Consider the following 144,179-nt stretch of genomic DNA (forward strand, 5'->3'; position numbering starts at 1 on the left):
ACATGAAGAAATGGAGCTCCATCTTTTCTGTGCATTCCTGAGAAATGAGGTTGTGCCATTCTCCTTTAACAACATCCCCTCTTACCGATGACCGGGTAAGAGGTCTCTGAAACCAATTCAATCCCTTCCCTCTATGTTCCAATATCCTCGAGCCCAAATCAGAGAAACGACACCTGCACACACAAGACACTTGATATCGTCCACAGGAGTTGACTAGCTTCGATCTGCACTATGGCGTCATCAGAGACTTGATAGCGGTTCAGAGCTCCCTCGCTGCCACGTTCCCGAAGCATTATAGAAGTCTGCAGGATCACAAAGACTTCTGCCTAAAAAAACACTAGCACTATTCCGCAGTTTTAAGGAAATATATATAAAATTGGCTAATTTAAAGAAAACCCCTGCTCCGACTCCCGATTTCATCTTGGAGCCATCCCTGTGTTCACTGGAATACCAACTTCACTGCAGATTTCCCCATCCTTTCAATCCTGCCTACTTGGAAAGACTTCCTTGGCCTACGACCCTCAAACTCCAGTTGTGGATAGAGAGATCCGTCCGTAGTTCAAGATATACGGTGTTAACTACCCAAAAATGAAACTATGTCACTCGAGAGATTGCCTCCAGAGGCCAAGATGAAAATAACGTACAAATCGATGGAAAATATGGGCAAAACGACATTCACCTTAGCATTGGAGCAAGTTCTGCATGCTCCGGCGATGTCAATACATGCAGTCATTTGCATCCCCTCAAGTTTAGTGATATTAGTGGCCTTTCCGAGGAGGCTCCTACCAAATCAGGCATCCATATGTTAGAATTGCAGAATCACTACTTAGTACATCAAGAGAACGACCTGTGGCTTGAGCCCTATTTTTAACGTAACATAGATTTGAAGGAGTAGAAAGATTTGCTGGCCTTCTTTTCAATGTGTAGCTTCCAATGGAGTTTGGGGTCAAGTATCAATCCAAGATACCTCATTTCCTATGAAAGCTTGAAATTCTAAAGTGTTGTCAGAGCTGACTCTGAGGCCGCAACTGGCAGCCCAGCGACTGAGTACCGTCAATGACCTTCCTAAAATCTCAGACATGACTAAGGGACACGGTCTGGACTGGGTATTCACATAGGAAAGTGATTGGAACCAAATGGTTGCCGTTATGGTTAGTTACCAGCATGCCGACTTTTGCTAATAATTTTTTACCTACAAAACTTCAAAGAAATATTAGATTTTATTACTATTATTTTTCATTATTTACTAATTCTTAAGAATTCTTTGGGCACCTCATCGTAGCACCTTGTACTTAGTAGTCCTTCTCTCGCGCGACCAAGATTAACCCATCTTAGCTTTCACTTTTTTGCGATTCCAGCTGATGTAGCAGGTCTTGATATTAGTCACTTGAGAAATTTCATCAGTAGCCTCCATTTTCACCGCACTTTTCCTCTGCATGGGTATCATAAAGAACGAATTTGACTCTTATCGGCCAAATAATTACATATTTAGGACTTCTGGTCGCACAACTATTTAACCTCATAAATTAAGCATACGGATTTATATTCATCAAAATTATTTAACCCCTCCTAAGTCGTTTGCCAAATAATTTGCACAATTGCACCGATCTCGCAACCTATGTGGGTAGTCAAAAGTGACTTTTTGGTGGGTTTTGCGGCAATATGCCAACCTACTGCAGTCTTCCTCGAAGAGTTCGGTACTTAAGTCTGCCCAACTTTCTTTCAATGACGTTTTTCTGTAAGTAATATGTATCGGAGTGTTTGAGAGAAACATTCTGCGCAAGATTTTTGGATTGGTGATGACGAGTATCGTAGGCGATGGAACTGAGACGCTGAATGAGCTTCACGATGACATAGACATGGCGCAGTGAATAAAGATCCAGCGGCTATGTTGGCTGGGTCATGTCGTCCGAAGGGATACAAACGCTCCGGCTCTGCAAGTATCCGATGCGATACCAGCTGGTAGCAGAGAAAGAGGGAACTCTCCTCGCGCCAATCAATAAGAAGAAGAATGTACCGTTCGCATTTTGGCGCTCATCACACACACGTTCGGTGGTTGTGCGTACTCTTTACACTTCGACTCAGTAGCCTCATACATACATATGCATGCTAAAAATTTCCTTATTACTGATCTACTAAGCCCGATTCTGCTGCTAATATTCCTCAATTACTGATCATAGCGTCACTTTCAATCCACTTAACGCAGTATTGCATTCAAAATAGTTACCCAACTTGAAATTGTTTGATTTTATGCGTATTTTTACTCGTTTTATGCTCGGAAAAAGTATTCGAGGCCTGAGCCCATTAGTAGAGTGGACCGATTGTGGAACAACTGTTTACTGTGAAGGGAAATTTATACATTTCTGCTATGGCGATTCGTAACCTTTTACTGCAGGAAATTTGTGACCGCTTCCTTGATGCAAAAGAAGAGCGGCTAGTTAGGCAATTAAGAATATCTGTAATTAATTAATGGACTATGGTTAAGTTCGTGCGGTTTTTTTTCGAAATTTGAAACTTTATTGACGTAAAATGGTTACAAATTTAATATTCAAAGTATTGTCCATCGCTTGCTACTCCTTTTTCCCATCTTTCTGGCAATTCACGGATTCCCTTTGTGAAAAATTCGGTCGGTTTTGCCGCAATCCACGAATCGATCCATTTTTTGACTTCATCGTAATTACGGAAGTGCTGGTGAGCCAGGCCATGTTGCATCGATCGGAAGAGATAGTAATCGGATGGCGCAAGGTCTGGACTATACGGCGGGTGGGGTAGGACATCCCATTTGAGCGTTTCTAAGTATGTTTTGACCACTTGTGCAACATGTGGCCGAGCATTGTCATGTTGCAAAATAACTTTGTCGTGTCTATCGGCGTATTGCGGCCGTTTTTCTCGCAGTGCTCGGCTCAAACGCATCAATTGTCGTCGGTAGACATCCCCCGTAATCGTTTCATTCGGTTTCAGTAGCTCATAATACACAACACCCAGCTGGTCCCACCAGATACACAGCATAACCTTCAGGCCATGAATATTCTGCGCCGACGTCGATGTTGAAGCATGGCCAGCGTATCCATACGTTGCCCGACGTTTTGGATTGTCGTAATGAACCCACTTTTCATCGCCAGTCACAATTCGATGCAAAAAACCCTTTCTTTTGTGCCGTTGAAGCAGTTGTTCGCATGCCATAAAACGGCGTTCAACGTCTCTTGGCTTCAATTCATACGGCACCCAATGGCCTACCTTTCGGATCATTCCCATGGCTTTTAAACGTTTGGAAATGGTTGATTGATCAACTCCCAAAGTTTTTGCAACCTCTTCTTGCGTTTGAGCCGGATCTTGATCGAGCAATTCCTCCAATTCGGTATCCATGAACTTTGGCGGCGCACCCTCGCGTTCTTCGTCTTCCAAGCCAAAATCACCACTTTTAAAGCGTGCAAACCACTTCTGGCACGTTCGCTCAGCTAGAGCATGCTCACCATAAACTTCCACCAAGATACGATGACTTTCGGCTGCTTTTTTCTTCATATTAAAAAATTCCCCGCAAAAACACATTATTTGGCACGAAATTCGACATTTTCAAGTGTGGTAAAAATATTGTTGTTTACGCTTCAAATAAAAAACTTATACTGACGTTTGTGCCTTACGACAGTAGCTCTCCAATGAATGTTTGGAAATGTGGATCGATGGAATAATAATCAAGTTACGCCATCTGTTGTAAAACCGCAAGGAACTTATTCATAGTCCTATTAGAAAATATTTGCCTTTGCTAAGCGTTTCTGCAATAACATTAGAAGAAAAAAAAAATCTCAAAACCATCTACAAAAGTTATAAATCTTCCGATAGAGTGATTAATTTTGCGCCACATTGTATAAGTAGAGATCTTTTTCATATTTTACATGCTTTAGGTGAAAGACTTTGAAAATGGCATTGCAAAATGGTAATGAAAGTAGTTGAAAAGTAATGGAATTACATGGCAGTTGGTCAGAACGAAAAAAATGGCAGTGCTGCCAAATCATATATGACGTTAGATTCAAAGAACTATTTTTTTGTTTTATTCACTACTCGCTAGGTGTTTGGTCGAGAGAAAGGGGTTTATACGAGTAGTTATTAATTTTAACGCCAGTGGGTAAACCTATAAAGTATTCTTAATTTTTAATATAAAACTTTACATCTATGCAAAGCCACATAAATTGTTTGGAAGAAGAAAATTGTGGTGCCAAAAACTATGCAATCCCCATTGTTGGTGTCCATAGGGCAAACGACGGTCAAACAAGTGGACAAATCGCCCATCTTTAATTTGAAACTATGAAGTGGAGCCAACTGAAAAAGCCGATTCCGACTTCTCATAAAATACAAAAAGGTTTTTTAACTTTTTAGTATAAAATACCCGTTTTAAATAAAATGTCACTGCTCTTGAACCAGAACTCCACCACTCATTAAATCATATTTCTTTTATGCAATAAAAGATTTTATTCACTTCGATTGGGCTTAAACAAATATTTCCATCCATAATCTCCATTTATATTTGAGAAGAGCACCTTGTTTTATGAGAAAGCAGGTTGATTTTATAGAATTTATGCCAATGGAAAGCCTGCCCAAATAATTCTGCTGCCTCCACCAAAGTTAAGAGTTTTGTCTGCGTTGTTTGGGATGTGGACCAAGTGGTCCATATAATCAAAAATATGATCTTATCATAAGGATGGATTCTTCGTAGTCAACCGTCTTACTCCCGTCGTTGTAGCGTCACATAACTTTTTGATGGGAATGGTAACTGGTATTCCCACAAATGTCCACGAAACAATAGTTTCAGTGGCCGCAGCAGAAATTATCGTTGGTGGACAACTAACAAAATCTAAAATTTTCTCATCAGTCTTCTCTCGCAAAACTGTTTTTTTTGCTTATTAGTGCCGCGCTGATCAGCCGTGCAGCGCGTGCCTCGTACCATTACTAAAAATTAAAATATTATTGTAGAATTTCACAAATTGATTTAATAATCTACAAATATTGTGTGCCCTTTTGCAAAAAACAAAAAAATCCAATTTTTCTTTTCTTTTTGAAGTGAAAACTTCTTTAGAATCGTTGGGAGTGATTTGAGACTCGATGAAACGAAAAAGCGACACTCTTGGCTACGAAGCGTTATATGTTGATATACGTATGTATATGTGTGTGGCTGCGTACTGCTGAGCCACGCTAGTATAGTGAGTATTGTAGTATGTATACTACACTGCCTATTACTTGCTTATGTAAGTTTGTATGTATGCTAGTACGTATATGTGCGCGCCTGCGTATTACGGAGCCACGGTGAGCAAGAAGGCATTATGTATACCTATCCTACACTACCTTATACTTGCTTAGACCAAGCGTCCTACGAATGTTTGCGTGTATGTTAGTACGTCTGTGTAATATACGCGTTACGACGCTCATAATAGCAACCGCGGGTGCTGTATTGCGTCCGTATTTTTATATTCGTAAATATTTTCATTTTTAAATATTTACCGCAATTGCAGGCGGTGTTGCAATATACCACAATCAAAATGACGGTGCTCGTATTGTAACTCCACAGATAGATCTGAATGCACAGCAACTAGAATCACTGTCTGTTCATCTCTCTAAAGTGGGAGAAATATGTGCATGCGAAACCAGATTGAGCAATGGAAAAACAGTTTTAATTGTGGCAATTTATATTTCACCGAATCAATCAATAAATAGCATCACGGAATTCATTCACGAAAATTTAATAAAGTATACACCAGAAGTATCGCGGATACTTAGAAAAGATTACGATAAAGTTCCAATGATTTTAAGTGGCGATTTTAACTCAAATTTTGCATTGGACACAGCGGTTCCTTTAATTGACTTTCTCAATGCAACATTAAATTTAAAAATGTGTAACAATCGCACTGAATCGACAACACGCTCAAAAACAACAATTGACGCGGTATTTCAAAGATATGTTGACAACATCGAAACCAAAGCATTTGTGTCATATTTTAGCTATCATAAGCCATTTGTTGAAATTGAAAACATTGAGGATGAATAATAATAAAATGAAGAAACTAAAATATGAACTTTATAGCAATATTATAATGAACCTATAATTATCCCGCTTCTAATGCTGCTTTCGTCTCATTCTCTCTCAGTTTGTTTTACGGAAGGTTTCACTTCTATCGCGTCTAACCGTTAGGCTGGTATTTTTTTTTTATCTGAAGCGCTGTTATTTTAACAAACTCAATAGGCAACGCTTTAAAGACTGAGGCTGGCAATATAGCCTTCTTTGGTATTTAGCCGAGCTCTTACTCTAATATTTTGTTGGTTGCAGTCTTCCAAAATTCAACTGCAATATTTGCAAAGCGAAAGCTGTAATTTTTAATAATTTTTTGTTTTTTACTTTATTCAATTTTTCTATTTTTTTTTTTTTTTTTTTTGAGTTTTATTACTTTCATTTATTCCTTTTGTTTGTTGGGTTCGGTATAGAATTGTTTATTTAAAACAGCGACTCAATAGTGCCAGTAGACATCAAAAGCTTAAGCTCAGTAATTTTGTTGCATTTCTCTCCAAGTCAAGAAGCAAAACCATCAAAGGCTGGGCTTTCCATTTCTACCACGATAAAGTTGTTTATAATGTCTAAGCGCGTGTAAGCTTGAAAAAATGTCCTATTACACAGAAAAGAAACAATATTCACTTATAAACATTCTTTATTAAATGAAGATTCGATTTAAAGCTATTTTAACTAAATAATACTCCAAATTTTATTAAAATTCTATTATTACAAATGTTCTTCTAAACGGTATTACACCGTGCAGAATAAATGTGACGAGCGAACTGTCAAACGAACGATTTTTTATGCAAATTTTCGCCTGCGGAGCCTTCTTGTTTTCAAATATACATGTTACAAAAAAAATTTTTTATAAATAGTGAAATAGTGCAAAATCAGAAAATTTTTAACCCAAATTTTCGCCAGCGGCACTCTTTCAAATGGGCGTGGTGGGTGGTGAAACGCCCCCTCCCCCTCTTCGATTGTTTTTTGGCGTCGTTATTTTCCGTCTTCTTATCGTCTCGTTTAAGAGTATTCTGCGTAGACCCCTTTTGGTTCTTCTTCGATTTAACCAATTGCCATTTTTCTGTGCTTGTTTGCTCATTCGTTGTAACCGGCGTATTCCTCAAGACTTCAAGCCGGCTAGTTCTATTTCTTTTATCTGAGCTGGCGGCGGCGTTACCAATTGCCCTCTTTGGCGTGCAATCCGTGGTGCGCTTGATCAGAGGTGATGTTTGGGTACCTTTGTCTTGAATAACAGGTTTCGCTTCATTCGTCCCTCTAGGGGTAAAGACAGATCTTCCTAGTTTTTTATGGAGATCCGTTATACTCGCTATCAGATCCCTCATTGGCTGATTGATGTTTCACTTCGGAAGCTCCATCATTTCCGCTAACTCCCTAACTTTATCGCCGATTGCTTGGTGAATTTCTTCAGCCGTCATCGCCTTTACGAAACCGAAGTGCTGCATACTCGGTGACGCCAATCTAGTCCTTCCCATGTCTGGTGGCGAGTGCGTCAGCCTTAAACTTCTTTTGAAAGGGTTTTTAAGGAGGTCCCCGCAGCCATTTTTGCCATCTGCAATAGCTGTTGTGATTTTTGCTGTTACTTCAGCCTCTTCTTGCAAAAAAGTATTTGAAAATTTTTTATTTTGCAAAAAACAAAAAGTGCGAAACAGGTTTTTTACTCAAAAATTCATTACTCAAAAACCACTCATTTCAGCTACAGGGCATTCAGCTCAATTAAAGTTTAAGATGTCCTTTTGATTTGGAAAAAGTTATAGAAAAAACAAAAATACACTTTTTGAAATATTGAATTTCGAAAAAATTTCAATTTTTTTTCTTTTTTGCTAAATAAAAAATTTTCAACTACTTTTTTGCAATTGTTTCTACATGAAGTCGCTGGTGTAAGTAATTACGATCATTTTGAACCCAGAATTATTAAAATCGGTTCATTTTTGACTAAGTTATGGGCATTTAAAAAAAATGTTTCTTATATTATTAAAAAAAATCGATTTTGAGCCGAAAAACAAAATTGCCGATAACTCTTGAAAAAAATTTTTTTCGGGCGAACAAAAAAATACGTGTCTAATTATTTTGACCAGAGAGCAACATATTTCAGTTACATCGAAATCGAAGAACATGACCCGAATAGACCGGTTGAATTGAAATGGAAAGCATCAGACACGTGTAGTGCAAAGAAAGGTTGAAGAAATTCAGTTTCGGAGGTTCAAAGCGCGTCTATGACATTGTAATAGAAGACGAATCTTGAATTTGAGCTCGAAACAAAGCAGCAATCAACAGTTTTAATGTTCCAAGACGAGCTTAATCAGACAAAAGTAGTTCACGAAAGAAGCACCTCAAAGCAAATGGTCGCCGGTTTTCTCGGAAAATCTGGTTATGTCCCAACTGTGCCACTACAGAAACTTAAACAGTCCATTCTAAGTGGTACACAATCATTTGTTTGCCCGAAGTTTTCGCAGAATGAAGAAAACCAACCGCTAACGAAGAAGAATCATTCTTCATCAAGACAATTCGACAACGCATCGGCTCACATAAGCGAGTTTTTGAGCACTCTAAAGATCTAATTGATGGGTTATTCGCTTTACATCGCTGATTTTGCACCTAATGATTTCTTTTCGTTCCCGAACATCACAAATAAAAAGCGAGGTTGACGTGTTTCGACGCCTGAAGAAGTTGTTGAAGACTTTAAACGGCTCCACTTGTGAGTGGCAAAAGTGCTTTGAAAAATAGTGCAAGCGAAAGCAGAAATGTAGTGATTTCGAAGCAGAATATTTGGAAAAATAATAAAGCAATTTTCATTATTATTTTACTATGTTTTCATTATTGGGCGCAAAATATAAAGGCAACCCTCGTATATGCTGGTACGCGTACTCTCGTATTTGCTCACAAGATTTGTGCCATATGCGACCCTCTCATTATCTGACAGAGGGAGTTGTGGCGCGCGCCAGATTCAAGTCACGCTAACTCAAACTTTCCAGCTCAGCTTTGCACAAATATAACAAAAAGATTCTGCTGCGATGCAATTTGATAATTGAGTCTCCTTCACCGTTCCTAGAAATGTTACGAAATATTAATACACCCTCTGCCTCTGCAATTTGGCGCACCCTTCACTCAGCTTACGACTTTTGGCGTCGGTTTGCTTTAAGAAGTCAGTACGTAATTCACCTTTTAACTCCTATTTCGTTCTGCATTTAATGAAAATACAAAAGCCGGCGCGGAAAAAAAGGGAGAAAGCGGTAAGGAGTTGAGAAAGTAATGGATTGAAATCGTACAGACAGACTTTGCATGATTGCTAATGTATTTTCTATATCGCAAGGGTGCGTGTGTGTGTGTGTGTGTGAGTGTGCGTATTGTCTTATATTGCAAACACTTTTATGAAAAATTATACATACATACCATACATATGAACGTCTTGAATGCTTTCATCACTTAAGGCGATGCTGCGGCGCGTGCGTGACACGCAGCCATGTTGCTGCCAGTCGAATGGACTTTGCCACTTGACAAATGACATAATTAAAAAGTCCAACAGCACGCAACGTCAACGGAGACAACGCACGATTCACCTACGTCGCTATGGCTTGTATGCGTATTCAAGAACTACCAACACAAACAGAGCTATAATCATCATCATTGGCGTCTTTGCTTATTCTCTATGCTGCCATGGCTGTGGAATTGAAATATTCTACAAAATATTCGCTAAATGTAATATATTCACACGTGTGTGTGTGTGTGTATTTCATATGGCAAAACAACGTTTTTTTGAGAAAGAAGGGGGTAGACATGTCACGCACGGCATTCTTGTCCGATATGTGGTTGCTGATATTTCTTAATTTTCTCCTAAAGGGTGTTCAGATTGGAGGTACTTTTTTCCAATAGGGTTTCTTTGACCGATCACGCGCGACTGCTGTAAAAATAAATACGTAATTTTTTCAGTATTCATCGACCATTAATCATTGAAAAACTTACGCCTCAACAACTTTTACAAATCGTACAATTGGATAACGAAAATCGACGCTCTGTAGACCCTCTTATGGTGTACATAGCCGTCCTACCGAAGGCACTATTCGGCAAACCCTCGGCAAAATTGAGAATAATTTTGCATTAATGGATGACACTCGACCGATTTGACTACGTACAGCCCGAAGTGAAGAGAATATTGCGGCTATAAATGAGAGTTTTGCCGAAGACCCGGAAGAATCGATTCGGTGCCGATCTCAACCCAAGTAGGCTCACCTTATGGCACTACTTAGCCGATTGTACACAAAAAACTTCGTTTGAAAGAGTTCGAAATATAGCAAGTCAAACCGGCTGATCTTTTAAAACGTCATAATTCCAATCGCCAAAGATCCACATTTTGGGGCCCGAATTTTAATCAACGATGAGGTCCATTTTTGGCTTAATAGCTAAGTCAATCAGCAAAATAGCTGCTTTCGGGCTGAAGAGCAACCCGAGCCATTCCAGAAGAGCCATTACATCTATTGAAAACAATCGGTTGATGCGGCCTACGGGCTGGAGGAATCATCGGCCCACGTTTCCTCAAAGACGAGGCTAGCGCCAATGTAACAGTAAATGGCGAACGCTATCGCGCCATAATAAACGACTTTTTGGTGCAGGAAATTGAAGCCTCTGATCTTCACAACATTGGGTTCCAACAAGACGGCGCTACTTGCCATACAGCCTGTGAAACAGTGGATTTACTGCGTCGTCGTTTCGCCATTTGGTGAGCAATTTATCTCTCGTCTCGTACCAGTGGATTGGCCACCAAGATCGTGTGATATCGCACCTTTGGATTTTTATTTGTGGGGGTTTGTAAAGTCTATATACTTTGTGGATAAACCGGCTTCAATTCAGGCAATTTTTTTTTTTGTGGGTAAAATGGGTGGAAAATGTCTAATGCATCATCAAGGCTACCGTTGCAGCAATGGTATGTTTGTAGACTAAAAAACTCTCTCTCGTTTGGAACCGTCGCCCACTCTGGAACCGCTTTCGCATTCCTTCAGAGAGGCATTCCACCTTCCTCATAACAAAAGTGCCTGCTCGATTGAGGCATTGGAAGCCAACATTACTAAAGTTATTCATGAGATAGCGGCCGAAGTCCTCCAGAAAGTCATTCAAAATTGCTGTTTACGGCTAACCGAATTAAGGGCAGTTGCGGCCAACATTTGAAAGGGGTTTTCTTTAAAAAATATAAATTAATGTCATTAATAATAAAGACGGCCCAATTCATTTGAATTTTCGTTGTTTTACTTCAATTTTAAATCCGATACCTCTAAATCCATCACCCTTTACAAGTATAAGGTTGGCCAAAAAGTCTTGCGGTCCGGCATAGTAGCAGCCGTAGCATCGGCCAAGAGCTGGGCATGAGTCATCAAACCGTTATAAACCATTTGAAGAAGCTTGGATTCAAAAAGAAGCTCGGTGTATGGATGCCACACGACTTGACGCAAGAAAACATTTTTGCCCGTATGGATGCATGCGAATCGCTTCTGAATCGCAACAAAATCGACCCGTTTTTGAAGTGGATGGTGACTGGCGATGAAAAGTGGGTCACTTACGACAACGTGAAGCGCAAACGGTCGTGGTCGAAAAGTGGTGAAGCTGCCCAGACGGTGGCCAAGCCTGGATTGACGGCCAGGAAGGTTCTTCTGTGTGTTTGGTGGGATTGGCAGGGAATCATCCACTATGAGCTGCTCCCCTATGGCCAAACGCTCAATTCGGACCTGCACTGCCAACAACTGGACCGCTTGAATGCAGCACTCATGCAGAAGAGGCCATCTTTGATCAACAGAGGCCGAATTGTCTTCCATCAGGACAACGCCAGGCCACACACATCTTTGGTGACGCGCCAGAAGCTCCGGGAGCTCGGATGGGAGGTTCTTTTGCATCCACCGTATAGTCCGGATCTCGCACCAAGTGATTACCACCTATTTCTGTCCATGGCGAACGAGCTTGGTAGTCGGAAGTTGTCCACAAGAGAGTCGTGTGAAAATTGGCTCTCCGAGTTTTTTGACAATAGGGAAGGGAGCTTCTATAAGAGGGGCATTATGAAGTTGGCATCTCATTGGGAACTCGTCATCGAACAAAACGGCGCATATTTGACTTAAATCGTATTATTATAACCAATTTTATGAACAATTGAAAATTCAATAAAAATACCGCAAAACTTTTTTGACAACCTTATATTACAGATACACCACCAATCATACACGCATTTCTTCCCAGGATTTGTCTTTGGAACTTTAGAAATATTAGTTGGTTTTTGTTGTTTCCTTTTTTGTTCTCTTTAGTTCTTTGAATAATTTATTTGCACGCAAATTTTCAATTAAATTCTCACATCGTAACGAATTAATTTAATAATCTGTGAACTCGTAAGCGAGACGGGCAGCATAAAATTTATCAATTCATTCAATTAAGTACTTGAAAAAGGCCCATTTAAGATTTGCACCTCCTCATTCCGTTAACACTCTATGGTAGTATTTTAAGTCAAAACTTTATAATAATAAAAAAATAGGCTCACACATAACTGGATTATCCACTTTTTCGAGCTTGACTCCCAATCCGTATTTAAAAAGCGAGATTAACCAAGCAAAACGCAAAATTACCCATACAAAATTGCTCTCCCCAAATCCGAGACCATAAAATAAACTTAAATTATAAAAATACATTTTTCCATGCAACCCTGTGTTTTCTGTATTATCGATAATTGTTATTACGAATGTGAGGAGAAAGGTCGAAGTAAAAAAAGATCCACCCCCATCGCTATCCCACAGCATGCCGCTTATGTAATGCAAAGCATTCAATACGCCTTTGGCCAATTTTCCCCGCAAAAGAGCCAGTAGATAGGTTTCGGGAAGCGCTTCTGGGCCACTATTGCGCGAACTGCTTGTCAATGGCCCACAAATCGCGCACTGCACAAGCGAGGGACAATGCGGCGAAAAACACCACACCGTACTGCAAGTAGCTGAGGAGGACAGCGATATAGTATCGGTCAATGCGTCGGACATTACTACGGAGACACCGTCTCCCGATCAAAATGCGACTGGAGTGGAAAGCAGGACTTTCCGCCCAATTGAGTTCACAGCAGAAACAAGGCCTTTCCGTCCGCGAAGGCAGGGAATTGGTGACGAGGCCCCTCCGACCACAGCTATAGTATGAACGACGGCGCGAGCGTGGATCGGAAACCAGGCCTTTTCGACCACGTACGTAAACGACGTTGGTACGTCAACAACCAACACGCATTGTTAGACTGGGGACTAGACCTCACCAGCTAAGACGACCGCCCGGTTTCCGAGCAGGATGTTTAACCCCGGGGCAGGCGCTACGACCAGTGACGACGATATTTCCAACAGCCGTTGTAAAAATCGGGGCTAGGGGGCTATCTCATAGTAATAAATTTAATTACAGATTGTGAACTTCCTTCAAACCAGCATAGCAATTCCAACGCCAGCAATATTGCTTTGCCAACTACGGCCTTGGAAGTTAAGTCCGTGTGGAATTTTTCTAAAATAATACAAAGACTGGACACAACAGAAAAATGTGTAGCATGGGCTTGTGTTGCGTTCCAATCTGTGTTCCACCCACAGGACTCAAATGAAAGTACAAATGCGAGGAAATAATTGTTTAGGTACACTTAGGTGCAGTAAAGGAGAATGTAAGCACAAATCAGGAGTGTCCAGAGCTACTGGAGCTTGGTTTGAGCATGCTAAGATATCGCTGCCACACATTTTTTATTTAATGTACGCGTATGCTCACCGATGGTCGCAGGAAAATGTTCTAATACCTACGCGAATCGTGTCACTAATCTACATAGAGAATTGCTGACCAAAGTTCTCGAACAGCAAAGCCGTTGAATTGTACCACTCAAAATACCAATCATCCTGTCAAAGACGAAGTGCCACGCGAGTGAAAATACTTTATGTATTTTACGTGGAACATAAAAACTTTTGTACCAATAATTTCGGCGATCACTGCAATGGAAGGGAAAACATTTGCTTGCACATTGCTGCGGGTGATGACAAATTGAAAAAGAATAACGACATCAAAAAATGCACAATGGTTTTAATGTCACTCTCATAATACTGCCAGACCAGTTCTTGGGTTCTTTGGTGGCATAGAACAACAAATAAAAGTACGCATTACCTGTGCGATCGGTACAATGAGACCCATTGATGTTATATCTCTTGCCAAAGTCACAGTCCGAAGCGTCAGAAAGGTCGTGTGCTCTCTTTCCGAGCCACAATTTTATGGGCATGTGAAGTTTTGTTGGCGGAGTATAAGAACTCGCAGCTTTTGGCGCTCATTTATTGGAGGGTGACAAAAATTTTTAGTGTTCACATGGCTGGTGAGGGGAAATAAGTAAGCGAATATTGTGCGTGCATAACTGAAAGTTTCGAGCATATCTAAGGGGTCGAGTTAGAGACGCAAATTAAAACGAGTGCATATCGAATTAATTTTGGAGTTATTGGCACACATACATACAAACATTCACTAGCTATGGGAGAAATGCACTTCCGCACTTGGTGTAAGCTATAAACAGCTCAGTAGCTGCCAGACTAAGGAACCAAAATGTCAAACTTCGTTCGTCCGACAATTAAAAGAATTAAAGAAAAGCCCCCGAACTAACTTTTATTTGTGTACAGAAAATATTATGTATGCATCTGGTTAAGCTGAATATTTTCTTATATTTAGGTGTGGAATTTTTGTTTTACACATTTTCCATAAGCTCTGTGCACATTTCACAATAATTTGATTTTAAATCGTTGCGTTTGTTTGGGATTTTTGTTGATTTCCACGTTTTGTTATTGACAATTTGCGAGCTTCACTTTCTTACCTCTGTTGTGGAAATGGATTAAAATAAGAGGGGTATTTTAATTAAAAGTTTAATTTAAAAAAAATGCATCAATATGGCATAATTAACTTAAGCAACTTGAGTTTGCTTTTTAGCTGTTTAGTGTTTTATGGTTTTGCTTCTTGCATGGAGATAAACGCAACAAAATTGCTGAGATTGAGCTTTTGATGTCTACCGGCATTTTTGAGTCGCGTTTTTAAACAAACAATTCTTTATCCGAAGTAAAAAAAAATCAATAAATAGTTAAAAGTAAGAAAAAACAAACAAAAAATTAAAAAAATTTAATAAAGTAAGAAAAACAAAATTAAAAAAACAAATAGAATAAAATAAGAAAATAAAAATTAAAATAATTAAAAATTAAAAAATTAAAATTTTTTTTAATACTAAATTTGACAAATTAACATCGTACTGGCGTGATTTGTGTAATGGTAGACGCTTCTTTCGAGGAGGAACTGGTGAGGTATTTCACTCACAATTTAAGCCGCCTTTTTACTGCACCGAATGGTTCAAATATATATTACCCACATCCAGAGTGAGCGCCGCTGAATATTCACTCAATTTTAATAGATCGAAGTGTAGGTTTCAAATGGCACGAAGTTCGTATGATAATAAAATGTTTAACTTTTTCCATTGCCTCCTTTGTTTTGTTTTCCCGCTTAAGATAAGTATAGACAAAGTTTTATAAAAATAAAAGAAATAAAAAAATACTTACTGTACACCTTGGCACTACTTGGCAGTCTTTAAAGCGTTGCCTATTAAGTTTGTTAAAATAACAGCGCTTTAGACAACAGAAAAGGAAATTTTTTTTTTGTTTTTGCAGAAGGGCACAGAATATTTTTAGATTATTAAATCAATTTGTAAAATTCTAATATTTTAATTTTTAGTAATGGAACGAGGCGCGGATCAGCGCGGCACTAATAAGCGAAAAAACTAGTTTTGCCAGAGGAAACTGATGAGAAAATTTTAGATTTTGTTAGTTGTCAACCAACGATAATTCCTGCTGCAGCCTCTAAAACTATTGTTTCGTGGACATTTGCTGGAATACCAGTTACCATTCCCATCAAAAAGTTATGTGACGCCAAGTTTTATTGTGGAACTACAACGACGGGAGTAAGACGGTTGACTACGAAGAATCCATCCTTATGATAAGATCATATTTTTGATTATATGGACCAGTTGGATTGGCCCACATCCCAAACAACGCAGACAAAACTCTTAACTTTAGTGGAGGCAGCAGAATTATTTGGGCAGGCTTTCCATTGGCATAAATTCTACAGAATCAACCTGCTTTCTCATAAAACAAAGTGCTCTTCTCAAATATAAGTGGAGATTATGGATGGAAATATTTGTTTAAGCCCAATCGAAGTGAATAAAATCTTTTATTTGCTATTCATGATGACTCATTTTCTCAACGTATATTTTAATAAAAACGAAATTTTCAAATGAAATTAAAACAAATTTCAGTCCTTCTCGGCACACCTTAGGCACACTAACAAGACGTGTAGCTAGTAAAAGTTCGTTGTATACACAACTTCGGTTGGCCATACTAAGTAGCCGATAAAACGCCACCTACCTTCCGATTGTATTGTTCTTCTTACCAATCATAAACCAAGTTTTTTCACTAGAATTTTTTCTTCACTGGTCCACTTAGTTACTCATTCGCTCATTTATGTATGTGTGTGTCATGATTCAATTATTAAAGGTTTGCTCAGTTCTCTTTTGACGAATTGGCTCCCTTAGCAAGAAGCTGTGTTGCTAACTCTAGAAATTATAAGTAAAAGTGGAGCAAAAGTAAAATTTGTAGAACAAACATAACCGTTGACATCATTGCTATTTGATTCCTTCATATTCGCTGACATTTGAATTTCTGAATTCGTGAATTTAAGTAAGTATTTTAGTAAATTCGAATTATTTATAATTTTACATTGATTAGGTTATTTCCGTGCTGAGTTGAGCCTTTTCCTGTCCCTGTTTGTAAGTGAAGCTGTTGTTAATTGTTTTCCTGCCAGAGTGCACGTAAGTTCAAACCAATGGTCAATAGACTGTGTAACTGTCCATAGATTGAACCCTTTCGTTTACAGGTTTCCAACTGCCGAACTACAGCGCAGAGGATTTTTGTATCTGGGCCGAATCGGAAACATTTGAAATTATCTCAAGATGCTTTACCATACCTATTACTATTGAAAGCATTTGCAGTTGGAATGAATTAAATAATAATTTTTCCAAATTCGTGGATGTTTCAACCCAAACCAAGTAAATATTAATATAATTTAATTTCACAGCATGCTTTTTTTAATAAATGAAGTTTGTACTATAGATCATATGAAGATTGTCGAGTATCATTTCTTGAAGTAGAAGTAGAGAAACTTAAAAACAAACTCGCTGAATATCAGAAGCTCGAAACTAGTGTGAACGGAAGGACAGGTGCGTAAACTAAGAGATGGCGACAAAAATGTTCACTGGACTTGGAACGATTTTTCTTGCGCTATTTCTCTACATGCAGCCGAACCAAGGGCATACGTGCACTTGTGCAAGAATGGAGAATCGACCATTCGAAGATGGCACCTGAAGGTAAAGGTAGACGATAGAGTCTTGAACTTTTCCTTGAATATAATGCGGAGAGCGAAAGAAGCATCTGTTGATGATGAGCTGTGCATAATTAGTCGGTACTTCGTTACCGGAACAACGCGGAGTTATATCCCAACATGTATGGGTAATGTTAATGCTCTCGCAATCACAACAAAAAAATTCGATTCAAAAATTAATTCAGAAAATCTAGTTATTGGATTAATTGCAACTATTTTGTTTTTTAATTCTCACTAGACAAATTCTGCTAAAAATTCCTATTTGTACTATATATTTACTTATACACTTACGTATGTATGTGTTTCATATACCACACTGTCCATGAACAATGAATTTTAAAATAACTTATTTACATTCAAATATTAATTTTAAATTATGTTTTAAGCCGTTTGCAGCTTATTTCCATTTAAGGGGGTATTCTAGTCTAGAAATTTGAAAAAATCGAAATTTTTTTTTCAAAATTTGATAGTTTAACTATTCAAAAATATCTCCCTAAAAGGAATTTTTCAAAATTCGAATTATTTTCGAAGCTACAACTATTTTAGTGACGTGGCAGCTAAACTGGTTTGAGGGGACGGCCGTAACAAAAGGCAGGTGCAGGCTTGGGCTAACTGAGTATGAATAGCTCTCCCTTCAACTTTTCAATAATTGCTTTTAGTTTCGGTTAGTTTCATGTTAACCTTGAAGCTGTTAAGACGTACGGGAAAGTGCAAAATTCTTTGTGAACTCTTTTAATTTAAATTTCAAATGAATATTTTATTAGTGATTTTAATATGGATAGAAAAAGTACTAAAAATAGTAAATATCGTCCAGACAGATCAAGAAAGAGGAGGTTTAGTGGAAATCAACATAATCTAGAAAAAGATTTATCTTTTACAAGCGCTTCAGCAGCAAAGTTGAAGAATTCAAGTGACGATGAAATTCTTATTGATTATAATTTTAGTTATTGTATATTAGAATTTTTTTCTGTGTTTTCGTCTCTTGCGCTAATGATAGTATGCGCTACTTGCAAAAAAGAAATGTCGTTTAGTCGGTCGGCTGCACGTGGACTAGGATTTAAAATTGGAGTACAATGTGGCTGCGAAAACATCCGTTATATTCAGTCATCCCCATTTGTAAATAAGGCATTTGAAATAAATCGCCGAATTGTAGCTGCTATGAGGCTCATCGGAATTGGGAGAGAAGGCATCAATATATTTTGTAGTATTATGGATATTGGACAGAGTTTGGCTATTGGTACATACTACAGTTGTCTAGATAATTTACATTTGGTTCAATGTATGGAGCTGGGATAGCAGATTAACAGAACGTAAGTTATATGTACTATTCTATCAGTTACGCTGCGAGAAACTTTAAGGTAAAACTTTAAACGCGTGTTTCCCGAAACTACTTCGTTCGATACGGTCGGCACGATATCTCAAGTTCTAATCAACCGATTTGCTTAAAATTTGTCATGAATATTCCTTAAATATATCTCTATCATATGAAGCTCGAAAAACTGGAAATTTCAATTTTTTAATATGTGTAAACAATTCGAGAAAGCTTAAAAATAAGAGAAAAATCGACCTCAATTTTTTGAGTAGCCGCCATTTTATGGAAAAATTTTTTTTCCGTTTTTTCTGGTTCATACGATAATGACATTCATATTAATTAAGAATTTGTATTTTTTTTTTTTTCAGATGACCTCAAGGGTAGAAATCGTGACGACGGGGACACTGCCTTTTTCCCCCCCCTTCCACTTCAAGGACGCATAACTCCATGAAAATTAATTTTTTTTTTTTTTCAAATTTATTTTGTGTGCTCCTAATATATGAATAAATAAATGATAAAAGAATGTATCGTAAAAATATCAATAGCTTTTTTTTTATTCATCGTCAAAAAATGCTCGAAATTCGGGCCTTTAGACTAGAATACCCCTTAAATAAAACAGTACGTTTTTGCTACCACTATCATCAAGAGGGATTTCATTTTTCCACCTTTCTCACCTGCAACCTTTTGTAAGGGAGCGTCAAAAATCTAATGTCACAAGTAAGCAAACCTTTAATAATTGAATCATGTGCATGTATATCCTGAAGCAACTAGTAACTCAATGCTGCTGCTCCGTCAGTCGCCCTATGCCGACTATTGACAACTGCCACCTAGCAGCCGCTTATAAGCCACTAAAATGCTTTTATTGCAGTCTATACATTTTATTTATAATTTTCTTCCAAAAATAAATTAGTCCTTACCACACGCCCATAAGCATAGCGAAGCTCGTAAAAAAAGCAACGGTCGGTGGCTCCTTTATGTATGCAATCTGCTTTTTCCATAAAACTTCACTTATTTACTTGTCTAGTCCTGCACCGCAGCCCTACATAAAGGACACATGAACTAATAAATTGTAGATTTCTGGTTGAACAGCAGAACATTTAATTAAAAAGCGTCTTTCAGGCTGAAAAGTTAAAAAAGATTTTAACGAAAGTCGGAATCGACTCCTTGAGTTGGCTCCACGTCATTAGTTTAAAGTTAGAGATGGGCATCTTATCCATTCATTTGGCCGTCGTTTGCGCGGATTTTTTTTTTTTAATTTTAATAATTTTTTAAAATATTTTGGAACTTTATTTTTTAGTTTTGCGAACAACTTTTATGTGCTTCGGCATTGTGTTAGACAAAGTTTTTATTAATCGTCCTACAATTTGGTTATAAAAAACTTCTTAAGATTCTATTCATATATAATAAAAATAAAGTCTTGGTTTTCCGTTTTGAAAATGTACCAAAATTTCCATTGTCGAAATGATTTTTTTTTTAATAAAAGGGATTTTTTCCATAATACGCACCCAGATGTTTTTAAGTAAAACTTGTAGAAATTTTGATTATTTCAGGTTTCACTACTTTTATTTAAAATACGGTTCTTATCAATTATGTATGAAAAATTACATCATTTAAATGTCCACCATGAGCAGGTCTACAGGTAAAATGTGCCAAACAGTCGATTCATAGGTTATGCTAGGTTACGAAATATGGCTGCCAAAGCAAAGCCCCACTTAGACAAAGAATCAAAGTTGTCTCTTGAGATGTCATAAAGTAGATTCATGAATGCCTAATTGTTGAGAACGTCGAGATATCGATGTTGCAGGTTGTTCAGCAATACCTTGTTACACAGCAGCAATATTCTCAAGCGATCATCTAGTTTTTAGACTGCCAGTCCTTTTTCTATCCTCAACCTTTGAAATGTCAACTCATTCGGACGACTATTTGCACGAAGAAAGTAACGAATCTTGCTGTTGTCTGTTCTTAAAGATCGGCCATTTTCAGTGAGTTTAATGCATTGTTCGATCGTGTAAAATTGCATATCTGTCTACTTTAGAAATGTCAAAAATGCCATAAAAGAAACGTACCGTCTACTGACATCTAGGAAAAAAACATCTTTTGACTCTCTTTTCTCTCTTTACTTTTTAATTTATAGATATAAATAAATTAATAAACTTGTTTGCGCTGAACTTAAACTTAAAAAAATTCACGTTTCAACGAAAATGTGCCGTCTCGGGTTAAAAATCTAAACAAGGATTGAAAATGAACTTGACTACATTTATTAAAAGGTTAATTATTTAATAAAATCGCTGTCTTTCACATTGCTTACATAAGAATTTCCCTTTCGTTTAATTTACTACTCAAATTCGTTGGCAACACTGTTTGCACACGCGCAAGCGAGTATAATTCCCTAAGCGTTTAGCAAAATTTTTATACGTGAGTGTAGGCCTCTGCGTTCATACAGGGAAACATTTGTTGCTTCAACTCATTATTTGTGTTGCTCGCGATCTGTAAGCGCCCTTTGTGTTCTCGTTCTGCTCAATGTTGTTATTGTTATGTGTTTACTAAAAACTAACCACTGCAAGTAACGGAGTTGCCGTGTGTGAGCACGACGTGAAACACCAGAAGAGAATTCGCAAAGTTGAAGCAACTAAATTTTGCTCTGTTTGAACGCAGCCTACTGAAACTCTCTTGGAAGAGAGTTAGCAGCATTGAAAATAGCGAGTTTTACCAGATTTATGAGACACATATAACCATACTCTCTAACGGCGAATCTTACTTGATAACTTTGTTGTTGCTTTCAGATGCGAATTTTTCGTTAAATGAGCAGAGCTCGGAGATATAGGCAGAAAAGTGACGAATCATAGGCGACTTTAGGCAAGCACTGCTTTAAAGCATTGAACCGAGACTTAAAAGAATAAATTTAACTAAAATGAAACTTAAAATATAAAAGAGAAGTTGAAAAAAAAGTCGCAAGCAAATAAAATTATTTCCGTTCTGTAACAATTTCATTTTTATCCACTATTGTCTTAATTCAGAGATGTTCTTATAATATGCTGCTACTGGCATCGATATCCCAACCTACTTCCAAGATTTTTTTCCCAATAATTTATCCAATCCTGCAAACAGGTCTACAATTGACCTTGGGGGAATGTTGTTGTTGTTGTTGTAGCAGCATAAACATTCCCCATACTTACATACGGTGAATGCTGCTGGAGTGACAGTGCTTGGCCGGATATAAATCCGGGTCGTTTCGGTAACGTAGAACCGACTGTCGTGTTTTCACCTTGGGGGGAATCTTACTTCCCGCTATAAATGTAATTATAATTTCGTTTTATGGATGACGTTTGGGAACGTCATTTGACATTTCAGCACCGCAATCTCAAAACTGTAGTGATGTATTTAAAAAGCGCCACTGTGATATATCGCATGAAGTAAGGTGTCATCATTACTTTGTATGAGAACAAATCTGCTGCATACAAAAATGCGTCGAGCCCAGAAATATTGACAAAAGAATGCGTCATTAGATTCGAAAAAAAAATAAAATTAGTAAGAAAAATGTAAATGTAAGTCAGCGAGCGCTAGGTTAGTGCGCAAACGTGCAAAGAGAGATTCTTCAGGCCACGAGTAGACCGGGGACGCTTGGAAACTTCTAAGGCTAACAAAGCCGCAGCTCTCGAATTTGGTAGGTATCCGTACCGGAAATTGTCCGTTAGGTGTCCAGGCGGTGAGTCTTGGGATTGCCTCAAGTCATTTCTGCCGAAGCAGTCTGAAGGACGACGTGGAATCATCTCAGCACCTTCTTCTCAGCTGCTCTGCTCTCGTCGCGCAAAGATTTAGACATGTGAAAATTTCACTACGCCTGTGGAGATTGCGGGTTTCAGTATCACACATCTGGTGAAATTCATTAGTACCTTGAAGCAGTTAATACGAACGTACATCGCCACTTTTGGTTGTCATCCTCTAATCCAAAACCGCTTTTTTTCGTCTATCTGGTTCTTTGCGTTTTCCTTAAAAAAAGGCAACTCCGGTTTAGTTTCTTTCATTTTCTGAAAAACGCGCTAGTGCTTAGTTATATCTATTTTTTATATGGCTGCTCTGTTCAGTCTTTCTTTTTTTTAGCTAAAAACTGCATATCTATTCTTGACTGAAAAAATTCGCTTTTAGTTAAAGTTTTATGTCGATTAAAAGATGTTTTATCTTACGGCTATAATCGCAGAGCCACTTCACTGATGTATTTCGTATTTATACACGCCTGCAAGTATGCAGCACATCTCTCTAAATCAAAGGTGTATACTGCGTACAGGGCAAATTCACAGAAGGTGACTTCACTAGAGCTATAACACATTTATACGCAAAACATGGATACGGTATTTCCCGGTGCACCAAATAAAATTCACAACATTCGAAGTTTGTAGGCGGTAAGTACTTTTATGGAAATCCTTATTTATAAGCATTACCGACGGATCTAATTGAATGAAACGGAACGACTACTTTTTTAAGTTAAATAAATTTCTATTTCAAATTGAGATTTCTTGTATTTATTTTGGTTCATTCAATGTTTTCCACACACTTACATATTATTTTTGCTAAAAAAGAAACCATTTTTTTATTGTCAATCTTTGGCTGCTGGTCGATGCTATCACTCTAATATGCCGGTCAACTTCGTTTAATTCTGTGATTTAATTGACATTTTCGACGATATCAACTTCTTCTTGAACATCGAAAATGTCTGAACGGACGCGACGAAATCAAAATTGCACATAATTAGCTGTTACAAGATCGGCACCATTCGCAATTCCAACGGCCCGACTTGCATTTTCGCGTTTATCAAAGAAAAACTCTAAAATGTACCGAATTTTCTCTTTGTTGACTTCCACTGTTAACTCCCTGTAACTCACAACCGAATAGAACAAAAACAAATAACAGCCAAATAACTTTTAATAGATTCTTTTTCCCCAAACTAATATTAACAATATTTCAATTTTGATTAGAATTGAGTGCTAAATTGAATGGGCGTCAAACCAGAATTTTTTAAAAACTCTTAATAAAAAGTTGGAAATTTTTATGAATTTTTTGAAATTTTGTATATAGTTTGGATATTTAAGCTACATAATTTTTGTTTTAATATTAAGTATATTTTAATAAAAATTAAATAAAAAATAAATAAAAAGTCAAAACCTTGCAATATGCGATTACTTTTATTTATTTATTTTTATTTAATATATGGAAAATAACAATAAATTATTATTTTACAATAAAAAAAAGGAGCACTAGCTGCCAGGGCTTACGGCTCACTTTTATTTATGTATTTATTATAAAACTTCACAACAAAAATGTGGTTTCAAACATGGAACAGAGTTTGTGTATACTTGTGTGTGATTTTTTTGTTTTTGCTATCAATTGGTTTGTACATTCGCTTACTGCCTAAGTAACAGCTGGTAGCAGCGAGCATAAAAGCGCACAATTCTCAGCACAGAGAGAGCTTTTGCCTTGTCCGTGTCCGCTAGTCGTTGTAAAAGCATTCAAAAGCTTCCCTGCGAACTATGCTTTGGTTGTTACTGTTTTAGGTACATTTTTCCGTCTGGCATGTACGCTAATAAATCAGAAGGTTTTCCGCCTGTTCGCTTGTCACATGCGACTGACCATGAAGCAAATTTATTCCACACAGCTGAGATGGTTCTGCTTTTTTTTAATTTAAACACTAAAGGTGGCAAATGGCATATTGGAAAGTGCGCCAACGGACACAATTTTAAACTTTTTTCGGCAGTGGCGCTTGAGCCAACAGTATAAAATGTGTGTAAGTATTTGTGGAAGATATGTGGCTGCTTGAAAACCCCAATAGATTCCAAGCGAATGTTGTTCGAGTTTAAGTAAAATTATTCCTCAACGCCATTAAGGGGACGCATTCTTTTTCTTTTTTTTGCAAAACATAAATTTTTATTACAGAAATTTGGAAAATACATATAACATTTTTGTGTTCGTGACGATGTATTAAAAAAATATTTTCATATTTCCAAACACATAACGACATCCTTTTATTTATTATTGCAACGATATATTGATAATCTATTAAACGACACTCATTTGCTAATTCATTTAAATCAAATAACCCCACGAGTGTCTAATTCGCCAATGGCGCCAACAAATTAAAATCAAACAAGAATTCATTTGCGTCCAACTGTTTCTCATTTATTTTTGTACAAATATCAATTAAACTGAATTTGCATAAAAATAAACGAAGTACCGGCGATGGATAGGACACACGACAACGCGTCACACTCTTCAGAGAGCGTTCACTCCTCCGGAGTGATGTGACGGCGTGGCGGTGGAGTCATTGAGCAAGTGGAATTAAAGGGCATAAAAGGGGAGAAGTTAAATTGAAATAAGTATCGAATGAATATATGTATTTACCTATTTAGATTACACAATTTTCATCAGAGTGCGATGCATGGAAAGAGGGAATAGAGAGTACGAAGAAAGACGCTCAAAGGAATTTGTGTGTGCTGCTGTGTGTGTTTATGTAGTTGTTTGTTTGCAATAACGATAGCACCAGCTATTACTGTTACGAGTACAATTGAAATATTTAAATTTGTATGACAGACTGCCAAATGAATGCTTTTTATGAGAACCAGTATTAAAATACCTAATATTTTAGACACACGTGAGTACGAAGGTGGCACCTTTTCAACAATACGTGTGATGAGCTGTAATTAGATATTTTGATCGAAAAGTTTGATATTTTTAGCTTTTACGCTTTTTTTAATTTCGGTATACGACTGCATTTCTTTATGAAAGACTTTAAAATATTTTGCACCGTTTTTACACCTTTAGGGTGGATAAATAGGTCTCTACATATGTATGTATTAATAAATTAATTTTCGTTTAGCAGCAAAACCAAACTCCCACTTCTATGAATTCTCAGTTAATTTCAATAGAAAAAAGGAATAATGGTTTGCTACATTAAACATCATTAACCCATTACAGCATAACGTTCGATATATCGGACATGAGTTAAATTAAATATGTATCAAGCAAGTGTGATGTGGAGGTGACTTAAAGGTTGTAATCGAAAGAAAACTATTTCTTCAACAATGGCAACCCTTCATTTGTCGACCCCTCGCAAAGAGTTCCCGTTATTTTAAATTTTTCAGTATGGCGGATTGCAAGCAGACTTTTTCGCGTAAAGGGTAAAATATTTTTTTATATTTTTTTGGTATATTTTTAGCAAACATTTTTAGTGACAAGTGGTTATTAGTGCATAAGTGTGTTAGTAAGCCAAACATAAAAAATTTTTAAGTTTGCTTCATTATCAAACATTTACTGTAGTATTTAGTTGTGGCGTCCGATATATCGAACCTTATGCATAGCAGGCTCTAAGTGGTTTAGTTTTTTGCGTTTTCCAGATTGACTGTAGGTGAAATTTTGAACCTTTTGGAGAGCGATGATGGAAATATTAACAATGAAAATATTATTTACATAGAGCCACCAATCGAACTTGATGGCCAAGCCACAGATGAGGACAGTGATAAATCGGATGAAGAGCACGATGCTAATTTGAACCATTTAGGACGTAAGTTATTGCGAACTAAGTGCGAACTCCGTCGTTTTCACACAAATAGGGGATCTAATCAAGATCAGATAACAATGTAGTTACGGTCGCAACCAATTTCGAAAACATGACAATGACAACTGCCACGCGGTGGTCACACGTGAATAAAGCAAAAATTGCACTCCCCCAACCGTCTTTAATTTCTAACTATAATATAATGAGTATATGGGTGGAGTGACCAATTTTTGCCTATTTCGTTGATGTTTCAATTGTACATGGATGGTTACTTGCGAAAAAACTTGGCGGTAATAAGGACACTGAGTCCTTGTTTGCATTTAGGAGGTATGTGGCTCGAATTCTGCTTGTGACACACGGAACACCCCCCATCAAGGACGAAAACCAGCTACACCATTGTCCACTACACGATTTGATTGCCTCAACCATTGGATTGTTCCAATAAATTCCGAACGCCGTTGTGCAAATAAGTGTGGTGGGAAATCAAAACACAAATGCCAAAAATGTGAAGTAGGCCTCCAACCTAAGTATTTCATGGAGTATCATGTAGAGTCCAATACCTAAATATATTTTATATATAATTAATTTACTTGTATTTCTTCATTTTCAGTAATATTTTAAATACATTTTGCTAGAAGCATTCGTTTTTTTATTTCTCATGAGATAGCTTGAGGTGCCGGTATGCATAACGTTCGATAAATCGGACGGCTTGTTTACAACAAACTACAGACAAATGTGTAACTTTTGTTTCACCACTCGATTTATGTGATCTCCATAACCCGAAGTTTTCACAGAAATTCATTATAAGTATAAGGACAAACTTTATGCAGTAATGGGTTAAAAAAACATTTTTCGAAAATAATTTAATTTCATTTGAAAAGTTTAGAAAATTTCGAAAATAATTTCTAAAATTATCTTTCGAGAATAATTCTTGAAAATAGTTATAAAAACCATTTTTGGTATGAAAAAAAAATTAAAAAAAAAGTTCAAAAATACTTTTTGGAAATAGTTTTTGGCAAACTTTTTTTTGAAGGAAATTTTTAAAAATAATTATGAGACAAAAAAAATTTTTTGAAAATATTTATAAAAATAATTTTTAGAATAATTTTTGAAAACAATTAAAAATTTTAAATTTTGGGAAAACTTCTTAAAACTTATTTTTGAAAACAATTTTTAAAAATAGATTTTCAAAAATAGTTTTTGCAATTTATTTTCGTATGCCAATGGGACTATACTCGCACTTTTATGTATTCTCAGTTCGTTTCCTAATAATGATAATAAAAAATAATTCAAAAATGATTTGTTAGCATTTAAAAAGGAAATTTCTACGAAAATGATTTGGAAATAATTTCGAAAAATAAGTTTCCAAATCATTTTGATAAAGTTTTGAAAATAATTTGTTAACATACGTTTTGAAAATAATTTCGAAAGTTATCTTTTGAAAATAGTTTTTGGAAAGAATTGTAAAAATAAAATAATTTTTAAAATAAACTTTAGAAAATAATTTTCGAAAATAGGTTTTGAAAATAATTTCTAGAACTATCTCTTGAAAATAGTTTTTGGAAATAAATGTAAAAATAATACTTTGGATATTTTTTCAAAATAATTTAAAAAATGTAATATTTTTTAATAATAAATTCGTAAGAAAATGTTATCAAGAGTTATTTTTGTGCGCAATTTTTAAAAATGGTTATCAGGCAACAAAAAAAATATTTTCGAAAACCTTTTTTGAAATTTATTTTCGTACGTCAACGGAAGTAAAATCCCACTTCTATGTATTTTCAGTTAGTTAGTAATAATAATAATCAATAATAATTCAAAATGTATTGATTTAATAAAATTTCAAAAAATGAGTTTCAAAATAATTTTCAAAAAGTTTGAAAATGATTGGGCAAAATAGATTTTGAAAATGATTCCTAAAATAATATTTTGAAAAGATATTTTGGAAATAATTGTAAAAATAATACTTCGAATAATTTCTTAAAATAATTAAGAAAAAAAAATTGAATACTTTTTGAAAAAAATGAAAGAAAAAAAATTATCGAGAGTTACAATTAAAAAAAGATTATAATTTAGGAAAATAGGTTTTGAAGATAATTTGTAAATTTATCTTTTGAAATTTGTTTTTGAAAATAATTGTAAAAGTAAAATAATTTTTAATATTAACTTTTGAAAATATAATTTGTGACAGTAAGTTTTGAAACTATTTTTTCAAATATTCTTCTGAAAATAATTTGTGAAAGTAGGTTTTGAAAAAAATTTTTTAAATTATCTTTTAAAAATATTTATTAATTTGTAAAAATTATACAACATATCGGATATTTCTTCAAATTAATTAAAAGAGAAAATTAAATATTGTTTTTTTTTGAGAATAAATTTAAAAAGAAAAATTATCGAGAGTTATTTTTGGGAGCAATTTAAAAAAAAAAAAATATATTAACTGAAAATAATTTGGGAAAATACGTTTTAAGGATAATTTCTAAAATTATCTTTTGAAAATAGTTTTTGAAAATAATTGTAAGAGTAAAATAACTTTTTAAATTAACTTTTGAAAATAATTTGTGAAAGTAGGTTTTGAAAATAATTTTTAAAATTGTCTTTTGAAAATATTTTTTGGAACTAATTGTAAAAATAATATATCGGATATTTTTTTTAAATAATTAAAAACAAGTTTAATTTTTTTTTTTGAGAACAAATTTAAAAAATATCGGACTTTTTAAAAATAGTTAATAAGCAAACAAACAATATTTTCGAAAATGGCTTTTGGAATTTATTTTCGTATACCAGCGGAGCTATACTCCCATTTCTACATACATAGTGAGCATTTATTTTCATTCTCATTTACTTTAAGGGGAGAGCCTGCTTTAGAGGCTTCAAAAAATCGATTTTTTCGTGGATTTTTTTGGGAAGGAAAGAAATATTCGATTCAAACGAAACTTTCAGATTTTATTGTTATATATTTCAACAGTCTTTTCAAATTTTTTCATTAAAATATATGTCATATTATGCCTGGTACAAGCATTATGCCGAGGCGCCTCGAGTGTGCAGGTGTCGCGCGGCAGGAAAGATGCAGGTCGCAATTTTCATCTCAAACCAAAAACCCAAAAACATTATTATTTTAGTATAGTATAGCTTCTAGTTAAACCAAATAAAAAAAAAATCATTTTCTTGGAAAAACAAATTCACTTTAGATTGTTTAAAAAGTAGGTTAATCATAACTTTCTTAGGGTTTTTTAGGTTCAACTAGAAGAGAATTTAGTTCCAAATACAATCAATGTTATCTCGTTTCGATAGGACGTTTAACTTTTTCCCTATCTTTCCCGCCAATTAGGAAAAATCGTAAAAATAAAAAACCGAGAAATGGCGCGTCAAGGTTTTTGTATATAAAAAATCCGCTCGTATCCTTGCTCGACGCTTGGTCACAATTTCTTCTGTAACTCAAAAAATATTTTGAATTTGCTTCTGATATTTTGAGGACACATTCTTGGATAGTTGGGGAAGACATTTATGCAAAAAAAATCGATTTTTTGAAGCCTCTAAAGCAGGCTCCCCCCTTAATAGGAAAACGAAAAATAAAGATTAAATATCATTAAATGATAAATGTCGATCAGTTGATTCTAGTTTTGGCGGCAAGATTATTCTTGCTATACCCTTCCGGGTATTTGTTTTGAGAATGAGCTTATTTTATTAAAAAAAAAATACATTTTTTCCGATAAGTAGTTTTCTTTAACATTCATTCTTCAAACATTCAAAAGCACAAAAAATTTGTCAGGGTTAAGAATAAAAAGGAATTTTTAATTGCAAAAACTTGGTTACTTAAGTTAATTTGTCAAATCATTTTTCGGAGCCCAGTTTGATAAAATCGACATACGCTTTTTTAATTTCTTACAAAAATAATAAATCGCACAACGGGAATTAGGAAAAGCGTACGCAGCATTTAAATTTTCGAACCAGTGCAGCCATAACAGCCGTTCGAGAAAGAATTCGCTTAAATCCCCTTAGAACGCAGAAAATCATGTCCAGGGAAATGAATGAATCGACCAGATCCACATGAAAGCTTTTCGTCACTTAAAACGACAAAATCTATGCTAAAACTTCTAAACACACAAAAAATGTTGTTCCAAGGTTCAGCGTGGCCACCATCTAGCCTCTGGGGTAGTTTGGTGGGAAGTGGTGTCTTGTAAAGGCGTTACATCTCCCCATCCCAGCGAAAAAAGGGATTCAGACCGAGGCAAAAGTGTACCAAGAGGATGTATTAGAAGGCGTGGTGAAGCAGTTGAGCAGTACTCTTTGCAATGGAGAGCGTTGGATCTTCCAGCAAGATCCCGCTCCAGCCCATAAGGCAAAAACCACCCAACAGTGGCTAAAAAACAATATTCCTGGGTGCATAGCCGCAGAAGATCGGCCGTCTGGAGGAAGTCCAGATCTGAATCCATTGAAATACAGTGTGTGGTCAATATTGAAGAACATGGCCTGCCGAAGGCCTCACAGCAATTTGGAGAGTCTCAAACCATCTTTGGCACAAACAATTTGAATGGAGAGATCCACATCAATGAAAACCGTGCGTGCTGAAATAGCTGAATGACCTAATCGTTTGAAGACTTGTGTAAAAGCAAATGGTGACCATTTCGAATGAAAATTTTATTTTTTGTTTAAAATTTACATGGTTAAGTAAAACTCACTTCATTGAAAAAAGTATTGTAATTTCATATCTTTAACGGCCTTAACTTGTAACGGAACTTATGGCAGGATTAAGGGGGTCTTCTGGTCTCGAGGCCCTGAAATGAAGGGTTTTTTTGGGGATTGATTGTGACAAATCCTGTGAATATTTAAAAAAAATTTTTTTTTTATTTTAAAGGTACATGTCTTGGCTTTTAAAAAATGGTTTTGACTTTGAAAAAAATTAACACCCGCGACCTTGAAATGGCGCTGAAGACGTCCACCTCCAAACGAAACAGGTCTCCATTTTGGTCACGGTTTTTCCACCTGGGTAATCAGAAAGCAAAAATTAGATATGCGTTGTCTTCAGAGTTGCCCTGGTTAAGTTTTCCCGTGACAGATTTTTTTTTTTAATTTTTTTCAAAAGTTATGCAACAATTTGCAAAAAAAATTTTTTTTTGCTCATTTTTTGAACTTTAAAAGGTTATAAAAATGGAATGAAAAAAAATTTCAAAAATCGTATACGGGGAAACTTAGCGGTAAGTTTTCCGAACCTTTTAAGACCAAAACCATTGAAATCGGAGTATAACTACTATGAAAAGTGTGACCAAAATGCTTAAAAAACACGATTTTCGGGGAAACGCGTTTAAAGATAAAGTTTATGATAAAAACGGCCAGAGGAGGGTACACTTCGGTGCCCAGAAAAATGTGAAAAAATGCGATTTTCAAAAAATCCTTTCTGTGGCGTATTCTCGCATACACATACAACAAAATTATGCAAAAAAAAAAATCGATTTTTTTTTCGCTGGAGACCAGAAGACCCCCTTAAGTACTGGGTTGCCCATACTCGACGGACCGATGACATTTTGGGTCTATTCCAATCCACGAGGCTTGTCCGCAGGCAGCAATCCTTGCGTCAATTGAATCTCATACGGGAATAAATGCAAACCAATGCGGATAATTCGTTGTAAAGTGGTCCGAGCAGTGTCCAACTGCTGAGAACGGCGATTTTGGGATGTCTTTGGCGACGTCTCAACACTGGCCCGTACAAGAGCAATATTCTCATCCGATCGCCTTGGTCGGTTTTCATTTGGCCTCTTTGGATTAGAAAGAGCATCACCAGTCGAAAACCTTTCGTACAAACGGTTAATGGTGTTCTTAAAAGGCGCACTTTTCACATTATTTAATTTTTTATACGCACGTTGAGTTTTCACAATTGACTTTTTTTGTTGAATGTAAATTTCAACAATTTGGGAGCGCTCGCGTGGCGTGTACTGTCCCATGGTAAAAATCTGCTTGGACTGATGCTTCCAACGCGGTATGTCATTAAGCGATGTGACGTCTCTGTCAAAAGATACAGGGTTGCCAGATGGGTCCGTCGAATATGGGCAACCCTGTATGTACATTCCATATTTCCATAAACAAAATCAATTTTAGCTTCGTTCGGCCAAATCAGCAATGTTAATTAAAGTTATTCAATTATTTATTCTTACAATATATCTTACATGTGTATGCCCGTTTGCTACAACAAATACTTATCTGCACTGCATCTTCACAAATGAGTTATATGAACTGGCGTAGCTGCACGACATAGAAAGGAACGCCAGCCAAAAGCCTAAACGAAAAATATCATTTCTTATGCACGTGACATTATCTCGGCGGCCTTAATTTAGTACTCACACACACACATATACTTACCCACACACAGAAAACAACCCATAAACTCTTTTTTCCAAGAGACTTTCCACGTGCCGCACAACTCAAAAGCGGTCGGTCAAACCAACAAATATTTCTGATTAATCAGAATCACGACCACTTCCTTCAACACTCTAAGAAAAATATAATAAAATTAAAGAAAATAACATAAAAGAAAAGAATCACTACAAAAACATTTACTCAATTTGTAGCGAACCTAATTCGCAAACAGTAATTAAGTTGACCCGAAATATACGCACCAAGACCCAAAGTCCATGTCGCCAACAACACAATGTCACACATATTTGCCCTCGCAAATCTGGCGTATCCCTTTGATGCGTGCTGGCAGTGTCGATGTTTCGGGGCAATTTCCCTTTCCATTTATTTAATTTTTTCCATTTCATTTTATTGTTGGTGCTTGGCGTATCCTGCTCAATACGTTCCTTTGTTTATTTGTTTATGTATTAGTGTATCTAATTTTGGAACTTTGTTTAAAATTTATTCTGCTACTTAACCGAGAAGTGTGGAAAAATAGTGAGGGCAAGAAAAAATTACGGAAACGACAATAAAACGAGGCAATAAAAAGCGTAAAAATTAAAAGAAAAAGTGGAAATCAGAAAAAAGGGAAAAAGTGTAAAAAAATGTTGTAAAAATAAACCACTTTTTGCTTATCCTCTCGAAAGTGAATTGTACCGAAATGTAACTGTAATCCAGTTACTTTTGCAAATATACACTGCTTTACTTTGTATGCATGAGCATCTGTGCGTTTGTGTGTGGGTGTGTGTGCTAATTTTTCTCCTCAGGCGCGCTTGTCCATTTTTTTACGCCACCCTTCACCTCAATTGGTTGGGCGCATATCTTGTAAGGGACAATTTTTGAAGGCCTTGAGTCAAAAGCAATTTTTAAAACAAAAAGAAAAATATTTAAAAAGGAAAATTTGTATATAGCCCGAAATCTGTGGGCATAATGCAAATATGCCTTGCAGCTGATTAAAAAGCGTGGGAAAGAAACAAAAGCTAAACTGAACCCTGAACTTCAAGCAAAATTCTAAGCACAACAATGAAAAGTTTAGAAAGTATAGGCCAGCAGGAATTTCTTTAAGAATATTTGCATTAGGCATGCATACTGCGATTTGTTTATTTTAAAGGGTTAGGGGTAGCCACTTAAGAGATTTTCTTAGAAAACAATTCGATGATGCGTATTGATCAGCGCTATCAACAGCACCCATTGAAGCTGTGTAATTAACAACACGTTTTGGCTTTTCCACATTTTGTTGATCACCTCCTCTTAAAAATCTGGTTTTTGTAATGAGTTCAGCGCTATCAATGGTGCTTTTCAGCGTAACCACCCTTTTATCTCTTGAAGACAATATCATCGTTCTTCCCTTTTTGTAAGCGCCCGATTTATTTTCACCAAATTTGGGTTTCTTTATTAGATCAGGTATGCCCTTGCGATTTATTTTTATTGTACCTTTTAGATGGCATTTCATTTGTAATAATTCTTCCGTCAGGACAATGCTAGTGTGCATCTGGTACGTTCGGCAATAAATTGTTAAACAGGTGCAATGGAATTCTAAGGATTGAAGGCCGGACGAAACGATTACACCTCTGTGGTTTTAATCCTCATTCAGTAAATTCAACGTTTTTTTTTTAATTTGTAAAAAGGTTTTCAATGTTAAGAAGAGTTGAGAGAAGAACATTTAATATTCTTGCATTAACTTAAAAGGAGCAGAAAAAATTAAATTTGAGCTTTCAAAATATCAAATTTTATAAGTATCTACAATTTTGCATTAGCACTAAAATCTTCTCAGAGTGACTTTTTCTTAACATTTTTTTGTTTAATAATACAGTTCTTTTTTTTTACTTACAGTTTCGGTATCTTTAAATTAAAAACAAACAAAAAAACAAACACCAAACTTAAACATTTTCGCATTTTGGGTATAAAAAAGCACTAAATTTATTGTGAAGAAAATGATTGGCAACACTACACAACTTGGCAAAAGCGACGTCACGCACTCTCTAATGGGCGCAATCTTGTTTCTATATTTTTTGGGGAATATATATGTTTACGTATACTTATACAGGGTGGGCCATATAGCGTTTGCTTTTTAAACCACCTTTTTTTCTGAGAATGGTAACACAAATGACATGTCAAATGTGTTCATAATTTACTTAAAGGTTTGATATTTACGAAATGGGACGCTATACGCTTGAACAAAATTGGGAAATATTGAAAACCTATTTCCAAAGTGGTGTGTCTTCTTCTTCTTTTCTGATTTTCACATCGGTTGCTACGTCAATAAGCAAAATAGTCGGATTTGGGGCTCAGAAAATCCACACGTTACTGTAGAGAAGCAAATGCATCCACAACGAGTCAGTGTTTGGTGCGGTTTTTGGTCTGGCGGCATGATCGGGCCATTTTTTTCGAAAAACGCGAAGGAGCCGCGGTTACAGTAAATGGCGAGCGTTACCGTGACATGCTCAACGAGTTGTTTCCAAAAACTGAAGAGGATGACATGGACGACATCTGGTTTCAACAGGACGGTGCAACTTGTCACACTGCCAAAGTTACACTCGAACTTTTGGCTACCGTTTTTGAAAACCGAATAATCAGCCGAAATTCCGATATCAATTGGCCGCCTCGGAGCTGTGACTTATGCGCGTTGGACTATTTTTTGTAGGGAGCCGTTAAGGACAAATGCTATGCGAACCATCCACCGACGATTGATGCTTTAAAACACGAAATCGAAGTTGCCATTCATGAAATTGGAGCCCAAACAATGGAAAATGTGCTTAAAAATTGGGTTGATCGAATGGCCTACTGTAAAGCCAGTCGTGGCAGTCATTTGAAAGATGTTATTTTTCATTTATGAATGGCAATGTTCAATCTTCAAAATAAAAAAAAAAAGTTTGTAAAAATAATGATTCGTTTTTTTTATAGCCGATTCAAAAAGCAAAGTTTACATGGCCCACCCTATATATACATACATCAAAATTGACATTCATAACAAAAAAGCCCCAAAAGTCGGTTGCTTGCAGCTGCTGCTGGCTATGATACTTGCTCTAGAACACTCCGAAGCACCCGAGCGCCCTTTGTTAATTGTTGAATAACTCGAAAAGTGTTTGTCGAATTCACTTGAAATTTTCGCACAATATTTTTAAGATATTACACTTTAAGAAAATGCAAAACAAAGTTAGAATTTTTGAAAATTCTGATTACCCTGACCCCCTTAACGCCAAATGGTAAATAATAAAAAGGCAAAAGTGCGCTAAGAGATTTTCTGTACATAAAATAACTCGAAAAGTATTTGTCGGACTCACTTGAAATTTTCGCACATTATTTTTAAGATATTACATTTCATCTCACAAACTTAAAACTCTTCAATCTTCCTGCTGTGGCCAATCGTAAGTTGTTGTTAGGAATAATATTTATAGTTAAGTTGCTAATAGAATCGATTTCAAGCTAGTTTCTTCAGAATAAAGCTAACAATAAGCGAGCCAGCCACTGTAATGGCCGAAAATTTAATTTTATTTTATTAAATGTCGCCCTCAAATGCCGTCATATCTTGCGTCTTCTCGCTTTTTTTCTATCTCGCAACTATTTTAAAATTTGTCTGCCATTTAGTTATGCTTTCTTTTATCCTTCATCCAGCCAATTTGCTTGTGGGTATCAATGCTTTTTTTGAAGGTTAAATCATAATACAGTTTCACGCTTACAAATACACACTCACACACCCATACCTATGTATATGCGCATATTTTTTCAAACCGCATTATTATTTCTGGTAGCTTTTTGTTTGAATTTCACAAAGCAACTATTGTAATTTCTTATCTTAATGGCCAGGCAGCCGGCATTTTCTTTGCGGATAACTACAATGGAGCTATCTTCTATTGCACACATAAATACATACATATATGTATATATATATATCTATAATAGCAATATGGATGAATGCTCTAATTATGTATTGTTGTTGTTGAATAATTTGAATCCGGAAAGGGGAAACATTGGCTTATTAGCCGCAGCAAAAGTTCAAGGATCTTCGATTGACAGCAGTGATATGGAAAGAATTTAACTGCTTTTATTTTTTAAAAGCATTACTCAAATTTAATAAAATAATTAAAAAAAATTATAATTTAATTTTTATGGCAGTAGGCTTTGATGAGCTTCTGTCCTTAATGATATTTAAGTTATGTAATTGATTTATTGATACTTTTTTTTGCCGAGAACGATTGGTATTAGGAAAATATATTCAAAGGCATACAAATTATTGGTAGATTTCTTCGAGGTCTGCACTTCGACCTCATGCCCTAATGGTTGTGCTTTACTGGTTACAATTGTTTGACGACGGCAGGACAGAGGCTTTGAAAAATATTTCAGTGGAGGAGTAGAAACATAATTCAATACTAAAAGGCTGTGTATTAGGGCGGGTCGATTTAAAAATCGCTCATTGCTCTGTGAAAATCGTATTCTAGGGATCAAAATAAGAAACTTTGCCCAAGGAACCATACCTCTAAAACGAATTCTGATGTCCCCCAATTTGGGTCGAACGAAACATCCCACTTTGACACATTTAGAGTGCTCCAATCGAGTCCAAATGTATGACCGACCCCCACTAACTTTGGACGGCCGATCCACCCATGCCAGTGGCACACCCCCTGGAACTCCCCTGGGGGGTTCCCCATACAATCATTGAAAATATCACAATTTTTGGCCTTTACATGAGAAAAGAAACTAAAAAGTTCGACCCAAATTGGGGGACATCAGAATTCGTTTTAGAGGTATGGTTCCTTCGGCAAAGTTTCTTATTTTGATCCCTGGAATACGATTTTCACAGAGCAATGAGCGATTTTTACAGAGCAATGGGCGATTTTTTTGCCTCCCCAGAAATCGACCCGGCCTACTGTGTATGGTTTGGCAACTGATTTCGGATGCTCGTCAATCCATGAAATTTAGAAGCAAAGGAAAAAGGCGCATAAAAATTTGAGAAAAAGTCGATGTAAACCATAAAATAAACTTATGATATGTTGTAAATTTTACTTAATTCTTCTTCTTCTTCTTTGTCACGATAACCGCTTAAGCGATTTTGGCCGAGTTTAACAAGCTTTCGTTTCTTTCTGCTAACCGGCGCCACTTGGATACACCAAGTGAAGCTAAGTCCTCCTCCACCTGATATTTCCAACGCAGAGAAGGCCTTCCTCATCCTCTTCTACCACCAGCTGGTACCGCATTGAATACTTTCAGAGCCGAAGCGTTTGTATCCATTAGAACTATATGACTCTCAGCTGCGCCATGCCTATGTTGCCGTACAGTCCTTACCGTTCCCTATTCCATCGCCTACGATACTCACCCTTGCCAACGTGCAAAGGCCCAAAAATCCTCGGCAGAATCTTTCTCTCAAACACTCCAAGGGACGCCTCATCGGATATTGTCATCGTTTAAGTTTCTGTACCACCCGTTAGGACGGGCATGATGAGAGCCTTATAAAGGTTAGTCTCGTTCGTCGAGAAAAGACTTTATTACGCCAACAATTGTATGCTCTTATTAAAAAAATTGTGTCAGAGCGATTAAGTTCTACAGGTCACCCGAGAGCGAGGACCTTTCCCCTTCTCTCTTTCTCCAAGACTAGGCGTATTGTGAATATCTGGTCGATGTTGGATTTTCCAGGTCTAAGCCCACACTGATATGGTCAAATCAGTTGGTTCATGGTGGGCGTTAGCCTTTCACACAAAGCGCTCGCTAGAACCTTATTGACGATGTTTATAAGACTAATACTGCGGTAACTGGCACAAATTGCAGGATCACCCTTCTTATGGATTGGACAGAGCACACTTAAATTCCAATCCGCAGGCATGCTTTCATTCGACCATATTTTGCTCGAGAGCTCATGGATCCTTAGCTTAACAAATTCAAAAAGTATGCCATCTATAATTTAAATACGCAACTGGATGTCAGTCAACAGATTGCCGCCTTTGCTTTTTCAGGGGAACGCCGCGATCTTGAAACCTTCTGTAAACCGTCGGACTTTCAGGTAGAATTTTCGGCCAGCACTTGAAGCTCCTCGCACTCACGCATTCTTTCTCTCTCTCTCTTCCTTTTTCAGCTCTCGGTAGCGATCCCACATAGCTCGCGTTGCGTGGCCCTATAGGCAGCATCCTTTCTTAGCACTACAGGGTGGCATTTCTCGTCATACTATATATTTTTTCGAGCTTGCCGAAATCCGATGGTACTTAATTAATTATATTTTTAACTCACATGATTTTTTATTGCGAGCGCTTTAGTGTGGAACGAGCTATTTTCGAACGAGCCCTGATTCATCAATCATCCCCCAGCACCCTCATACGATATATGTGCGCAACCAGCAGTAAGTGTGAGGAAGCCCAAACGTTCCCAGCTAACATCATGACACGCCTCCGCCATATTAATTGGGAATGCAAGGCGATGCATCAACAGTTACAGCAGCAGTGAAGGCGGATGGTTTATGACGAACCAACGGCAAGCACAGGCTTTTGAGTCAAATACTTCTTTACTTACTTTAAAATCACCTATGAATACAGTGCGAGCGATTGGCACTATCGACGGTATATAGTCTTCTTATGTCTGCAGGAGATGTACCTGTTGTGTCTTCGGCCATAAAAGCGGCTCTACACAGATGATATGAGTATACTTTGTGGTCCCAAGGTAGAATTAGCCGAGAGCTGGAACAACTTTCGTAATAGGACTATTTTTTCATGTACTGTGGAGCAAGTGTCTTGAAACCACAACTTCTTCAAATAGGACACACAGTCCCAACCTTAACTTCAAGAAAGACTTTACGATGGACGTTTTCTAGCGAGAGCCAAATGGGGCAAAGGGATTTGGAAGATATGATATTGAAATCTACACCGACCGTTCTAAGATAAACTGTGGTGTGAGAGCTGGCTTCCATCATCAACCTATCTCAGTCCATTCGACTTCCTGACTATGCCAGTGAGTTCCAGGCAGATCTATTAGCGATCAGAGAAGAATGCAAATCACTAAAACTATAAGGCAGTTGGAGCAAGAATAGCTATATTTTCAGACAGTCAAGCAGCTATCAAGGCCATAAAATTAAAATTGTATCTCATCCAAACTAGTTGTACAGTGTAGACAGGAATTAGAATGGCTTAGTCATTGACTTGAAATTACTATGGTATGGGTTCCAGATGAGATAGCGTATGAGCTTGCAAGAACAGGGTCGGCACTGGACACAACAGATGTGATAGCAGTTGCTACCACGTTTAACACAATAAAAACAACCATTGCTTCACACTATCATGCTTGAGCTGAAAGAAGATGGAAGCAATGAACTGCATGGGCCACAAAAAGAAAAACATGACCGTCGCACAACATCAAAAGGACGAATTACCGATTTGGATGCTCTCGGCCAAATATTTCACGCATCACTGCAACCCTTATAGGTCATTGGAAAGTAGGTGACCATGCAGCTAGACTCAACCTTCCCTTCAATCCCAACTGCAGAAGCTGTCAAGCGGAAGGGGTGAAGGAAAGTCTTTTCCACTACTTACGTGAATGTCCAGGGCTAGATAGGGCATGACTACGCTCTTTCGGAAAGTCTTTCTTACAGCACTTGGATCTCACAAAATGGATCTGACTTACAAAAAAAAAACAGGATATCATCACACGAGAACAGGATTAGGATTATTTCAGTAGAAATACTCAACCACTTCAACAACAACAACAACAGGACATATATTTTATTGAACTTTATTTCTTTCTCTGGTAAAATATGTTTATTCAAAGCTGTGTGAATAGATGGTTATGAAGGGCATTGAAGATCTAGTCCAATACCATAAGTAACGACGATCTATACGAGAGGAGCAAAATCCACCCGGTAGCTAACATAATAAAACTGCGAAAGTGGAGGTGGATTGAGCATACGCTTCGCAAGGACTCAATTGAAATCTGTCGTCAAACATCGGATTGGAATCCACAAGGTGCTCGAAAGGTTGGCCGTCCAAAAATATCTTGGAAAAGAACTGTCCAGAAGGAAGTTGAAACGTCAGGGAAACCTTGGAACGAATTCAAGCTTCTTGCAAAAAATAGAATCAGATGGAGGTGTTTTACGGAGGCCCTATGCTCCAGTGGGAGAAACAGGAACCGATGATGATGAAGTGTTTGTGCCGCTCATGCGTCACTGCAGGACACAATGCCAACACAAGTTTGGCGGTTTCCCTACAGAACCTGCAAATTCCATTGAAGAATACTCCCAGGTTAGTAAGATGACGATTCAATCCAAAATACCCTATTAGTATTCCTGTGCTGATTCTGAAACTATTCTTATTTAATTCCTACCAATCTTTAAATAGGTTTAAGTTAAAGCTGCCTATCATTGGATTTGATTACGAGTTACCAAGCCGTCTATTTTATTGCGTATATTGTCCTAGTATTAACTTATTCGCCTTTCCCCTACTTGCCGAATAAGTGCGGAGAAGTTACCCTTCCCTGATCCACCTATAAATGGCGAAGCCACCTCTTTCCTGGCTAATTCATTCTTTGGTTACATCTGTATTTTATCCTAAATTAATTCCGTAACTTTATCCTAAATATCACCACCTTAATCCAGAAAAACACAATAATTACTAATGCAGAAATTTATTTCCAATTTTCTATACATTTTTAAATACTCATATAATTCAATTATATCATAAACTTAAGTGTAAATTTTTTATTTCATTTTCGGATTTGTTATTAAAATTAGTTAAATGCGTTACCCTCAGTGAACGGAAAGTCGGTCGAGACGAAACAATTCAATAGACCAGGAAAACTTTTTATATATGATATAAAAGTGGTTATATGCATACAGGCGTGAACTCAATAGCCAATTTGGGATGTACAGAGTAAGTAACGGTTACATGCAAAAAACTTAAACCGAAATAAAATTTTTCTAAGTACATTTTATTTGAGAAAGAATTTTAGCAGAGAACAGTTTTGCAACGAATTTTAACAAATCGAAAATTATAATTTAATTCGAAAATATTTAAGTCATTCGAATAATGCAACTCGTTTGGCTGATATCATTTTCACATTTTCTCGATTTTATTTTATTAAACATAAATTAATTTTAAACTTCACTTAAGCTAAAACATAATTCTGCTCAAACTTAAGAAATTTCTTGCCAATTAGAAAACTTTTTAAGTTGTGAACAAAAACTTTACAAATAAAAATAAAACATCAACAAATACGTCTCAGATTTTACACTCCACATGCCACAATCCACATTCCACATTCCAAGCGTACCTCGCCGCATATGCATTCACATCCGTTACGTCGTTACAAAGTCCAAAACAAAAAAAAATCAAAAAACAAAAACAACACATATACAAATGTTCCTATGCAGTGTTCATTTACAGACGAATTCCAGCATTGCGCGAGCGCACAAAGTTCAACAACTCGTCGGAGTCCTCGCACACGAATGGCTTCAAGTGATGGCAGGCCACATCGTGCCACTTGAGTCCGTCATTGTAGAAGTTGTTCAAAATCGACAAACACGATTCATCGTTACCCTGTGCGGCTTCACGGTTGTCCGGTTGTGGTTGATTGTAGCCGCCAGTGTGCGACCAGTCGCCGGTGTTGCGCTGTGAGGTGGGTCCGATTTTGGCGCCCGATCCCGACCAGAACCAGCCATTCTCATTTGGTGGCTGTAAGTCGGGACGATCACAGCCAGCGAAGTTGCACTTACGTCCCGATGTCCAGATGTAGCGCACATTGCCACGTGCTATGCGCTGCTTGATGAATTCATTCTCCTGAGGTGTTTCCAGCGAGACGGCATCCATGCAATGGCGACGGCAAATGTTGCGCGCATCCAACCAATCGACTTCGAGACTACGTGTCGGCGCATGCTCCCAGCTGAAGAAGTACGAATGGGCGACACCACGCGCATCGCGGTAAGTGGCATGGCGAACACCTGCGGAAAGAGAAGAGAGAAAGAAGTAAAGTGAGAAATTATTTTGAGTAAAAATTTAAGAAAACGTGTATTATAAGGTAGCGCAAAATAAATAATCTAATTTGGTTTTTGAATAACTTTTTACTAGATAAAAAAAAATTATTCTGAGTGATGAAAATCTTTATTTTGACCTTTGCGTACTCCATTCTTGTCCGTTTGTAGGTATACTGCGCTTGTTTAGTTAGTGTCAAATATGATTGACGTACGATGCCATTTGCAAAAATTATAAATATTCCGTTCGCTGGTGGAAGGGAGACATGCATATCTTTTCCTATAGTTAAGCTGCGTTAAAGGCCATGTCGTCGCCTTGTTGCAGCTCTCTTCTGGTCACCTCCTATAAAGAAGAGGTCAAACGTCTCGAATGTGCACGAAACATTTCTCTTATCTGGGTTCCAGAGCATAGGAACATAGAGGTAAATGAAATTGCTGATAAGCCTACCAGGACTGGTTTCAGTTGTCCCCATCTCACACATCGGTGTCCCATTGACAGTTGTGAAAGGGATACTGCGCAATTTCTTTCTTAAAAAAGCGCAAGACAGATGGAGTTCTATGTTTTCTTACGCTGTCTCAAAAACACTTTGGTATCAGTACGACATTCCTAACCATTCAATTTCCAGACCCATAGCGGTGGTCACCGGTCATTGGGTGATCAGAACTCATACGGAGCAGCTTAATCTTCTGTACAACCACCATTTCATAAGCCACGGGGATCCGGCAGAGAAAGAGACTGTTGAATTCAACATCGAAAACAGACTATCTGGTTCCCAAGATAGATCTGAACAAATACTATAAAATAAGAAAGAATCCCGAAAGGATTTGCAGGCCAGAGTCAAATCAAATCATGGTAGTAACCATATTTACACTGACGACTCTAAGATTGACAATAGCACTCGAACGGGAGTGTACTCGGAACAATTATCCTTAGATTGCTTCTTTAGACTCCCAAACCGGTGTAGCGTTTTCCAAGCTAAGATCTACGCTATAGACAAAGCAGCAAAAACGATAGGACGAATGGTCTTACCTCCGGCAAACCTTAGCATTTTTGTTGATAGTTAAGCAGTGATCAAGGCATGTGGTCGCACGTATCAATTCAAGATTTGTTATAGAGAGAAGGAGGTCGCTCTTGCTTACCCAACCACACAATACCACACTTTGTTCGATCCTCGGCCACTCTGGAGTAGAGGGAAATGATAGAGCGGATGAGTGCGGAAGGAAAGGCTCTGAGCTTGACCTTCAGCGAGTGGTAGACGACATACGCGTTCCTCTAAACGAACTGTACGCTGCGATTGACTTGAGCGTGATCGCGGAAACCAATAGAAGGTCGGTTCAGTCTACTAACTGCAGAGTCTCCAAAGCGCTCTGGCCAAAACTAAATCTTAAAAGCACAAAATCTCTGCTTGGATTCAATAGAGCAACTCAAAGCGTCCTCTCGAACTATTGCACTTGCCGCTGCACTATTGGCACCCTAGCCAGTAGAATGGCTGTACCTCGCAATGACTTCTGCTGGAGTTGTGGAGATAAAAAAGAAATTGCGTCGGTACAACACCTCTCCTGTGAATGTCCCGCACGTGCCAAATATCTCGACGATTATTTCTTTGAAGGACCGGGAAATTTGCCAAATGCCTCACTGGAGGGAATAGTTATCTTCTTAAAAAGATCTAAGTAGTTTAAGCAACTTAGTTAGGGGATGGAAATCAGATGTAGGTAGCACAATGGGCCTTAGGACCACCGAGACAAGCAACCTGGCTAACCTAACCTAACCTAATCTACCTCTACCGGCAAGTTTTGAGTCATCTGTGCATACATGGATGGACTTCGCTCTTCCGCCTGCATCCCTTTTATACTCTTCCTTCACTTCTAAAAGATATCTGAACACTGTGAAGAGAGTAGAGATGAACAGCGCATATTCCATCAGTTCAGGTAGCTCCAGGAATGCGGCCAATATCCTCCGATGGCCGCAGCTTGCATTTAGCTCCTTTTTAGAGCGTAACCCTATTGCAATGACTTAAGGAGTTTGATACCTGATTGATACTAGCAACTGTAAACTTCCAATGTCACTCCTAATTTGAATCACTAAGAAGACCTCAAAAAGTCTTTTCGTTCTTATATGAATAATTTCTTATAGAAATATATTCGCCGATTCCAATTTGTGATATAGTTACAGTTTTTTAAAAGACGATTTTTAATGCGTTTAAGCCTCCGTGAGACACCTTTTTTGAAATCTTCGATTGGGCACCCGGGTCTGGCCTTTTTTCACCCTATTCGAGGATCCTTTTTAAATTATTTTTAATGCACTTAACCGTCGGATGAACAACTGTTTTAGACCCTTCGGTTGGGCATCCGCGTCTGGCCTTTTTTCGCCCAGTTCGAGGATCCCTTAAGTTTATTATCGATAGAAAATTAAATTTAAGGAAGCTACCTGGACGGTCAAGTCGTTAGCTATAATAGAAATATGTTAAACTTACGTCCAAAGTCAAAAGAGTTTGGCCAGACACGGATGCCCCACGGAGGGTTAATGCACCTTTATGCATTCCGGGTTTTGTCATGGCACCTTGTCATCGGATGACACTGTTTTATCTTTTAATGCTTAGTGTACCACCGTCAGGAAATGTGGAATCAAGAGAAAGATTGCCGCAAACCCAAGTTGAGTATAATTCCTAAACTCCTCTGGCTCAATTCAACAGTTTTTAAAATAATAAAATTTATATACCCTCCTCGATTTTTCCTCAACTGTGTAGCTCAGAAGATTTCAAGGTACCTTAGGCTCAAGCTTAAGGCGTTAAACTGCACTTTTTTGTAAAACCAATTAGTCCACTTATGAATATCACATCTACTTACGATTGGCACAGCTGCGTGGATCCGGCAACGCTAGGCGACGTTGAGCCAAGGCGACAGTGGCACCAAACGCCAGCAGCAACACAGTGCGCAACAGCGACATCTTTCGTAGTGTATGTATTTTTATTCTAATTTCTTATTTTTTTTATTTATGTTTTCCTCTGAAAGTTGTTCTTCAGTTGCTGAAATCTGGAACGGACTGACTGCGCAAAAAAAGAAAGAAGAAAACCAAGTGGTTAGTTTGAATGCTCAAATGAAAATGAAAGTCAGGCTAGTTAGGAAAAGCGTAAAAAATGCTCACGAATTGCGAGAACAAAAACAAAAAATTTAAATAAAAATGAGGAAAATTTAAAATAGTACAAAACAATGCTGAACAAAGTGCCTAATGAAGTAGTTTATCAATTGGAATGCGCTTAGTTGGGCTGCTAATTTGGGCACATAAATACATGCATACACGCATACATACCTACATTCATTCATCATACATTAACATATTCATACATAGACACATTCGTCCATACATACATTCCTATACAGTTGGCGTGGGGCTAGCGGCGGACGATGTTTGTTTTGATCAGCCACCGCACACCCAGTTCGCACGCTCCATTGGCGTTGATGAATGGGAGAAAGAAATAAAAAAAGTACAAAGTGTACATATGTATGTAATATGGATATGTATGGAATATGGTAACACATTTAGGTACGACCAAAAAATGGGCGCTGGTGTACTGGTTATAGTTTACAGCAACTTTTTAAGCCAGTCAATATTTCTCACATCATTTTTAGGCCATATTTTTATTACACATAAATACTTTTTCAAGATACTTTTCGTGGTTTTAAATTCCTCTAATTTTGTAATATCTTAACTTTTTATAGCAAGGGGGAAATAGTATGTGAAGGAAAAGTAAGCTCCTACTGCTATCACAAAAAACAGAGCCAGCAAAAATATTACTTGACTTGACTCCCCCAACAGTTGGAGCGAGCAGGTGGCGCGAAATTAATCGTTCGAAGCTATTGGATTGACCCTAAACACATAACTTAAATATACAACAAGGTGGCGCATAATTACTCATATTCAATTGTGTTTGTTTATAACTTTTTTAATAAAAAAAAATATTTTGAGTGATGGAAGTCTAAATTCACAGCTATCGAATTTGAGTGACGTGCGACGTCGTTTACAAAAATTTTAAATCTTCCGATTGAGTGATTAATTTTGCGCCTCCTTCCAAGAACAGACTGTACAATGCCAGGAACTATCAGAATGAATGCACTCCAGTTTGAAATATGGTTTACTCTTTGTCGTGAAATGTGGTTGCTCAGATTTTCGCCCGGTTTTCGTCTGTTTTAACATCTAGGCGGAAGTTCTGCTGCTTCTAAACACCGTTGGGTTTCCTTTCGCTCTTTCTTGTCTGAGATCTCTGCTTGATTTGCGTTTCTGCCTCTTGTTTCTTTGTCTTCCTTCTCTTTGCCTGTTTGCCTTTCCTTCTTACTAGTTCCGCATACTCTCCTCCCGTACCTTGCCCAGCCGAGCTGAAGACCATCCGTTTTGATGATGCAGCAGTCGGGGTCGACGAATCACTTGGGTTAGTTAGTGCTTCTGCTGGATTCGTCATATTTATTTGTTTAACCTCTTTTTCCGCTTTAATCCAGTTTTATCGCAATCTTTCAATAATGTCGAAAAGCTCGTCTAACTCGGATACTTCAGTTTTTACATCGCTGCTTCTGTTTTTCTGCTTCTGCATTACCACCTTCATTTTCTTAACCGTGAGGCGACTTGGGGACCTTTTTTCGAAAGGCAGGCCTTGTTCAGAAGTGAGAGTATCTAGCGCGGGTCGTCTACTTGCTTCGGTGTGGGATGGTGTTATAGAGCCGTCAGCTTCTTCGTTGGGTCTGACTTTTTGAAGGCTTCCAAGCCATGTAAGGAGCTCCCCCTGTTGCAAAGTCGTCACACAGCGTCAAAGCCATCAATAATAATAGTGATAATAAAAATACCTAGTAATTATAAGGGCTGCTCGTTCAGCAGAATTCTCCAAAAATGTATTCGGAATGTTTCATACTTCTATACCCCAATGCACTCGGATCGACTCCCTTAGAAACGTGGAAATATCTTTAATGCTGCCAATTTCCATTGGAGGCAATCACCTTTGCCAAATAAGCAGGCACACTTGGCCAGAATGGAACCATAGCTGCACAAAATCGCTACTGAGTCTTAGGAGACAGGATATGATAAATACGATACGGATACTAACAAACACTTGTCTAATTGGAAAACATGTAAATAGACTGGGTGCAGCATATGTTGACTATGTTGACTTTTGTCGAAGCTGTCAAGATGTTGAAGAAGAGGAAACCGTGGGTCACCACCTGTGTACATCCACTGCTCTATACAGAAAAAGGGTTTCCACGCTCGGATTCGCCTCTGTTGACAACATTGAAGACGCCTTTCAAATAAGGTTGCCGAAATTAAAAGAAATGCATTAAATCCACAGATTGGTTCAGAGAAGACTCAGGAGTATAAAGGACGAGGTACAGTGGCATCACAAAGAGACTATTAAGGCCTAAGTATGTCGGATGACAGCCACTCAACCTAACTTAACCTATACTTCTAGAGAAATGAATTTACTGTCGCATGTGGACGATGGAAAATCATTCTTAGTAAAAATTACTACTTTGAACAATAAAACGTTCTCTAATCGCACCTACAAGTTTCTCGTACTACTACATAGCGCTTAAAGACGGATAATGACAACATTCGATGAGATGGCTTTTGACCGAGTGCTCCAGAGTCGGGTTCGATAGACAATTTTTGGGAGTTTCCGTGAAGATTAGAATGGTGGTATGGCACACACCGATAGATATGTATATAGAGCGAAGGTATTTTAGAACCAACTGAGATGAATATTGAAATTCGGTGTAAATTTCATATTTTTTCTAGAGCTTGCCTGATCAGGCTTGACTATTTAGTTGATACTATTTAAAAGCAATGACATACAGTGGGGAACTTAAGTTTACACGTAGCCGCAGTTTTTCTTATTTTCTAACAATCGTACTTCCTTAAATTGGAAATTATAGATTATGGATCTTCCGATAGGGTAATTAATTTCTCATATCTTTGAAACACTACGCCAACTGACTTTCGATGGTAATGGTAATGGTTGTACAGGTTAGGCTAAGGCCAGATTGATCTACTGTGCATCCCTAATAATTTAATTATAATTATTTAGTATACCGAGAAATCGAACCAGCTCCTTAGGAGGGAGCAATTGTAGGCCTTCCTCCTCTAGTAGGTACGAGCTCAGGATTCTATGTCTCCTGTGGCCTAATGCCTTACAGTTGGTGATTAAGTGTTCCATAGACTCCTCTTCATCACAGATGAACCTGCATAATCTTTTACTAAATAATCAAATTGTTATAAAGTGTTTATTACAGACAAAGTGACCTGTAAGTGCTGTACAAAGTAATCTGAGGCCCTTTTTATCTAGGGTTAGAGCAGATTTTGCTCTATTGACCTTGAAGTTCAAAAACTTTTTGGAGAGGTTAAGGCCGCTTGTGCCGTTCCAGTGTTCCCTGATTCTAGTTTGGATCCATTTTTTGGTTTCTTGTTATATATAAGTTTAGTTGATGGGGTTGGCCCAATAAATATATGACTTTTGATAATATTAGCCTTTTTTCTAAAATTTCGACAGCCGTTACTTAAGACACTCTATACACATGCATTGGGTATAAAATGTGCAGTTCCACCCGAACTTACATTACTTCACAGGTTCACCTGTTCACCTGTCCATTTACCTATTTGCATAATTCATTTTATTGTTCCTTTTTTATGTAATTGTTTACAAGATTTGAGTAATTCTGACTGCTCCATTGAATCGAGATTTTTTTGCCTCGATAAATGTGCACTATTTATTTTTGAAGCTTTGTTTACTTATTTCGCTTTTATCTTTGTTTTGGCTGGTCATTTTCATTGATGTACTCATTTTATGGCAAACCATTGTTTGTGTGGCTTTCAAGTACATACAACTACACACAACGGCCCCGAACTATCCCTGGCCTGCGCTAGGCAAAATAGTAAAAAATTACAAACGAAATGAAGTAAACTAAAATAGGAGAAAAAAAGCCAAGCTCGAAAAAATAAAAGCAAAATCATGTTTAGTGGAGGTTTTTACATGTTCACATGCATGTACATTAGGGTGGTGGCAAATTCTGAAATGTTTGATAGTGTTCGAGACAGCCTCTGGAAATATGACGTTAGCCGAAAAACTGTTAACTAAATATAAAATACTAGGACAATTGAATAAAGTTTAAAGTTGCTGACTTGAGCCTGAAGTTTGAAACGTAGTATTTTTTAAAGGTAAGATCATGAAATATAATATAAAACAAATAGTTAAGAATTTCTGTATTTAAATATATGTAACTCCACAAGTTTAGGGAATCTCATTATAAAACTTGGGTGGTATTACTGAGCATAGTTGTAACTATAAAATAAGATTTTTTTTTTCAAAAGCGTTTTGCACACCTAAGGCTCTAGTCAGAACCACTAGATCTTCTCCGAACAGCTTAAGATTTACTATTTAGCAGTTTTTTATTTATTGGGTTGACAACTAAGTAATTGCGGATTTCACTCATAGCTGGCTTCAGTTGAATTTTTAGGTTTGCAGACGTAGTACAAATGTAAAAAAATTTTGTTATTTGATAGTTGGCAGTTCAGCTGTCAATCAGTAAAAAAAAGTTTTTGGATCGATTGCGTAGATTTCGTTTGGTGTTCGTTGAAAAATAGAAAATCAAAAGGAACATTTTCCGCCAACCTCATCGCAAGCTCATAAAAAGTTGTGTGCTTTTTATGGTGACGAATCCTTGACCTCTTTTTCCGCTTTAATCCAGTTTCATCGCAAGCTTTCAATAATGTCGAAAAGCTCGTCTAACTCGGATACTTCAGTTTTTACATCGCTGCTTCTGTTTTTCTGCTTCTGCATTACCACCTTCATTTTCTTAAGCGTGAGGCGGCACTTTGCGAGAGCTTCGTCTTCTTCCGCCCTCATCTTAGCCATAAATTTCTGTTCCGGGGAGCTTTTTTCCAAAGGCAGGCCTTGTTCAGAAGTGGGAGTATCTAGCGCGGGTCGTGTACTTGCTTCGCTGTGGGATGGTGTTATAAAGCCGTCAGCTTTTTCGTTGGGTCTGACTTCTTCATCTGAAGAACGGCAGTGTCCAAATTGGTTGGCCAAATTTCGTTCTGTTAATTTTTCACTCAAAGATGAAAAACGCTCTGGTCGTCCAGTTGAAGTTGTTGACACCCCAATCAAAGCGGGGCGATTCGGATCATCACAATACAACACGTGAGATTGCAGAGAAGCTTCTCATCCTCATCATTACAGAGATGCTATCACATACATACATTCAAAGTCACTTAAAACAACTTGGCTATGTTCAAGAACTCGATACATGGGTTCCTCACGAACTGAAAGAAACGCATTTAACGCAACGCATTAACAGCTACGATTTGCTATAGAAACGTAATGAAAATGATTCATTTTTACAACGGCTGATAACTGGCGATGAAAAATGGGTTGTTTACCAAAATATCAAGCGGAAAAGGTCGTGGAACAGGTGAACCAACTCAAACGACATCAAAAGCTGATATTCACCAAAAGAAGATTTTTTTATCAGTTTGGTGTGATTACAAAGGAATTTTCTACTTCAAACTCTTACCACCCAACCGCACGATCAATTCTAAGGTCTACATTGAACAACTAACGAAATTAAGCAATACAGTTGAAGAAAAGCGGCCCGAATTGACAAATCGAAAAAGTATTGTATTCCATCATGACAATGCACGGTCACACACATCTTTGGCCACTAGCCAAAAACTATTGGAGCTTGGTTGGGATGTTTCGGCACATCCACCATATAGTCCTAACCTTGGACCATCTGATTACTTTTTGCTTCGATCTTCACAAAACTGCTTGAATGGTAAAAATTTCAATAATGATGATGATGTCAAATTGTACCTGAGTCAGTTTTTTGCTAATAAAAACCAGATTTTTTATGAACGTGGGATTATGATGCTGCCTGAAAGATGGTAAAAGGTCATTCATCAAAATGGGCAATACATTACAGAATAAATTTATTTTTTTGCATGAAAAAAATGTCTTTTACCTTCTAAAAAAAATCCGCAATTACTTAGTTGCCAACCCAATAGCTAATATATGTCGATAGTCTTACATTTCTGGAGGATTTTCCACACAAAAAAAATGAATATTTTTTTTTGTTTTCATTCAAATTATGGTCACCCTAGTGTACATACATGAGCAGGTCATACCATTAAATATTGTGTCAAATGTATGTCGCACTTGAAGGTATGGCCAGCTCATATGCGGAGACGACCTCAAATAGGGCAATTTGTTTTGGCCAATTTTTTTCAACTTATTTATTTTTTATTCTATGCATAATTGGCCCACACGAAGAGCGCGCCACCGAGGTAAACGAGAGATTACAAGCACCAAAAATGGATTATACGGAACATGAAGGAGGAAAAAGTCGCTATCACAAGAAATATTACAGAGAAGAGGCGACAAGGCATTGAACGATAATATCCAATTATATGAACGCAAAAATATTAGAAACTATTAAAAATATTAAATATTAAAGCGAGGCGCTAAAATAAATTCTAAAGTCTTTTTGATGTTTCCGAAGTTTTCTGAATTTATGATTTATTTCGTGTCTGCTTTCGTTTAAGTGCTCGCTCGTAATTACTGACAGTTGGTCAGAAGTCACGTTGTGGCTATTAATTTTCTATCGACCCAGATAATTCTATGCTGAGAAACTATGGCTTAACATGCCATGTAAATGCATGCCTGTCTGTATGTATGGTGCGCAACTAAGTTCTCGCTGTTTGTCAATAGATGCCGCCAGCAGTGTGTGCTAGTCGATTCTAACATAACCTAAACGTCATAAACCAAGCTTAGACGTATGGTAAACAAACTGCTTCGACATATTAGTGATTTTGTTTTGGTATCATATACATACTTTTGGTTTTGTCAAAATGTCTGATTTTGTGCCGAATAATCGTCATTTGCGGGAAGTGCTGATTTTATTCTTTCATTCGAAAAAAAGGTGGCTAAAGCGCATCGAGAGCTCCAAAAAGTTTATGGAGATGCTGATTTAAGTGAAACAACGTGCCGAGATTGCTTCCGTTGCTTCAAAGACGGTGATTTTAATATTGACGACCGTCCGCGTGAAGGAAAAGAAGGCCAAAAACCTTCGAAGACGCTGAATTGGAGGCATTGCTCAATGAGGATCCGTGTCGAACACAAGAGGAGCTTTCTTCAGTATTAGGAGTTACCCGCCGATCCATTTCCAAGCGATTGCATGCTTTGTGAATGATTCAGAAACAGGGGGCTTGGGTGATGAAAAATGTATTTACTACAGCAATCCAAAGAAAAGAAAATCATGGGGACTGCCCGGTAATGCTTCTGCATCGTCGCCTCGGCCGAATATTCATACTGCGAAGGTTATGCTATGTATTTGGTGGGACGAAGTTGCTGTTATTTATTATGAACTGTTAAAACCAAGCGAAACCATCACTGGGGATCAGTATCGACTTCAATGGATGCGATTGAGCCGAGCATTGCGCGCGTAGCGGCCGCAATACGCCGGAGAGGCATGAAAAAGTGATTCTACAGCATTACAACGCTCGGCCTCACGTTGCCGTTAAAACCTACCAGGAAACACTGAAATCGGTAATCCTACCCCACCCGTCATATTCTCCAGTTATTGCACCGTCCGATTATCACCTGTTCCGATCGATGGCACATGGTCTAGCTGACCAGCAGTTCCATTCATATGAAGACATCAAAAAATGGCTTGATCCGTGGATAGCCTCAAAAGATGAACAGTTTTACCGCGACGGTATACGAGATCTACCGGAAAGATGGGAAAAAGTAGTAGCCAGCTACGGACAATACTTTCAGTGATTCACTTGTAACCATTTTCTCAGAATAAAGTTGTATTTTCATCAAAAAAAACAGCGAGAACTTAGTTGCACACCTAATGCATAGTCTCCTTTTTGACTTATACACTTCGTCTAATGCTCTTCTAGTTTATCCATCCCTTCCGAATAATAGGATGTGTGCAGGTCTAAAAAATAGCCATTCGTTTCTGCAATGACCTACTCGTTTGAATAAAATCTTTTTCTCGCAGTCCATTTCTTCAAATTGGGAAATAAATAATACTTCGATTGGAACGAGGGAACCAAGTCTGGAGAATAGAGAGGATGTGAAATGCGTTGGAACCATATTTCCATTAACCACAACTGCTGAGGCGTGAGCTGGTGCGTTGTCGTGATGGAATAGGAAAATCACTCGACTTCTTCGATTCAAATGAATGTCAAACGCAAAGAGATGCCACTAACTAAAAACAATCTCGGAACGCGCCAGTAATGCCATCTCTCTGACTTTGCACGCACTTTTCAAAATGCCCTCATAAGAACGTGCATTCTTATAAATGCAAATATATACATGCGTGATTTTACATTTATGTGTGTATTATTGAACCCAAATATCCAAGTTACTGCACAAAAACTTAACTCTTACTTTCGTACTTTTCGGTTGCATAAGTTCACTGTATTACAGTTGGATGAACATAGGAAATTTTTCATATGAATTTCGCATATTGCCCCATCTAACAAGATAAGTGAAACGAAATGCAAAACCAAAAAAAAAATTAACGATTGTGCCAAATATTTTTTTCTTTTTTCATTTACGAGTACACAGAAGCGCATAAGTATTTATTTGCTCGTCGACAACCAAAATTACGAACGCATTGTACTTAGGCAAAATTGATTTCTTCATCAGCCTGCAACCTGCCATTGCAACAAATCATTGGCCAGCACCAGATAGACGGTGCAGCTTTAAAGTGGGGGAAAAACAATGAAATCGAGCATTTTACTGGCATACAAAGTCTGTCTACATACTTAGCCAATGTCTACTTAGCCATTTCCGCAGTTGCATGCGTTGCGCAAACACTTTTTATGCTTGAATGGAAATTCTGCATGGAGAAGTACTGTTAGGCATATCTTAGCTATGTCGTTACGTAAGTATTGGAAAATACTGAAAATAGTTATTGAAAAAAAAAAACCAAGAAACAAAAAAAAAATCAACAAAAATGCTTGCAAAACCTACTTCCGTCATTGCAGACCATTAATAGCCGCTTAGTTTTTTATTTAAAAGCTAGTACCTCACACAGAGATATCAGATATTCGTAAGTATGTGTACAGCTATGCGCACCTACGTAGACACTTATGTAATACAGCCTATGCTATTAAAAGCGCCAATTTTAAATTAAAAAAAAAAAACAAACATATTTTATTTGGAAAGTTTTTATTGCTATGAAGAGCGCAGGCAAGGAGTTTTTGAATATAAAAAATCCATAAATGATCGCTAATGTCGATTTCGATGTTGATGTTGATGCTTTTGATGAAAGTTGCAATAAAATTTTGGGCAAAGTAACCAGGCAAAATTGCATCAACAAGTGTCGACTTATGCAAGAGTTCGACCTAACACCTCTTCTATGCATTGCTCACGAGGAGAAATACAAATAAAGGGTTTTCCAATAAGAGGTGTTATTCCCGTAAAAGATCAATGGTTTCGTTGTTTGTGTGGCACGTAGCGCCGTCTTGTTGAAAATAAACGTTGTCCAGATCAATACCATCCAATTCAGGCCATAAAAAATTGTTAATCATCTCTCGATAGCACAATCCACTCACCGTAACTGTTGCCTCAGCTTCATTTTCAAAAAAAGTAAGGTCCAATGACTCCGCCGGACCATAAACCGCACCAAACAGTCACACGTTGAGGATAGAGAGGCTTTTCAACAATAACTCTTGGATTTTCTAAGCCCCATTTCCGACAATTTTGCTTGTTGACGAAGCCACCGAAGTGGAAATGGGCCTCATCACTCAAGATGATTTTTCGATGAAATTCCGCATAACTTTCATGTATTTCAACGACCCAATCAGCAATGACACGACGTTGGTGATGATCGGCCGGCTTGAGATCTTGTATTAACTGGACTTTATAAGCCTTAAGACCCAATCCCAATCTTTATGCAAAATACGGTGTAATGACGTTTGTGGCATGCCTAATTCCAAAGAACGACGAGGAATGGGCAAACCTGGGTTTTATTCAATACTTTCGGCTACAACAGCAATATTTTCGGCTGTTCTTGAGCGACGTGCGCGGGTTTTATTCTTCACATCACTAACTTGTCCGAACAGCTCGAATTTTTTCACCAATTTCTGTATTGCGGTCCGACAAGGTGTTCGAGTTTTACGAGCCGTCTCTGCCGAATTTTCACCATTTTATAATGAATTTTAATAATTTCAATGCGTTTTTTAAGCGTGTGTCATTCCATTTTTATTAATGGCGTAGTTTCTACTTGTTAAATATCAAAAAATGACTGCTTCAAAAGTGACATCTACCGAAATAGCGGACTATTCAAAATAATACCTGTTATTGAAACCCCCTTTACTACGTGAAGTTCTATTTCATTTCTGTGGGATTTCGGTAATCACAATTCTCTGTCAAACTACGGACTTTTAGATTTTGGATATACAACTTTCTAAAACCTGCAAAAAATCATAGGAAATTTGGGAAGCATTACTATATTAAAGCTTTACAACAAGGAGTTGGAATTGAAATTTGAATTGGTGGAGTCAACGAGCACCAAAAGGTCGCTTCTAAAACACTCAGGCTATAAATTCCATTATATTCAAAGCAAGGAAAATGGTAGATAGCCAAGGGCGAAAGGCGAAAAATTGCAGAGAAAGCGATAGGAAAGAATAGAGACAGCTACAGAGGTAGTTAGTCATGTGAGAATTTTCCTGATTCTTTGGTAAATCTGTAAATATCCTCCAATTTTAGAGAACGAATATTACTCATTCTCACGACATCGGAAACCAAAACTCGCACCCTTGCACTAACAAAGGCAGGACACACACAGAGAAAGCGCTCAGTGATATCCGCCTCCTCCAAGCAAGACAGACTCATTGAGGATCCAACGGAGGTCATATGCTGACCCCATGTGCTGTGTCCTGTAATAATACCGACCATCAACCGAACGTCTTTCCTTCCAATCTTCCAAACTCCAATCTGTTTCCCGCTCCATCTCCTCTCGATTATCCATTCGGTTACTTTCAGAATGGCAAAAATTTCCATTTGGAAAACAGTTGCCATTTCCCCCATATTATAGTGATATTTATTACTATCGTTTAAGTACCATCGGTAAAGAAAATATACGTCAAACCTCTTTGAATGCATTCTGGATTGCTCTATTGCTCACGCAATGGAAATCTGATATCAAATTTCCTTCCAAATGAAACTATGGGCCAAAAACAGTGGATGCTGCTCAGATAGCAACTTAAAAATTTCTCTGTGTTGCGAAGTTCCGTCTTCGTGCCAGAAACCATATTTATGTGTATAGACTTTTATTGCTTCCTGCCGTAACTTAAGATCCAAGTGGAGCAAATCAAGCATAACATTTAGGGCATCGCCGCAAGTTATACTCATGGCACCTGTTATGCATAAACATACACTTCTTTGCAGCCTGTATAGTTCCCGGATTGTGGACTTAACTATAGGCCGTCGCCACCAGACCAAAGAGGTGTAAGTGATGATTTGTCTGATAAGTGCTGTGTATATCCATAGGACCGCCAACAAGGAGTTGGTTTCGTAAGAAGAAAATAAGTCCGCAATGGTAGATTCGCAATAATTATTTATGCTTGTTTTTTTATTACCAATGCAATTTTAAGCCGCTCTTAACCCTATCGGTTAACCACTGTTAATGAAGCAATTCAAATACGAAAGTACAATAAAACAACAACAAAAAGACGAAACAAGCGAAAACGGCTATTGGGTACTTAATTAATTACGACGCGTGCCCTCAAAACCAGCAGCACAGTAGCAAAATAATCAAAAATTAATCAAAAAAAGTTTCGTTTGAGATTGTGACCCTCTGTTATTACTTACCCAAAGCTTAAACGCTGATATGTTTTGTTACACCATTAAGTTGGGGAGCTCAAATTTCAACTCCAAGTTTCGACAAAAAATTAAATAGTAAAAATTAAATAGTTTGTACTTCTTTAATGACAAATCCCATATAAAATATCTGCTATGTATATTCAGATGTTATACCAAAAATATTTATAAGCCTTAAGGTCATGGATTTTAATAACTTTTTTTGCATAACAAAAAATAATTGATTAACAAAAACCTTCACGGTGCTTAATTTACTGAGCTGTATGCACCGAACCGAGCAGAAGCTGCTGGTTTATTGCAAAGGAAAATTACAATTTAATTTCAAATTTATATAAGCACTTTTTGAAAATTTGTTGGGTCAAACTTTAAAAACCAAATTTTTTTTAGCGTGAATGGATTTTTGGTATTTTTCGGTAATGGTAAGAAAAGGTTCCCTAATGTATACCTATGAAACCGGAATTTTTTAGTAACGAGCATTTGATAGAAAATATTTAATTTAAAGTAAAGGCCATTATTGGATGCACATTGTTTGCATTTATCAGGCAATTTGGTGGCTGCCTCACCAAAAAAAAGAAATTTGTTGGCTTTTGAAACAAACCTGGCTGACTGGTTTCACGACTTTTTCACATTTTTTTAAGAAACTCAGTGCTAACCTTAAAGACGGTTCGGGGCGCTGGACGATACGTACACTCAACATGCTTACTGTAAAGGCAGATCGGTGAGTCTGCTTTACATTGTTAAGGACATCGAAGTGTCCCTCGATCAGAAGAGTGAACTCCTTCCTCAATATTGAGGGGGCTTTTAACAATGTCCTCCTGGAGGCAATCATCAGGTCTCTGGGTAAACTAGGAGTCGGAACTGAACTTATTAAGCTTATTCACATGGTGCTTAGCAATAGAACGGTCGCGGCAGAATGGGGCTACACCTCTTTCCGCCGGCAAGTGAACAGAGGCACTCCGCAAGGCGGTTGTTCTCTCGCCACTACTCTGGATTGCCGTACTTAACGACCTGTTGGAGGAGCTGCAGTGGAGGGACTGTAAAGTGATTGCCTACGCGGATGACGTGGCACTTATTTTCAGAGGGAAGTTTTTAGATACCCTGATGGAATTGATGCAGGGTTGTCTGAATGTAGTTGTGAATTGGACGGCAAACTGCGGCCTTTCGATAAATCCTCTGAAGGCGGAGCTCGTCTTATTTACAGGGAAATATAAAATACGTAGAGTGTTTCTCCCTTCTATAGTGAGCGCCCACGTTGGTGCTCTCTGATAAGGTGAAGTGCCTGGGACTTATCCTTATTTAAGATTATTAAGAATAAATTATTACCGGAACTTTCTCCATTAATTTAAATTCTAATGTTTGATGTAGTAATGTGAAAAATATTATTTATTTATATCGGATTATTATTGCAAATATTTCTATGTATTATTATTATTTGTGCTGAAATATATTTTAGCTCCATATATCAACCAGTCAAAATTATTGGTGATTCATATGATTATTTGAAAATTTTCAATATTCTTCAATTTCCTCTAATGGCCATCAAAAAGGATGTACAATACCTTTTCTCAAAGCCTGGTTTTTGATAAAGGTGATTATTGCTTGTGATCACAAATTTGTCATAACAATTTTTCCTGGGTTTAGAAACTCAAGCCAGATTGTAAGATTACAAAAATTTGAATTTTTCGCATATCGTAGTTTGGAAGCGTAGTTTTGAAAGCACATCCAAATTAGGCCCAGCAAAAAATTAATTTTAGTGAGAAACTTGCATATCTGCGATGTTGTTAACGGTGATCAAATTCATAAAACCACATCGAGATAGTGGATCTTAATCATACGAATTTGCAGCCAGTGACTTCTGTGCGTGAATTCCGGTTTCTTAGGTATACAGCTGGTAACTCCAAACTACTCTTTCATGTTGTGTTTTTCAACAATAGGAGTTAATTTAATCAAACTGGTATTTCCTACTAGCAAATTTTAAAATATGTAATAAACGATAATCGCAAACGATTTGTTTTAGTGCCATCCAGCTGTATGCCAATAAATCAATGCCTGTCAAAATAGCAAACCATAAACAGCCAACCGATTGACTGACTAGCCAAATATCGAGTTGTCGCATTGACTTATTTGGATGAAAGACTTTTTGAATATTCAGTTTGATTGAGTAATGAAAGAAAAATGCCTGAAAAATGCTGACTATGAAGAAATTCATGAAATAATTACAAAAGTAAGAGTGAGAGAATGAAATCAAAAGAGAAGTGAAATAAAATTTAATTAAATGTGGCGCAATAAAGCGGCTGAAACTAGAAAATTGCACACTAAGAAAAATTGCATACAAGTGGCGCAAAATTCATCACCTTAACGGGGGGCTTATAAATTTTGTAAACGACGTGAAAATGAAGATTTCCATCGCTCAAAACAATTTTTTTTTAAAGATTTTCAACCCTCAAACAAATTTTTTTTTTAATTGGTACAAAAAATGTTCAAAAACAAAATTGTTTGAGTAACTTTGTGCCACCTTGTATATCGTCCCCCTTAGTAACATGGATGTGGGCAAAAAGTAAGGTGAATTTATTTGTCAAACTTCGCGGGATTAAAATTTCGCTCTAGTTATTTTTTTCATGAGTTGGCAGCACTGTTAATAACATCTGGGCCAACTTTCATGTGAATGTCATTATCAGTAATATATCTCCGCTTGTGTTTACCAAACGACCAAGAGTGCATTTTTCGATTTTTACAATGTCTGATTTGATTGAGCAGAGAAGTGCCATCAAATTTTGTTTGCAGAATGAAATTTCGGCTGCGGAAACGTTTAACATGTTGCAGAAGGCATTTGGTGATTCGACCATGTCGCAGAAAAATGTTTATAAGTGGTACAAAGACTTCAAAGAGGGTCGAGAACGTGTTGATGCCTTGGAGCGCTCCGGGCGACCATCGACGTCAACAGATGACCAACACGTCAATAAAGTGAAGGAGTTAGTGCTCAAAAATCGTCGGTTGACTGTTAAAGACCTTACTAATATGATCGGAATATCAGAAGGATCTGTGAAAACCATTTTGAAAGACCATTTGGGCCTACGAAAAGTCAAATCGCGTTTGGTACCGAAAACTCTCAATTTCTTGGAAAAAAGTCGTCGCGTTGATGTGTGTGGAACATTGCTTTCAGACTATCAGGACAAGCTCAAATGCGTCATTACTTGGATTTATGCTTACGAAACAACCGACCAATCAAGCGAATATCGTGCTAAAGGCGAGGCCAGACCGAAAAGAGCACGTCAAAGTCGTTCAAAAATAAAGGTCATGATGACAGTTTTTTTCGATTTTCGTGGTGTGGTGCACTATGAATTCCTTCCACCTGGCCAAACTGTTAATAAGGAATATTATTTGAGCGTTATGCGTCGTTTACGTGAAGCAATTCGTCTAAAAAGACCAGAATTATGGGCCAACAACTCTTGGTTTTTGCATCACGATAATGCACCGTCTCACACTGCACTCGTTCTTTAACTTGTGTGTCGCAGAAGTCATCATAGATTACATCCAGTCTTCTTGTGTAAATCAACGATAAATATTCAATAAATACAGCAAAGAGCTTCATAACGTCAGACCGGAGTTGTTGTTAATAGAGCGGATATTTTTCCCAAATCATGTTAGGGATTTTTGCTATTCTACAGCCTAACACCATATACCCTTGATGGTGCGATTTCTTCTGATGATGAAAAAGAATAAATATACCTGTTTTTAATTACGCCTAGTAATTTGAAAAATGGCACCAAAACGTTGAAATTGGCGCGCTCCATGAAAAGGACACAATCCGTTCTTCTTTTGCAACTTTTAATAGACGAAGCAGTAATGAGTTATGAACAAGCAACTGAATTTTTTATGGAAAAGCAGCTCTTATACATACTTAAGGTGATGTGAATCCCCCGCCATTCAATTTCCAAACTCATTGTGGTGTTCACTGGTCACTGGGTGATCGGTACTCATGCGGAGAAGCTTGGAATTCCGTACAAACCTTATTACAGAAGCTGTGGGAATCTTGCAAAGAAAGAGAGTGTTGTGCACTTTTTCTGAAAATGCCCGCCTCTGGTGGCTAGGTGCTTAGAGAGTGCCCTTTGGGGAAGGCTTAAAGAAATTCTCCGGACTAGATCCCTTTTCTCTCTTCCTTAACATCAACAGCGCTGATTGGAGACGGTTTTCTCTTCCCTAAGTTTTTTCGCAGGCAATGGTCCACATTATGGTATCAAAACGGCACATAAGTGCTACTTGTAGTGTACTTGGGGTACTCTTGCCATCTAACCTACCAGCTCTATTAGTTTCTCACTGTTTAGGGAAATAAAAAAATGTACTAATAAATTTTAATGTTCGGGTATCAGCATGAAATAATTTTTCAAAAAGTTGTATCGTTGAGGGCAGGCTGCTGTAGTGTTAGGCTATGGTTTAATATGGATTATTCCCGGTTCACCGCCCGAAATTTTTGTTAAAGACAAGGCATATTAACTTGAGTTTGTTGTACTAAAATATTGCCCAACTGCATACCCAGTTATTTATTAATTTTTTTTTTCAAAAACTTGTATAAAAAAATTTAGTTCATTTTATAACAAATACGATAAAAAAAATCAATTTTTAATAAAAAATTTTACCAGATTTACCAAAAATTCAAGAAATTTGCATCAAAATTTTCAATCAAATTTTTTTTCAGTTTGGATACGCATAAAATATGATGAACTATATATAAAACTGCTTATCTAATTTTTTATTTTTTTGCTTTCAAACATTTTTATAAAAAATGTAGTTCACTCTATAAGAAATAGCTTTAAAGTCTAACTTTACATCATTGTACAAGATTTACAAAAAATGCAAGAAATTTTCATTAAAATTTCAAAATTTTTAATTCCTTTTTTTTTAAATTTGGGTACGCAATTTTTTGTCGATCAAAGTTCAAGCTTGCAGTTTGAAATAGCTAACAATTTTTGTTAGTTTTTGCTAATTTGTTTCCACGCCAATTTTTCACATTTTCGGTGCATAAAAAAAGTACAATACATTCAGGGGAAAAAATTATCAAAAATCAACGAGAATTTGCAGTGACTTTAAACTTGCACTTTGTTACACTAAAATTTGATGAGCTGTAAAACTACATAACCAATTTTTTTTTCAATTAAAAAAATTAAGATTTTGATTAAATCTTAAGATTTTTATTAAAAGTTATGGTTTCGGATAAAAAAATTAAAATTTATCGAATTTTTATAAATCTCATTCAAAATTTGAGACTCTTATTAGTATGACATTTGTTATAGAAAAAACTATATTTTTATAACAAAATTTTTTAAATTAAAAAACATACAAGTAAACAATCACCCAACCCTCCAAATAGTCAAAACTTATCAATATGCGCTGCTTTGGCAATAATTACAGGTTCTGCAGTTCCTGATTGCACCGAAAATTTTTTCTCGGTCTTAAAGTTGTATAATGACGAAGTGAATGCTTCTTTACTTTGAATGGGACAAAATTTTAATTATGGCATGCAAAAAAAGGCATAAACAGAAATCGCAAGTGGAACAATGGCACCAAGTGCATCTTCAGCGCCGTAAAGTTATGTGAAGTTACGTAAACACGACTGCGGATGTTTTTGTTTTAAAACGTAATTGCTTTGACATTTCCTACTCATTTGCAATGCTTTTGGCTGTTCGGCTGCACAGCCAAGCATTGACAAAGTTACAGTGGCAATTAGCAAAAAGCCAAGCAAAAATGGAAAATATAGAAAAAATTACAGAAAAAAGTTGTAAAACATTAAAGAGTTACGTTACTTTTTTAAATACTCGTAGTTAACGCGCATGACAGCTTGGCTGTTGAGCACAAAATAAATAATGGGGAATCCGATTGGTACTTGAGGGGCTTTACGCATGCGCCACCACCAAAGTAGGGAAGGGAGATAACAGGAAAGTAGTAAACAAACAACTTGGCAGCAAAAATGAAGAAAAAACAAAAAAATGGAAAAAATTAAAAAAAAAACGAAAATTCAAAATTCAACTAAAAGTAGGTAATTGAATGTTGGCAGTAAATTAGCAGGTGGTTGGTGTTGGTTGACGGCAGGCGGCCAGTGGCACCGCGCTCACATTTGAATTACATACAAAGTCTTGTTAACTGTTATTATATTATTTGTGCATGGCCGCAGTCATTGGCTTTAACTCCACCTTCAAAATAGCAAAATAGAAAACTGGCAAATATGTTAACCATCAGTCAACTATCATTGCTGGCTAACTAATTGTCAGCAACTGCTTCAAAAGGCGGGTGCAACTGATCGGCAGACGGTTTATTAAGGTGACTGCTTAAATAGAAAATACAAAACATAAAAAAAAAATTAAAAAAACAGAAACACTCCCAGTGGCTCTTAATTAGTCAAATTACATTTTTTTGTTTATCAATAAGGAAACGCTTCCGGACGACTCCCTTTTCGCCCTGTGACAGATCTGATAGAAATATGCAAGTATTTATTGCTGCAGGTGTGTGTGTGTATGTGCACATAATTACTTATTTTCATTTCGCTGCCTAAACTCATGTATAGATTGTGAAGGAAGCATTTTTCTTCTTCTTTCTTAGCATGACAGTCCTGTGTCCAGTCCACTACTTCCGCGGTCTTTAACTTTTGCGTTGGTCTGCATTGTTGGGTTCGATTATCAATCCGAGGCTGTTTACGGTTTCGCGACAATTAGTTTCGGGTAGAACGTTGTCGGCCACGAGGCCCTAGTCCGTCTCTGGACGGTGTTCACCTTGCTTTACTTGTTCCCTTATTCTCCACTGGGATTTTCCATGCGATGATGGCCTACCCAGTTCGAGCAAAGGTTAACAGCACCATCAACGAGAAAGAAAAGCAAAGAAATTGTGAGATATATTGAGAGGTGCAAAGCATCATTTCGTAGGTTCAGCTATCAAGTTGCACATCTGTACCCTTTCGTCGTGGTCTTTTTACAAGGAAGAAAAATAAATTTTAAAATTTTTATAATTTTATTTTTTATCTTCAAATCTATACTTCGTTTGCAAAAAAGTGCCCACAAACACCCTTCCTTTTAGTTTAGTGCTTTAATGTAAATCCAGTTTTGTTTTCCTTTTTCTGTTTTTCATTCTGCAGTAACCGAAGCAGGTGAAAAAATGGAGGTAAACTTATTTACTTAAAAAATTCTAACTATGTTAGTATTTTTTGAGCTGCTTAACTTGCACACACACACAAATGCATAATCACTCATTTCGGCTTTCAATGCTTTTTGCCATCTCCATAAAAAAACACTCACTCATGCGCATATTTTCACATTATTTAAATTAATTTACATTTTTATAGCGAAAATAATTTGAATGCATGCCTGGTAGGAAATGAGTCTACTCTTACCTAATGGGCAGCTCTCTTAAGCGGACACTTTTTTCAGTACATACCACAAATGTTTAAGAATTTTTGTAAATTTTTTTCTCTTGAGCAGACGACCTTCCCCTTAACATATTTTTAACTTTTTTACACTTTTCTCACAAGCACACACATTTTTCAGTCTCTTAGGTGCCCGCTCAAGATGCTATAGAGAACAATGTAATTGCTCCTTTAAAAGAATTTGGAATTATCTTAAGCGTTTTGCGATAAGTTTTATAATTCATGCACAAAGGCTTATTGATAAGTTTTATCAATTTATTTGTTTCATATTTAATTTTAATAATTTTCTTATCAAACTATAATTCGTTCTTCTACAACCATATAAATCCAAGCTTAAATCCAAGCTGTAAATCTAAAAAACAAGATCAATAGATTTGTATCAAATTTCTAACTTTTTAATCAGCACTAGAATTTGTAGAAAAATGTCAAGTACGCAGTCTTAACCTCATTGAATTAAGGTTGAATAAAGTGCAAGTTGGAAGTAGCACAAAAGTCCCACTCATTTTTCAAAGATATTTCAAATTTTTTCTTGCAGCTCTCATCTGCATTTTCTCCATGTAACGAATGCTCAATGTTTTTTTACATCTTCCAACCAACACCGTAATGTCAAATAACAAGAAGTTAACGATTGCTCCGACTCCAATGGAACTATCAGAATCTGTAGAGAGGAAGCTGAAGACAATACGCATGTGCCAGCCTTGCATGAACGGAACGAGCACCTGGATAAACATATTTGGCCAGGCAGTTAGGTAGAGTGAAGTGGCAGTCGGACTCTAGACTAACTCACTTAGACCATTGCCGATCTATTATGATACCACATTAGTAGTTTATCTGCTGTTCCTTGTTAAACCATTCTGATTTAAGTGCAAGTCCATTGCTCTGGTTGACACTTTTGTATTTCCCTAAGGTCATTAGTATCATTTAGAAACTATGAGCCAAAGTATCATAACCTAATGGCATGCCACGCGGGGCAACATAAGAGAATCTGTCTGACAGACTCTTCCTCCTCCTCCTCATTCTTTCAGCTTCAGCATGAGTCGAAATGAGGTACCTTCAATCTTTGCGCATGCCGACCTAGGAGGCAGTAGCCTATGATCAAAGCAAGAGGAGGAAATAGAACCCAATCAAATAGCACAAATTATAAAATCTATTAAGGGAGTTGGGTTCAAAGATATATTCTGAGTCGATGAAGGGTAACTATAAATCTTTCAGGTTGCAGTGCTAAATACCCTAATAATAATAATAATGATTATCCTCAAAAATAAGAAAGTTCATTTGGCACTCTTTATAGTCCTTAAATCGTCCAAGGAGATACCAGTGAAAAGAAAGAGGAGGGAAATGGAAATAATGGTAGGCAAAAGCGAAGTCATCGAACGGTGAGCGATTACTACCGACTTTCAAAGCCACTTTATGCTGATAATAAAATTGAGCAGGCGGCGAATATCCATGCTTATTATTTTCGCAGCTTCATCTAAATAATGTGAACCAAGATGCCTGAACATTAATTTCGCTAAAGCAGAGCAGCCGAAGAGTAAATGCTGAAATGATTTCATCTCATCCTCCAGACAGCTGCTGAAAATGGTTTGAAGTAGTGCCAAGCCTAAGCGCATGAGCGTGTAATGGACAATGCCCGATTCAATTTTATTAGTTTATTAGTTTTAAAAATTCCGTAAACGAATACGATCTACGTGTAGTTGAAAGCATATCGTGACCTTACGACTTAATGTTCTTGCACAGCATTCGCGGGATTGACCTCTAGCTCATCTTTCCTAGAGCAGGTAGGTAGGTAGCCAATGGAGTCTCAATCCTCTCTTTGCACTGAAAAAGCATCTCTGAGGTCTCCTATCTCGCCTGCTTATGTGTCAAGAACTTTTCTGCGGCTAAGGCACTTAGTGCGGAAGCCAGGCTCTTTAGTATCGCGCTCACCATTGCTTGATTACCAATGAGTTCAAGACTTTAATCGTTCTTTGGCTATTGGAAAGGATGATTATTTCCTTGAAATTTGTTTCACCAGTGATCAGCCATTCAACTGCTTTTTTGCTAGGAACTACCTCTGCTTGGAACTCACTGTCGAACTCACTTAAGCTTGATTTGCAATAGAGCTTAGCGCGTCCGTTTTCGTGAGGAGTTGATTCTCTCCCATCGTACGCGTCTCCAAGTGGTGCATCAGGGAATACTCGGCAGATATACAGGGTAGATGGAAAATAAAATATCACTCAGATATCGCAGACCAAAATAATCAAAATATCTGCTTGGAGATGCTACTAGAATTCTATTTCAAGCTAAGATAGGGGGGCTAGCAACCTACTTCATTGAAATTTGACTTGCTAACGAATCGCTACCTGGAAAGATATAGGGATTTTGAAGAGGATTATCACATAAATTTTTGAGAGTTAAATCGTAGAAATTTCGGTAATACAGCTTGTCATAAGCTTCACGTTTTTTGTGTAAAACGACGCGAATTTGATTAGAAACTCAATTAGTAGTCTCTTCATAATTGAAGAGGCTCGCTCCTGTAAGGATGTAACTTCTTTTGCCAGGCTCTTCACCCACGAAGAAATTACTGACTGAGCGTCTAATCAAATTTGCGCTGGTTTACACAAAAAATTTCCTACTAAGCTTGTACTTTTGATTTTGAACAATAAAATTCGGGTTGCGTTAGGTCAGTAGTCAGTGGCTCTATGAGCACGAGAACAGGTGAAGAAGCCAGCCAATGTATGCCCAATCTAGCAGTTACCTATGTGTGAAGACATATATGTATATGTAAGTATATAACATGTGAGTGTATGTGTGTATATTGCCACTAAAATATTAAGAGGGGCTCAGGAATTCATGTCATTGTAGATATGACGCGAGCATTAGTTTCACTAATTAATGTAAGCTATGCGGATACAGTGACGTACCCACATGTGTGTTTTGTATGCATGTATGTATGTGTGTACAGTATACAATTAGGAATGTTATATGTTTACTTTGTATCAAACAATAGTTGTGCATAATTACTCGTAACTATATATGTAGCTATGTATGTATGTATGTATGTGCGTACTTCCCGTGCGCGTCTATTTAAAATGCTGTAGGGTACGCCATAAATAACTTTTGCTTTCAACAATTTTACTTTTTTCGATGACACACCTTAAAAAAATTTAAAAAAAATGAAGCGTTGAAAAAAGTAAGTGAAATATGTAATACATAACAAATAAATTTGGCTACTGCAAACGTAAATAAAATAATGCAAATGGCACATTAACTTATCGTCGTTACTCGCATTTGTTGCATAATATTGAACACAGTTTGGTTAAGCGGATTACTCATTATTGAGGCATATCACGTGCAACGAATCGAGTTATTTACGAGAACAACAATTAAAAAAAGTCTAAGAGAAAACAGGAAAAAATTGTTAGTCAAATTAAAAATAAAATAGAGACTTTTGTTTCACGAATGGTGGAACAGGACTCCACCTGATAGCTCATTGAGGGTAATACGCTATATTATGCCTTATGAGTTGCTTAAGTTGACTCAGTTAATAGAAAGTTGCATTAGTGGTCCTCGGTTAAACAATTTTAAAAGGCTAAATAATTTTAAACTGAATTTAGTTCTCTTAAAGATTTGTAAATGGGGTGTTAATAGTATCAATACAGTGTGGCGCGAATTAATCATCAAATTTTCTTCCTATATAACTTTAATATACATATAATTGGCGCGTACACCCTTTTTGGGTGTTTGGCCGAGCTCCTCCTCCTATTTGTGGCGTGCGTCTTGATGTTGTTCCACAAATGGAGGTACCGACAGTTTCAAGCCGACTCCGAATGGCAGATATTTTTTATGACGAGCTTTTTCATGGCAGAAATACACTCGGAGGTTTGCCATTGCCTGCTGAGGGGCGACCGTTATTAGAAAAATGTTTTTCTTCATTTTGGTGTTTCACCGAGATCGAACCTACGTTCTCTCTGAATTGCGAATGGTTGTTACGCACCAACCCATTCGGCTACGGCGGCACTCTTAAATAAAAAACGTATTTTTAGTGCTTGTTTGTTTGTATTCAGCAGCTGCCTAGCGACATACAAGAGTCAAATATCATTGATGTACGACGCCATTTGCAAAAATTATAAATCTTCCCATAGGGGAATTAATTTTGCGCCACCTTGTAAAGGGTGTTTTTTACAACCTTAAGAACTTAAAATGATAATACAAAACAAAACAGAAATATTGTTGGAATGATTTTTTATTTTTTTGTTTTTATAATCTGGTAGATAATTTCATGGCATTTATTTTCTGAAAATCATACCCGGGATGTGTCCTCCGCGACTACGAGCTACTTGGTCCATTCCATCGATCAGTCAAATTGTTGGCTTTTTTTTCAAATAAATCTGGCCGTATGGTGTTAATGGTGGCTTGAATATTACAATAAATCGATTGTTGGAACTCTCTTGTTGGCACCAAACGTTGTCGATGTTTAGCTGATTAATTTTTGGAAACAGACATTCAGTTAGCAGGGCTCGATAGCGCTCGTCAACACAGTTGCCATTCAAATCAGCCTATCCAACCATGGTTATCGATATGGGTAGTTCTCATGCAGCTAAAAAAGCATGGGATGGTTTTAACTCAGAATATAGTGTACAGATGAAGATGGCCATATTCAAGTTTAGAACGAATCAAAGACGTGTGAATATAAAAGCTTGAGAGTGATCGGGCTCCTTAAAATAGCAATGCAATGATGAAATTCATATGACTTTGAAATAAAATCTGTCAGTGAAAAACAATGCACAGATCAGTGAAGAGAGCTGCAAACAAATTAGAAAGTGGGGATCGATGACAGAAATTTTGTGAAAGAAACTTGGAAACACTTGACACACGTGAATTTACTGCTGCGATTTGGAAGAAAATTTTTGAGGAAAATATTCGGCCCAATATGATTAGAAGACGGTACATACTCTATACGGTGTAACCACGAACTCAGTGTCTTAAATGCGGAGCGAAATGTAAAGAGGTTTATAAAGTTGCAAAGATTACGTCGGTATGAACACGCCCTAAGAATTAGCAGCGAAAGAATGACCAAAAAAGAAGAAGAAACGAGAAAGAGAGGACGAGCACGGCGAAGATGGTTACAAGACGTAGAAGATGATTATATGAAACTTGAAACTAATAGGGCTCACCATAATGCGTTCATTTCGTCCATTCTGTTGCAGCATTTCATGTATTGTATGCATTTTTATGAAGAGAAATGGGCAAAAGTCAAACAATACAGAACAGCTCATTTGTTTATACACGCCAATACTTTCAGTGAAGCATCCATCTGTCCATTTTGTTCGATATGTCTGTCGGAAGCGCTGTCTTGACGGAGCTGATTCTGGCAAGCTTTTAGGCAAACACTAAATTTTTTCTCGGAAGCCCTTGAAGGGCGCGCAATAGATACTAGGCGTGCAATGTTCTATACTCAAAAATAATTGTAATGTTATTTAATAAATATCTAAATCGTTCGAATGAATACAATTTTCGGGTCAGTTTTGCAAAAAAAAACTTTTTATTTACATTTTTTTATACTGTTTTTCAATTTCAGTACCAAAATATTTCAAACATATAAGGAAGCATTTACCGAAAGCTTCTATGCACTACGCCTACACTATCACGATAAACGGTGGAGCAGATGAAAATGTCAACTGCAGGTTAAACAAGTCAAGGACGACGTTCGGACATGAGCGAGTTCTCAAATCTCCACGTGCACCAAACTGCGAATATTTAACTCATGTGTGAAGTCAGTATACTTGTTCGGATGTGAAACATTGCTGGTCTCTAACAGCATCACACAGAGCCTACAATCTTTCGTCAATAAACGCCTCTGCATCATCCGAAGAATATTCTGGCCGTCCACCATCAGCAACAATGCGCTATGGAAATTAAAGACAAAGTGGCGATGGACAGGTCTTACGCTTTGAAAACTACCAGATAGCATCACGAGAATGGCACTAGACTGGAAGCCGCAAGGGAGAAGAGGTCGCGGTCCCTCAAAGAATGCTTAGAGAAAGTCGATGCTTTGCAAGCTAGCAGAAGCCGACAACAAATGGGGCGGCTCAAAAACAACAGCCCAGAAGCGTGTGCGATGAAAGAGTCTTATCGAGGCCCTATGCTCCCGCGCGGAGTGAACAAGGAAAAAAATGCTGCGCTACTTTATGTGAACAAAAGTGTAAGCGGCCTTCATACAACACCCTTTATTACACATTCATATTAAGATTAAAAATGTAACTCAAACATTCCCAGCAACTGCACACAACAACTTGATTTTGTTAAATTACCAATATTACATACGCAACTACTCTTCAAAAATGTTGACTTGACGCGCATAAGCTGACTCGCCACAAAATTGTGTTGCGCATGCGCAATGTTTCTAATTTACTCCACTGCAACCTCTTGCATGTAAATAATAAAAAAATAAACATCCAATTATGCATTTATTGTATTACACAAATTCTGCACTACAGTAAAACTTACAAACAAAAAATTGGTATGAACGTGCGGACAGACGGACAGAAATACTTGCACACATAGCTACATAAACGAAACCAGTGTCCAGCACGAATTTATAGAATTGGCAAATAAAAATGCACGTTCACATCTGCAGGAGTTGGCACATCCATAAGAGTATTATATATTTTTATATGTATGCGCATATTTATATAAAGATTTGCACACTTTACACTATCATCGTCGCCCAATACCAGTTTTTTTTGTGTGTTTTTTTATTGCTCTTCTCTTAATTTGGTTATTGTTCAATTTGATGGAAATCTTCTGAGCTGCACTACGAATGACTTAAAGTCACACTTTGGGCCTGTGATAATCCAGCCATTACGTAGATTTTATTATAATGCACTTTGGTGCTGCATCTTTTGACTTGCAAATTAAGTTGTAAATAGAGTTAATAATAATCGATTTTTATTTGCAGGAAAACTATATTTTTTAATGACATCTTTTATGATTTTTTGCTTAATATTGCCGGTTATAGTACAATTATTAATTACGCAGCGGTACGCGAATCCGCTGCAATCGGCGCATGTACTTAAAAAATATATCTACATATGTTTTGATGAAAATGAATCTTTTTCCAGCTTGACGCAAATAGCGAAGATGTTGGGCTTTGAAATGTGAATGTTGAAGTGATAGTTTGATCTGATCACGTGATCTCTCGTCATATGATCTTATCACATGATCTCATCATAATATCTTAGATGAACTTTTTTCCAATTTGGCTTAAATAAGAAAGATCATGTGATCTCTCATCATATGGTCTTATTACAAGATATCATCATAATATCTTAGGTGATATTTTTCCAACTTAGCTCAAATAAGGAAGACTTTTAGCTTCGAACTTATGTTGAAGTGATCGTTTGATCTCTCATCATATGATCTTATCACGTGATCTCATCATAATATCTTAGAGGAACATTTTTCCAACTTGGGTCAAATAAGAAAAATTTTTGGCTTTGAACTTATGTTGAAGTGATCGTTTGATCTGGTCATTGTGATCTCTCATCATATGATTTCATCACATGATCTCATCATAATATCTTAGGTGAACATTTTTTCAACTTGGCTTAAATAAGGAAGATTTTTGAATTTGAAGTTGTGTTGAAGTGATTGTGTGATCTGATCATGTGATATCTCATCATATGATCTTATCAATTGATCTCATCATAATATCTTGGGTGTACATTTTTCCAGCTTGGTTCAAAAAAGAAAGATATTTGGCTTTTAAGTTCTCTTCAAGTGATCGTTCAATTTAATTGATCATTCATCAGATGCTCTTATCATATGATCTCATCATGTGACTGGCATATATCTTATCAAATATAGGTATTTCTTTGATTTTATTGATTGATGATTCTTTGATTTATTTGATTGATCAAGCCGAACTAAAATCAATTTTTTTTTCTTTTTGTTTTTTCATAAGGACTACACTCATTCGATGATATATCAGGCATATGAAGCAACCACATGAAGACAACACATAATGAAGTAGTAATCAAACAATCACATCAAGGCAACTGTCATAAGCCACTTCAAATTTGAAATTTTTTTTATTGGAATCTATCTAAAAACTGAATAGCGCAATCGCATTCAGCAAATCTTAAACATTTTTGGTAGGTGCATGCACCGAATACCGAAAAACGGGTCCTTTTTCAAGCGCAATGTCAAACACCCCCCAATTGATATAAAGGCGCCACATATTGACAAGTCTTGACTGTTGGCATATTTCTTTTTTAATTTCAACTTTTTTTTTTTTTTATAAAAATGTAGCTCGTACAAAACTGCTAAAAGTACGATAAGTACTGCAGGAATACACTCGGTGGCTTGCCATTGCCTGCCAAGGAGCGCCCGCTATTAAAAAAAATGTTTCTATCACTTCGCTGTTTCATGCGCGGGGTTTTGAATCTGTACACTCCCGAATGATGGTCACGCAGCAACCCGATCGGCTAAGGCGGCCGCCTGCAGCAGTAAGTACTTCAGTTCACAATGCGAAAAATCAGTTGATTTCATGCCATTCAAAGGAATTGCCAATCTCTGAGCTCAGATTGAGGCGCAAAACTCTGACTTTAAACCTTTAAAACTCGAGATTGAAGCTTATTTTAAACAGCTTCTTTGATAGTACTCTGAAAGAGTTATGTTATGCCCCTATTGAAAACCTCTATATACAAGCATGGCTACGATTTGCTAAGTATTTTTTCCAATATCAAACAAAAGCAAAATGATAAATTTGTCTTTAATAATACCAACTGGTGGTAACAGAGGGAGAGGAAAGCCTGCTCTGTGTTGGAAGTATCAGGTGGAGAACGACTTGGCTTCACTAACGCCGATTAGCACTAGAAAGAAACGACTGTCGCGCTTTGCTAAACTCGGCCAGAATCGTGGTAGCTGTTATCGCGCCTATCAAGAAAATGAAGAAGAATTTCAAATAACTCCTAGCTATACAAAATTCTAAGATTTGTTTATTAAATATTTTCGAATTTTTTTTTTTTTGTTTGAAATCATACGATTTCCGGCACTTGCCTGTTAAAGATGACTCTAAGTTTGGTCAGAATTGGTGCATCAAACCATCTGCTCAATACTGAACTACAAGAAAGATTATACAAAGATATCTTTTTTAGTTTTTCGTTTAATTTTTTTTTTTAATTTTTTTTTTTTAATTTGTTTTTTTAATTTTTTTTGTTTTAATATTTTTTTTTTAATCTTCCCCTAACATGTGAACCACATTTTCACTACTCACAATTCGAGCCAACTCTTTGACCCATACACGCACCACAAAATTGTCCATAAAATGCACGAAAAAAATATCTCAAGTGAAATCAATCGTTTAAATGAATTTGTGCTAAATACCACAAACGGAAGCATAAAGAACCGAACGACATCGAAAACGTAGTCGCTACCAGCGGGCAAGGTGTGCGTGTGTATGAGTAGGAATTCTAAAATGCGGCAAATGATGTGTTACAGTTTATGGACGGATACATAAGCGGTTTGCGTGTTGCAGCAATAAAACTCATTTAGTTAAGTGTTGTAATTATTATTGCTAAGCAGACGCAAAAACAAAAACAAAAACAAAAAAACACGCTTGCTGACAAAAAAGGTGTAAAATGTTTTCCAACTAAACGTGCTGATGAAACGGATTTGAAACTGCGTTGTTGGAGGAGTTAAGTGGAACAAACAGAGAAAAAAAAGAAAAAAAAACACGCGGAAAATACGCAGCAGTGCAGGTAGGCTAAGGTTTAAAACTAATAAATGAAAAAGCTTTGTGCAAAATAGTGAAGCACTTGACTGAAGTTCTTTTATTTATTTTTTTTTATGTCTTTGTTTCTAAATATCATTTTTTATTGCCTCACGCTCTCAAAGGTTTGCGCAAACACATGTGGCATACTCTAATCTATGTCTACGTGCATGCCCAGCTACTTTTAGTAAATTGCATGCAGAGTGCGGCTCACGCATAGCAGTCTGCCGTACGCTCAAGCACACGAGCGCACTCGTTTTTGTCGAGAAATAAAGTAGGTTTCAATTTTCCCAATAAAAAAATATTGCAGAAAAAATAACAATTACAACAACTGCAACGATATGCAATCAGCGCGTCCTCAAATGTACATCAGTCAACGTCGATCAGAAATGAGCGTCAGTTTGACTGGCTGCTTGCCTCATTTCTTGCGTCTGTGTGAGTATGTGTGCATACATGTGTGGGTATTCCTGCAGTAAAACACAGAACTGGTGAGAAAAAAAACTATTATACAAAAAGAATTTCTAGACTGAAAAGGAACTAGTGCGAAAAGAACATGTTTTGGTCCAGTTATAATTTATAATTGTATTTGGATTGAACTTTTTTAGTAACTTTATTTTGGTATAAAATATTATTTATTTGACTTAAAATAGTTAACTTTTGATGTCATGTCATGAAAAATGAAATCCATGGAAGCTGAATGTTCAGGGCAGAGCAAAGAAGGCTGTTACGACGCTCTACTCATGTAAAAAAACTGCAAGCTTAAAATGGCGATTAGTTCCCAAAATAGTTCAATGGCTATATACAGCTAATGTCACACCAAATATGACCTACGGAGTTCTGGTGTTGCGGCCAAACCTTGATAACTAACCTTTTTTATCTCAAATTAGTGATTTTGGTCCATAATTGGACTAGTTTCTTTTGTCTCTATTTTGAACTAGAATGAAACTGGTATATTTCTGACTGGTATATTAATTTTTAATTACAATTTTCAATCTCCAATCAGTGATTTTGGCCCATAATTTTACTAGTTTTTTTTGTCTCTATTTCGAACTAGTATGAGACTGGTATATTTCTGATCGAAATTTGACAATTAACATCTCGTAGGGTTGCGCCATGTAAAAATACCGGTTAAACAACGAACATAGAAAGTAAAGCTGGGCACTAGTTGGACTTGCGACTCATACTGGCTTTGAAGTAGTTTACCACCAGTACTTTTGACTACAGGGATATCAAGAAGCTGTGTATGTATGAGTATACATACATGTACATATTTACATATATATATATGCACTTCTTCGTGTACGTGCCACCTACTCCATACTTTTTGGACTTAACGAACGAATTGCTGTTTGTTGCTTTATGTTTTAGCCTTTGGAGCTCATTACTGGCTTCTGGCTGTTAGCTTACACACATACATGCATACATACATACATAGGTTTGTGAGCACATCAAGATTCGATACCATGCAGGAAAAATTTCAGATTCTAGAGCGAAGTCTTTCAATACTCGTATAAGGCCTGGAATATAGCCGACGGCAAATTTTTGATGGTACTTCATTAAATGGTTAGTTGGTATCTCTTGGGGGTATTTTAAAGATACAAATTTCGATAGGTACGAAATATAAGTTTCTATGATAGCAATTTGCTGAAAGTCGAGTTCCTAATAGAGGGTACTGAGATATGAGGTATAATAAGGCGACCGCCGTAGCCGAATGTGTTGATGAGTGACTACCATTAGGGAGTACGTAGATTCGAATCTCCGTGCATGAACATCAAATAATAGAAAAAGTTTTTCCGGTCGTCCTCGCGAGTTTATGCCATGAGAAAGCTCCTCATAAAATCCATTTTGCCATTCGGAGTAGATGGAAAACTGTAGGTCCCTCCATTTGTAGAGCAACATCAAGACGCATCCCACGAATAGGAGGAGGAGCTCGGCCAAAAGCGTAACAGAAGTGTACGCGCCAATTATTCATTTTTTTGTGTGGTATAAAGTATTTTTAAAAAATTTAAAACAAAAACTATTGAATCATCGTTGCACGAACTTTGCACTTTTGATTCCGCATCCTCTTGCACACAACTGCCCTCAGTTGATAACTTCGTACCCCCTTAATCCAGTGCCTGCGGATTTGTAAAATTTGCTACTCATAGATTTGTAGACAAAGCTGCTGCTACTAGTGCCGCATTAGCTTAACATACTCAAGCTACCGCTTTGGTTTAAACTTCGAGTGCCAGAGAAAGCCTAAAACAAAGGAAGTGACATCTAAAATTTATAGAAATTGTGAACTCATTCAAGCGGGAAATGGATGTGGTATGAGATATGAGGCCAGTAAACCACTTCGCCCAGTAAACCAACTCGCGAATGTCTCAAAATTAGATGGAAAGTTTAGTGGAGAAATTTTCTGCTAGAACTTCCTGTTCACTGCAATATTTTCCAGGTGAAGCTATAGAGCTAGACTGCTCACTCCTGATTATAAATCATCAAGCGACAACCAGCTCAGCAACTGCTGAGTGAGAACTTTCACATGCAAGATTGCAAGGTTTCCCTGACTGCATGTGGGTGGAAAGCATTCGAGAGAGCTTCTAAAACCTACGAAGCTGCGGGACTAGCTACTGATGAGAATCCTAACCCTTTACTGCTCAATAGGTAACGACAAGATGAGACTGGGTGTGACTTTGAATCGCTTTTGTGATAGCTAACTGGAGTGCGTTGGAACCACCTTAGTATCTACGCCACACGAATTATCCTCTTCATCTTTATTGTAGATCCTTTTTTTTTTTTCAACGAAAAAAATTATTGTGTATTTCTCAATCCCATGGCACCCGGTTCAACGTTATCAGAATGACTCGGGTTTTTCCCGACCTGCCGCCAGAGTAAACTAGCCCTGTCTAGTGTAACGTACCCCAGAGTGTATTTGCTGTTTTTTTTTTTTTCAATAAAAATATAATTATTGCATCAGACTGGACGGCTGACACTCGTGCCAATGCTTTGGTGGTCTTCCTGGAGATGGTCATCCTTCAAGTTAACCCTTCATCTCAATCGTTGCCGACCGATCGGCTCCCATTCTCTTTACATGCTAGTTTCATTCTTTGCTTCTCTTGCGGCGCCATTTTAGTACGTCAGTAGTCGTCTGGATCTCGTATCTCCTCGTGTAAGAACGCGTCTTTTATAGCCAGCTATTGCTCGCAGCATTTGCACGAGTTATAAGATTTAGATAATCCACATCTGCGTAATTTAATTATTATCACTCAGCATTTTCCAATCCGTAGTATCTAATTGTCATCGTTCAGATAACTACCCTCTATCTTTCCTTTCACTATCAGGCTTAGATTTTACACTTCTGCCCAATATTATATTTTAGCATTTTTCAGCAGCATTTTCCAGCAGCATTTTTTAATTAAATTAACTCTCATACTTGTCTCTCTTTCCTTTCCCCTGTTTCTTGTGACTGTTCAAGTGAGCGCCTTTCTTTACAAGCCAACCAACACGCACCTCTACACAACTGGTGAAAATGTAGTCACTTCTGAACTAGAACGTGTTTGCAGTAAAAATACCTAGATGAGCAAGTGGACTATGCTTCACTAGTTCCAGTTTTTTTGCGGTCGTTTTGTCGGCGGCTGGTTAGCCCATTTTGTTACTCGTTTGCTTGCTGGCTGAGCGAAGGTGGGTTGATTAGTTGATGTGTTGCTTAGTCGACTGCTTAGACAGACTGTAGTGGTTTCCTCTACTTTGCTTGTTTAATTCGTATTATTGCTATTCTTTCAAAGCAACAACAACGCAAAATAAAAAACACATTTTCAATGCAATTGCAGCAATACCGATCAAGTTGCACTTCTTCATGGTAGTCACCATTATAATCTAACGGTGTTAATTAGAAAAGTTCTGTAGAAACGTTTTGCTGCAGCTGTCAAGCAATGAAAAAAGCGTAATAACCACTTTGCTGGCTCTTCAATTCAATTGCTTTTCGCACATATGTATATGTGTACGTGTGTGTGTGTGTGTATGCATGTAATGCAATATGTTGCAATCGCTGGCTTGCTGTCACTAGCACACGTTGGTTATTTTTTCTGCATCTTCGATTGGCAGAACTGCATTGCCACTTTTAATAAAGAACTAATGTTTCTACATATACAGTAAAATCTCGATATGGGGAACTTTCTATAATAGGGAACTCTCTAAAACATGCCAATTTATATGCCCCTTCAACCAATTTTGTGCGAGATTTCTCAAGTAAAAAAAATATATTCCATAGATATAAGGAAGAAATTTTGAGCTTATAAATCTCAAAGTCGGAAGGGCGTGGCTTCGAGTCTCAGTGTATAAAACACCAAAATGTTGGAAAATATTTTTTCCAATAGCGGTCGCCCTTCGGCAGGCAATGAAAAAGCACTTCATAAAAATCATCTGCAGTTCAGAGTGGCTTAAAGCTGTAGGTCCCTCCATTTGTGGAACAACGTCAAGACGCACGCCACAAATAGGAGGAGGAGCTCGGCCCAAAAAACCATTTTTGAACTTTTTCCCAAAAAAAATTCTTTCTTTTTATTTTTTTTTATCAGATTTTTTTTTAATTTATACCTACAATTTTTTTTTTTAATTTTTAACAGAAAGTACGAAGAAAATCCTCCAAAAAACATTTTTTTTTTGTCCAATAATTAAAAAAAATCTTAAAACTCACACAACTCTATTAATTATAATTCAATTACAGTCAACTATAGCTCATTCGACGCTAACTAAACTGTACTAAAAAAAAATCCTCAGTAACGGATAATATCGTAAAAATTATGTCAAAGTTGAGAAAATAGAGAAAATATAAAAAATTCCAAATACTTCCGTCTACAGTCTCGTCAGTTGTCATTTCAGAAAAATTGTCAACACACTGTCAAAAAGGTTTGTTTTTGTTCTTTCGAACTAAAAAACCAAATTCGAAATCGGATGGAAATTGGCGAAGTTAGGAGTGATTCTTCACATCAACCTACTGAAAAACGGTTTTATGGCCATAAAATGAGGTTTTGGGGGTGTATTGGAAATTTCTCCTATACCATTTTTTTTAGTTTTTCTATGCCCACAAGTTGTGCTAGGTCTCCATATTTAATTTTTTTTTTCACACAGAGTAATTATTTCACTTACAATTCAGAGAAGAAAGGCTTGCACAAACAAAAATCAAAATGCCAAACTTTCACTTAAACATAGTTAGAAAAAAAATATATGTTGAAATTTTAAGAAGATTAAAAAAAATATTTTACACAATTTTACAGAAGAAAAAGACTTGCAGAAACAAAAATCAAAATACCAAAAAATTACAACCAATATCAATTCGGGAATAAAATTAAAAAAATTATTTTGCGATCAATTTTTTTTTTTTGTTGGAAAGTACGTTCTTTACTTTCTTTTCTCTTACGCCAATAACTATTTGACTTCAATTCAGAGAAAAAGACTTGCCAAAAGAACTTCAATTTTGAGCCCATATATCTGGGCAATCACTCAACCACTTCCTCCACTACTTTGCTAAATTTAGGTAAGTGCATAGTAGAGCATTCTGACCAAATTTCATCAAAATCAAAGCTTTAAAGCTTTTAGTAGGGAACACTTGACGTGTTTCGCCCCATATGTACCAAGTACAAGTATTTGTATGTATGTGTGTGTGCATTAAGCTTGCGGTGTCTTCGCTCACTATTCGATTTATTTTTAACTCATTGCACATTGTACTTTCCTTTGGTGAAATGTTTGAACGCAACGTGTGATTTTCAATAATTTAAGCCATTTATGCCTGCTTTGCTGTTTGACAACCAATTTGCAGTCTACCCAACCAACCGTCCAAGTCAAGCAGAAATTAACTTTAGCTCGTGACGTTACACTTCAGTACGCGTGTCTTTCACTTAGTCAGTAACCACCATCAACTACCTGCACACCAACTATTTTGTCTAGCATATCTTGGCCTCCTCCTAATACATCCTACCATCCTCAACTGCAACTACTAATACCTACATATTTATGTACAAGTATGTTGGTGTGTATGCACTTACACATTCGCACTGCAATTAGCCACCGGCCGACCGTTCAATCCACTCACTTGTCGCCTCAATTGACTTTGTTTCTTTGTTTAACCTGCCGCAACGGCCTCAATCACCTCAAGCAACTCTCCTCAATAGATAAATATGTACATATGTATGTATGTATGGATATGTGGTTGTTAACTGTATGCCGCCTCATTTGGTTGCGCTGCTAACTCGTAAGTTACACTTTTCTTTCTTTCATCATTCCAATGCATTTCTTCCAATTTTGTTTGTTTTCCTTTGGTTTTCTTTTCAGTTGATTGCTCTGCCATTTCATTTTCATGTCTTTGTTGATGGACAGATTTCACTCAAAAACCAATATCTATGTTGCTTTTGTTGCTTTTAGCCTGTTGCTTGCAGCACTTGTTTATGGTTACAATTTGTGTGCGGCTCCTGAATATTGGTTCAAAATATCTACACACACATATATCCACATACATAAGTATGCATGCAGGTATGAGTGAGTGCCCCACCGCATTTTTATGCCATTTAAATCATTTTCAATTTGGTTTAGTCACTGCCGTTTGGTGTTTATTTTCGTATTTTGCGGCATGACATTGAAAAAGAAATCGCACCGTTACTTGTTTACCGCTATGTGTGAATATGGAGAAATGCCATATGGGGTCCCATGCACAAAAAGTAGCTGTAGGTCATAGAAAGGGTGCGTTTGCGGTACATAAAAATTGCTTAACTCGCCGGCTCGTGACCTTAAAGGCCATAAATAAATATTTGGTAGCGAGTGAAGCAATTTCTATGAACACTGGCGGGCATAAGTGGGTATATCTGATTTATTTTATTTACAATGTTTTTTGAGTTAAAATTCTTTTTTAAAGCGAATGCACTTCATAAAAACTGGCGCTAATTTTTCAAATTTTTTTTACATTTTCTTCAACAAAACCTTCGTTAAAAAAATGTAAAAAACCGTCAACATTTTTTTTGTTTTTTGTTTTTTAATCAGTACAATTTTTTAGCCAGTTAAAAGTTCACTTTTCTTTACTTAAATTTCATGAGTATATTACAGCGTACCCCAAATTTTTCGCAAGGTTCAAATTAATAAGCTTAAAATTTATAGAAAAATTTGCTACATTTTTCTAAATTTTGTGTAAAGTTCGAAAGTTTGATAAGTAAGGTTTTGTTTATGGCTTGAACAATATTTAACAAAAATAGCAAAAAAATTTTAACACGAAAATCATTACAAATACAAATAAAAAAATACCTCGCATCCACTTATGCTCGCCAGAGTTCATAAAAATTGCTTTACTGGCTTTCAAATATTTATTTATATGCGTTCAGGGTCTGCCCTTTGATTTCTAAAACACTCCTTTGACGAGCAAGATCGTTTGACGAAAACATGGCTGAGCACAAGGCGATGCATTTCTATGACGTGGTCCCACACTTCTGATGAAGAAAGAATGTCTATTTTGAAAATTGTTTTCTTGCTTAAATTTATCAGCCCCTTTTGTAGGCTTAAATCTTTGTACCCATCTTTTATGGTTAGCCGTAGTCGAATGGGTTGGTGCGTAACTGTCATTCGTAGATTCACAGCTACGAACCCCCAGGCACGAAACACCAATTGATAGAGAAAAAAGTTTTTCTAATAGCCATCGCTCCTTGGCTGACAACGGCGAACCTCCGAGTGTGTATTTCTGTCATGAAAGACTCTTCATTAAAGACAATACTATGTTCCGGCATCCGATAGAGATTGCCCATGCATAACCAACAATACTGCTATGATCTTGTATTCTTCAACTCATTTCGATTTGGTCCTTATCGACCTAAGGGCCTTGACTGCAGCTCGAATGTGTGTAAGGAAAACGAGCTTTGAAGACATGAGACCTATCATGCCTAACAGCTTCGCCGTCGTATCAGTACGCTGGCATAAATCGCGGTTTTGAAAAATGCTACAGAAGTCTGAAAATCTGTGAGCTTCTCTTAGAGGATGGTACAAAGGATCCTACAGAGATCTAAAATTCTATATAAGTAATTCATTCGCACAGGATGGTTGTTGTTGTTGTAGCAGTGAACTAGGCCCTGCCAGTGTGGTGTAGTCACCGATCCTCTTCTTAGGCGAGCGGGTTTTAGAGTGCATGTGAATAGGTGGCTAGTACCGCGCAGTGTGTCTTCACATGCCGGCATATTTTGAGTATTTCGCGGTCGATTCTGGATAAATAGGAGTTTAACCTGCTACATTATCCAGATCGTATTGAGTCAAAGCTACGCGGGTCTCACGAGACAGCAGCAGCTTTTCGTTTGCAACAGGGGGTCGGGAATTTAGGAAGATGGTGAGAGTCTGTCGATGAATGTTGTTTAGCGTCTGTCTATATACTGTTGGGTCCAGTAGTTGCAGTTGTATTTTGTGCTACATCTCGGCGGTGTAGCTGAAGAGATGTCTTCTGACTCTCCTCTTGACACCTGGGAGATGTATCAGGCTTTAGCAAATGACTGCAAGGGTGATTCCTATGGTAACAACCAAGCAGAAATTATCAAGTATTTTACTATACTACTTGACCGGGAGTATGGAAGCCTCGTTGTGAAGATACTACCGGGAAGACGTCAGGAGGCATCCCGTGGCTATTCTTATAGCAGTATTTTGGCAGCTTTGCACACTGTGAATCACTAGCGTTAGGCAACCAGACCTGCGCAGCTTAATTCAGACCGGTCGGCTAATTGCTTTAAGTGTTGCCAGCAACATTTCTTTGGCTTTGTCTTTCCTGCAACTGCTGCCGGCTAGCGATTTGAGGACCTTGTTGCAGGTTTGTGCCTTGATAGCAATTGCTGATGTACGCGCTGAATTTCACCCTCTGCAGGATGACCTCACCTAAAGCTCTCATTTGAATTTTCCACAATTAATTGAAAGATATATTTCCAATAAAGCAAAAATCATTAATAAAAATTGAAAAAAATATAAAAAAAGGTTTTGTCAATATAGCCAGTCGATGGCCTTTGTTTTGATTTACTCTCGAATTTGTTGATGATTCATTTTAAGTAAGTTTTGCTTATTTTTGAAAGCTGACAAACTCAAATTTGAGGCACGGCCTTCTAGTTAAGTGTGTATATAAAGGGAAATATTTATGTAAAAAAAAACTAAAATATTTATTTATGTAACTAATTTGGGCTTAAAACAAATATCAGAAGATTAATGGCTGAAGCTGTGAAAAGCAGCCCAAAAATAAATAGTTTTGCTTCTAAATAAAATACCATTAATTACCCGCTTATTCTACCGAGATTTTACTAGTCCCCTCATGCAAGCCCTTGAATTACTATGAGACCCCCTGCAGCCGTTAAAACGCAAAAATAAATTAAAGCAAACCAAATATGAGTAATAAAAAATGCGGAAGTTACATAAAACTATTAAAAATTACATTTCAGGAAGAATATAAGACAACAAGAAAAATCACCAAAAAGGTCATTGAAGGCCTAGCGATTACTACGTGGATTCACAGCTCCACCGCGACAGTAAGCCATGCACTTGTAAAGCTCAAATCAATTGAAAATATTTACCAATTATTTCTGCAGTTATCATAAAATAACACAGCATTTTTGCAATATAAACAGTTGCAGCGCTACAGTAAAATCTTTTTAGCAATGAAAGTGAAAAAGTGAGCAAAAAAATGAAAACAAAATTGCATTAATAAAAGATAAAAATACACAAATAAGCGAAAAATCGAAACCTGTATAAATTCCAACGAAGAAATCACAAGTAAACTCATGTTTTCAAGAAAGCAAAAATGTGTCGCGTCTGCATCAGCGAACGTCAGCTGGCCGCATACAGCCATCGCCGCCTCCAACAGGTAGGTACCAGTCACAAGGCACAGCAACATTAAAATTACAAGCATTCGATGCTTGGATGCCTCAAGTACAGGGTATTTCAAGTGTGAATTACAATATTTTTTTTAGTAATTCAAGTTAAACGCATACATATATATTTATAAGTATAGGTATTAAAAGGGAATTCATTATCCACATATCGGCATACGCAGTTAGTAAGAGGGTCAAAAATTTAGGAGTAAAATATGATTTTTCCTAAGTGAATTTTGATTGAATTGATGTGATTTTCAATGAAATTTAGACGTAAGTGGAGCTCTATCTTGGCAATTTCGCTCTATTTTGGCCTTTTAAAGCTTCAATTATTTCTCATTTATTTATGTGCAAAAATTACCTATATCCACGGCTCCACAGAAAATAGTCGGAGCACGTTAATTCGAGCCGATATTGAAGGCCGCATTGCTGCGGTATATTGTGAAAAAATATTTTTTTAGCGACTTTGTTGGTTGTAAAGCTCAAATCAAATATAGTAAATATAATCGATATTCATAAAAATTACTCTAATAGGCCAAAACATGTTACTAGCATATCTCGCCCTGCTCCCAATAGCCTAATGTTATTCTCCTTCAAAAGTTCCCCTTAAAGCAGCGTTTTTCTCAACGGAACCGATGGAGACGAACATACTCTGTTATTTTTATGTTATTTGACATTGATGTTATTACTAACATCTCTATTAACAACAACTCTCTCAATGCATACTTTTTATTAAGACAGTTGACAGAAGTTTGTCTTACAAATTTTTAATTCCAAAAAAACCAAAAATTGTCTTCCATTGGTGTTTTGTTTTTTTTTTTGTTTTTGAAAAAAAAATACAATATAATTTTTCTATCGGTTTTTTTTAATATTTCTTTGTAATTTATTATATATTTTTATTCCAACAAACGAAAAATTTTATTTCAGGGGTGTTTTGTTTTTGAAAAAAAAAATATATATAGTTTTTCTATCGGTTTTTTTAATATTTCTTTATAATATATTATATATTTTTATTCCAAAAAACGAAAAATTCTATTACATTGGTGTTTTTCTTTTCCTTCTTTTTATTTCTTTGAAAAAAAAAACATAATTTTTCTATTAGTTATTAATATTTTTTTATATTTTTATTCAATATTTTTATGCGATTATCAAGCGAAATCGAACTCTTTTCATTAAATTATAAATTTTCTGCCCAATATCCGCAAAAGTGGTGCCATCGAACTGTGTTAATTGTTAAAACTAGTCACTCTACTAAAAAATCAAATCGCATTTCAAACACCCTGTACTTCTTTATTGGCCAGCTTTGGCCGTGACTGCGCAATTGAGGTGGAGGCTGTGGTCTTAAATTGTTACACAGACGCTACGAAGATGAGCCTATATGCGCAGCCATGTATAAAAAAATGTCGCACCAACAACAATTGCAACAACAACAACAATAAGGCTAACCAACGGCAATTGCATGAAATGCGAAAGTCTTACTTGTGAAGTCATGAAATGCCAAAAACAAAATGAGTAAACAAATAAGGAATAATTTACAAACAGATGCTGCTAAACGACAACAAGAAGGCTAAGCCACTACGAATAGCCAATGAAAAAAAATTTAAGTGAACGAAGCGAAAATAATCGAAAGTACAGCACGTCGAATGCATACGAGTGTAATTTATTTTTTATTTACTTTTCGCTTTTTTTTTATTTTTTGTTTTTGTTTGTATTTTTCTTTCTGCGAAAACCACACGTTTTAAACATTTTATCATGTTTTCTTTTTTGCTTTTTGGTGGCAGAGTTCACTTAGTGGGTTACAAAGAGTGGCTTTGTTGTGACGTTGAGGTGGTAACAGTTAATGACAACAATTACACACATTTTTTTTTAAATCTAAACACTTTGCGTGAGGAAAAAACCGGCGATAGGCCCATTAATCAATAGCAGTTAAGGGAATCTGTTGTCGGCGACGATAGTGATGACTTTGATGATAGTGGAAAAAAGCAAAAATGTTTTGAGAGACATTATTCAGAGGTCACGGGAGTCAAGAAAAAAGCGCAGGTGCAGGGGACAGTAAACCCTTTAACCGAAAAACATGAATGTGTAAAAATGGAATTGCTGGAAAATCAAGTTGGAAAGTTTATTGCTCTATGAAAATTAGAAAATTAGAAGATTTGGTTTATGATATAAAAAAATATTTGCGGTTTCCTTGTACGCATGGTTTTGGTAAAGAAAAGAGCATTTAAAGGTTAAACAAGTCAATCCATTGACACAAAATTGGAATATCTGCGTACTCCAACACCTGGCTTAGGAATTTCGAACATTCGTTATATGAAAAAAATGCATAAAACTGCCAACAAAACAAAATTGCCAAAAAAAACCCCGATAATTGAGTCAGTTAAAATTTGCACTTCATAATGTTAAAATTTAATGGGCCATAAAACTGTATACCCGAGATTTGAAAACAAAAATTTTTAATAATACCTTGATGAAAATTTCTTGAATTTCTGTTAAATTTGCGAAAAGTTTGAAAGTTGAATTTATATGGTTTTTGTAGGAGAAAAAATAAAAAATAATTAAAATTAAATAAGAAAGATATAAATTGTCAAAACTTGCCCATAAACATGGCACTGCGACAGCGTTATTTAACGCAGTGTATATATACAAGGTGGCGCAAAATTAATTATTCACTTTTGTTTTTGGGTATTTTTTTTTTTCATTAAAAAAATGAAATGATTTTGAGTGATGGAAATCTTTCCGACTGATATCAGGACTCTTCACCTCAGTCATGGCTGAAATTTTGGAAGGAGCATTGGCTGTACTCAGTCGTAGGGCTACCAGTTGCTGCCTCAAAGTCAACTCTGACAAAACGGAGTGGATGCTTTGACCAGAAAAAACAAGCCTCGACCTTTTCGACTTCCTAGAACAGCCTTAGAATAACCTGTTTCTTAGCCTCTCCCCGAAAGTCAAGAATCTTGGTGTAATGCTTGACCCTAAGCTCCACTCGAAGCTGCATATCGAAAATCGAGTTAAGAATGCCAGTATTGCTTTCTACTCCTGTAAATCTATGTTCGGCAAAAAATGGGGTATCAAACCAGTGGATGTGCAACTTGGCGATTCTGACAATTTTCGCATGTGGTTTCCTAGTTTAGTGGGTCGCTCTTCGCAAGGCTATAACACCACTAAATTAGAGAGCGCTTAACGTCATTCTGCACTTACTTGCCGTTGATCTCCGGCTCAAGTTCAACCCATTGCCACTCAGAGCGCTATTAGATTGAGGAAGGTTGGCCTCTGGAGGTAATCTCTCCTTTAGGACATGGTAGTATTTTAAGGCAGATTTCTCTGCCCTTCTCTGTACTTCATACAGATCTCTCCATCCGCAAACGAGGTTTTGAAGGTTGTGCTAGGGCTATCTTTCCAAGCAGGCCGGGACATGGGTGCCTCTGTGTTCACCGACACATCCAAGATGGAATATGGAGTGGGAGAGGGGGTTTGCTCTAAATCGGCCAACACTTCAGTCTCTTTTAAGCTACCTAAAACTAGTAGTCTTTTTCAAACAGAGGTCTTTGCAATCCTGCACGCATGCAAATTACCTTCTGATTGCTGTTGGAAGAGAAATATAAATTTTTTTCCGAAGTCAAGCGACGATCAAGGCCCTGTCGTCGCCATATTGCAGCTCTCTTCTGTTCAACTCCTGTAAGGAGGAGACCAAACGTCGCGAACGTGTCGGAAACATTGCTCTTATCTGGGTTCTAGGGTATAGGAACATAGAGGGAAATAAGCTTGTTAGGAAAGGGTCGACAGAACCGGTTTCAGTTGTCCCCATCTCAGGCAATGGTGTTCTTTGACCATTGTTGAAGGGAAACTGCACAATTTCGTTCTTAAAAAGCGCAAGACTGAAGTAGTTCTATCTTAGTTCGTGTGCTATCGCAATTCTTTGGCTTCAGGATGGTAGAAACAGGACGGTTAAGTGGCTGGTGTGCGGTCACTGGTGTTCGAACTCATGCAGAGAAGCTTAGACCTCAGTACAACTCAAACACTTACCTTGCAAATGTTCGGGTTTGGCGGCTAGCCGTTTGAAGTTTCTTAGTCTGCTCTTTTGGAGCCTAAATCCTCCTCCTCCTCCACTACATCAACAGCACTGGATGACTGTAGATGGTTTTTCTACCTTTGTATTTTGTAATTTTTCGCAGGGAGTGGTCTACATTATAGTATCAAAACGGCACTCTAGTCCTACTTGTAGTGTATCTGTGGTACTCTTAGATTAGATATCTACATACCCACGGAAATCTTTCTCCTCACATTTACAAGCAATGAAGTCTGTTTGTATACTGCTGCTGTATAGTTCACAAGTTTCAAATATGAGTGGCGTAAGAAACCCTTTGCAAAAATTATAATTCTTCCGATGGGGTGATTAATTTTGCGCCACTTTGTAATATACAAAAAATTGTAGAGCGAATCTGAATGTTTAACAAACCCATACGTTGCTTGAATCTGCACCGCAAGAAAAATTAGTCGTACGTCATGCAGACTGCGCCACTCATACAAGACGGGTGGGAGGAGGTCAATCGTTGGGTTTATTATTAGTATAATTATTTTTTATTAGACTCAAAGTGGAACACCGGCTCTACGCCAACGACACGGATGCATTTTGTACTCACGTAGTCGCTCATCGCAAGATTTCATTTTCATATTGCGCTACAAGCAGCCAACTCTCTTACACTTTTCCCGCCAAACTTGCCAACATTTTGCAACTATTTTCGCTTCAATCCATCGATACGGATTGTAGCGAGTTTTTGCTTCGTTTTTGTTTTTGTTTTTTTTTTCTGTAATTTTGCAACAAGTTTGTAAAAGTGACTGAAAAGTAAAATGTCCCAATAACCGAGTCCCGGCAACGACTAAAGCAGCAACAATCAAGAAACGAGTATGCAACTGCAACCATTTTAATGCCTTTTTCCACAACTAAATATGTGTTATGCATGTACATATATGTACGTATTTATTATATTTACAGCCTGGTTACTTGAAAAGCGCCTCCATAGAGGCTCAAAACAAAGTAAACGCGTAAGGAGAAGTTGAACGCTGCCGCCTGTCGCCCGTTCAATGAAGCTGATGAAGCTGATTGCTGCCACTTACTTTTACTTTAGCAACATTTTCGATAACACAATAATAAAAACAAGAACAAAAACAGTAACAACAGTAACTTGCTTTGGCTGAAGTGATAGCAACTTTTCATGCAGCAGGTTTAACTTGTCCTCTGTCCCATTATCAGCAGCAGCAGCAGCAGCAACAGCAGTAACGCTGCCTTGGCGACGTCTCCTTTTTCATTTCATTGCACATAAAACACAAAATGCGTTGAAAGAAAAGCTTCAGGAAAAATTACAAGCAACATTTTTAATAACGACACTTTGCTGGCGTGATCGATTGATAGTGAACATTTTTCGCTTTTTAGAAAAATCTAAATTTTGTATAGAATGCGAAATGCGAAAAGAAAATTTCCTGCTCAATTTCTTTGTGAATTATCTGTATAAGTACAGTAAGTTACTCACAAAAACAAAAGCAACAAGAAGAAAAAATTTCGCAATGAGCAGTAGCCAAGTAGGCTATGCTCATATTTTACTGCTATCTGATGAATGACGAGAACTCTCCTACGAACAGGGGAAAGCACGCAGTGAAGCAAGCGAAAAAATGTGCAAGTCATCGACTTGTCGAAAGAAAGTCTTTAATGTACTTATCGAGCAGACTGACTTATTACTTACTTAGCAGAGGAGCAGCCGTAGCTGCACACATCCGTGATGTTCGACAATAAATATTCAGCATATGTACGAGTATTTGCACTATAAATCATTAATGCCGTCGATTGTCTGTACTCACAGATGACGAATGTAGAGATTTATACGAGTGTAAGCAGTTTGTTAGTGCCTATAATTACGGTAATAAAAGAGAGCTAGAAACTTTTTACAGTGCATCTTTACATACTTTATGTAAGTACTCGTGTACAGCTGTACTGAATTCCCTTGGTTGCAAAATTTTGTTAGTGCAGCTTTGCATTACAAATCAGATCTTCTGCAAGTACTATAATTTTGAAATTTGTATGCAAAGCTGATAATGCCCTTCTCTTTTTCGAGAAGCTGTAGAGAGGTATCATCATAGAGTATTTTTCGAATTGTATTCTAAATGTCAATAGAAGTCTTTACGGCTATACGCGCGACTTTCACTAGTAGAATAAGGCATTCTTGTTTTTTTTTAGTTATACGAGTTAACGCCATTGAGGCAGTGTATTATTAGGCGTGCGACAAACGAGATCATGCCAATGCTGTTGTATGTAAGAATTCGCAATTTAGACTACTCCCGTACAAGCGTTGATCAAACGATAAAATACCAAACAATTTTTCTCCAAAGCTCGCAGAACTTTACTTTAAGTTTCACTTATTTAGTATGCGGACGCTAATGGATTTCAAAGTAGCTTTGTATTAATGCCAGACCGGTTGGGTCACCATATTGTGCACGGAGCCATCCTCTATAAATATCAGGTTGAGCTACGATGAGATCTTGGTCATAGAAATGGTAGAAGATACATATATATCTAGTGGAATACGTGGACGATCATACCAGCCGGAGACACTGAGAACGCTTGGAGGAAGTTGAACCAAGTTATGATAAGGACGCAAATATGGCTTGAGTAGCACGGCGGGGCACTCGCCAGACATAAGACCGAAGTGATCCTTATGACACGAAGTCACATGCCACTTGAGATCAGGATGCAAATAGGCGACACGTCCCTAGTGACGCAAAACGTAGTGAAATACTTAGGTATACAACTTGACTGCAAGCTTACTTTCTGAGCCCAGATACGGCATGCGACTACCCAAGCAGCAGAGGTCTTAGGATTAATGACAAATATCGGTGCGCCAACACAGAGCCAAAGAAGGCTAATCATGGTGGCGACAAACTCGATTCTCCTGTACGGCAGCGAAGTATGGCGAAGTGGGCTTAACTGCAAAACCCAACGCAAAGCGCTGTAGGCTGTGCAACGAACAGCGGCACTCAAAGTTGCCTCAGTTGTGATCAGCGGGGATATAACTGTTGATCTCAGGGTTCGAGAACGAATCGAAGCTTGGGACTCCAAGAAGAAACATGTCACCACTAGCGTCGCGGAACGGAGATGCCAAACCATGCTGCGGTGTCAAAGCCGATGGAACACTGAATCGAGTGGCAGATGGACGGCCTAAACTCATTCCATAAATAGGCAAATCGTCCCAAGGAACTTCGGGGCAGTGAATTACTTCTTAACTCAGTTTATCTCGGGCCGCGGATACTTCTGGAGATACCTATAACACATGGACAAGTTAAACGATTCCAAGTGCATACACAGCGAAGCGCCGAGCGATGACGCTACACACACGTTTTTTAGTTGTAACAGATGGTTCGCGTAAAGATATGCTCTGGGAGCAGATTAGCGACATCGCGCCGAGTGACATAAACAGCAAACTGCTCGAACGCGATGGCAGCTGGAGCGCGTTAAAAAGATACACCGAGAACATACTGTGGAAAAAAATAGACCTCGACACAGTGCAAAAAAGTGAAACCGCACAGATAGACGAGCCTATAGCATGAAAACTGGCTACAAATGCGGTCAACCCAGACGTGGTTGAATACAATTGGTCCTTTATGGTTGCCGTTCTGCGCGCTCCCAAAGTAATGCAGAAAATAGACCCGGAAAGGGTGTCTCCCCAGAAGGAGAGGAGGGATTTTTTTATTGGAAAAATTCCTATTGAAGAATGAAAAATAGCCCAATGGCTCTGAGGGAGCTAAGTCTGGAGAATACGGGGGTTATGAAACAAGTTGAAATCCTATTTCCATTAATTTTGCGACCACAACTGCTGAAATGTGAGCTGTTGCATTGTCGAGATGGAAAATGACAATTTTTGGAAAATCACTCGACTTCTTCAATTCAAACGAGCTCCAAACACAAAGTAATAGACCGACCTGGCTCAAACTTGGTGTGTGTTCTTCCAAGAGATGCTGCTAAATAAACATAACTTCGATATGTACCAGTTGTGCCATCTCTCTGACTTTGCACGGACTTTTCATACGATCCTCGTAGTTTTCGGGGTTGTTGTTGTTGTAGTTGTGCTAGCAACACAAACATTCCCCATAAGTTAGGTTAAATGGTTGCATTTGCTTGGGGCCCCTTGGGCAAATCTTCAAAGTTCATCCATTTGGATGCCATATAGGGAAAAGGAGAAAGGAGAAGGAAAGGAAGAAGGAGCCTTGGCAATAAGGGATGATGACCATGCACTTACGGCGATGCTGACGGTGGCTGATTTACTTTCGCAATTAGCCGCATCAAGCTACTGATGAACTTCACCTGATGTATAATATTTAAACCCGCTATATCCGCAGGCGTAGCGAAAAAATGAGAGCCCAGATGTCGAAATCTTTGCCAGACGAGAGCAGGGCAGTTGAGAAGAAGGTGCTGAGATCATTCCACTTCGTGCTCAAGACAGCTTCTGCAGAACGGACTTGAGGTAATCCCAAATCTCCCCACATGGACAACTAACGGGCAATGTTCGGTAAGGATACGCACAAAACTCGAAAGATGGGGCTTTGTTAGCCTCTTAAGGCGTCCTCGAAAGTCCCTGATCTACCCATGGCCAGAAGGATCTCTCCACCTTGGACGTTCGCGCACTAGCCCAGCGCCCGCTGAGTTGATTCGAGGCCCATATTTCCAGGAGCAGACCACAGGTTCTTAAGGGAACCCCAGTCTTCTTCTTTTGCACTGAAACCGTCTCTAAAGTTCCCTGTTTAGCCAGCTCATCAGCCCAGCAGTTTCCCTATAAGCCGCTGTGACCGGGACATTCCCTATACATATGGACATATAAGGGAATGCTGCTGAGGTGATCAGATATAAATCCGTATCGTTTCGGTTACTTAGAACCAACTGTCGTGGGAACGTGTGAACGGCATTTGAGGTCACCTTCCTGGGTTCGCCTGACTCATTGGGCGGATGTTGGCTTAGAATGGCTCTTCAGATTTAATTAATGATTGATTTTTACTATGCAAATATTTGCATCGATACTCAAATATTTCTTCTCACCACAAACTAGAAGTTAACTATCATAATTACATCTTATTTTCATTCATCAGATTGTCTGCTGACAACTTGTCATCGCTTATTAGTCCATAGAAATATTATAAAAATTCACACTTGCAACACACATCAGCCATTAATTTGCTATGCATTAGTACGTGCATGCGCATGTGAATCTTTACTTTTTATGTTTATATGTGAAAAATTATGGGTGCATAAAGTAACATAGCGCGGGTTTTAATTAACAATTCGCCATCTAAATGTAAATAAATGTGAATTTTATTGCAACACTTCGTTACATGCACTCGAGTGCATTGCAATGAGCTTAAAGGAAAGGAATTTGCATAAAAAATAATTTATGTACAAAAAAAAAAACACAAAAACAAATTACAATTAATTAAAACTGCAAGTTTTGTGAAAATTTTTATTACTTCAAAAATTGAAGCCACACTGCTTTTTTTAAATTTTCAAATTTTATTTACTTATGCAAAGTGAATCTGTATTTGTATGTATGAGCACACATATGTATGTATGTGTGAATGCATAAATGCAAAGTTAGCTGTCGACAAATAGAAATACATAGTTGGCTCTAAATATGCAAATGCCAGTGAGTAATGAAGAGATTTATGCATAAAAAATATAAAACTTCGCACAGCTGGTGCTTTCGCACAGAAGTTGGTGTACTTTTGAGCCAGCTGGTTGGTGTATTGTTGCATTATGCAAATAGGTGCATAATTTATTTTATAATATATTTTGTATATATTGACATACATATACATATACAAATACATGCACGAAGGCACATCCCCGAGGGCGCTTGCTTGCTCCGTCTAAGTGCAAGAGGCATGCGCGACTACTTGCGTTGGGTTGGCGCATGCGCGTTAAGTGAATATAAATGGCAAAAAAGCGTATCAAAAGCAAATGGCAATGGAAAAATATTCTATTTACCAAACCAATGCAGATTTCATTCATTGAACTTTTGCGCTAAATTTCTTAAGTAATCTAAGCACGCATTCGAAACCATTTCTCTTTTTTTCCAATTCTTTGAACTGGGCATCTGTCATGAGATTTTAACGGATATGCAGCTTTGCGTGCATAGATCTGCATGCGCGTGCGGTAAAAAACAATTGGAGAAACGTGCAGTGCTCACGAATCACGTGCTTAAGTGGCTGACACAGATTTTAGCAGCACGAAAAATTAAAAAAAAAATACCAATTTTTTTCGTAGAAGCTTACAAGCATTCGGCAGCGGGATTTGTAGTTTAGAAAATGTGTGATAATGTTTGAGTGGTCGGCGTGGAGTTGGATTAGAGATGAAGCTGTATTCATTTAATTTGAGAGCGTAAATAACATTTTATAATTTTAGAGAAATGAATTTATTTTGAATTCAATATTTAAGCGTATAATTTTAATTTACTTGAATTTAGCTGAATTTATTGTCTATTAAGTATTTATTTTTTTTTTTTGTAAGCCTCTGTTTTTGTTTTGCATAGGATTTTCATTTATTCTAATTAAGTTGAATCTATTTACAAAATTTATGATTTATTGTTTTCCATTTTATTTTTGTTTATATTTTTTCGTAATTTTTATGATTTTGAATTGAATTAATTTACTTAGTTTATTATTTATTGTTTTTTATTTTATTTTTATTTTTTTCGTAATTTTTATGATTTTAATTGAGTTGCATTTATTTACTAAGTTTATTATTTATTGTCTTTTATTTTATTTTTATTTTTTTCGTAATTTTTATGATTTTAATTGAGTTGAATTTAATTATTTAGTTTATTATTCATTGTTTTTTATTTTATTTATATTTTTTCGTAATTTTTATAATTTAAGTGGAGTTGAATTTATTTAATTAGTTTATTATTTATTGTTTTTTTATTTTATTTCCATTTCTCGTAATTTTGATGATTTAATTGAGTTCAATTTATTTCCTTAATTTATTATTTATTGTTTTTTATTTTATTTTATTTTTTTGTAATTTTTATGATTTTAATTGAGTAGAATTAATTTATTTAGTTTGTTATTTATTATTTTGAATTTTACTTTAATTTTTTTGTAAGCCCCTTTTTTATAATGCGTATGATTTCAATTTATTATAATTTAGTTGAATTTGCTTATTTTATTTATTATTAGTTGTTTTTTATTTAATTAATTTCATAATTTTTATGAATTTAATTTAGCTGAATTTATAATTTTTTTATTTATTTATTTTATTTTATTTTATTTGTATTTATTTCCTTTCTGTTTACCTTATTTCCTTAATTCTTAACATAGCTTTATTTAAATTTATTAATTTCTTCTAATTTATTTAGTTTTTTTGTAATGTATTTCAATGGATTTTTTTATTTTGCATTAAACTATTTATTTATTTAGTTTTTGTATATTTTTATTTTATTTATTTTTATTTCTTTCTATTTTATTTTGCCTTAACTTTTGTTTTGTTTAATAGATTTTTCATTTTCTACAATTTGTGACATTTTGTTTTGCTTTAATTGTTTATGTTTTAATTTATCTTACTTTTGATTTTATTTATGATGTTTGATTTATTTTATTCTATTTTATTTAGAATCAACTTGATTTTTAATTCATTTTTTATGTTTTCTTTAATTTTGTTCGATTTTAATTTTTTCTATTATTCCAAATTAACTTATTTTTTGTAACGAAATAAAAATTATATTTTATTACTATTTTATTTAGTTTCATTTAAATTAAATTTGACATTTGTATTCTCTCTAATTTTTTGAATATTAATTTATTTATTTATATATTTATTTTTTATAATTTTTCTCTATTATTTTAAATTATCTTATTTTTGTAAAAAACTGAAATTTCTATTTTTTTATTTCTTTTGTCGAAGGTTTATTTTTTTATTTATTCCATTTTATTTAAATTCAATTACATTTTTTAATTTTTATTTCTTTTTATTTCATTATTTATTTATTAATTTATTTATCTACTTATTTATTAGATACAATTTCGTTAAATTTCATACTTAATTTAAATTCAATTTGATTCTTAATTTTTTTATTTTTTGTTTATTATTATATTATTTATTTACTTATTTGTTGGATTTATTTAACCCTATTTCTTTCAATTATTTTAAATTATCTTATTCTTTTTTTCAACAAGATTAAAGTTTTATTTTATTTACTTATAGCTTTTAACTTGTTTTATTTAATTTAAATTTTAAATAATTTTTTTCTTCAATTTGCTATTTCTTATTATTTGATTAAGTTTTTCTACTCTTTTAAATTAACTTATTTTTGTAACCAAATAAAAAATTTATTTTTTTAATTTAATTTTATTTTATTTTAAATTTTTTTTTTTGTTTGATTTCTATAATATTTTATTTATTTTATTTATTTGTTTTATTTTATTACGATTTCTTTGAATTTTTTATTTTACTTTATTTATAGTTTTTAATTTATTTTAATCCATTTTATTTGTTTATTTTTATTTTTTATTTTGAAGTTTAATCAATTGGATTTTTTTGAAAATATCATTTTACTTTTTATTTTATTTTATGTAATTCTTCTTAAATGTTTTTAATTATTTCATATTCTTTTATTTTCATAAAAATGATTTCGTATTTGATTAATGTCTTTCAATTTATTTTATTTAATTTTTTTTAATTCATATTATTTTATTTTTGTAAAAATAATTTTTTTATTTCTTTAATGTTTTTCAATTTTTTTTTATTTCGTTTAACTTCAATTCGATATATTTTTTTATTTTTTACTTTTTGTTTATTTTTATTTTTTTGTTTTTCAATTTAGTTTAGACTACACTTTTTTACTAGCTTATTTTTACGTAATTTTACTATTTCATCTTATTTGGTATTGTCTCAATAAAATTCATAGTTCATATTTAAAAATTATTTTATTTCAATTAATTTATTTATTTCTTTTATTTTGTGTTTAATGCTTTTACTTTGTGTTGTATAGTTTTATTTTATTTCACTTAATTTTTTATCGAATTTTAGTTTTTCATTTGTTTTTATTTATTATATTTTTATATTTTAAATTTTTTTTTATTTACATATTTTTACTTATTTGTTTATTTCTTGTTACTTTTGGCTAGTTCAGATTTAGTCTCTTACGTCTTATTTTATTTTGCCTTTTATTTATTATTGTTTGAAAGTAAAGACTTTTAACATCAATACTTCAAATTTGTTTCTTTCAAACTTTATTTCCAATAGCCAGCAACTCAAACAATCTTTTTTCCATTCAACTGTTGCATTTAACTTTCTTCTACATATTGCATTACGTGTCCCATTTCTCATTTAAAAATACATTCACATAAACATAGACTCATCATTTCACACAAATTCACAGACTGTAGCTAATTTAGTTCCTTGCCACTTCATGTACTACTCCCACTCATGCGCATTCCATCCCTTTGCACTCTTTTACGTACACACTCGCACTCTAAAATCACAAGGATATTCACCTTCTGTTGTTGTTGTATTCAATTGAATTCAATTCAATATATTTTCGAAAGTTTTTTTTTCGTAAGCCTCTGTTTTTCTTTATTGCACAGTTCCTTTAGGATTATTTGTAGCAGATTATGCAGTTATATTTTTCAATTTGAAATCACTGCGGTAGTTTTAGCTCAAACCATACGCAACGCAACACTTTTACCAACTGATCGCCTCAACGATCTTACCACAGTTTATAGCTGTCCCCAAAAAACGCGTCATTCACACCAACATCACCACCACCATCATCGTCATCGTTAAAGTCATCGTCACCACTGCTTATGCTGCCTTTGCTGCTTTATTACCAACGCCACCACAGCAACGTCCAGCAGACTGTTAGGCGCAGTAAGCTTCGGTGCGTCAGCAGCTGCGTCAACTGTATTCACGAAGTAGCACAGGGAGCGCATCACTTCGGCTAAGCAGACGCCTCACTTTGGCTGGCTTCGGCGTAGCAGCAGTGCCGATTTGTGGTGCGGCATTGCATATGAAGCTTTGCTTAGCAGTTAGACGCTGTGACTGCTCTGTTATGCTGCGGCTGACGTTGGTGTTGGCAGCGAGCTTTTTTGCGTTGTTTTCTTGTTTTGTGGTCTCATAAATAATTGCAGATACGAATTAAGACTTTATAAAATAATTATTTTTTTTAATTTTTTCATCATTTAAATTTACATACTTCTGCAAGCAAAGAGTTCTGTAGTGAGCAGTAAGGAAATCTCGGAGAATCACTTATTGCTGAAAGTGGCTTACGTTGTAGAAGGGGCTTCAATAAATAGAGTGGGGTAAATAATAAAAAAATAATAAATAATAAGGAAACCTTTTATCTGCCAATCTTTTGCACTGGTTTCCTGTTCGTTCGCTTTACGTATTTTCTATTAAAACCTTAGGAATGACTCCGCATAATTGACAGGGGGTGTTCTTCAAAAATGAAAAACAAAATTCCCAAAAATTGTTAACTTTCCAAACAAAATTTTCTAATAAGTATCTTTTTTTGATAATATTTTACTACCATGAAATTTGGAGGGATTACTGCACATAATCTTAGCAATTAAAGACACGGGGATGTTTTCAAAAAATGATAAAAACAATTTTTTCCCAAAAAATAACAAAAAAATTTAAACTTTTCCAAAAAAAAAAAATTTCATAAGTATATTTTAAACTAAAAATTAAAAACAAAAAGTTTTCCAAAAAGTAATATACATTTTCTACTAAAAATTAAATTGAAAAAAAATGTTTTCCAAAAAGTATATTTTCTACCAAAAATCAAATTAAAAAAAGAATGTTTTTCAAAAAGTATTTTTTAACTAAAAATTTAATTTAAAAAAATGTATGTCAAAAGAACAGAAGATATTTCACTTTAAAAAGCTCTATACCAAAATTTTGAACATTGAATAAATCTCAAAATTTTTATTTTTCTTTTTCAAAAATGTTTGAGTTTACTCCTTATCATACCTAATCAAACCTAAATATAAACCAATTTTCAAAAAAAATTACGCAATGTCTAAAACATTCTAATCACTTGTCAAAGAAGCGCTCTAATGAGTTATTCATCTTCTCTTCTGAGTTCGCTGCTTAAGTCTTTTGTATAATTTCTCCCATTGTTTAGAGTTTTGTTGTTTTTTTTTCTTAAGTCTGCAGATTAAATGTACCATATATATATTTTTTTGTATTATTACCCTTTAAATAAATTATAATAAAGCAATCTTTGAGCCTATTTTGCCTATAACTGTAATTTGTGTTATGCGCCTTGACGTTGTCCAGCCATGGCAAGGCCTACAGATTTATGCCGCCGTTGACAGTTTTTTAAATGCAGTTCAAGTGAGTAATGCAACTTCTTGCAAACATTAATTTTCGTTTAATTCCAACTCCAACAAAAACACTAAGTAACTAACTGAAGATTTGCTTAAGTCTTGCTTGCCTTACTTGGTTTTTCGAAAAGTTTTATTATTTTCATTATTTGCATCATTTTTATTTATCGCATCTCCTATGTTTCATATCTTTAATGGTTTTCTTACCATTTTGCGTGAAGGCAACTAAGCAAATAATTTTAAATTATATATTGTTCATTCATATAATTATAGGGTGACGCTAAATGGAGTAAATAAATGCCGTGCCACCATTGAATAACTGCATGACAAGGACGAAAGCCAAAGCCAAAGCTTTATTATCGATGCCAACAGTAAATTGTGAATAGATAAATTTAGGCATTGACGCGAAATAAATATATGTAAAATAAATAAATTTCAAATTTTTTTTGACATATATTTTAGATAAAAATATGTAGGGCATTATCCACTAGGGTGGTTCACAAAATGCCGAAGTACTGAATATTTGTTATGATACGTTCAGAAGTATTCTGCATTGCCAAGGAAAAAATACGTATTTTTTATTTCGAGATCGATTAATATTTATTTTCTGTTTCCTAAATCACTTCGCTCGGGAGCTAGGGCTTCAGCAAGAACCTTCTATCAACCTAGTTCTGAGCCTTTTGTTTTTGCACTATCCCATGTGATATTAGCATCTGCTAGCTCAAGCAACATCGACAGAATATTCTATAAATGAGGAGGCATTTGTTTACGAGGAGGCATTTGTTGACGAAAGATTGTAGCGTCTATGTGATGGTGTTAGAAACCAGCCATATTACACTTCCCTACAAACATACTGGCTTCACACATGAGCTGAATAATCGCTCAACTTAGAACGTCTGGAGATTTGCGAACTCGCCCTTAACGCATGCATTCACCCGAACACCGCCTTGCTTTGTTTAACCTGCAGTTGACATCTTCACCTGCTCAGCCGAGGTTACAGAAGCTATCAGTGAATTCCACCAGACACCTGTCATCCATTATATGTGTTGCTTTTTTGTGGTTGACTCATAGCTTTGGTATTGGCGATGTTAACCTAAAGTCCGACTTGCATGTCAGTGAGTGTGTGAGAGAGCGAAGTTCAGGTCCCCCAGATGTCTGGTAAAACTCCATATGATGACTCTTTTATGCAGGGTCAATTGGCTTATGGCGCCCTCTAGGATGATGGTGAACAGAAGGGTCGATAGGGGACAACCTTGTCTTACGCCTGCGTTGGTAGTGGATGGGCCGCTGAGTTTGCGTTGTGAAGCATTGCCAGTTCGGAGTTCTCGTGAAGGGTTCTGAAGAGGTCTATTATCTTAGCGGAAACTCCCTTTTTACTCAACGCCAGCCTATTGATTGTGTCGAATGCGTTATTAAAGTCAACGGGCAGCATGCATAGCGGGGAGTGTCATTTAACTGATTGTTCTACTATAATATGAAGAGTGTTGGCTTGATCAACACAGCGCTTTCAAGTAGCGCTCGATACATTGAAGTCTGCTTTGTAAGATCGCGGCTAGAATTTTTTAGACGGCGTTGAGTAGGGTTATTCCTCGCCAGTTGCCGTAGTGACTCAAATCGCCTTACTTGGACAGCTTCGCGAAGATGACTTTTGTCCAGGACGGAGGCAGCTTTTCATTGTCCTAGGCAACGGTGATGTGGGGAGGAAGAATTACTGCTGAAATTTGTTAGTCGGCCGATTAATATTTAGTACAAAATTTTACATGACTTGTCTATCTAAGATTTTTCGGCGTTTTTTTGCCAAATTTCATATTGAATCGCTAAAAACTAACAAACAAAAAATCATAAAAATTATTTTTTAAACTACTAAAAACTATTTATTAATAAACTGATTTTTTTACTAAATATTTTTTCAGAGCCACAAAGTACTGAGTCACAAAAAATAAATTTAAATAAAATGTGTTGCTTGTTCATCTCTTAGTTTGAAATAATAAACTATTTTATGACATTTCACCCAAAAAAGTTAATTATTTTAAGAGCTGTATAAAGATCTAAGTTTTACTTTGGAAGCAAACTCCTTGATGTTTCTAATTATTTATATTGGATCGCATTCGGACTGCGTAAACTACTTGGTAATCAAGAGATTTTTTACGACCTCACCACAGGAAAGAGAATAACGAATAACAATACATTTATACAATAAATATTCCGCAAGCTATTCACTATCTGCTTTTACAAACTGCCCTCATCTAATTTAAGCATATAAATGACATTTTTTAAGAAACCTTTTTTTTCGAAACACAAAAACAGTTATGTTGCTGTATTTTCAAACTCAGACACAATTATCAATGACCAAACAAAGATGACAATCCGGCGTATGAAGGTATGAAAAATACAAAGCATGCAGCGAAATATTTTATCCTAATAAAGGCATCACCTCTAAATTCATTCCTGCTGTATGAGACTCAAGAATGTACGTGCAAAAAAAGCAAGACCGCACTAACTATCAGAAAACATAGTCGACTTCGTGATGGTTTCAAACACTATAACATTCCTCCTCCTCGACTGATTTCCACCCTGGGACCGCGTTAACATATCTTCTAGGTGGAGCTGCCTTTATGTCAATAGGCACAACAGGTTCCTGCGTCCAGGTGCCGCTCCTATGGGCGTATGGAGACTTTACGCCATCGATAGTATTCACTTCTCCCACTGCCTCTTCAGGCCATTGTGGAGGAAGTGAAACATCGGAGAATGTGCAATAGTCGAATACTCAGAAACTATTTTCTTATCTTCAGTTTGGTACTGTTGTGAATGTTTGACTCAAGCGTCTGTACCTGTCGTCCGTTTGTCTAAAACAGTTGATCTCCACTGTCCACCTGCTAGCAAAGGTACAAAAAAAAAATACTTACAAGCAAACGATTATTATGAACTATATTATTTATAAGGTTTTTTTTCTTCCTTTTTTCCTCAATACTGTCGAATTATGACTTAGCTGGATCAAGTACATTATGTAAGAAATAATCTAGCTGGCCTTGCTAGCTAATTATGTAATTAAATATTTTAATAGTATTGAATACTTAATCTATCTTTCTGCTTCTACTGCTGCTGTCGTTTCTGCAGTTGCAACTGCTGCTGTCGTTTCTGGGCTTTCCTCTCCCAGTCAATGCGGTTGAGGCTCGTCACGACTGTATAGTCGGTAGTGATGGTCGAGCACATATTCTGGTTAAATCTTGTGTGGGATGGCGGGTGTTCAAATACCCGCGTAGCAGGTCTCACAGCGACAGGGTACAGGCTTTCGATGCTTCCTCCTAGTAACCAAATAAAAAATACTTTGCGCTTTCTTAAACCCTTGCTAGTCGAACATGTCTGATACCGCTTTACTTTGGTGTTCGTTAATTTCTTCAAAAGCTCTACATATTTTTCTGTCCATATTTTTCTGTCACTATTACTTGTTACTCAATTTGTACTCACACATAAAGTATACTTTAGTAATATAAGAGCAATACACGCAGCCATGGTTAACTTCGAATTTTCTACTCTTAAAGTGAATGGGGATTTTCTCTCTGTATTACCTAACTGACCAATGCAAAAACTTCCTAGTCACGATGGAGAGAATATTGGTAATGTTCTATACAAAAATGATAGAAATAAGATTGAGCCAATCAGAAAGTGCGTGACTGCGCATTGATGCATTTACATGAGAGAGATGTAAAAATGCAAACAGGACTGCAAGAAGAAGAAAAACACACGAATAAATTGCACAAGTGCGTTCGTTACACACACAGTGATTTTATTAAATTCGCTGAGAGCAAAGTAGCGATAGTACCTTATTATTCTCTCCATAGTGTGCTCTATATATAGTAGTACATATATATGTATGTATCTCCAGGGAGAGACAAGCCTATTAGAACAAGGAAAATTATGGTTGTTTTGAAAGTCCCTCGATCTTACTTGTCTCCCTTATATATATATGTGTATAATTGATGTATTGATGTTTTTCCACAAATTGTTCCCTTACACTTTGAAATTAGTAGCGCCTATCTAGTGCAAAAATTTTATTTATGAAATATGAAAAACTTATTTACGCAAAAATGTTATTTATATCTGTACAACAGCTATGTTGCATTGATATTCTTATTTCTTAATTGTTTAAATGCTTTACTCCTCTTAAATTGTAGCTCAAGTTCAATACTTTCACTTGACTTTGAAATATCCAGATGTACTTACTATAAATAATACTTGTAAAATTACACATACCAAATAGTAATTAAAAGCATCTTCGCATCGCAAAAAATAATAAATGAATACTCCTACATACAAACAGGCATGCACACATACATACATATATGAAGCTAAAGGTATTGCAGAAAAAAGCTGTAAGTCCAGTTTCCAACATGCACTAAAATGAAAACTAAAACTTGAAACTAGCAAATTTATAAGATTTAATTATAAAAGTACCATGGGAAGTTTAGAACATATCTGGTAACACCATTATTTTTATTAATTATTTTATTGATTGAAGTATTACTTCACATGTAATTTTCATTCCACTACACAAAAATTGTATAGCCGAAAAATTTCTGTGATAAAAATGTTTCAAATTTCAAATAATTTTAAAATTTATTGATGGAATTTGCACTATATTACGTTGAAATTTAATGAGCTTTAAACACTGCATACCCGATAAATTCTAAATACGCAGATTTAAATTTTGATAAAATTTTGTTAATATTTTTGATTTAAATTTTCACTTCATTATTCTTAAATGGAATGAAAGGCAAAACTTCACACCTTAAAATTTCTGAAAATTATGACACAAATTTCTTAAATTTTGATGGGATTTTGTTTATTTTTTTATGCATATTTTCACTGTATTATTCTAAGATGAAATGAGATACAAAACTTCAAATCTTGGAATTTGTAAAAATCTGATAATAATTTCTTCAATTTGTAATGGAACATTGTATATATTTTTTTTTTGTTTCGAAATTCCATCACATTATACATAAATGGAATGAGATTCACCATTGCATACTCAACAAATTTCAAAAAAACTAGTTAAAACTTTAAAAATTTTAGGTGGAATATTGGTCTCATTTCTCGAAAATTTATTGAGCTTCAAAAGGGATGTACAAAAACTAAAAAAAAAAAAAAAAATTGGGCTTACAATTTTTTTTACTTAAAATTTTCTACAAAATCTTTTTACAATTCTTTTCAGTTTTTCGATGGAATTTTCCCTATACATTTTACACTAAAATTGAAATCGCTTGAAATACTGGAGGCCTCATAATTTCTAAATATTAAGATTAAAATTCTTAAAATTTTGATGAAGATTTGGATATTGGTTTACTACAAAGTTCCTCCAGATTATACACAAATTTTTGAAAACCAAGGCTACATACCGGAAAATTTAAAAACAAACTCTGAATAAAGTTCGTCGATGAAATTTTCGCCACATTACCCGAAAATAAAATGAGATTCCATACTACATACCTGAAAAATTAAAAAAAAACACTTCTTAATATTTTAAAAATTTGGATGGAAATTTATTTTATTTATATAAAAACTCTATGAGTTTTAAGACACGATAAACCTTAAATATTCCGATTCAAAATTTGTTCAATTTTCCATATAATTTTGTAAATTTGTTTGCTCAAAAATTCCACCTTTATTAGACAAATTGAATGAGATTCACGCCTGTCTGCTCAAAAATTTTCAAAAAACCTTAATTACAATTTTGAAAATTTTAAATCTCTTTTCTCGAAAATTTAATGAACTTTAAAACTGAATGTACGAAAATTAAAAAAAACGGGTACAGTTTTTTAAATTTTATAATTTTCTTACTTAAAATTTTCACTTTATTATTCTAAAATGGAATGAGCTACAAAATGATTCCCCTAAAATTAAAATCTGTTCAATTTATATAATTATCGATGGAATTTTCACTATATTACACTAAAATTGAATTTGCTTGAGACACTGGAAGCCTCATAATTTCTAAATACACAGATTACAATTTTCAAAATTTTGCTGAAAGTTTGTAAAGTTTTTTACTTCAAAATTCCTCTACATTATAAAAACCTGCATTATAAAAGACTACCACCGGAAAATTAAAAAAAACCTAAATAAAATTTTGAAAATAGTGAATGCAATTTTCGCCGTATTATATATACATAATTGACGCGTGCACCCTGTTTAGGTATTTGGACGAGCTCCTCCTCCTATTTGTGGCGAGCGTTTTGATGTTGTTTCAAAAATGGAGGGACCTACAGTTTCAAGCCGACTCCGACCGGCAGATATTTTTTGTGGGTGGCTTTGCCGAAATTTTAATGAGCTCGAAGACGGCATACACGAAAATTTAAAAAAAGCATTACAAGTTTTAAAAAATCTTTCCTAATATTATATTAAAATTGATTGAGATTCAAGAATCAATAAAATATAAATATTTCGATTCAAATTTTTTGAATTTTGTTAATTTTTTTTTTCTTAAAATTTTCACTTCAATATTTTAAAATGGAATGAACCACATAAAAGACTTCACGCCTTGAAAATCTAATAGAATTTCTTAAATTTTCGAAGGAATTGTGTGAATTTTTTTTTGGTTCAACTTTATAGACAAATTGAATGAGTTTAGCGACACAAAACAATTCATTAAATTTTTCGAATTTTAGATGAAATATCCGCCTCTTTACTCGAAAAATTAATGAGCTTTAAAATTGAGTGTACGAAAATTGAAAAAAAATTAAAAGTGGTTATAATTTTTTAAATAGTATAGTTTTTTTACAAAACTTTCACTATATTATTCTAAAAGCCTTCGACCAAGTTTCACATTTGGTGTTGATCGACAAGCTCGCTTGCCTGGATTTTCTGCAATAGATTAAATCCTATTTCGAAGGCGGTGCGTTCTCACCCTCGATGATCTTCAATCTGAACCATTTTTCGCCACCTCTGACGTACCACAAAGTGGCATTCTGGGTCTATTGCGGCGACAATCTGACGATTTAATCAGTGGATATAAATTATCTATATTCTTGGGACCTGAGATCACATCATTCTTTAAATATAAAAAAATGCGTCCATGATTCTTTTAGTTTATTAAAAACCCAGTACAGCTTCTCTGGAGGAATATTGCAAGGGCTTCAAGAATTTCAGGCTCTCGGCGTTGAAATCGCTCGTCAAAAGAAGGTCAATATTATCTTTAATTTTTTATTTGGCAGCCGCAGTGGCCGAATGAGTTGGTGCGTGACTACCATTCGGAATTCAGACAGAGATCGTCGGTTCGAATCTCGGTGAAAGATCAAAATTAAGAAAAAGTTTTTTTCTAATAGCGGTCGCCCCTCGGCAGGCAATGGCAAACCTCCGAGTGTATTGCTGCTATGAAAAAGCTCCTCATAAAAATATCTGCCGTTCGGAGTCGGCTTGAAACTGTAGGTCCCTCCATTTGTGGAACAACATCATGACGCACTCCGCAAATAGGAGGAGGAGCTCGGCCAAACACCCAAAAAGGGTGTACGCGCCAGTTATACATATATACATATATACATACTCGTATATATATATATTTTTTTTTTTGCATTTTACAAGCAGTTCATGACTGTCAGCCACATTTAGAAAGAATAAATTTTAATAAATAAGTAAATCAAATAAAATGAGCTACAAAACTCCACACCTTGAAAATTTAAAAACATCTGAATCAAATTCAATAATTTTTTTTCGAAATTTTGTCGGGTTTTACTAAAATTTCCACCATATTATTCTAATATTGAATAACAGCAGTCTGGAAGAAAAATTAGAAAAACAAACTCATTGAAAGTTTTTGAAATTTTCGAAAAATGTTTTTAATTTTTCGATTTTTTCAGAATTAGTTGTTTATTATTATTGTTTGACTATTATAGGATTACAAAATAAATTTATATAAAAATATAAAAAATAAATAAAAATATTAAATTTTAGAATATTGCACTAACAACACCCGTCCACTTTTCCGTGGCACTCACTGTAGTTGTAAATAAATCAAATTGCCTAATGATCGAGCGCCATAAAAATGGTTGCACAAAAATGCAAAAACAGGTCAGCAGCTAAATTAATTTTGTACAAATGTAGTTAGGCACTTTACAACAAACTGACATTGACAATGAAGTGAAGATGAGCATAACAGGTGCAACTGTTTGGGAAAAAAATAAAAATATTTAGACTCATATTTTTTATATGCATTGAGGTGCATTATGCAAGTCAGCTGAGTCGATTTGAGCTGTTGAACTTGAACAAATGCATTTTGCGATTTTAATGCGTTCAAGTGCGCGACACTTAGTGACATTGGCAATTTGCAACAAAAAAAAAATGTAAACCAAAAAGTCAAAAAAATCAAAAAATTTTATACTTCGCATCAGGCAACCTAACCGAAGCAGGCGAAAGGTAGCATCAACCCAAAGCGCCCCCAAGCTGGTTGCACTTGCAAATTCTCACTTGACCTCAAGTATCAAGTACTAAATGCCATAGCCAAAAGCGCTAAACACAAACAAGCAATAAACTTATCTTCAGATATGAGAAAAATGTAATAGCAAAAATCGTAGAAGCGTAAAAATTTGCTTTCAAAATCTGCATCATAGTATTTGGCATTTGCATTAGGCGCTCGATTCAGTGTAAATTTTCTTGAGTCTTGCTGTATTCCAATGTTTTGAGGTGATGGGTGCTTGAGAAGTTCAAAGTAATGCTCTATAATTAGGAATCTGAAATATAAATGCGTAAAGCGAATATCGAATGCTTCAGGGAAAGAAAATATACATCACCGCACCTTACGCGGGATCTGTACTGCACTGTCCGATAAATAACAAAAACTGATTTAGAAACCACCAAGCCGCTCAACGACGAAGATGGCAAGTTACTGACCTCCAAGGACAAGCAAATGTACATTTGGGATCGTTACAACCAAAAACCTGCTCTCAGCGCCACTCGCAGTCCTTTCATCCGTATAGCTGCCTACGTCACATTACACGCTATGATATCCTCACCCCATAACCGCATGAAAGTGAGATAGTAAATGCGATCAGTTCACTAAAAAAAAACAAAGCACCCGCATCCGACAACATTAAGACGGAACTACATAAGCGCTTGATTTCTTTTGCCTGTATTAAAAACATCTGGAACTCGGAAAAGATACCAACTGATTTGAAAGGAGTTATCACTCTTCCCCCGAAAAAGGGTAATCTATCCGAATGCTAAAGTCATCGCACACATAATCCACAAAAGGTTATCCAATTCACTGATGGAGGGACTAAGAAAAGAACAAGCTGACTTCCGCCCCCGTTGACCATGCGTTGACCATGTAAGCACCTTGAGAGTGGTTGTGGAGCAGATGATTGAATGACGCACGCCTCTCTACTTCTATTTAATAGTGGAAAATAACATCAGGCAAATGACCACGATGACCACGCTTACAGGACAATATCCTCTTGAATCGACCCTGGACTGTTGGCGTAGACCTTCTCTTCTATGTGGCCCCAAAGAAAAAAGTCACAAGGTGTTAAATCCCAAGATCTCGGTGGCCAATTGTGATCACCTCTTCGAGAGATAACACGGTCCAGAAAATTTTACCCCTAAGAGATCAATGGTTTCGTTGCTTGTGTGGCACGTAGCGCCATCTTGTTGAAAATAAACGTTGTCCAGATCAATACCATGCAATTGCGGTAATAAAAAATCGTTAATCATCTCTCGATAGCTATAGATAACACCTGTTATTGGAAAACCCTATAGTATTGGACCTAGTAATGCGGCAAGCCTGCACGTGTAACAGAGGTATCTTCTGTGGTTTGTGTGGTCACCTAGACGACCTAGACCATGCGGAAGACATCTGTCTGCTATCACATAAATACTCCCATATAGCAACAAAACTACAAGCGGTAAACAATGCTGCAGCACAAACTGGACTTAAAATCAAAATTCCAAAAACAAAAGTAATGCGCATCTCCTTCTTCTTTAATTGCAAATTCTTAATACAGAATGCAAGTGATCAATTTTTTAAAATTATTGTACGATTTTTTAAAAAAAAGGTCTGACATTTTGAAATTAACAGTTTCAGTTACGCCAATAGACGTTATACCCAACGTATACGTAACTGAAACTGTTAATTTCAAAATGTCATAACTTTTTTTTAAAAATCGTACAATAATTTAAAAAAATGGGTTTTAAAGCTAAAAAGTTGTACTATGCGACCTTTTCATCGAAAATTGAAAAAAAAAAATTTCTATCCCAAAAAAAATTATCAAAAATGGCTAAAATGACCATTTTTTGACCTTTTAGGCTTCATTTACCAAAAATCCTGACGTGATGGAGCATTTTGAAGGTCAGATTCGTTTTCAGCGCATAAAAAACTACAAGAAACAAGTACAGCCATTCTATAAACTCACCCTCGCAGTACTGTGTTATTCATTAATTTTAATACAAATGTGTTCAAAAATTGTTTCTTCTTTTTTACATTTAAAAAAACTATAAAATATTAGATATAATATTATGCTAATTGCCTCTGCCCAATAGTCCTTATTCCTGTCCACTCTCTTATGTTACGTAGCCAAGACATTTGCTTCCATCCAATTCCGCGTTTGCATTCGATTTTATCTTGCACAATCAGTTGCAACAACTCATATTTAGGACCACGCATAATATGACCAAAATATGCGGTTTTGCGGCGCTCGTTAATAACAGCTCTCTATCCTTTCTAAGTTTCGTTAAGACTTCTTTGTTACTAACTTTGGTTGTCCACGATATTTTCATCATCCGTCGATAGCACCACATCTCAAACGCCTCTAATTTATTTATACTTGTAACCTTTAGTGTCCATGTCTCCACACCGTACAACAAAAAAAAACATCAAACGTAACATTTAAGGTACCGAAGACGTAATTTCATGTTCAAGTTTTTATTGGAAAGAACTTTCCTGTAACTGAAGAAGGCTTTCCTCCTCGCTTCTTCAATCCGACAGCAAATTTCTCTCTCACTTAAATCAGAATACTCGTTGGATCGGATGCGTATCAACATCTCCGAAACGCAAGCTCATCAAATTGCCGGCACACCATTGGAAGACATGGATGAATTTTGTACCTTGGAAGCATTAATACAAAAGCTGCGGGTCAGCAGCAGACATACGCAACCGAGTATCTAAGAGACGCGTCGCACTTGGTATGCTTGACAAGGTACATAGAGCGACTCACATTTCCAAATGGCCGAAGCTGAAGAAATTCGGCCCTAAGTCGAGGTAATCAGTAATGTTATATGGGTGTGAAATGTGAAACATGACAGCGCGCACACTAAAAACTTTGCAATCATTTCTACATCGCTGCCTGTGTGGGATTATGCGAATATTCTGGCCCTATCTTATAAGTAAAGCTGACTTTTGGGATGTGACCAAGCAAGTGCCAGTCCAAAATCGAAATTGGAGATGGATCACACATACGTTACGTAACCCCCCGGACGATATTACAAGAACTACACTGGACTGGAACCCCCAAGGGAGTCGCAGACACGGAAGTCCAGCCATCGCATGGAGGTGACAAGTTGAAGCTGAAGTCCATTCCTGGAGTCTAATTAAATTCTTAGCTTTAAATAAATAAAGTTACAATTTGTTTATTGAGGCTCTATGTTCCACCTAGGAGCTATGGGAATATATATTGTATCTATACGAGTATAATGGGAAAAGAGGTTCTTCTCTTCTTCCTAGCGTCACAGTCCTTGGTGAACCATTGCTTCCTTCATAGTTTCTTACCATCGTTCTCTTCCCTCCAACATTGCACGCGCATTTTTCTTCCACATCCTCTAGCCACCTTTTCCTTGGGCGTCCCCTTTTTCTTTTTCCAATTGGGCGAAGATCTGGTGCTTTTCGCGTTGATCGCTCCCTTGGCATTCTAGCCACATATCCGAGCCATCTAAGTCATTAAGACTTAATAAATATTATTATCGTTTCTTTCTTAACTATGTCTTCCCGTTCGACATTGTGTCTAATGCGATAAGTGCCATCTGCCTCCATAGTTCACAGCCATATGTAAGCACAGGTCGTATCAGTGCTTTATACATTCTTAATTTTTCCTCAAGCGATAATATTTTAGATCTGAGCAGTTTTAGATTAGCATTATATGCTTTGTTGGCTGCCCGTCTTCTGTCATTGATTGCTACCGACATGGCTTGGTTCGCTGATAATGTAATGCCCAAGTAGGTGAACTCATTTACACATTGAAATGTGTGTGCCTCAAACCCCAGATCATTGCATACAATGTTTGATCTTGATCGGACCATATATGATATTTAGTTTTTTCTGCATTGATACTCAGTCCAGCTAGATATACTCCAGCTTTTTGAATGCAGCCTGCAGCTCATTTCTAGTTTTTGTCATTATTAGTATATCATCTGCATAGGCACACATTTGGAATGGCTTGTTGTAAATACTTCCATTCGGGCTTATCGTTTAGTATGGAATGTAGCACCAGGTTAAATATCAGCGTTGAGAGGGCATCTCCTTGTTTAACTCCTGAGGCAACAGAGAACGGTTCCGTAAATTATCCTTGTACTATAACTTTTGCTGTCGCATTTGTAAGGGTCATAATAAAAAGTTCAAGAAGCTTTGTTGGTATACCTATAGACTGCAACAAGTATTTTATTTTACTCTGATGCTATCAAGTGCCTGCTTCAAATCGATAAATAGACAGTGAATATCAATGTCGTTTTCATATACTTAAGTTTTCAAAGGTTGGGCCAGTTGGCTCTAAGGCCCGCTTGGTAGTCATCTAGTATTTCTTCAGCATATTATTTCAACAGTTTGCTTTATCGCTTTGCTAATGTATCGGAACAATAATGCTTGTCAACCATTCTGTAGGTAAGGTGTTGGTTTCCCATATTTTTATTATTAGGTTGTGCAGATGTTTGGCCAACTCTATTCCACCATATTTTAGTAATTCAACCGGAATCCCATCATCGCCACTAGTGGTTATTTCATATATAATTTCAATTTTCAATTCAATTCGCTCTCTACGTTAGTAAATGATTGATATATCTACCTACTTCTCTTCTTTATTCTGCTTTGGTTCATATAAAAATAAAAATAAAAAAATTTCTGAGTACTCCTTCTCCACGTCACATAATCGCGCGCCTACTGTACTTATATATTTGCTGCATATTCCTTACCCCAGCGACTCAAAGAGTCAACCAGAGCAAAGCATAAAATGTACCAGCAAATGCAGCAATTCGCTAGACTTCAAAACTATCAAGATGTGCAGCATCTAACTACAAAACAAAAAATTTTAAAATCGCCATTATAATCTCAGCGTGTGAAAAAAAAAAACAACAAAGTCGTTTATGATACTCAATCCGGCAATTAAATCATAAAACTGTAACCGTCAAGTAACACAGTTAATTTGCAACCAAATATTAATTAAAAAAGTTATGCTCGTATCATACGCACGTGAGGAATTCATCTAGGGTCGTCTGGTGCCCGCTAAAAAACAAACAAAAAACTACAAAACGCCGCTAATTTTACCGACAATTAGTGAAGCTTACAAGTCGTTAATTTCGCTACAAGTGGTACGAGAGTAATTATAATTAATAGGGAGCCAACTTGTAGTGTTTTTTCGTTATTATTTATCGGATTTTTTCATGGCTCCAATGCAGCATAGAAAAATGTTGACATAAAGACATAAAAAATATCAGCTGCACATTTTAAAAAGCTTTATGAGCGCTTGCAAAGAGAATTAGCAATCTATTAATACGAAGCGGATATCTTTTAGTGCTGCGAATGGGTATTCAGGTCACGGCATACGATTGGACACAAATGCTACAGCCTTGAAAGTATTTAAGTGGCACCAAAATGGCACAATGGATCCGAAGGAGCTGAGTCTGTAGAATAGAGAAATGAACTAGAACCCCATTTCCATTAATTTTGCAAGCACAACTACTGAACGTGAGCTGGTGCGAAGTCGAAATGGAAAGCGAACAACACTCGACTTCCTTGATTCAAACGAATGCCAAACACTCAAAAATTTACCGATCTGGCTAAAACTTGGCGTGTGTTTTTTCAAGATATGCTATTAACTAAACCTCAACTCGATATCCGCTAGTGCTGCCATTTCTCTGACTTTTCCTGGATTTTTCCGACCCTCGTAGTGGCCAAGATGAAAATGCGCTTCTTCTGAAACTTTCAATCAATTTTCGGAATTATTTGTATCTAATTTCGAGGTAGATTAGATTAGATTAGATTTGTGGGGGATTTGACAAGCACTCAGTCAGGAGACCATTGTACTACACCCGAATAGATTTCAGTAGAAAGAATAGAAAGATAGGAAAGATAAAAAGTGAGTGTTAAGACGGAAAAATTAGTTTGAAGTTACTCTTCAACAAATCTCTTGGATTATTTGATGAAACTTAAGAGATCCGGAAGAGGAAGGGTATGAACTTTATCCATACTCAGTATATCGCAACCCAACAGCCTAAGTCTGATTTAGGAAAACACCGGTCAACTACAGAGAAAATACTCTGCAGTGTCGTCATCTTCAAGACAGGATAGGCATATCGGGCTGTCGACGACCCCTATGGCGCCATATGCTGACCACAGGCGTTGAGTCCTGGGATTACACCCACCAGTACTCTCAGGTCCTTTCTGCTGAGTTTTAGCAGAAAGGTCGCTATTTTCCTGTTTGGTTCTTTCACAAAGCACTTGGCTACTCTGCACGAGTTCAACCCAGACCAACATCCTCCTGAATCGATCCATTTCGCAACGCAGTTATATGTCACATTTTTTAAGCGCCAGTGTCAAAATGCCGTGTGATAATAAATCAACTGATATCCCAGCCCTAATGCGTGTATTATCACTATTAAGTTTTTCACGTAATTATGAGCTTTTCATGTGAAAAAAATATCGCTTCACGCATTAAGTACCGAAAGCAGTTGTAGTGCCATATCAATTGAATTAAATTGTTTCAATGTCAGCCACTAGCAGCTGTCGACCGCGGGAGGCCGAGTCGCTCACACCTTCTTTTTCAACTCGTCAGCTTTTGCAATAGTAGTAAAGAAATTGCGTTAGCAAAGCAATTTGAAGAGGGCCATCCATCCAACCGCTTGACCTTTCGTTACACTTCAAGTGAATCAAAAACTAACAAATCCAACCTAAATTTCAAAGCACTCATTAAATGGAGCAGCAAAGCGATTTAGCAAAGGCGATGGTACTTTTATTGAGGAGCAGACATTTCGGCAATTATTTGTATACGTAAGAGAGACACAAGTGACAGACAGTTACGATATTATTTTTTAAATTTAATTAAAATTGAGTTTTGGGCGCCTTAATCGGCGCAAGTTAATGTCTTGTGAAATTATTACTGCAAAATATGCTGCATTCAGGGTATTTCAAATTAGAGTTTAATTTTTAGATTCAAGTTAAACAAATAATCTGTTTATGAGCATAGCGTCCACAAAATATATTAATCATTTTTATATTTTCCAAATTACATAAAGTTAAACAAATGAAATCTATGAAAATTGCACCACTAAATTCGAATAGTTACGCACGTAAATTCGAAATGTGTATATAGTGGCATCACTGAATCCGTTCTGAATGCCAAGTCGAAGACTTTCGTAGATATTTTTTAGAAAAATTTATTTCTGGCGAAAAAATGTTAAGAAAACCCTTGTTGAGGACATGAGACATGAACTTGATCATCGTACTTGGCTTAGTACTGGGTACTCACCATTCACGCAATTCTCTTGCGCTTAGGCATCGGTGGCGATTCAATTTTAAAGCTTAGTTTTAAAATTAATGCAAGAAATGTAAAGGGTGGCTAAGTTTCAAGGTCCGGTGTTGATTTTGAATGAAATACAATTTTTTTAGGAAATTATTATTATTTCTCTTTATTATGATAATATCGGTATGGGCCAATTACGTATGAAACAAAATATTGGCCAAATGGCCGCCGTGGTCTCGGCGGCACACCTCCATCCGATCGTCCAAATTTTCGATGACGCTGAGGCATAATTGAGGTTCTATGCCGTTAATGTGCCGAATTATCTCATCCTTTAGCTCTTGAATTGTTGCTGGCTTATCGAAAGACTATCGAAAGAAGTCCAGCGGTGTCAAATCACATGATCTTCACATCAAATTTTTCGCGCAAAAGAGCCATTGTTTCGTTAGCTGTGTGACAAGTGGCACCGTTCTGTTGAAACGAAATATCGTCCACATCCATGTCTTCCAATTCGGGCCATAAAAAATTCGCTATCATATCACGGTAGCGGACACTATTCACAGTAACTGCCGGCTTTATTTTGGAGAAAATACGGCCCATAAACCGCACCAAACAGTCACTCTGTGTGAATGCATTGGTTTTTCGGAAATCTATCTATCTCTTTGATTATCATTCGCCCAAATGCGGCAATTCTGCTTATTGACGAATCAACTGCGGTGAAAATGTGCCTCATCACTTAAGACGATTTTCTTTGATATGCATTTTGATTTGAACACCCGTTTTCATGATAAGACGGAATAACTCTAACGCATTGCTCGATTGTGTATCTTTCCATGGTTCAAATTGAATTAATTTGAAATTGGAAAATGTGAAATGAAATGCAGAAAAAAACTTGACGTTCAGGTGTGGTTTACATTCAATATCGGCCCTTGAAATTTAACCACCCTTTATATTTATTGAATGTAAAAGGCGAATAAAAGATTTTTATACAATACTTCTCAAAAATTTTGAACAAAAAAATATGTTTTTCCAAAAAAACAACAAAAAACATATTTTATTTGGTATTGTTCAATATTAAGAAATTTGGTATAGAGCTTTTAAAGTGAAATATCTTTATATTTATTTTTGGAAAAAACAGGATTTTATGTTCAAAGTGTTTGTTCAATGTTGAAATTCAGTGAAAAACTTTAATTTTTTAGGATAAAATATACTTTAAAAGAAATTTTTTTCTTTCTTGAAAATATTAAAAAATAAGAAAAAAAATATTTCTTGGAAAAAGCATATTTTTTTGTTCAAATTTTTTTTCAATGTTAAAATTCAGCTGAAGAGCTTAATTGTTAGGCTAAAATCACATTTGAAAAAATTTTTCGGAATAAACTATTAAAAAATATAAAAAAAGGTTTTTTGGAAAAAACGTATCTTTTTGTTCAATGTTGAAATTCAGTTCAAAATTTTCATTCTTTAGGACAAAATATACTTAAAAAAAAATGCCTTTGAAATTTTAGAGGATAAAATATGAAAATATTAAAAAATAAAAAAAAATATTTTTTGGAAAAGCAATATTTGTTGGAAAAAGCATATTTTTTTTGTGCAAAATTTTGTTCAATGTTGAAATTCAGTTCAAACCCTTAATTTTTAGGATGAAATTTACGTTCAAAAAAGTTTTCTTTAAAATTTGTTAGGATAAAATATCAAAAAATATTGAACAAAAATTATTTTTTGAAAAAAGCATATTTTTTTGTTAAAAAATGTTGTTCAATGTTAAAATTCAGTTCAAAAGTTTAAAATTTACTTTAAAATTTTTTAGGATAAAATACATAAAAAAAAAAATGTTAATAGACATATGCTTTTGTTCAAAATTTTTATTCAATGTTGAAAAAAAACACACTTAAATTAGGTGATGAAATTTCATAATCGTAGCTTTTCTATGATGGATTCAATGATAAGGGTTAAAGTTTTAAAATTCTTAGTGAGTTCTATTTGTATTTTTATTTTATATGTTTTAGATAAAACCTTTTACGCTTGACTCCCAGCCTATAATGGAAGGATTATAATACATTTAAGCACTTCCTCGGGCGTTTTGTTTCATACTACCAATACATATATTTAGAGTCTCACTACCTAGATGAGAGAGTCTTGGTCTTGCGAGAGTTGCCATTCACAGACGAGTGCTCTGATGTGTCATCCCCCAGCTCGCAAAAACGGCAGGCGCTTGATTCTATGTACTAATCCTGGTTTCCTGAAATGATAAAGAAGACTATAGTATCCCATATCCCATAGGCTATCCAGCGAGAGTAAACGTAAGACCTCTCTATCGAGAGATAGAGAAGAAGGATCAATCTCTAGAAGCAAGAATAAATTCCTTTGCCTTCTCTTTAATAGTAAAAACTGAGGCAAGATTTGAACGCCGTTTGACGACCAATGTATGATTTCGCCTAGAATTATGAGTGGCTGATTTTAGATTCAGCATCTACCAATTAGTTTTGAACTCCTTCTGTCCTCTTATTCCCTTCAGCTTTATTTATTATTCTCTTTGCCTAACGGTCAGACTCACTGCCTTACATCAGCAACGCAGACAGTTGCTGCTGGCGGCCGTGAAAAAGTTTCCAAAGTTTTCGGCTAATAGCTTTCGGCGTCACTGGCGCGTGGTAATTATTATTATTATTATATTTATTTTCATTATTATTATCTGTGTTATTGTTATTTCTACCATTAGGCAGCAAAACATTGGGCACAAAAACGACATTAAGATGTGATAACAAACTGTGGAGACGGCGACAGACAAATATTTGAAAACATGGGAAATGGCAAATAATTAAAAAATGTATTGCATACATACACACATTCATACGTATGTAAGTAGTACAGGTATATTTATACGTACAAGGGTGCATAAGAGGCAGGTGTTAAAATGAAGTGCGGGCTATTTGACGTCTAAAATTACTGAGCAGGTAACTCAATTTTGTTTCATATTTCATTTTTTGAAAAAGCTTTACATATATTTTTTCTTTTATACGCATTTTATGCCATTTATTTATGATATTATTTTATGCATTTTTTTAAATAATTTTTTTTTTCGTAGACTTTTATACTAACCTTTTTCCTTCACTTACGTTTTTCGTCACACTCTTTGTTTGTTTCGCCTTTGTTTTTTTTTTTTCTTTTTTTGTTTAATCAGCGCGCACCACCTGAACTGATCTCGTTTGCAGAAAATAAATGAATTATTTGACATTGACTTTTGCCTGGCGCGTTGCGCGTTGCGCTTTAGCTTGGTAACTCATTTGGAAACGCAACCGAAATTTTAAGCGAATATATGTAAATGGCACATATTTATAAGTAACATACATACATACACATGTACAAGCGTAGGCTTATAAGGTAATGCCTGTTACAGGTAATATTTTAAAGCTTTCCTTATAAAGGTAAGATTTTGTCTTAAGTACATTAATTTCGTTTGCCATTTAACTCCTACGCCATGTCTAGGCATATTTACTCGAAAACACGCGACTAAAAACAACCAAATGTAAAGAGATAAGAAAATAATCCAAAAGTTATGTGACAGTAGACTTGCTTTAGACAGCGCCACTGTGGGTATGCCAAGTTGAGTTTTATAAATACCGAATAACATTGAGTAGCCATAGAGAGTGATTGAAAGTATAGTAATGTGAATGAGAGTAAAGCATAGGTACTCGCATATCCCAGCAGGTGGCTGATTTTGCTGATTATTGGCACATAACAGGAAAGTTAATCCTGGAGCCTCATTAATAAAGTACACTGGGTAATCTCGGATAAGCTCCCGAAAAAAGGCGCGGCTAGCTGGACGCGTGCTCTCTCCTTCTCATCGCACTGGTATGTGCCATCTGACTTTATGATGTTTATTTCTTATTTATTTGTTTTCATTTCATTTACACAATACAATACACTTTATTCTACAACAAAAACGATATGTTGTGAAGCCTTGCATCCACAGGCGATGAATTTTCTAAAGCGCAGAATTTTCTAAAGCGGCCACTCTTCGCTTTCCCAATCTCTTTGATCGCATACTCGTCACAGCACCCTGCGCGTTCAGCGTTATTAAACTGTTTGCGCATCCGCTTTACGAAGCGTTGGGAGTACCTTTTAACTCCAAAACATACCGAGTTTTTCTCACGATTTGGCCTCAGAACAGCCGCAAGCAAAAGGAAAAGGAAGTAAGTCGTGTTTCAGCCTTTGTTTGCTCATTCTTCTAACTCCTTATAGTCAGTAGATATAGGAAGGTTACCTATAATAGCTTGTTTTTGTTGAGTGGCCTCTATCCCTAGTTCGAACTGGATGAAAATCAAATCGAAACCTTCATTCATTCAAATCGATGGTTTTCGAGAAAAGTGACATAATTCAAAAATACAAAATACTGAGTTGGCTCAGTTTTCTAGATAAGTGACGCGCCAATTCGATCACCTGACAAAACGACACTAACGCCATCTCTCAGAATTGCTTCAAGATTCGCTTATGACGCTTTTGCAGATAAAAATATATATACTCTGTAGTTGATTTTTGCTTTTAACGGCAAAACTCCGAATTTGAGTTACTTTTGAGTTGTGTCACTTTTCTCGAAAACCATCGAAATGTCGGTGTACAACAAGAATGATAGAAACAAGATTGCGCCCATCAAGGAGTGCGTGATATCACACTCGCCTACTTGTGCAGTGTTGCCAACCTCGTGCACTTCGTAATAAATTTAGTGCTTTTTTTATATCCAAAATACGAAAATTTTTGAGTTTGGGGCTTATTTCTTTTTTTGATTTGAAGCTACCAAAATTGTAAGTTTAAAAAAAATGTGTATAATTAAAAAAAGTTTAGAAAAGATCACTCCGAGAAGGTTTTAATGCTTTTCAAATTTTGTTGATGCTTATAAAATTTGATCGTTGAAAATGCAAATTGTTTGCTCCTTTTGAGGTTATGCAAGAACATTGGAGAAAGTGTGAAAAAAATAAATAAATTTAAATGCGAAAAACTCATGTCGAATTTTAAACTAGTACTGCACCCAAATTTTACGACTTCACTCCTTTCTTGTTTCTCCCTTCTTTTCACGCACAAACAAATACCATACATGGCAATCATATTTTTTCGCGTTCCAGGTTTACTCAGAAACGAACAACGTGGAACTAAAATCGCCAAAAAATGCACACGTATGTAACGAAATATGTTTCAACCGATTGTTTCGATTTGTTTCCCGTCTGTGGCCTGCTTAACCCACGTACAAATAATACACGAATAATCACCAACAATAATTGCAATCGCCGATAGTGTGACCAGATGATAATAAAAGTAAAGCTAAATAGCTGAACTGAGTGAATTTTTGAACTATTTTTTTTTTTTAAATTATATAATTTTACAGAATTATAAATTAGACATTTTAATTAAAAGAGGCTAGCCAAAATGTCAGGAAGAAAGAAATGAATCTCCGAGGCTAGAGAACAATAAAAAGTCAAGTTACGAGAATGGAATTTGGTCACACTGATCACCAATTGGCCTAGTGTGATGTCACGAAAATCGGTACCACAATAGACCCCATCATCGTGCATGTATAGCCAACATTCAGTACTACTGTGGGCAAAAAGTAAGGTGAATTTGGTTGTAAAATGAAAAATCTTTATTTATTCTTATAAATCAATTTCATCCCCTTCAAAATAATCCCCTCTTGATGAAATACACAAAACATGCCAAATAGTCCATTTCCGGTATAGCCATCAGCACCTTCTTCGATTCAGCTTTAATCTCCTCAATCGACTCGAAACGCGTTCCCCGGAGTGGTCTCTTGAGTTTTGGGAATAGGCAGAAGTAACACGGAGCCAAATCAGGTGAATACGGTGGTTGTGGAACGATATACGTGGAATTTTTGGCGAAATGGTCACGAAGAACGAGTGCAGTGTAAGACGGTGCATTATCGTGATGCAAAAACCAATAGTTGTTGGTCCATAATTCTGGTCTTTTAAGACGAATTGCTTCACGTAAACGACGCATAACGCTCAAATAATATTCCTTATTAACAGTTTGGCCAGGTGGAAGGAATTCATAGTGCACCACACCACGAAAATCGAAAAAAACTGTCATCATGACCTTTATTTTTGAACGACTTTGACGTGCTCTTTTCGGTCTGGCCTCGCCTTTAGCACGATATTCGCTTGATTGGTCGGTTGTTTCAGGGTCGTAAGCATAAATCCAAGTCTCATCTCCCGTAATGATGCATTTGAGCTTGTCCTGATAGTCTGAAAGCATTGTTTCACACACATAAACGAGACGACTTTTTTTCAAGAAATGGAGAGTTTTCGGTACCAAACGAGATTTGACTTTTCGTGGGCCCAAATGGTCATTCAAAATGGTTTTCACAGATCCTTCTGATATTCCGATCATATCAGTAAGGTCTTTAACAGTCAACCGACGATTTTTGAGCACTAACTCCTTCACTTTATTGACTTGTTGGTCAGCGCTCCAAGTCATCAACACGTTCTCGACCCTCTTTGAAGTCTTGTACCACTTATAAACATTTTTCTGCGACATGGTCGAATCACCAAATGCCTTCTGCATGCTAAACGCTTCCGCAGCCGAAATTTCATTCCGCAAACAAAATTTGATGGCACTTCTCTGCTCAATCAAATCAGACATTGCAAAAATCGAAAAATGCACTCTTGGTCGTTTGGTAAACACAAGCGTAAATATATTACTGATAATGACATTCACATGAAAGTTGGCCCAGATGTTATTAACAGTGCTGCCAACTCATGAAAAAAATAACTAGAGCGAAATTTTAATCCCGCGAAGTTTGACAAATAAATTCACCTTACTTTTTGCCCACAGGATGCGAGGATCATATATTAAAAAATTTGATCATCCGAAGCAAAATTGTGAGAGCAACTTCGGCTGCCAAGTTATAGAAGATTCGGCAGCAGAATTGTGCCCGCTCATTTCACACGTATTCTATGCTACTCATCCCATCAGTCGTTGTTCAAACACAATCTCAATTTTGTCGTAAACAAAACTCTATCAAATCTGCTGTTACGTCGGCAAATCAGCTGATTCCTTCAAAGTTGGCTAGAGCCGATTAACGGTTTAATGTTGGTCACACCTTCTGAATTCTCTTTCGAGCAGTATACTTATATACAACACAATAATAGCAGCGTGACTTTTTTTGTTTATTTCTATTTAATTTTTTTTTATTTACAATTTATCTACTACAACAAAAGATTTTAAAATCTTAAACTTTGTGCAAAATTAAAAAAAAATTATAACCTATAAAATCTCTTATGATCGTTGCTTAGTAAATATTTCCTAAACCTCGTTCTCATACTTTTTGCTACCAAACATCGGTCAGTTGCACAAGAATTATTTTATTTAATTTTTTGCATCGCCGCCGCAGTCATCTTCATCACCATTTTTTAATGAAAAATCTCATTTATGCTATACTTGTAGTATGAAGTATGTATATAAAAATATAAGATATGTTTGTATGTACAGAGACTTTTATGTGCGCTCTACATATGCAGATGCTTAAGACCACAAAGGAAGGTACCGAGTATTTTCTGCAGGTGCAAAGTGCAACTATTTTTTAATTATGGCTTTTCACCTCAAATGGAATATTTTGCATTACCGCCAAATTGTTGTTGCATATGCATAAATCCAGCGACTACTTACGTAACAACTGAGGTTGGGTTATATATTTTTATGTTTTTCCATTATTACTGTACAGATAAATAACATTAATTTCAAAAAAATTATTATGACGACCGCTTGACTTCCTTCAATTGTAAGCGGATGAAAATACAAATTAATTGCACATTTTTATGTAGGTGAGCTTATGGATGGTTACATAACCGTCAAGCAGTTGTCATCAACGTCAAGTGGTTTCAATGAAAGTATGTGAGCTTTCGAAATTGGATGCGTTTATGTAAGCAATTAAATATTTGTATGTATTTATGGCCGCACATTTATCTTCTTCATCTTTATTTACAACTTAAATGCCAATACAATCAGGGTTTATAAATTATTTTCTCCCGGCGAAAGTACGGCGAAGCAGTATTCGATAACTAAATACGGTAGCATTTGGTTCTTTTCACATGACATGACATGACATTACATGACTTAACTTGGGTATCAAAATACGGAATTACGTCATAAGCGGAGCTTGCCGCCGTCTAATGGCCCAGTCATCACTTTGTACTACAGCAGTAATTAAAATGTTAGATACGAGTACAGTGCCGCTCAACTGAATAGGTTTCAAAATTATTTCTTCTATTTTTTCTTCTCTCTTTGTTCCTATGGCATGATTTCCTTCTTTCTTTTTTGTTTTGAACATTCATTTGTTTACTCGTAATATGTATGACAAAAAAATGTAACGGGTTTTATGCAACGGTAAATCAGAATTTTTTTTTCATCGTGAAATTCGCTAAATGTGTGGTCTATTTTTGGCTCATCTGATTAGGTTTGACAACTTTGACTTCACTTTTTGATTGACTGCGTGATTGAAAACATATAATTTCTTTGGTCTACTTAAATTTAAAGTAATTGCTACCATTTTTTTTAACATGGGTCGGGGAAAATCTTTAACCGATTTTGAAAAAGATCAAATTAAAGGCTACATTGAATCTGGCCTAAAACATAATGAAATAGCAAAGAAGATTGTTCGAAGCCAAAACGTGGTAAGCAATTTTCTTCGCAATGAAGCCGATTACAGGAAAAAAAGAAAGGAGGAAAAAAATATGCTACAACGGCATCAGAGAGGCGACTAATCCTTCGAACTGCTTCGAATTCCCACCTCTCTGCCAGTAGAATCAGGGATGAATGCAACGGTAAAACTACTTATTCGGAGTGCTAAACACTTAAAAAGATTAAAAACAAAAAAAAACCTCCTCTCAAAGATGCACGGAAGGAAGCGCGACTTCGATTTGCGCGGGATCACATGACATGGAGTGGAAGGCTGTGGTCTTCTCCGACGAAAAAAGTTCAATCTCGATGAACCGGATTGCTACAACTATTATTTTCACGATATGCGAAAAGAGGAATGCTTTTTGAGTCGTCATCACTCCTGTATGGGAGGTGCAATGGTTTGGGGAGCCATATCGTTTTATCGAATTTGCGAGCTGCAGTTTGTTTCATCAAAGATGAATGTAAATGTCTACAAGACTGTGCTCCAAAAGGTTTTTCCCTAGTTTTCCGAAATTTTTGGACCTATTCAATGGACGTACCAACAAGACAACAACCCGGGTTACAAAACAGTGGATTAAGGACCAGAATGTCAACTTACTCGAGTGGCCGCCATACTTCCCAGACATAAATATTATCGAGAACATTTGGGGACTTTTATCCAGGAGAGTGTATGAAGGGGGAAGACAATTTCAAGACTCGGCGACCTTGGTTGAAGCGATTAAAAAAGCCTGGTCAACTATTTCACTGAGTGAAATTGAAAAATATTACGATTCCTTATCAACTCGAATGTTTGAAATAATTAAGAATAAGGGTGGTCATACCAAATATTAAATAATGCAGAAATAGTGTCTTTTATTATTTAAGTGCCATGAAATATTGCTGTGAATAATTTTTTTTATAGTTTTGTTGATCAAACCTATTCACTTGAGCCAAAAATAATGTAGATTTTCAGCTATGCTTTTGAAAATATAATAAAAAAATATGAAAACCAAACCAAAAAAAAAAAAACTTTTGCATTTTATAAATAATTGATCGTTTTACTTAACAAAATTTATTTGGTTTAAATCCGAGTGCTCGTTATGAAGATATTATGTTCTAAGTCTAAAAAAGAAGTCAAACCTATTCAGTTGAGCGACACTGTATAGTGATCTCATATGTTTCTTAGGGATGAAAATCCCGGGGTTTTGGGGTTTTTTAGATCCCGAAAATTTCGGCATTCATTTGAATTCATTTCGGAATCCCGAAATTATTTGAAAAACTGTTATGTAGAAATGCAAACCTCAAATTAACCTATCTACTTATCTATCTCCGATTACTTATGTTTGCTTTTTGAGTAAAATAAATTTATTAAGAGAATTTTTTTTGTATCAGGTCAGTCCATAGGTTCGTGTGTATTTACCCATAATTTCACTTTTGTACGATTTTTGCATACAAAAAAGTTTACTCGCGGAATATAACGGAACTATTTATATTTTCCTTGATATATTCTGCATTCAACAAGTGATTTTAATCGCGGATAGAATCACGTGTTGTTAAAAAATAAAATGGAATCTTCGAACGCGTATAAGGGGCATATTTTGCATTTTTTTTATAAAAGTGGTAAAAATGCAACAACTGCGGCTGCAGAAATAAACACCGTTCACGGAGAGGCTACCGTGAGTGTAAGGACTGCGCAAAAGTGGTTTTCAAAACTCCGAAGTGGTAACTGCGACGTGGAGAGAACCCCGCGCGCTGGTCGTCCTGAAGTCTTTAACTCCGACGCCTTGCTCGAACTCGTGGAAGCTGAGCCAAATTTAACAGTCGATATGATAGTTTAGTGGTTAAATTCATCGCATTGAACAGTTCATAGGCACTTGGTTCAGTTGGGAAAGGTGTCAAAGCTGGGGAAATGGGTTTCGCATAGACTTTCCGTCGCCAATCTTCAGCAGAGAGTGAATGTGTGTTCTCAGCTGCTGCAACGGCTTGAAATGCTGCAACGGCTTGAAAAAGTTCTTTAAACCGTATCGTTACTGGTGATGAAAATTGGGTCCTTTACAATAATCCTGTTCACAAACGCCAATGGTTAGATAAAGATGAAACACCAGAACCGACCCCTAGAGATGGCCTTCACCCCAAGAAGATTCTCCTGTCTATTTGGTGGGATATGGCCGATATTGATTATTATAAACTTCTGGAACCAAACCAGACGATAACTGTTGATTATTATTCCCGTCAGCTATCAAACCTGAATGAGGCACTTAACAAAAATCGACCGTCTTTAGTGAAGAGACGCAAAGGTTTGTTTCACCACGACAACGCAAGACCTCATACCGCAAGGAAAACATTAGGCAAGCTGAATGAGCTCGGATGGAAGCAAATGCCGCATCCACCATACTCTCCGGATATTGCACCTTGTGATTATCACTTTTTCCGTGAACTTCAATCCCATATGAGTAACAAGAACTACTCCTCAAAAGAAGCTATAAAAAGGGGTATCGAAGCGTATTTTGGCTGCAAGGACAAAAAAATGTTTCAGCAGGGAATTAAATATTTGCCTAAACGTTGGGATGACATTATAAATAATGAAGGAAAATATATTATTGATTAATAAATACTTTAAACATATTTTTTATTAATTTTAAAACCACCTTTAAAAAATGAACGAACTTATGGAATGATCTGATATTTTTTTGTTAATTTTTGTACAACATTTTTTTTTATGTGAATGATAACTTTCGAAAGTGCAATTAAATATTGAAAGGTTATGTCCCAAAGTAAGTTGTGAAACAAATAAAGGCATCTCAGGATAATTTTAAAAATATTCCGAAATCCCGGTATCAAAATTTCGCAACTACAAAAAATAAGAAGATCCATTACAAGAACCGTTACCGGTATGCATCACTGCACCCATGTTTGAGAATATAAATTCTTGCTCATAAACAATCAAATGAAATGCAATTTAGTTGAAGTGTTCAAATAAAACGATAAAATAGAAGAATTGATCATAAAAATGTTGCAATAAACCAAAATGCAACATGCAACCACAACAAATCAATTGAAGAATTCAACAAAATTATGCAGCACACTTTGAAGCTCACAATGTAGCCACGAGAATATTTACTCCTACATACACACATATATATATATATATATATATATATATGTATATATTCATGAGTATGTAGGTGTTTGCTACTGTATGAGCACTAAAGCCTTAAATTGTCTTAAAATCTTAAAAGTCTGTAGCAGGGGCGGAGCTGGAATTCTGAGAAGGAGGACTCACATCAACGTTTACATATATGTAAGTGCAAATGTTTATGACCGAGCTGCTTCTTTTATTTATGGTGTGTGTCTTGATGTTGTTCCACAAGTGGAGAGACCTCCAGTTTCAAGCCGACTCCAAACGGCAATGATTTTATGAGTACTTTTTTCATAACAGAAATGCACTCGGAGGTGTGTCATTGCCTGCTGGAGGGCAACCGCTATTAGAAAAAAACTTTTTCTAGAATTTTGTGCTTCATGCCCGGAGACTCGAACCCGCGCTCACAAATTTTTTTCTTTCGATAATCCAGCGCTCTCGTGCAATCAAACAAAAAGTGATCACATTTGACCAAATGAAGAAACTAAGAGCGAATTAATTGGACGCCACACCCTGACAAGAAACAAAAAAGTAAATATGGGATACGAAGAATTTTCACACTGAAAGACGAGTTTCAAGCCGCAAATGATTTATTACATAAATATGGAACCTCTTTGAAGTGGCGAGAGAAAGTAAGTAAAGAGTTAAAAGTGAGATCGATAAGTCTCACGAGATGAATAAAACCACGCGTAGTTTTTAGGATCAGCATCTGCCTAATTTCTATTCGATCCTGGAAATTTTAGAGATAATGAAAGCAAGAAAAGATCGAGAAGCAACTAATACACATTAGGTAACAAGCAGCAAGATCCTATGTTAGGTTTGGTTAAGCTGGAAAATCTAACCTAATCTTATAACCGCTAAATAATAAAACTTACTATTTCGAATTAATTGTGACTCTTTTAACTGGGAATCCTTTAATGGATGGCGGTACTGTCTAGTTAAACTACTTGTTGCGAAATGTCGCTTTGGCAACCGATTTCGCATTATCTCATCCCTCTGTTTCTCTTTCATGCAGCAATCAACACTTGCCAAAAGCAGTACATTTAGTTATTTCCTATTTAGCCGTTGACGAACGCCATGGACAAGCCAGAAACCAAAGGGTAAGATAAATTATACAGGTATATGAATCTTGATAGTGAACTGTAAAACCTCATGATCCCAAGAAAGATTTTTATTACTGAAAACATTACTTCACAGTTTTACTTACTGATAACGAAATCGAGCTTAGACTAAAGGTCTTACAAACAAACCGGTCGTACAAAATCGACACCTCGGTGGCTACAGATGACGATTGTAGTATACAGGAAAGACTTGGCTAATCTCATACCTTGAAGAGCTATGTTTTTCAACCATCCTCACTTTTTTACGAATGTCATCCATGATAAATAAATTAACCAGATATTCAAAGAAGTGGCTCTTCAGACATCTTGTTGGACCCTACATAAGTAGGGTCTTCCACATTTATGCAACTCGTACAGCAGTGAGCAACTATAAAAATCACGTCAGCCTGGCAATCAAGAATAACTCTTGCCAACAGGTGTTACGCTGGCCGCAGTAGGCAATTGAGAAGTAGAGCTCTCTCTCTCGAAGAACCAAACCGACAATGTATTGTACAAAACGCACATCATTCCCATCCTGCTATATGACACAGAAACATGGAAGATGTCAACAGTAGATAAGAAAGTTTTGGAAGCTTTCGTGGGAAAAGTTCTCTGTAAGAACTTTGGTCCCCTCCACGCTGTTGAGGAGTATCGCGTGCTGCAGGACCTGTCAGCGCTCGGAATTTGTAACTCGCGCCAGCGAGCACAGGACAGAACAGCTGGCGGACTTTTTTGGTTTCGGCGAAAACCGACATGACATCTAAGTAAGTAAGAAATAGTAGAGATAATTCAATATTAACTCTTTTCACCTTCACAACTTACACAGAGCCAACTCAAGTTTCTTTAATGAGACATTAAACCTTAGCCTGCGTTTGGGTCCAATAATCACTACTTTGTTGTGCTGTTGTGTATTCGTGACTTTTCCTCAGTAGATCACAAAACCTTGGTTACTTGTAGGTATCTGTCATCCTTATTTGCATTTTCATCCGCGATTGCATTCCCTTCAATATTCCTATGTCTGTGAACTCAAGAAAGAGCGTCAGTAGAGAGCCCAATGATGCCAGAACATTTCTTTATAATTCTTGATTTCATTAATGAAGCTTCTATTACTTTCATTGTTGTTTGTTTTCAAACAGCAATTGTGCTTGAGCTTGTTACCAATTTTATAGCAAACATCTCCGCCAGGTCCCTGATCTGCTGGTCCCTCGCGTATTGACCACCTCTGGCTCATCACTCCATTTCTGAGTTATCCGTATAAAGTAATATTATTGCTATTATTATTCCACGATGCCCTACAACCAAAAGTGCTGGGGTACCCTATACGAGTGTTTTAAGGCTTTTAAACAACTTTAGCACTCTCTGGGGTTTATTGTTGCATAATTTAGTAGGGTAGCCGTTTTCTGCCTAGTGCAGGATATTTGTTTTCTGAATTTTCCGTGTCCATTTCACAGAATCGGCAGAGGATGATCTCAGAGAGTCCAAATATGTTTAACTGGTATCTCAGGTTACAATGGCCCGTAAAATCACCAGTTAGAAGTATTAATTCTAATCTGCTGAGTGAAAATAGTTCATCAGAAATTGTTCTGTCCAGCGATAGGAATTGTTTCTGTGTAGTAATGGTAATAAATCGTAATTCCCAGCACTTTTCGTTAACTTCTCTCTCGCCAGAAGTCCCAGACCCTCTAATATTCCAAATAAACTTTGATACTGATAGGTGTTCTGTTTCGACATCGCCTATATTTTGCTGGGCCAAGAGATCTGTCGCGATTGAAAACCTAAAGACATTCAAGATGGATGATAATATTTAATCTTCACTAAGGGGTGCTGGTCTCATCTCTTCAAATACTCTACAGGCGTGCTAATCTTTGTATTTTTCCGTATATTTTCCGATTGCCTCTTGTACTTTCCGAAGTTTCATATGTATATATGTAGATTAGAAGAGGTCTAATAAAGCTGATGTATACGCGTAGAAGTACCTCAGGAGATGTACAATGACAGTTTAAAGTGTTTCTCAAGTGTAATCTTGGCCTGGCTTGCATCGCACTTTCCTCAACTTTCCTCGTTTCCTCACGTGTTCCAACGTAACTTGGGGTCAATAAGAAAATGTACAGAAGTATTTCACATCAAAAGAGAATATAATATTTAATTTTGGTAAGGAGAATTGAATCCTTAGTAAACCTGCTCTATCTGGGAAGAGTTAACTCTTAATCCTTTTAAAAGCGCCGCTCAATGCTCAATGAGTAGCTCACTTACGAGCATATTTCGTGAGGCGACGATTACTTTAGCCATTGGCCATTAATATTTGCTACAACAATTTTTCGCTTATTCTTATCAGAAACACCTGAAAGTCACGTCTTTTTTTATGGATTTTTTAAGATCATAAAGACATTCTAATCAATAGAACACTTTCAATTCGTATCAAAAATTATCTGACATAGAATAGTAGTAGCGATTTGACTAAGGATAGAAAAGTAGTAGCGGATTTGACTAAAAATGAATTTTTCAAGCATAAATCCCCCGTGGAAGCGCCCCTGACAAGCAGGCAAAGTTGCATACCTATGTATGTACATAGATGTGTACGATACCTCATGACTTTCAGCTGCAGATGCTCCAGCACGTGATTTTTTTCCTTTTTTTTTTTGGTTTGTTTGGTTATTCGCCAGTGCCACCTGCGCACAGCGCTACCGGTCGCCATTATAATTTTTCCAACAGCAGAAGCAACAAGCCAAAAAGAGGCAATCCGCAAGGTGACCAGCACAAAAGCACTGAAGAAGAAGATTACAAGCAAATATTTCAATTAAAAAAATGCATATATACTTGAATGATATGACGGCAAGCCACAGGGGGTAGAAGGCCGCCATATAAAGGCACATAGACGTCTGTTTGTAGTAAATTGTTTTTTTTTAGTTCGTTTTCTCTATTTTACTTGAGCACACATAACAAAAAACAACAAAAATGCTAAAATTTATTGAGCTGTGCTGAGTAATAAATATATTTAAAAAAAAATTTTTTAACTTTTTTTTAAATGTGGGTAATCAGCGGTGTATACAATGTGCCGGTGTTACCAATGACGCACAACTGTCAGTAACATAAATGATGGTAATAAAGAAATTGGTTAAAAAACAAAATTTGTACATACAATAATGACAATCTTACTTCGTTGAACAAACATGCCACAATATTAAAAACAGCAACATTGCAGTATCAAAAAATAAATTTAAAAAAATCATGAAAATAACGGCCGCTATGTGAAATAAGAGTTAAGTTGTTAATTGTTCAAGGTCACGAAAGTCGCAGCAACTAACGGTTAATTTTCCCTAATTTTTTCGTGACCATCAATGTTGCTGGCAGCTCGACCACAATCGGGTATTTTTATTTAATTGAAAAAAAAAATAAATAAAAATAATGTTTGCAGCCACAAAAATTTCCAAGTAAATTGCAGCTATTTTGAGAAAATATTGAAAAAACGATTTAAATAAAACAGAAATAAAAAATTATATGTATGAAAAGAAGATTAAATTGGTCAGTTATTTGACTTCGAAAAAAAGAGCAAAATGCATTTTTATAACTAATTTTTTATGATGAGTTGGAACTATTATGTCTGGCAATTTCGATGGTTTTTATATAAATGTTCATGGCGGTTGTATGATACAGCAGTTATCCCATTTTTAAGAGACTCCTTTTTTTAGAAATATTAATGCAAATAAGAGAAGCGATTCTCCTCAATTGACAATGCACTGACTATTTACACAAAACAAAAAAAAACATATATACCATTCCAAGAGCACCTAAGTCAATGGGCATTGTACGTGCAATAAGTCAAGTTACCACTTCGCGCAAAGCATTTTGGTCCTTGAGTGTATTGAGAATACTTTTGGTCCCAGAACACAGGGATATACGAACGAAGTAGCGGACGCATTGACTCTTCCGAGCCTTTCCTTGCTATGGGATATCACACCATCAAAGATAAGTTTAGGAGGGGAGAGCTAAGGCTCAGGTAGGTTAGCTGGCACCAAACTATGGGGCTACGCCAACCAAAAGAGGTTAAGAAACTCATAACTCTCCCCGAGGATAAATTGAGAATACCCACTAGCATTTTCCCAGGCCATAGCAGACTGTGCAGTCATCTACATATGATCGGGATATGGTCCACTGCCTTGGTAGACATTTTGGCAAAAGACATGAAGAGAGTATGTTTAACAATGGTAGAGCAAGGCGTAAGTAAATTACATCAGAAAAAAGTCGTCGTTCGATCGCGTATTGGCACGCCCAGTGGAACAGATCACCTAAGAGTATACGGACTTATGAGTCATTAATAATCCTAACGACGTCCTTAGAAAGGAACCATGGTGGAACAAACCTAACTCAATTCCTTTCGGGGCACGGGGTATTTAGAAAATATCTCCTTAGATTTGGCGGAGAGCGAAGATATTGAAATTTGAAAAAGTCGACCCAAGAAGCGCCGTGAAGATTTTGTAGCCCCTAAAATACTCAGGCTAAAAAGCCTACTGTATTTAAAGCTCTGGAAAATAAAAGTCAAGGAGGAAATGAGAAAAATAACAGATGAAAAGAGCTAGGATAGGGTAGAGACAGAGAAAGAGATAGCTAGTTCTGTGTTAAATTCTCAAGATTCTTAGGCAAATCTGAAAATATCCTCTAGTTTGAGAAAACGAATATCACTCATTCTCACGACATCGGAACCCTAAACTCGTAGCCTTGCTCTAGCAAAGACTCAGAGACAAATTGATCAGTGCTATGCGGCTCCTCTAAGTTAGACCGGCAAATTCTCAATTGTCAAAAAGTATATGTTGATCGAGTCTTATTCGAATGCCCACGCTATGCTCTCGAAAGCTCTAAAATCTTAAACAGAGAAAATATTGTAGATTTTATGCTGAAAGAGAAGAATCCCTGAGAGGGAAGAATGTAAAACATATTCATAATGATCGAAGACACGCTGAGATTCGTAGGCGTCAACAACAACTAGCCCCGTGAGGTAATACCTTCTTAGCAGTTCCGCGTGGAGAGTGGATTAGATGGATTGTCCACATTAAAAGAATGCCAAGTGAAAGAATTAAAACAGAAAACTGCATACTTTACGCCTAATAGGAGGAAAAGAGAGGCCAACCAAGAAAGATGACTACGAAGCAAACTTGTAAGTGATGAGCATTCATAAATGGAAGAATGTAGCAAGAGAGAGAGAGAGAGAGAATGAATCGGAGGAAGATGGTTGATGAAGCTATGGGCCAGCACAGACTGTGAAGCTACAGAAGTGTGTGCGTAACGCTACCAGTCGTGCATAATGTTATGCCGGTATAGCAGTACTCAAGAGAGTATCCTCTTCACGGGCGTCATGTCAGAACAATAAAAACACAAAAAAAAAAAAACTACGCCTTCATCGGACAGCATTTCTAATTGGGTATGTTACTACATTATTAAGGGGTTACGGGTAGTCAGAATTTTCAAAAAAATTGTGTCTTTCATTTTCTGAAAGTTTAACTTCTTAAAAATATTGTGTGAAAATTTGAAGTAAATCCGACAAATACTTTTCGAGTTGTTCAGCAATTACGAGGGGTGCTTTTATATGTCAGGATTAGAGAACAAAAACAAATTTTAATAATCGAAAATCACTTTATTGTTTTTCAAAATATTCTCCATGAAGATCTATACACTTTTGCATGCGTTTGCACCAATTGTCGAAGCACTTTTGCCACTCTGAATGAGGTACTTCCAAAACATGCATTCTAAATGCCGCAACCGCTTCTTCAGGTGTCGAAAAACGTTGACTTCTCAGTTTGTTTTTTACGTACGGGAATAAAAAGAAGTCATTCGGTGCCAAGTCAGGACTATACGGCGGATGACCCATTAATTCGATGTCTTGGGTGCTCAAAAATGCAGTTGTTTGAGCCGATGTGTGAGAGCTCGCATTCTCCTGGTGAAGAGTGATCCGTCTTTGGCGATTGGTTTTCCTAATTTCTTGGAAGACAACTGGCAAACAAATGGTTGCGTACCACTTAGAATTTACTGTTCTGCGTTGTTCTAGTGGTACGGTTGCGACATGTCCAGTTTTTCCGAAAAAACAGGCGACCATTTGCTTGGAAGTGCTTCGTGCGCGAACAACTTTTGTTGGATTTGGCTTATCTTGAAACACCCATACAGTCGACTGCTGTTTACTTTCGGGCTCATACGCGTAAATCCATGATTCATCACCTGTCACGATATCATAGACGTGTTTCGAAGCCCCGCGATCGTATTGTTTGAGCATTTCCTTCGACCAATCGACACGAGCCTTTTTTTGAGCGATTGACAAATTGTATGGGATCCAACGCGAACAAATTTTTTTGACAGTCAAATGTTTATGCAATATTGAATGTATGCTGGCCCCACTAATGCCTAAGATTGTCTCAATCTCACGATAGGTCACATGACGATCTTGCAATATCAGTTCGCGCACAGCATCAATGGTTTTCGGAACGACAACTGATTCTGGACGACCTTCACGAAATTCGTCTTGGAGTGAACTACAACCACGATTGAATTCACCATACCATCGATAAACACTGGTCATTGATGGAACTTCATCGCCAAAAAATGAATTAAGTTCATCCATGCAATGTTGCTGAGTTAATACACGTCGAAAGTTGTAAAAAATAATCGCACGAAAAGGTTCATGATTTAATTCCATTTTTGGACCGAGATGAATCTTTTAAGTTACTGTAAACAACACAAATAGCGCTGGTATTACAAAACGTTCTGAGTACGTAAAAGCCAAAAAATGTCAAACTTTGCGATACAGCTGTCAGTTGCCAGATTGCAACACCAGGGTTGCCAAATCCCGAAATATAAAAGGCACCCCTCGTAACAAAGGGTGCTCGGACGCTCCGGAGCTCGATAGCAAAACTTGAAATGCGTTTTTCTCAAAACCACGCTTTTTGAACCGGTGATCACTGTAACTTAAAATCCGCTTGGTAGATTTCAATAAAATTTAAACTGCTTTTGAAAAACTATTGCCTGATCGAAGGATTTTTTTTCAAAAATTTCGATTTATTTTTTAACAATTAATTGTCGCGTTTTTGTCAAAAATCTGAAAAATATTTCCTGAGGCCGCCATATTGTTAATTTTGAAAAAAAAAGATTTGATCAGGCACAAGATTACCTATTAATAAAACTAATTTCTCTTGTCCAATTGATTTTAGATGAATCTCCAAGGACTTGTGATGATCACCGGAAGTGACTTCTGGAGAAATGAGCTCCACACAAACAGCGATAACTTTTACAATTATTAATTTTTTTTTTTTTTGAAATTTTGCTAAAGTCAAGTCGAAACAACTAGCAACAAAAGGTTCGACACATAGCAGAGGCGGTGGCAGTATCCACCCCACTGAACACAATAAAAGCATCCATTGCTTCACACTATCATGCTTGAGCTGAAAGAAGATGGGAGCAATTAACTGCATGTATTACAACAAAAAACACATGGCATCGTACGAAATCCAAAGGACGGATAACCTATTAGGATGCTCTTGGCCAAACATTTCACGCATCACTGCAACCCTTACAAGTCATTGGAAAGTAGGGCATCATGCAGCCAGACTCAACCTCCCCTTCAATCCCATCTGCAGAAGCTGTTAAACGGAAGGGGTGAAGGAAATTTAGAGATCTCAGACATCGAGATAAATAATTTTCTGCTATACTTGGACCTTACTAAATGGATCTGACTTAGAAAAAAACCATTATCACACGCGGACAGTGGTAGTAAAACGGTGCAGGTCACTAATTAAAATTATTTCAGTGGAAATACTGAACCACATCAACAACAACAAGTTGAAAAATGATATATGTATTAATGCTATGTTTTTATTTTTGTAACATAAAGCAACTGACTAGCAAAAAAAATGATTGAAAATCATCAGTTTTTCGAGCCTCTGACTACCCCTAACCCATTAAAATATTTAATAACGTTTATTATAGAAAAATGATTATATACAGCAAAAATTAATGGGGAACTGCAACCTTAAACTTAACTATTAAGTTCAAAAGCGTAAATACATAGTCGGATAATTACTGTTATTTACATAGTAGACTTAAAATAAAATACACAAAAAGTTAAATATCACTTATGCAGCAAAAAAGGAAATAATTATTGAAAAAAATCTAAATTTTTAGCTCAAAAAACTAACTGGAAAACTAAAAAATTAAAAACACAAGCGCATGTCCTTCAAAACAACAACTAAATAATTATAACTCTATGCGCCATAAATATACCAGACGTCTGCTTGTGGCACAAAGTTCTAAGCTGTAAAAAGCAGCAGTGGCAAATACTCATAAGGGCACATGGAATGCACTTGAAACGTGACAAATTACAATGGCGAACCAATTTAACCGGAACTAATAAAATGTTAGCCACGTTTATCGGATAGTGGAGCAGCACGCTGAAAGATTTAATCATTCTCAAGTCACCAGAAAGATTCTTCAGTAACTCTGTGACGATTCAACGCTAGCAAATATTCAATGCTAGCTGTAAGACGCCAGATTATTGCTATTAGACACAAAATGCTATGCAAATTGCTGACTTCGGCGATACTTTGAAATTTCGTAACCAATTCGAGAAGATACCGAATTCATACAAAGACATTAAAAACTCATTACTACTCGTAAAGAAGCTTTAGCTGCGCATGTCTTTATTAGTTTACCGCTTTTCCGCTTATGATCGAGTGATGAGAAAAGCGTTTGAATAAATGTAATTATTTAAAACTCAACTCCATTGCATCGGCGGCATTATTATGTAATATTTACTAACCATCTTCACTGCAATACGAAAAGCGGAAAGTAGTGAAGTACTTAACCAAAAGAAGCACAAGACGATTGAGAGCAGTAACACTTGAACGCATACATACAAACAGTATATATGTATTTACTTATGTACCTGTGTTTATAGCGTAAAAAAGTGTGATGAATGTCAGATAGCCAAGCACTTCATGCTGTGCAATCTGATGGGGACCAGTTAATGGGTCATTGAAACGATGAAAGTGAGTGAAGTGAAAAAATAACTTTAAATTGATATACTTTTTTTTATACTTTTTTAATAAGCACGTTTTTGGGATTTAAAAAAAAAATATTGGATGGCACAGGCAAATAATATGGAGACACGGGGTCTTTCAAGCTCGAGTTTCTTTTTTAAATTTAAATTATACAAATGTCGTAAATGGAAATTTACTTTCTGTTTATTGGCATACAAGGTAAAGTCCAAAATAAACAAGATTGAGCTAAAATATCATAGAAACGGGAGGAGCTTTCTTCTGATAACTTCCGAGTTTATTTATACAAAATAGTCCCCTCTGGCCTCGATACACTGGTTTGCGCGATCTAAAAGCTTTTTGAAGGAGTGTTTCAGGATGTCGGTACAAGCCTTCTGGATAGCCTCTGCGGACGAAAAACGTTTTCCTTTCATGGCCAAATGCAATCTCCCGAATAGATAGAAGTCACAGGGAGCCATATCCGGTGAATACGGTGAGCTAATGATGGTTAAAATGAGGTGTCTAGTTAAAAAATCAGTCGCAAGAGTGGATCGATGAGGTGGTGCATTATCATGCAATAAGCGCCAGCTTCCTCCTTCGCGGTATCCAGGGCAATTTCGACGAATGCGATGCAAAAAACTCTTCCAAACGCCAAGATAAAAAATTGCATTGACGGTTTGGGCCATTGGCACGAACTTCTAGTGGACAATTCCCTCGGAAAAAACAAATGAGCATCGACTTTATTTTTGACTTCTCCAAACGCGATTTGTGAGTGGTGGCTCGTCTGGGGCCTTCCGTTTGACACCTTGACGCTTAGTTTCAGGTTCATGTTGGAAAAACCACGTTTCGTCACCAATACAATGTTTTTAAGGAAGTTCTCGTCTTTTCTCGACTCTTTAATGAGGTCTTGCAAATCTTGAATTCTGACCAATTTTTGGTCCTCAGTTAACTTGTGCGGAACGAAACGTGCACAGACCTTTCGTAAGCCCAAATGATCAGTTAAAATGCGATAAATCGATGTTTTGGAGATATTCAACTCCGATTCTATGAATTTGAATGATGATTTCGGTTCATTTTTCATAAATGTAGGAACAATTTCGGTGGAGTTTTCGGTGATTACTGATTTTGGGCGGTCCGTATGTTCATTCTTATTTATGCCCTCACAACCATTTCCGAAACGTGTAAACCACTCATGAACTCTGGCACAAGATAGACAATCATCGCCATAAACTTTTTTCATCAATTCAAATGTTTGATATTCGCACTTTGTTCGAAACTCATTTTTGTACCGATGACACAAACATACTGACACTTTTGACGCAATAACTTCGCTTCCACTGAATCGAATGTCACCAAGCTTTCACTAGAAGTCAGCTAGGGATGTAACTTCCAATTCACGCACTCATTAAATGGCGCCGTCAAAAACATTTGAAAACATTGATCGACTATGCTCGAAACGCAGTACATGGGAATGTTTTAGGCCACTTATTTTGAACTGGTGGCCGCCGTAGTCAAATGAGTTTATGTGTGACTATAGAATATAGAGAATAGCTATTATTCGGAACAGCACAGATTCGCATCTCCGGGCATGAAACATTAAATGATGGAATAAGTTTTTTCTAAAGCGGTCTCCCCTCTTTAGGTAAAGGCAATCAAAAAAACTTCGCTCAAAAAACCATCTGTCGTTCGGAGTCGACTTAAACTGTAGGTTCTACCATTAGTGGAAAAACATCAAGACGCACACCACAAATAAGAGGAGGAGCTAGGCCATACATCCAATAGAATATGTAAGCGCCAATTACATATTTATATCTATAGATTATAAATTTCGTGGCAAATTTTTTAAATTCGATTCGAGCGCATCCGATAAATTTTTCTCTTTTTTCCGGCACATTAGAACTCTAGATCTTAATTTTGAAAATCTGATTCCTGAATTGGCAATCAGCGACCAGAAAGTAATATTTGACTTACTGCTAATTTTATTTGCATTTCATTAATTTCTCTTTTTTTTTCTTTTTATTTTTTGACCAGTTGTGACTATTTTTCTATTTTGTGATTTTTAAGAAAAGCTCATTATTTTTTATTTACTTTTTTTTAACTATTTTTGTTAAGTACTTTTATAAAATTATAGCTCATTGTTATCAACAAAAATTGAGAGGATATAGGGCGGGAAACTGATTGGAGTCTTTAGTGGTAGTCAGGCTGCTCTGAAGGCCCTGTAGAATGCAGAAAAGCAAACCTCAAAGACTATTCAAGAATGTAAGAAGAAGTTTAATTATGTTGCAAGGCGAAACAGAATTGAGTTTGTACTTATACGGGTTCCAGGACACCACAGGAAATCAAGGAAATGAAAGCACTGATGAATTGGCCAAAGGCGAATCAACGGTTCCTCTACAGGATGCATGCAGAACTGCAAAGTGTTTTGTGAGAAGCCCGAAAAGAAAACTATCGAACTTATTCTAAAACTTGGCAGAAAAGACGTTCGGTTGATGGTTGGTAATATTACAGGACACAACCCCATGGGGGTCAGCATATGACCACCATTGGAGTCATTGAGGACCCGATTTTCCCGTCTTGTTTAGAACAGTCGGATAGCACTAAGCATTTTCTCTGTGAGTGTCCTGCACGGCTACAAATTTTGGGTTTCAATGTCATGAGAATGAGTAATATTTGTTCTCTCAATATTTAATTTTCAGATTTGGCAAAGAATTTGGAAAATTCTCACAGGACTAGGTACCTCTGTCTCTGTCTCCGTCTCTGTCTCTGTCTCTGTCTCTGTCTCTGTCTCTGCCTCTGACTCTGTCTCTATCTCTTCCTCTGTCTCTGTCTCTGTCTCTATTTCTTCCTCTGCCTTTGTCTCTTCCTCTGCCTCTGTCTCTGTCTCTGTCTCTCCACTCAAATGACAAATTCTGACATCCTTCAAAACTTTATCTTAGAGTAGCGAAATTTTCGATTGAACAGCCAAAACGAACGTCCGCAGATAGTTTTAATATGTCTTGTGCCTAGCCAATCGCCTCAAATTTTCGATTAACTTTTTATTTCGAGCTCTATTAGACGATTATAATGACTAAACGTACCCAAGGCTCTACGATTTTCACTGATTCTTCATTTTCGTATAAGACTTGAATTATTATTATACGGCTCTACTTGAGGCATCGAACTATTTTTATCAAATTTGCTGATTTTCAATTTCACATCTTTCAAAAAAGGTGAAAGCTATTAAAAAAAACGCTTATAAAACTGAAACTCACCCTTTAGAGACCCTGTGTAAAACTACAACGTCTACAGTTACATGAAAACTTGTAATATAATTGAAAATAAATTGAAAGTGAAATTATGTGAGTGGTGCAGGGATATGCGGTGTAAATATTGGCACATTATTTATTACAGACATTTTACAAAAGCGCAGATTGGGCAAAATTGAAAATTGGGAATTTCAGTAAATTATTTTATTTTATGAACTTTTCTTATATGAAATTTGATTATGAGGAGATGTAGAAGGGATTAATTAAGTTTAAAGAGAAAATTATCAAAAATTAATTGAGGAAATTAAATATATTCGAGAATTGGGTGAAATATAAAAATAGGCAAGGTCAGGCCAGACGAATAGACAAAATCAGGTCAGGTTACAATGGCCGCCACCAGTCGTCAACGGGCGGACTAGTGATGGCTTGGCTTCGTAAGGAGCCCCGATTAGAGAGATGATGAATAAAGACAGATTAGCCGGCCTCCTTTGTTTGGAGGTTGTGGGCAGGAAAATACAGGGTTTACGAAGGTAGTGTCGTGGATGGCGGTAAAGGCGAAAGATATGAGAGTTTTTTTTTTTATTCTCTACTTCAATGACATAAAAAGGAAAATCGGAGGTTATCGACTGGAAAAGACTGAACTTAGGGAAGTCTGCTTGTAGCACAGGTGGTGTGATTCATGAATGAAGTTCTAGGCGAAGGATATGAGAGTTTTTATTTTTTTATGTTCTTCTTCAATTGCGTAGAAAGTGAAATTGACAGGATATGAGAGTTTTTATTATTTTATGTTCTACTTCAATCGCGTAGAAAGTGAAATTAAGGACCTAGACTGCGTAATTGAGCAAGCCTATCCCGAGGTCCACAGCAAACTCATTAGGGCCTTACGCAGAAGCTCGGCAAGTAGTAAAATTCATAATTAAAGTGCGCGAGTTTAACGACTCACATCAGTGGACACAAAATATGTAGCGTCATATGCCGCAGACCACTAAATCTTCTTCGTCAATCTGTTTTGCTCGCCCCGGGGCGTGAGTTTTTATAGTTTACATTCGGTTTTAATAAGAATAACTCAAAGTTTAATACCTTTTGGGAATATTTGCTACTCATAAAGCAATGGCCATGAAATGGGAAATGTAAACAAACTTAACTCGTGTGCCATAAAAAGAAATACAAATTATTGCCTGTTGTCTGATGATATGTAGGTGATAATTAACAAACAACCCCCATTGTGCGAAAGTAGGAACGCAGTGGAAAACGGATAACATTAAAATACATTGTATTTAGGTTTCACACGAAATGGAGTTTCTGATCGTCGCCTTAATTAATTTAATGCTCATGAGTGTATATTTACATATACTCCCGTACAGTGGTGGTCATATTATTAAGGGCAAACATTTTCACATTGAAATAATGATTTTAATTTCGAACGAAGTTATGGTTTGGTTTTTATTTTTATCTACAAATGTTTAATTTTTTTTTTTATTAAGAAATGCTTACCATATTTTGTTGACAACTAGTAAAGAACCCGATTTCCTTCAAATGAATAACAAAAATCAATAATTAGTACGTACACTTCTGTTAAGTGTTTGACCGAGCTCCTTCGCTTATTGTCTTTAATGAAAAGATTTTTCATGGCAGAAATACACTCGAAGGTTTGCCATTGACCGAAATAAACTTTTAGAAATCAACTTTTTCTATTATTTAATGTTCATCGAGGTGTGTTCAAAAAGTATCGCGAATTTTGAATTTTCACAGGTTACGTATATTCGAATATATTTTGAATGTTCAGTTAATTGTTAACAGCTGCTTTGCTTGCAGTGTTTCGGCTCGTCTTCGAATCTTACCTATTCAAAAAGATGGATCAAAGAACCTGTATCAAATTTTGTGTGAAAAACGAAATGAAGGGCGCGGATGCATTCCGAATGTTGGCTGTGTCATACGGAGAATCCACTTTGAACCAAAGCATCGTTTATCGGTGGTACAAAATGTTCTCAGAAGGCCGAGAAGATGTGAACGACGAAAAGCGTGCCGGACGCCCGAGCACTTCAACAACAGACAAAAAAATTGATGAAGTGAAGAAAATGGTATTGGCCAATTGTCAAATCACCGTTAGAGAAATTGCTGAGGACCTAGACATTTCGATTGGCTTGTGCCATTCGATTTTTTTCAATGATATGGGCATGAGACGGGACGCCGCAAAATTTGTACCAAAACTGCTCAATTTCAAAGCAGCATCGCATGAACATTGCTAATGAGATGTGGGACTCTGTCCGCGACGACCAAAATTTGCTCCAGAGGGTCATAACTGGTGACGAATCATGGGCTTATAGTTATGACGTGGAAACCAAAGCTCAATCATCTCAATGGAAGCTGCCGCACGAACCAAGACCGAAAAAAGCGCGCCAAGTTCGGTTCGAATGTAAAAGTTTTGCTTACCATTTTTTTGGATTGCAGGGGCTTTGTGCATCATGAGTTCTTGCCACAGGGTAAAACGGTCAATGAGGAATATTACCTCCAAGTTATGCGCAATTTGCGCCAAGCAATCCGCCAGAAACGAGAAACGCCCGGATTTGCGGAAAAACAAAAATTGGCGCTTGCATACGATAGCGCCCCTGCTCACACATCGTTGCTTGTGCGCGATTTTTTGGCCAAAAAAACACACTATTGATGCCACGGCCACCGTATTCCCCAGATCTGGCCCCCTGTGATTTTTTCTTGTTCCAGAAACTGAAGAGGTCCATGCAAGGATGACACTACGTTACGATTGACCAGATAAAGATGGTATGGAAGGAGGAGCTGAACAAGATATAAAAAAAATGATTTTTTGAAGTGCTCCAAAGATTGGAAGAAACGTTGGCACAAGTCCATAATATCTCATAGAGATTACCTTGAAGCGTACACAATAGATATTAATGAATAAATAAATATTGTAATTTTTGAAAAACTCAAAATTCGCGATACTTTTTGAACACACCTCGTACACAGAGATTCAAACCTACGAACTCCCGAATGGTATTCTCGCACCAACCAATGCGGTTTTAAAAGTTCATTACACTGCTTTGGAATACTAAACACTAATCTGCCATCCAAAGCATAATTGTGAGAGTAAAAAAATCTGCAAAATTCACAAAAAATGAGTCATAAAACGCACCGAATGTGACAATCCTCTTGGATGGAAAATTGCACATTTAGAGCTCCAAAAAGCGCAAATTTATGAATCAAAAATAAAAGAAAGGTTTAAAACTCATAAAAGAATATTTTAGAATCCTTTCAGATCGTTGGGCTTTCAAAGAAATGATTGAAGCGGACATGTGTGGATAATTTTTTCTTCAAGTGTTCTTAGAAAGGTGGTAACTACCGTATATTTATACATAGATTTTTATGCAGACATGTGCAT

The 144,179-nt window shown here is 36.4% G+C and overlaps 1 protein-coding gene across 1 annotated transcript; it reads right to left on the minus strand.

The window, feature by feature from the left end:
• Positions 1-41,315: 41,315 nt before the first annotated feature.
• On the minus strand, positions 41,316-98,288 carry LOC129248268 (uncharacterized). The gene is made up of 3 exons (XM_054887753.1): positions 98,087-98,288; positions 45,521-45,720; positions 41,316-42,643 (listed from the first exon to the last, which is right to left on the minus strand). Exons 2-3 carry the CDS (start codon positions 45,618-45,620, stop codon positions 42,084-42,086), a joined length of 660 nt encoding a protein of 219 aa, XP_054743728.1. The 5' UTR covers positions 45,621-45,720; positions 98,087-98,288; the 3' UTR covers positions 41,316-42,083.
• Between the last annotated feature and the right edge of the window lie 45,891 nt (positions 98,289-144,179).

This window comes from Anastrepha obliqua, chromosome 5 (genome assembly GCF_027943255.1).
Source record: "Anastrepha obliqua isolate idAnaObli1 chromosome 5, idAnaObli1_1.0, whole genome shotgun sequence".
NCBI lineage: Eukaryota > Metazoa > Arthropoda > Insecta > Diptera > Tephritidae > Anastrepha > Anastrepha obliqua.

Coding starts and splice junctions, on each gene's coding strand:
- LOC129248268 (XM_054887753.1), bottom strand. CDS start 45,620: ATGTCGCTGTTGCGCACTGTGTTGCTGCTGGCGTTTGGTGCCACTGTC. Junction 42,644..45,520: donor TCCACGCAGCTGTGCCAATC/GTAAGTAGATGT, acceptor CTCTTTCCGCAG/GTGTTCGCCATGCCACTTAC.